At 39.9% G+C, this 127874-nt stretch overlaps 3 protein-coding genes across 3 annotated transcripts in view; all 3 read right to left on the bottom strand.

Annotated features, from left to right (window-relative positions):
• Positions 1-26481: 26481 nt before the first annotated feature.
• Positions 26482-33458, bottom strand: LOC148875286 (lysine-specific demethylase JMJ29-like). Its single transcript, XM_088964404.1, has 13 exons — positions 33215-33458; positions 31824-32323; positions 31582-31718; positions 31313-31412; positions 31083-31215; positions 30942-31005; positions 30154-30850; positions 29699-30028; positions 28801-29226; positions 28642-28714; positions 28456-28541; positions 28229-28348; positions 26482-26866 (listed from the first exon to the last, which is right to left on the bottom strand). The coding sequence occupies exons 2-13, from the start codon at positions 32259-32261 to the stop codon at positions 26792-26794; spliced, it is 2679 nt and encodes an 892-aa protein (XP_088820530.1). The 5' UTR covers positions 32262-32323; positions 33215-33458; the 3' UTR covers positions 26482-26791.
• A 4085-nt stretch (positions 33459-37543) lies between these two features.
• On the bottom strand, positions 37544-96382 carry LOC148875285 (ERD (early-responsive to dehydration stress) family protein). Its single transcript, XM_088964405.1, has 12 exons — positions 95383-96382; positions 91510-91857; positions 77665-77823; positions 74716-74851; positions 63040-63141; positions 44513-44632; positions 44328-44408; positions 42859-43199; positions 42400-42645; positions 41619-41943; positions 40625-40858; positions 37544-38119 (listed from the first exon to the last, which is right to left on the bottom strand). The coding sequence occupies exons 2-12, from the start codon at positions 91821-91823 to the stop codon at positions 37865-37867; spliced, it is 2313 nt and encodes a 770-aa protein (XP_088820531.1). The 5' UTR covers positions 91824-91857; positions 95383-96382; the 3' UTR covers positions 37544-37864.
• Positions 96383-121101: 24719 nt separating this feature from the next.
• LOC148875284 (uncharacterized) overlaps positions 121102-127874 on the bottom strand; it is a 10585-nt gene continuing 3812 nt past the window's right edge. Inside the window, exons 2-3 of the mRNA XM_088965745.1 lie at positions 122275-123576; positions 121102-121743 (exon numbers count right to left, since the gene is read on the bottom strand). Of these exons, the coding sequence (XP_088821871.1) occupies positions 121516-121743; positions 122275-123576 (1530 nt within the window). The 3' untranslated portion in view covers positions 121102-121515. The remainder of the gene's footprint in view (positions 121744-122274; positions 123577-127874) is intronic.

Below are 127874 nucleotides of genomic sequence, written 5' to 3'. Positions count from 1 at the left end.
ACGAGTAGTGGTACAAGTAGCAATTAGGTTAATATCTTTTTGGGTCAATTGTTCATGACAACATTTGACCAATGTATTGACATGTTTTAACCTAAAGGGAATCGATGAAACAAGATTCAATAATTGCACTTATCTCAATTATTGCTATTTTGGTTTAACTGTTTTCACAAAGCTTAATGCTATCATTAATTAATATAAAGCGCTATCGTACCCAGTTGATTAAAGATAAGTGTTGATCGAATGTTGGGTTTGGTCAATTAATTTAGGAAAACACAAGGTTTATTATGGCTATCCTAATAAATCTAAGGTTAAATGCTTGAATCGCAAGAATGCTGAAATTTACCTAGGATCGACGGCCATTCGATTCAACCCGAACCCTTGAACCAGAATTCGGTACGACTGATTTCCTCTTGTTTGTTTAATTGCTTTCTTATTCTTTTAATTTTTGTTATTAAAATTCCCACTCAATTATACCATCCATTCGGCTAAGAGATTATTGTTTAGCTCCTTGTGGGATTCGACCTAGTACCACTTTTAGTACAAATATTTTATTGTGGGATTAGTATTAATTTTGAGGGCTTCAATAACCCGTCAAAATTTTGGCGCCGTTGCCGGGGAGCAACTTTAATTTCTTAGCTATTACCTTCCTCTTGTTAATCCCTTCTTGTTTATGACTCGTGCTTCTCAACGAGGTGAACTTGAGTACCACCCCGAAATTGAGAGGACCACCCGTCGTTTAAGGAAGGAGGCGAAACAAAGGAAGGATCGTTCACCAGAAAGGGTAAACTCAGATTGTGAATTGACCACTTGTGATTTTGCCATCTTCGAAGAAGGAGAAAGAATGGTTGATAGAGAGAGGACATTAAGGGAGTTGGCTGCATTGATTATGAACCAACAACCCTTATGCATCACGTATCCCACTCTTGAGGTAGCCTTTGAATTGAAATATGGTTTGATACAATTATTGCCTATATTTCATGGTTTTCTAGGAGAGGACCCTCATAAGCATCTAAAGGAATTCCATGTTGTCTGTGCAAGCATGAAGCCCCAAGGTATGACCGAGGACCAGGTAAAACTCATAGTCTTTCCATTTACTTTAAGAGATAAAGCAAAGGATTGGTTATATATTATTCCTCCCGGTTCAGTACGCACATGGGATGAGATGAATAGGACATTCTTGGACAAATATTTTCCTGCATCCCGGGCTGCAAATATAAGAAAAGAAATATGTGGAGTTTGGCAATTTGGTGCTGAGACAGTATACGAATATTGGGAAAGATTTAAACAACTTGTTGCTAGTTGTCCACACTACCAAATACCCGAACAACTGTTAATCCAATACTTCTTCGAAGGGCTGCAACCTATGGATAGAAGTATGGTCGATGTAGCTAGTGGAGGAGCCTTGGTGAACAAGACACCCGAAGCGGCCAGAGAATTAATTTCCAACATGGCCGAAAATTCACAACAGTTCAGTGCAAGGACATGCGGTACCATTAGACGGGTTAATGAGGTAAGCCATGTAAATTTAGAAAATCAGATTTCTAACTTAACTGTTTTGGTAAGACAACTCGCTGCAAGACAATTACAAACTGTCAGGGTGTGTGGTATCTGTTCGATCCCTGAACATCCTATGGACATGTGTCCATCATTACAGGATGGATCAATTCAGCAAGTGAGTGTTGTAGGAGGATTCCCAAGTCAGCCCCAACGAAAGTATGATCCCTACTCCAATTACTACAATCAGGGGTGGAGAGATCATCCAAATCTAAGCTATGGGAACCCAGGAAGACAACAACAATATCAGCTCCATTTTTTCAGTCGACAGCCCCAGTATTCAGCACCCATCACAGCGCAAGGCCAACCCCCGAATTCAGGTACGTCATTAGAAGATATAGTTGAGACTCTAGCTACTAATACTCAGCAATTTCAACAGGAAACAAGAGCCAGCATTCAGAATTTGGGGAACCAAATCAGCCAACTTGCCATTGCCGTTAGCAAGTTGGAGGTGCAAAGCTCTAGGAAACTACCATCACAAACGGTAGTCAACCCCAAAGAGAATGTAAGTGCAGTGGTGCTAAGAAGAGGGAAGGAACTGCAGCTAGAACCTACCTCATCAAGGAAGGTGGATAAAGGACAGGAAAAAGAGGAGGTACAAGACTCAAGAGTTAGTGAGAATGTTTTAGCTGTGATCAAGAGGATCTTACCAGAAAAGCATGCTGATCCAGGTATGTTCGCCCTACCTTGTGTGATTGGCAATAAGCGAATTGAGCATGCCATGCTAGATTTAGGTGCATCTATCAATGTCATGCCATACTCGATTTACTATGCTTTGAGATTAGGTCCTTTAAAGGAAACTAAAGTTATTATCCAATTAGCTGATCATTCCAACGCCTACCCAAAAGGGACTGTTGAGAATGTAATGGTGCAGGTTAACGATTTAATTTTCCTAGCTGATTTTTACATTCTGAAGATGGAGAAGAACACGATCGAAGGTTCAGCCCCACTTCTCTCACCATTAGCTTCCAATTCTTTGAAATGAAACCATTCAAAGCATCATTATTAGCTTTTGTCTTTCAACTGTTAAAACCATTCAAACTGTCACCCGAAGAATAGTAAAAACCATTGAATTGGTAAAACATTGTTTAACCCAAATGGTTGGACCCATGACCCATTCGATCTAGTGACTGAGTCACAAGTTACATACTAAATGTGTATGCAAACTTCAAGAGTCCATAACTTTGCACTCCGATGTTTGATTTAATTTAAAATCCATTTAATTTCTATTTAAAAGTAATACAATTTAATAAAGAATAATTACTTTAAAATCAAATTGGAAATAATAAAAATTAGTAAAATTAATAAAAAATAATAACAAACTTGGCCACTCTCATTAAGGGTGCAACTTAGGTTGTGAACATAACTAAAAAATAGTGCTTGAGTCGAACCCAAGAACAGCCCATGAATGATGAAAGTATAAAAGTTGATAGTTATTTTTTTTGTTATAAACTTTGTGAAGAAAAGACGAAAGAGCCTAAAGGTTTCAACTAGAAAGGAAGAGAAGAAGTAGTAGAAGAGAATGAGAGGAAGCTAAAAAGAATTGGTTCTGGCTGCCCCCTTCCTTAGATTTATATACTTCATAAAAAATGTACAAATACAAGAATACCCTTAGTAGGTCGGCTACTTGTAAGTAGCTAAAAAGACAAAACTTAACTTAACATAAACTAATGTGCCTAAGGCCCAATAACTTCTTAATTAGATAAAGTAAATAAAAATGAAACAAAGCCGGGCCTAATAACTCAACATCGGCCCAATAACTCAATACTCCCCCTCAAGTTGGGAATAAATGTCACACATTCCCAACTTGCATAGATAATGCTCCAGCTTGTTTCTTGCAACACCTTTTGTAAGAACATCTACAAGCTGCAAATTAGATGCAATATATGCTAAGAAAATTTCCCCTGAAGTCACTCTTTATCTTATAAAATGTTTGTCCACTTCAATGTGCTTCATCCTATCATGCTAAATCGGATTGTGTGCAATGTTAATTGCTGCTTGATTATCATGGTATAGCATCATAGGTTCTTCTGCCTCAATCTCAATTTCTCTTAACAAGGAACGGGTCAAAAGCATTTTTGGAACTCCATGTGCCATGGCTCGGTATTCAACTTCTGCACTTGGCCTTGCTACAACTATCTGTTTCTTACTTTTCCATTAAAATAGATTACCTCCAATAAGAGTGCAAACTCTTGATGTAAATCTCCTATCATTTAGGCATCCTACTCAATCAACATCTGTGTAAGCCTCTAGCTTCAATTGTCCATGGTTAGGAAATAGTATGCGTCTACCTAGGTGTCCCTTCAGATAAGAAAGTATTCTATCAATAGCCTCTCAATGTTGAACTCGTGGGGCATGCATGTATTGACTCACTACACTCACTACATAAGAGATGTCTAGCCTTGCCATACATAAGTATAGCAACTGCCCTGCTATTCTCTGATATCTCCCAACATCCTTTATGAGCTCACCTTGTAAAGCATTTATCCAGTGATTCTGATCAATAGGTGTACTAGCTGCCTTTGTCCCAAGTTTCCCTATCTTTTGTAGAAGATCCAGAACATACTTCCTCTGTGAGATAAAGATTCCATACTTTGATCTTGCCACTTTAATGCCTAATAAATACCTCAACTCTCCAAGATCATTAATTTCAAATTCTCTATGAAGATTCTTCTTCAAGCTATCAATCCACTCAGATCATTTCTTGTAACTACAAAATCATCCACATATACTATCAGAACTGACACCGGGGACCCCCTCCGCTTCACAAACAGAATATGATATGATTAAGTTTAAGTATAGCCAAATGCAACCAAGGCTTTTCTAAACCTGTCAAACCACACTTTGGGTGATTGTTTCAAACCATATAGAGACTTCTTCAATCTGCATATCTTTCCCTTTTCTGCATCACTGTAGAAACCAACAGAAAGATCCATATATACCTCTTCTTGGAAATCACCATTGAGAAAAGCATTTTTCACATCAAGTTGGAAAAGGGGCCAATAGTATGTAGCAACAAGAGAGAGAAGGATCTGGACTGAGTTCATCTTTGCATCTGGTGCAAAAGGTCTGTAAGTAATCTATGCCATAAGTTTGAGTGTACCTTTTTGCAATCAGTTTTGCCTTATACCTTTCTATGCTTCCATCTGCCTTGTACTTCACTATATAAACCCATCTACATCCATCTCTTTGCCCTCTGGTAGGTCTGCAATCTTCTATGTCTGATTCTTAATCAAAGCTTCCATTTCTTCCCGCATAGCTGTCTTCCACTCGGGTTTGGAGAGAGCCTCACTGATACCCTTGGGTATAGACATGGAGTCGAGGGAAGAAAGGAAGGCCAGGTAAGAAAGAAAAAGTCCATTGTAGGAGAGATAGTGCGAGATACAATGAGCAGTACACTTTCTCTTCCCTTTTTTCTAAGTGCAATAGGAAGGTCAAGGTCATATGCAATGGGGTTAGTGGAATCAATAGGAACTAAAACATCAGAGGAAGCGACAAGAAGTGATTTGAGTTCTTATGCTGTGGAATCAACCTCCCTATGAAGTCATAGGTGCTGTCATCTAAAGCACTAAGAACTAGGACGCAAGAGAGGTGGTAGGGTCAGACAATGGAGTGGACAAGGGGACTAGAACTGAAAGTGGTATAGATTGTTCACTTCCTTCCTCAAAACACTCCCCTTGAGAAGAAAGGTGTGGACTCAAAAAAGGTGATATCCATAGTAATATACTAACTCCCAAATGCTAGGTCATAGCAACAATATCCCTTCTGGCTTTCTACACACCCAAGAAAGACACTTCTTTGCCTTCGGGTCAAGCTTTGAGCGGTGAGGACCGAGAACATGGACAAAGCAAATACAACAAAAAACCCTGAGAGGAATGTGGAATACCTCCTGATGGTGCGCAATCTGAGCACTCCTAGCTGGTAGAGGCTGCACTTCTAGCTGGCGCCAAACAAGATACCTGCGAGGAAGAAGGTGAAGGATTCCCGAGGAGCTCTCCTGGCGAGAATACTCCAATGCTTAAGTCAGAACTTGATGGAGAGCTGAGAAAGAGAGTTGTAGAGAAATAAGCTAAGAGTGGAGATGCGCAATTTGCAATTACCTTTGTTCATTGGGGGTCGGAGCTCTTATATAGCGGTGTCCTGTTAAATCAGGTATAACCACCTCTGATTCTCTGCCGCAGCCGTTACTTGTCAGGGATGTGCAGGTAACTGTTGCAGAGTATGGCCCTACCAAGCGGGGGACACCTCTTAGGGTTGGCAGGCACGGCGCCGCCTGGTGAGAGACGTGGGTGCAGGTCCCCAGATTTGGCAGGTACAGTTGTCAGACCGATCTTCTTGTGATACGCCAAGCTGCAGGTGCCGTATCGAGGTGCTTCTACCCGAGGTGGCCTACTTAGGTTTGAGTAGGAATAAATTTATTCTAACTTAGGAGGCTCCCGAGCTCACCCTGAAGTGCCTTGAGCTCGAGAGATTCCTGCCTTGGGAGAACCTTAACTCGGGACACTTCCTTGGAAGAATCTTAGCTCGGGGTGTTCCCTTCTTGAGGAGGAGCTCGGGGGCTCCTTTGCTTGGGAGGACTCGGGACTTCTCACCTAGAGGGACCTCGGGGTGCTCCCCCCCTTGGGAGAGAGCTCGGGGTAATCGGAGTATCATCTGTTATTGAGCTGCCACGCTGGATCTTGGCGGACTGGCCGCGTTGAGTTGTCACTTATGCAGAGTCACGCCCACGTGTCCTCTTATGATGAGGTTGGGTCAAATCAGCCTCCATCAATTGCCCCTCACTCCCCGAGCCAGGGGTTCTGACCTGGTGTGGGGAGTTTACGACGTGACGGTGGATTTGGCCCGAAGTCTAGGCTGCCTTGTTAGAGTTCGCTGGTTGGACCAGTTTGCTGCTCGGCTAAATCAAGGATAACCCAGGTCGCGTACAGTTCACGTGTGGACGTCACACGATCTATAGACTCCGCGGACATCAAAAAATGTGCTAAACTGATTTCACTTCAGGGGTCTCACAGCCGGTTTTCTTGAGAGCCATTAGATCATCTTGATCTCAATCGTTGAATCTCGGGCATACCGGCTATAAATAGGGGGGACCCCCATCATTTTCTCCGCCACAAGTTCACTAACGCTCGCCTTGAGGTCACAGCTAAGCTCTTCAGCTCGGGTTTTCCAATCCGCCATTCTTCCTAGTTCGGTCCTCTTCCCTTGGTGAGTCTCCTTAGCCTCTCCTCTTCAGTACGGTTCCAGTCTTTTCAGTTTTCTAGTTAGCTGCCCTTAGTTTATTTTTCAGTTCATAGCTATGCCAGACCATAGCTTTGACAGTCTTTTAGATGAGCCTGAGGTGGGTACCTTGGCTCAAGTAGGTGCCTCTAAGGCACATTTCACCTATGAGGTGCGAAAGACCTCGGGTAAACCGGCATCCACCTCTAATCGAGGTCGGATAATAGACAAGTTCGGTCCTTCTACCATGACGGTAAACAGGCTTAGGAGCCTGATAGCTCGGTATAACCTTCCTAGGGAGTATACCTGCCACCTCCCTGCGGGCGACTTCCCTTGGGAACATGGTCGCGACAAGATCGTGATTTTCGGGGAACAGTTCGTGGCCGGACTACGCCTTCCACTGCACCCCCTAATTGTTGAAGTGTTAAATCACTTCGATGTCACTATAGACCAGCTCCACCCGAACTCCATTTGGAACGTGGTCGGTACCATCTCCCTTTGCTTCGACTACGCCCAGCCTCTCAACCTTGAAAATTTTGCCTCCATACTTTCCATAAAGAAGAATGCTTCTAGCATTCTCCCCGAGCATAGGTAGACTTACTACCTCTCCCCTTGCCTGGGCTACAAGTTGCTACATGACCTCCCTAATGAAATCCCCGCATGGAAACGAGATTATTTTATAGTTCAGAACCCTGCGGGATGGCCCTTCCCTACTCATTGGAGGGTGGCCATTCAGGACTCCGGCATTACGCCGGATTGGGATACAAGGGAGATGCTCCAGTCATGGGCGAAGCTTGGCTTCGACTACAAGGACTTCATCGCCGAGAACAAGCTCATTGAGGCCGGTCTGAGTCTTGGTAGGTCGCCTTGTTTAGAGTTAGTATCTTTATTCGGTAGCCAGTTTCTACTTCTTGGTAGCATTTTTGACGTCGATCTCTATTGCAGGTCCTATGAAGCGACTTAGTGCTGAGAAATTCTTCAGAAAAGTGAAGGGGAGAAAGAAGCGAGCTGCAAAGAGAGCTCGCATTGAATCTCCACGGGCTCTACTCTCAAGCCCGAGCTACGTGCTGAGCAGCCTGCTGATGCTCCTCTAGTGATTAACTTGGAGGAGTCGGGGAACCCTTCACCTCGGGAGCCCAAAGCAATTGCGGAGCCCGCTCCTAAGGCTGCTGCTACTACTTCAGGAAGCGGGGAATCAGCCCAGAGTATCCTGAACCCATAGTACATCCTCCGGAAGAGAAAAAGGGGCTACGTGTGCCGAGGTGGTCTCCAGCTGAGCCGAACTTTAACCTGCTCAGCTCGGAGCTCGAGCAACTACCCACTGCATGGTGGTAAGTCTCGTTGCACTTCAACTTCAATTTCTGCAATTGTTGCTTTACCTATGCTAACTGGCATTCTCTTGGCAGGTGAACAATGCCGTGCACGCCCTGACCTACCAGTCTGAGTAGCACTTAAAGCGATCTCTGGCTGCCGAAGACTTGGTCCATGCAGCCCATTCCAATTTGAAGCTAGCTCGCAGTCAAATCCACTAGCTGGAGGGCGATGTGCTAGCTCAGAAAGAGCTAGTTACGTCGCTGATGTCAGAGAAGGAGGAGTGGCAGTGCGAGAAGGAGTTACTGCACAAGGTGAAGAACCTTGAGTCGGAAAAGGGAACTTTGGAGTGCCAGGTCAAGAACCTTGAAGCTGATGTTAAGGAGCGAACTGAGATCCTTCTTAGCGCTATGGAGGAGGCCAAGGTCAAGGCTGTCCAAGACTACGTCAAGTCGGAGGAGTTCAACAAGGTGATGGTGGATGCCTACCGCAAGGGCTTCAAGCTTAGCAGGTGGTTGATAAAGCGTGAGTTCCCACAGCTCGATATAAGCGCTATCACTACCTCGTAGATCACTGGAGAGGTAATCCGTTTAGCCACCGAGGACCCAGACTCCGAGGAAGAGGAGGAAGTCGCTGACATCGGGGAGGCTGCCGACTGAGCTGACACTCCTGTGGAGACTTCTGCCAGGAATGATGATGAGTAGTTTCAGCCCTTGTACTTTGAGCCCATGAGCTCAGTTCCTCTTTTCTTCTATTTTTGTACCGAACTCATTGTAATGAAACTCCAGTAATGAAATATCTTTTTTGCTAAGTGTTGTGCAATTAACTTTCTTGTGCAATTATCCTTTTTGATCAGAATAATGGGTGTATGGGTTTCCCCGAACTATCAAGCTACCGAGCTAGATAACAAGTGAGGGTAACCGAAGTGGATATTTTTAGGTCGTCGTCACCCCGAACTGTTAACCAGAACTTAGTTGGGGCAACTTTGCATGATGTGCGCTGATGTGAGCAACATTGTTGGGTATATACCTGACCTATCTGCACATGGGCCACTTAGATAAACGTCGGTCGTCCTTGATGGGTTCAACCTGCTGTACGCCAGGGCGGGCTATGCATCCTAGGGTTCACACCCGAGCAGCCTGCACCTTAGGCATGTAATTACCGACTAGGTCATATGTGGTGCCGAGGTCTTTTGTTATCTCGGTGCTTAGGTCCTTAGGCTAGGGGAGAGACTTATAGTCCACTCCCCTAGAGTTCGCCTGATGAGAATAAAATTCATCATATTTTTATCCCCAAATATTTAGTCTTTTATACTGAATTAGTACTTATTTGGACTCATATTTCTTGTATTTCGGTTCAGGGCATGAAAGAAGGCATCAGGAGAAAAGCAAGGCAAATCGGATGATTTTTCACAGTTTCGGCATCGTTCAGTAATCTGGCCTAACTCTCGTATCCTAGATCCGATTGGTCTGATTCAAGACTCACTGGAAAGATAAGAGAGAAAGCTATAACTTTCAAGTTTTGGGCTTTCGCATATTCAGCCTGTATCAAAGTCAAATCTGGGCCCGAAGTACAGGAAAATTTGTAAGAAGGCCCAATTCGCAGTTGAAGCCCAACTTGCAGAAAAGCCTTGCAGTAGCCCAATTCACAGAGGAAGCCTAATACGAATGCAAGAACAAGAAACTAAGAAGAGTCCTACCAGATTTAAATTTATGATGTAATCCTAGAAAGATAAAGAGATTGAGTTCACTAGATAAAGAGATAAGATTAGGATTAGACTAGGACTTTCTATTTTTGAAAGATAAACTCCAAGGAGTTGAAGACCAGCCCCTCCCCTTTAAGCTATATAAAGGGATGGGAGGCGGACTAGAGGGGTATCAAGAAGTAGAGGAGCAACCAATCTATCAAGCAAGAAGACTGCAAGAAGGAGGTGGCGGCAAGGAGAAGAAGAAATCTCAGCTCCAAGGGCAATACCATGAGTTCTTTCTTTCCTCTTGTTTGCTTTATTTCCTCTAGTATGAACTGATTTATTTGTAGCTAGGGCTGTGGAAAGCCTAATCATAACAATGAATATATGTTTATTCTAATTTTTTCCAAGATCGTGATTTTCATATAGCACTTCGATCTCCTCTTGTTTGCTTTATTTCCTCCAGCAGTTTGATCTCCTACTCTACAGAAGTAATCTCGATTTCATCTTGATAACAATCTTTTGAAAAAAAGATTGATTGGAGCTATATTCACAAGCCATCCTGTTGATTTTTGCGAAGGGTCAAGTTCTTTTGGAAGAACACTGTAGATTCTGCTCCATCTTGCACTGTGCCATCTTTAGTGGGAGTAGATTTTGGATCCTTCCTTGGGCGTGAACACTTCCATTGGGAGATATTGTTTCTTCGTATCAGGTATAATCTCTTCCTACTCCTTTTGGTTCAGATTTGGTTCAGTTTATGGTTCAAGAATGATCACTGAAAATATGATTTTCTAAATAGGGAATGTGGATTCTTGGTTTGCGTAGGGAACCTGCAAGATTTGCAATTTCTTGATTTATTTATTACATATGGTCTGTAAATAATTTTTATTTTTTATTTTTAGACTGAATGTATAGGTATTTGATCTGATGTAATTATTAATAGAAATAAGATTTCTAATTATTTTATTTTTTTGGATCGAAGATGGCAACGCATAAAGGGAGATTTCGCAGAGAAGAAGATTTCGTAGATGGGATAAATACAATCTGTGATTCACAGTTTATAAAATTGGAAGTTGTGATCTAACCTCTATTTTGCAGGATGGATTATGCGAACAACCCTATTTGACTTATTCTTGATTTTCTTTTATCAGTATTTAATTTTAGATTATTTTCTTGAATTAAAGATTTAATTAAAGATCAAACCCTAGACCCATTCGAACCAAGATTGGTTCAAACAGTTTGGACCAAATCTAGGGTTTAATCAAGGATGAAAGTCAGCCTTAATTTTCCCATTAATGGGCCTGAGGATTGATATTTAATTAAATGGTTAATTCGGTCCAACCTGTAAAGGCCCAGTTTTAAATAGTTAAAACTGCCAAAAGCCCACTTCAAAGGTTAAAGCTATATGGGCCGAACTGGGTGACCCTAATTCAGCCTATATACCTAGATAATATTAATGGTTAATATTATGAATATAAAATGGGCTTCCAATGGGCCTTACAGATGATTAATTGATTGGATCAATTTATCCCTGCATGAGAAGTATGGATGTGTGATGTGCTACGTACATGGGCCATAAGTGCTTGGCCCATGCTCAATCGATAGTGGCTCTTGCGCACACCATGGCTGAATGCACATCATTTCCATGGTGTCCCTTGTGGTAATTGGATGACCTCTCTCAATGGTGGGCCCCACACCTCATCAAGAGGTTACGTGCAGAACCCCAGCCGATTAAGGCCCACTGAAATATGACTTTATGAAAGTTAGTGGGAGCCACTTTGGTTTGACCTAAATCAAACTAGGGCGTAATAACTGTTCCCTTTAGCTAATATGAGTGCAATTGATAGGGAGATTCATACGATGAACTCTCTAAAGGCCTTCCATCATTAGCATGAAGATGGGTCCTTCAGTAATGAGGAAACGCACCAGAAAATGGGCTATCCATTTGCCGTTGGACTTGTTTGAGTGTTTCATAAGATGATAGGGGCGTCATAGACCGATGTGGGAGGGGCTTCACCAGAAAATGGGAACTCTCTCATGGTACCTTGGCGTTCACGAATATGATGGGTAAGCACTCACTGGACAGAAAGGTTTACTTGAAAATGGCTCTGAACCTTGTTTGACAAAGGCCGAAGTGAAAACTCATATGATGAGTGGATACGATCCTTCACAGAAAGGTGGTGGGGTTATGCAGCTGAAACAGTTGGTTCCATGCACCCTATGTGATTTCCCACATTTCCAGAGACAACTCGTAGTCTCCGTCACTGAGAAAGGAGGGAAATCTTAGAGATGAATAAATGGAGATGGAACGTAGATTAAAATCCATATCTATGTAATGAACATGAATCAAATTAGGTTGTGGACTAATGTTTGCTCTTTTATCAGAAAATGGTAAACAAATCTTTTGCAAAGCTTCTTGACGACAACAAGCTTAAGGACCCAAACTATGCCGATTGGTACAGGAACCTTATGCTGGTCCTAGCTTCTGAAAACCTGGACAAAGTGGCAAAAAATCCTGCCCGGGAGCATCCGGGCGACAGGGCTTCTGAGGCCCAAAGGAGAGGCTATGAGGAATGGGAGGAGAAAAACTCCCTTGCCCGGTGTTACATCATTGCCTCCTTGGACAACTCAATACAGAGGCAATTCGATCAGATCGAACTTGCCATGGACATATTGGACAGTCTCAGGACGATGTATGAAGAGCAGAATCATTCTACTCGACAAAAGATCTTGAAACAGTTCATGACCGCATAAATGACCAAGGGCCAACAAGTTCATGACCATTGTCTTCGGATGATGGGATACATCAACGAATTGGAGGCTCTTGGATCCGGGCTGGACTTTGCAACCCGGATAGAATTCTTTTCGTCCTTCCTTTAATCCCTTCATTATGAACTATAATATGAACAAACTAAATGTCTGTTTGCAAGAGCTCAGTAAAATTTTGCAAAGAGCCGAAGAACTGATTAGAAAAGATGAGCCTGTAGCTATGCTTGTTGAAGCTAGCAAGACAGGCAAGAGAAAGAGGAAGGCAAAGAAGCCTCAGAAGAAAGCCACTAAGGGTAAAAAGTAGAAGAAAGGCAAAGCATCGGATGATTGTCACTTCTGCAAGAAGACCGGCCCCTGGAAAAGGAACTGTCCTACCTACCTGGAATCCAAGAAAGGTAATTTCGAAACTTGTGTTATAGAAACCAATTTATTGGTAGCTTCTGCATCCTGGTGTATTGACTCTGGGGCTTCAACTCATGCGTGTAACTCACTGCAGGGGTTCAAGGTAAGTAGAAGGCTGAGTGAAGGAGAAGTCACACTCTACCTGGGGACTACGGCAACTGTTGCAGCCGTGGCCATAGGAACCGTGGAGTTACTTTTTAGAGAAGGAACAATTGTACTGAAAGATTTTCTTTATGTACAAAATTTAAGGAGAAATTTGATTTCTGTCTCAAAACTGTGTGCAGGATGGTTATTATGTCTTCTTTAGTAATATGATTACTATTAAAAGAGATAGCAGATTCATCGCATATGGGGAACTGGAGAACGGTCTCTATGTTCTACATCCTTCTCTAGAAACTAACAATACCAAAACTACGTTGGCTGAAATCCCCAAGAAGAGAGCCCGTGATACAGTTAATCCCACGTGTCTGTGGCATTACCGACTTGGCCATATCGGTATTAACCGAATAACAATGTTGGTAAAGAATGGCCCTTTGGATTTTCTAACTGTAGAAGATCTTCCCACTTGTGAGCCTTGCCTACAAGGCAAGATGACGAAATGGCCATTTAACAGTAAGCCTGAAAGATGTACAGGCACACTTGACCTAATACATACTGATGTATGTGGTCCCTTGAGTGTTAAGACACAAAATCAACACATGTATTTCATTACCTTCACAGATGATTTCTCACGATATGGTTACGTGTATCTAATGGAACGCAAGTCTGAATCCTTTGAAAAGTTCAAAGAATTTAGACAAGAGGTCGAAAAACAGTTAGGGAAAGAAATTAAAGCCCTTCGATCAGATCAAGGTGATGAGTATCTCTCTGATGAATTCAGGGACTACTTAAAGGACAATGGGATAGTATCACAATTAACTCCTCCTGCTACACCACAACTTAACGGTGTTTCAGAGAGGAGGAATAGGACCTTATTGGATATGGTCCGGTCACTTCTCATACACTCAGAGTTACCCACATCTTTTTGGGGTCACGCATTAGAGACTGCGATTTACGTGCTGAATCATGTTCCAACCAAATCGGTTCTGAATACTCCATATGAACTTTGGATCGGAAAGAAACCAAGTGTCAGACACTTGAAGATTTGGGGTTGTCCAACACACGTTAAAAGAACGAGTGCAGACAAGTTGGAATCCAAGACCAGTCATTGCCTATTTGTAGGCTACCCAAAAGGCTCTGTAGGCTACCTATTCTATGACCCAAGTGAGCAGAAAGTGTTCTGCAGTCGAAATACACAATTCTTGGAGACCGATTTCATCCTGGACACCCATCGTCAGGAAATTGTTCTTGATGAGGAGAGCTCAGGAGCAGTGGGAGATGTCCCACAAGTTCCAGGTAGTGACCAACCTAGAAGATCCACTCGGGTATCCATGCCACTAGTCCATTATGGTTATGACCAGGATAGTTACCTGGTGGAAACCTTGACTAGTGAGGAGGATCCCATGACTTACGCGGAAGCTATGTTGGACATAGATTCCCAGAAGTGGGTGAAGGCCATGAGAGCAGAGATGGAGTCAATGGAGACCAATGGAGTCTGGACTCTAGTAGATCCACCCTCCAGGGTAAAAGCAATCGGTTGCAAATGGATTTACAAGAGGAAGAAGGGCCCTGATGGTAGGATTGAGACCTTCAAAGCTCGTCTGGTGGTGAAAGGGTACACTCAGAAAGAGGGCATCAATTATGAGGAAACCTTTTCGCCTGTGGCCATGCTTAAATCCATTAGGATCCTGCTAGTTGTAGCAGCATACCATGATTATGAGATTTGACAGATGGATGTCAAAACTGCATTCCTGAATGGAGATCTTACTGAAGATATCTATATGTAGCAACCGTCAGGCTTCATTGCTGTAGGTCAGGAAAACATGGTATGTAAACTTAATAGATCCATTTATGGACTTAAGCAAGCTTCTAGAAGTTAGAACATCCGTTTTGACTCTACTGTCAAATCGTTTGACTTCGAGCAGAATCCGGATGAACCTTGTGTTTACAGGAAGTACAGTGGAGATAAGGTTACCTTCTTGGTTCTGTATGTAGATGACATTCTACTCATTGGGAATGATGTAGGAATGTTAATTACGGTGAAAGTATGACTTTCACAACAATTCTCCATGAAAGATCTTGGAGAAGCCTCCTATATAACAGGTATTCGACTTTATAGAGATAGATCGAAGCAGATAATATGATTATCCCAATTTGCTTACATTGACAAAATAGTCAAAAGATATAGCATGAAGAACTCCAAGAAAGGAAATGTTCCTTTCAGGCACGGAGTCCCTCTCTCCAAGATGTCTCCCAAGACTTCTGAGGAGATTGATGGCATGAAAGACGTTCCCTATGCCTCTGCCATAGGGAGCATCATGTATGCCATGATGTGCACTCATCCTGACATTGCTCAGGCAGTGAGTGTAGTAAGCAGATTTCTGGCCTACCCAGGGCAGGAGCACTGGACTGCTGTGAAAAACATACTTAAGTACATTTGAAGGACAAAAGAGTTTTGTCTAGTATTCGATGGTAGCTCACTACAGATCCAAGGGTATACAGATGCCGATTTCCAATCGGATCCAGATAATAGAAAGTCTACATCTGGATATGTTTTCACGATAGGATCATGTGTTGTTTCTGAATGTCAGTAAACAGGGGTCCTGAGTTGCAAATTAATAGTCCACAACCCATGCCGAATGCATTACCGTAAGTGAGGCTGCCTTATGAATGAAGGTGTTTATTCCTGAATTTGGAATTTAGCACATCACCCATTCCATTGTTGTATGACAACACTGGACCTACGAGAGGATGATTTTAAGAGGTAGCATCAGCGGAGAATGTGGTAGACCCATTGACTAAGCCACTGACACAGAAAGTGTTTGAGAATCACGTGGAAAGCATGGGACTCCAACTAGTACCTGATTGGACCTAAGTGCAAGTGGGAGCTGTTAGACAGTTTTGTATGCCCTTAGCTTCAATCAAGATGATGTATTTTATGAATTTATTGTAAATGAATAAAATGTTAGTACTAAGTCTAGGAACATAGAGGACAGAGGGTAGGGCAATGATATTGGTTATCTTGACAGACCCCTTCCTAGCAATGGGAACATGAGACCTCAAAAATGGTTGCAAAATAAGACCAAAGGGCAGTAGCCATTTCACTCTCTATAAAGAGATGGTGTAGGGATTATCCCCTTTTGGTCAGGTTGCCTATGCTTGGTGAGGTTGCCTTAGCTCGCTCCGTCTCAGGAGCCTTTATTGATATGATATAAAATCGCTCACCCGTTGCTTGTTGCCCTTGCTCCAGTCAATCAGTTGTGGAAAATTTATCTCTGCTAAAGCAGAGGTGGTAAGAGGAGAAAATGGTGGAAATGTTGGCCATATGCTCTGAGGCTCTAGAATCTATAATCCAAGGCTCCTTACCTATAGTAGAAACATAGTTTGTAGTGGCATGTGAACTACCTGTATGTGCAAAAGAAGTAGAATGTCCACCTCCTTATCCACTTGTACCTAGTTGTCCATCCGACAATGGGTTAGGGCTGATTGTATCTTGTTGATTAAGTAACTACCCATTCCTCTCCAGTACGGCCCTCACTACAGCTGTTATAACAGACTCCAAGAAAGCTATAGTAGGAGGTTTAGACAAGTCACCAGTTACTACCATGTTCACATGTCCCTTCTTGTTTTTAAGTCTGTTTGGCACAAGGGGAAGGTGAAGCTTCCAACAGGTTTCTCAAGTATGCTTAGGCTTCTTACAATAGTCACAGATTAGATCCTTCTTATCTTCCTTCCTGAGTTCATTTCCACCCCTCTCCCCACTCAGCTTAGGTTTCACTATGCTAACCATTGAAAATTACTCAAGACCTGGATTCCTCATCACCACATTCCTCCTACTCTCTTTTCCTAATACAAAGGCATATGCCTGAGAGAGAGTAACACTATCTCTGGAAAGTGTTAGACAATTTTGTATGCCCTTAGCTTCAATCAAGATGATGTACTTTATGAGTTTATTGTAAATGAATAAAAGTGCGTATTTGATTCATGTTCCCTTGGTATATTTCTGTGTAATACCCTTAAACTGGACACTTAATGAGACTCGTGTTAGTTTAGAATGTTCACAGCCAATGGGTCGGTTTGGGGAGACCAATCTTGATAAGACTGACACTGTGGTGCCACCAAGTCGGTTGGGGTGGCCTGTTTCAGCTACCAGGGTGAGACCCTAGGCACATACAGTGTAGGATTAATTGAATCTATGAACTAGATCAGATTTCTAGCATTGCCCTGGACCTTGGAGATTGATGGGCAAAACTGGAAAGTTACACTCGACCCCTAGACTCGATTATGATACTGCACTAGGTGTCGGATTGGGTTGTCTTTGATATACCAATCAGTGAGATCCTTAGCGGGGGTCAAAACCTGGGTATGTTGGGACAGTCTGAGAATTCATCTGAGTGGGTGATCATAATAACAGGATCAGCCCCTTTGTCGGACAAAGGTAATGATCGGGGATGCACTCTCACTGATGGAAACCAAGACTGCCGACAACCGATTTCAATCGTTGAGATTTGTTTTGCAATATATATTTTATATAAGATATGAAAGTATATATGTTATGGTTTCGAAATGATTTGCAAAAGGTTTTAATTCCCAGGATCCATATAAGTAGAGAGTGCAACACTGTTCCTTACAGCCGAGGGAGAGGTCCTCTCTTGTCGGGCAGTGTATGATCGTTATGGGCTGAGAGGTTAAGTGTAAGACCATTGAGGATAATACCTGATGGGCTAATCTTGCATCTGCCCACAGTCCCTGGGTGTTACAAGGTGGCTTGGCCTAGGGACCACTTAGGGTAAGTGTTGGGCCCATAGAGCCCATGAGATGGGTTTCAGGGGGTGCACCGTCCATAACAGTGTATTCGGCTAGGCCTTGTAACAAAGGCTAGGCTGAACCCATGTGGCTGATTTATAGATCAATGTTTGGGTCCCACGCCATACAAGGAAGCCCAACTGGGCAACAGTTTGGAAGGCTAAGTGAATACATAACCTTAAATGGGCCTTAAACCCATTTCGTACTGGGCTGATTTGATTAGTCACATAAAGGGGCGAATTCTGAGATGGATCAGCTGATAGGATTGGGCACAGACTCTATCTACTTGAAGAATCATTGATCTAAATAAGATTTAGATATGGAAGCCTCCTAATTAGATTAGGAGATGGCTGATCTGATCTGCAGATAAGATAAGGGTTATCCCTTATCACTTAAAGGGACTTCTAACCCAAATATGATTTGGATCACCAACTTTTAATGGGATTAGGAGCTAATCCCTTTAAGATTATAAAAGGAGGAGGGGGCGGCATCCTTTCGACATGCAATACACAACTCCTGTCTTCAGAGCTGAAATCACAAGAAGAGAGAATTTCTGCTCCCTGCGAATACTCTCTTGCCGCCTCCTTCCTACAGCCGCCGCCTCCAGTAGTTCGATCTCCTATTCTATAGGAGTAATCAAGATTTGATCTTGATAACAATCTTTTGGAGAAAAGATTGATTGGAGTTGTATTCACAAGCCATCCTGTTGATTCTTGTGAAGGGTCAAGTTCTTTTGGAAGAACATTACTGATTTTGCTCCATCCTATACTGCGCCATCTTCAGTGGGAGCAGATTTTGGATCATTTCTTGGGCGTGAACACCTCCATTGGAAGATACTGTTTCTCCGTATCAGGTATAATCCCTTCCTACTCCTTTTGGTTCAGATCTGGTTCAGTTTATGGTTCAAGAATGATCATTGAAAATATGATTTTCTAAATAGGGAATGCGATTCCCAGTTGAAGAGAGAGAAAAATTTTTGAAATTCTCCCCTTATTCTATAATCTTTGGGCATCCATGTGATGGATATCCTATCACTTCAGAAATAATATGCTACAGTATCATGTCATACTTGGGGTGAAGTCCAACAAGAAACTCAAAAACCTTGTTCTTCTCTAAAACTCCAAACTACAGTTTCCAAATGGTTTATCTCCTACCATAAGGTTTTAAGGGCCAAAAAATAAATAGCAATAGATTTATCTCCCTGTCTGGTAGCAATTATCTGGTTCCTCAACTAGTAGGCTCTTGCAACATTCTCATTTTGTGAATAGGTTTTTGCAACCCCATCCCAAATCTCCTTACATGTGTTAGACCATAAAAAGTTTTTACTTATATGGGGCGGCATAGAATTGCACAACCAAGTCATTACCATATAATTCTCCTATACCCCATGAGAGTAGTTAGTCTCGAGTTTCACTACCTCACCGGTGACATACCCCAACTTCCCATGAGCACTAATGGCCATCTTTGTAGATTGTGACCATTCTAAATAGTTTGTACCATTTAACTTATCCCGACCCTGAAAAGGTCTCTAGCACCTCATTCTCCTTGTCTTATCTCACTCCCTAGTTTGTTTTCAACTCTGTGGCCTTCCATTATTCCGAAAAAAGGGTTAGAAAATTATTTTGAGATGCAAAAACAGGTAATTATCTCCTTCAGGCACCACAGACACCCTTCTGGTACCCTAGAAGCTCATTCCTCCAAAGATTCCTTTTTCATAGAAGCAGGAGAAGAGAAAGAAGAAGCAACGGCTCCCTCCAGAGGCCTCCAAAAAGGTGGGACTTGAACCGCCCATTTTAAAAAACTTCAAGGAACCCTAAAAAACTAGGGTGCCACTTCCTAGGTAAAAAATGAAGAGTCCTACTAAAACACGAATCTCTCCCTTTCTCTAGTTCTTCCTGATTTTGATAAAAAACCTAGACCAGCTACAAGGAATTGCAGATCCATAAAAAAATCCAAAAAATAGGCTTACTTGAGGCCTTCGATTAGCCTCTCACCTCACCATGTAGTCGGCCGATCTAGGGTTGGATGATGGAGCAGCTCAAGTAGTCTTTGGTTTGCTCTGATACCAAGTAGAAAAGATGATAGTTGTTTTTTTTGATATAAACTTTGTGCGGAAAAGAAGAAAGAGCTTAAAGGTTTCAGCTAGAAAGGAAGAGAAGAAGAAGTAGAAGAGAATGAGAGGAAGCCAAAAAGAATTAGTTTTGGCCGCCCCTTCCTTTGATTTATATACTTCATAAAAAAGAATGTACAAATACAAGAATACCCTTAATAGGTCAGCTACTTGTAAATTGCTAAAAAGACACAACTTAACATAAACTAATGTGTCTAAGGCCCAAAAACTTCCTAACTGAATAAAGTAAATAAAAATAAAAGAAAGCTGGTCCTAATAACTCAATAATCAAGAACCCAATTCTATAGAGGTCTCCAAGTTGAAATTGTTGAAAACATGCATACTTTTATAGGAGAATGCATCGGTGGCCTGGTGGGGAGCAAGACAATTTCAGCTAGTTAAACTCTTCTATAAAAAGTACATCCGTTAGCATACCAACAGCATGATTATTATTCATTTTTTTTTAAATTTCTTATTTTCTTTTTAAAGTAGTCTAGTAGGAGTTAATCTTCCCATCCAAAGATGAAATGGTTTTATAGAACTTCAATAGATTATTTTACTTGTTTCGTGGTCAATTGGTTTCTTGAAAAATCTCTTTGATTTCCTTCTTTTTTTTATTTTTATTTTTGTGTTTCGTGCATCATTAAGTGGGTCCCTTTCTGAAGTTCTGAAGTTTCAAAAGTCTTCATCCCTGCCATCCTAATTATCCCCTTTCAAAGTTTTGGTTATCAGTTATTGCATGGGTCATTTAGTTGCACATTTTAGGTTTACCTTTTTCACTAACGTGGTCAGATTTCATCAACGTGAGGTGCATTTAATAGATGTATGTCATTAAAACTCCACACCCTAAGTAGTATTGTTCGATGGGTGTAGGCCCCAATAACTGGTCTAGCATTTCCCTGGCACACCTAAGTCATTTTCACAGCAATAAAATTTGTGTATTTACAATTTCATTGGTTTCACATTAGTCGGTCCCATGTTTTGCATAATCAAGTCGAAGAAGTTTCTCCCTTTATGTCAATGACAAGTGTCAATTAGCTTTAAAAAAATATAAAATAAAGTCTAAGACTCTCATTTACATATTTAAAAATCTACGATTCTTCGATTCCTATTTTCATGTCTAGGCGTAACTCATTTAATTCGTTAGAAATCCATGCTTCGTTTAATTTTATTAATCTTTTTATTTAGTGCTGACTTTTCCTTGTATAGTTAATTCTCTCTTATTTTATTGCTGAATTAAATATAGTTAGAATTTTAGCATTCTATTATTCTTTTGTTAATTTAGTGAATGTGTGTTAATTTCGTTAAAATAATTCAAACCCAAAATTAGTAAATTTTCTTTGGAACATTAGTGAAGTAGAGGCTAGTTTTAATTAGGCATGTCTGGGGTGCTTAACACCTTTTCACATTGTACCTTGGTCCCTGGACCCTAAGAATCTCATCTCTTTTGGGCGACGAATCACCAAGAAAAAATGTTTTTCTTACAAAATCTCAGTTTTTTCTAAATTTCCATTTCCAAAATATTTAAGTGGCAACTCTAGTCCATATTCCGTCCCCCTCCGAGATGGATAGCCACAAGCAACATTGATAAGAGTTATTTGAAATAAAAACCTATTTCATATACAAATTTATGTTCATTGTCTTGGGTCCAATAAGACCACTTCTTCCCCTAGGGGTGATACCTGGCACATAAATTTGTAGATTTGAGCTTCACTTCATCCCATACAATGAAGTACACAGTGAAAGTTCTCTGGTATAGATCATGGCATTCTTCAATAGTGACTTCCTAGGGATTACATAATCCATATAGTCTGTGTTTCGTGGGTGAAATTTGAATTTTGGTACCTCTCAACTACATAATCCATATAGTCTGTGTTTCCAAGCTCAACTTGAAAAGGAAGTGACTCCTTTGCTGCTATACAAGCAGCCAAGATAGTGGTAGCTTCAGTGGTGACGTCATTTCCAGCCATCTACAGTACGTCGAGTAAGGGAGTCAATTTCCTTGATATAGGTAGATGCTTCATTTTGTCTTTACAACCTTTCGTTAGTGGTGGCAATTGGACGGGTTGGGTTGGATTTGGTTTCGGTTGAGTTTCAACCCAACCCATCTAACCCGCCAACCGATTAATTATCCAGTTATAAAAATTAAATGGATTGGGTTCAACCCAAACCCACTTTAACCTAATTCAACTCACCCAAACCTACTTTAACCTAATTCAACTCACCCAAACCCACTAATCTTATATTTATGGACTTAAAAAAAAAAAACTAACTCTCTCTTGACAAATAAGTTGGTCATAGCTTGGTGGTAATTGTAATTATTATTTATACAAGTGGTGAAGGTTCAAGTTGCATTACATGCATTTTCTTTTTACACAAGCAATGAAGCCATTTGACTATGTTTGGATTTCGGGTTTGATCGAAACACTTAGGTTCAAGCCGGTCATACCAACTTGAACTATCTAATTGGATTATCTTCAAGCTAATCACATAAAGGGTGGTTGAACAGTTTAGATCAGGATTAGTCCGGTTGGACTGGACCAGACCGGTTCAATAAATGGTGGATTGACTTGGACCGGACCATATCAGGTTTGTGCACGGATTCGGGACTGAACTAGTTGACCCGAAGTGGGTCAACGTAAGTAAATCGGGCCAGTTCAGATTCCGGTCGAGTTGTATGGATATTGGTCGGCTAGACGGTCCAAACTGAGCAAAGCACGCTGACACCAAACCATCCTGCTTGAAATCGTTTGGGATTCGGGTTGACCCGGATCAAATTGTACCGGACCGGGTTGGGCATTGCGAATACTGGTTGGATCGAACAAATCAAGCCGGGCAGAGCAAGTAGTACCAAACCATCCCGCCCATGGTGGATTCAGGTCAACCTTGATCGGTATATGCTAGATCGGGTCAAACCACGTTGAATTGGTCCGAACTCGGGCCAAATTGATTTGGATTTATGTTGGGTGAAGTGTATTGATTCAAGACCAAACTAAATTTAGTCAATAATTAATAGAAAATGAATGCATTAATTATAAATTATTTAATTTAAATGAAGAAAATTAAAAAAAAAAGGTTAAGGAATTAATACTTATGTTTGTAATAGTTAACCCAATGGTTATCTACAACCCAACCCAACCCAAACCATTTAAATGGGCGGGTTGGGTGATGGGTTGATCACACAACCTACCAAGTAAATGGGCGGGTTGGGTGAAAAATTGCCACTCCTACCTACAGTCCATGACCATATATTGAGGTAACTAGTAGAAAGATATCTGTTCACCAAGCTATTTGAGGCCTTGGTAGAACCCAACATTATATGTAGAAGGGGCCAAGCAACTAAAAGTGTTGGTATAAGTGCAACACTTGGAAGTGATAGCTTCTGACAGGTGGCTAGCAACAAAATAGCATATATGAGCATCTGTTTGGCATCGATGTTGTTGGTCCAGAAAACAGTGCTGATGCCCACGTAAAAAAAAAATGGTGCTCCAAGAAATGCTTGTTTGTTTGGAACCATTTTTTCATAAAAAATTATGTTCTAAGCCATGCCTTGGAAATCAGGAAGGCATAATTTGGAGCAACGCTAAATTTGGCATTTCCTTGAGCTACAACTTATTGCTATCAACAAAAACATGAGGTGGCAATGACGTGACACTGAATAATGGATACCAGTACTGAAAACATTTTCTGGAAGCATTGATCCTACTTGACAGCAAAATTTTCGAACAAAAAAAAGACAACATTTTTTCGGTGCTTCCACCCACACATCAATGTTGTATCTGCAGCATCTTGGAATGCGCCTAATGAGACTATTAGGGTAACATATGTCACTTACCAATACTTTCTTTCCAAATGTGAACTCACGTGAACCTTTTTTTTCGTGGGCTTTGGTATCCCAATTTCTTATTTTGAATATAATATTTGAGGGTTGGACTACTAAACCCTGCCTTGTGATGAGAAGCATCTTCCATTAGGACTTCTTCAACCTTCTCTAGCAGTCTGTCAACATTATACCCATCCCTCTTGTATTTCTAAGAGTTGTTAGAAATCAAAGCAAGTCATAGCCGTGTTGGATCCTTGTCAAAGATACCAAAATAGGACTATAGGGTTGGAATGTTGGTAGATCTCGGCCGGGGGTATGATGTTATTTGCACTACCCTTCTGAACATCACCTGACATCGTTGAACTCAGTGCTAGGATCAAGGTCTTTCATTTCTTTTCATGAACTCCATGTTCTCCATGCCACAGCTACCTTCCTAGTGCTTTCAATCTACTTCAAACCTCCATCATCTCTCTTGAATGAGTATCAATGGATGAAGTCTGACAACCATGTTCTCTTGGAGATATAAACAACAACAACAATGTAGTCAAGCTTTCTATAATTTGTTGGTCAGTTTGGTCAGAATTCTTTTTTGGATCCTCTGGTTTTGCTCGAGATCATGGTTTTTAAAACTGACCCAGTGACTGAACCGGTCAAGGGTCTGGTTATTGGGTCGAACGGTCTGACTGTTCAAACTGAATGCTTGGCCTATTCTGACAAAAAAAAAAAAAAAGATCAAAACCATTCAAACAATTAACCACCCAATTTAGTAATTTGTTGATCAAAATCAACGGTTTTAAAGAAAAATCCAATTTTTAGGGAAAATAGAATCGATTCCCGGTTTTTCGGTCCAATTGTCCAGTCAGGTCCGGTTTTGAAAACCATGCTCGCGATTCAAGACCAGCTATTCTTACGTTATGACAATTAGCTCTAATACCATTTTGTTACTTTTCTCTTTTCGTGGCAGAGGAGAGAGGGGGGGAAATAAATTCCATGGAGCTATAATGCAGAGTATTGCTCATAAAGGTCTGAAACCTATTCATGGAAGGCTTCAGATGAGGAAGAAAAATGTAATTCTTTCCAAGAAATGTATTTCATAGATATAAGGTCATTCTTGGCTATTGTAATTGTCAAAAGCTAAACAACAGAATGGTTGGCAATGATTGCCACGTCATTCAAAAAATAAGGCTATGTTTGAGTTGAAGGAAAAAGTAGGAAAAGGTAGGAAAATTTATACAAGTTTTATAAAGGTTTTCTCCTATTTTTCCTTTGTTTTTCCTCTACATTTTACCTTCAAACCAAACACAGCTTAAGGGAATGGTGTACGTGACGGAAGAGTAGGGCTTCCTAACAAAAAACAACTAAAGCCCACTCAGCAAACTTATTTGCACCATACATAAAATTCCTTCACCCCAATCTCCACTGCTATAACCGGTGAAAGCTTTATTTTCAGAAGGCCTGTTATTCTTGTCCTCCCAAATGCACCACATAGTAGTATGAATTGCAACCTTCTAGAAAATCCTACCCCTTTCACCCAGATTCCTACATTTCCATTGCAAGATAAACTCACCAAGGAGAGACACACGAGAAGCTGCATTCATAAATCTTAAATCTAAAAGAAATTGTTGTACACTACAAGTCACCATGCAATCGATCAAGAGGTGTCCAATAGATTTCCCATTTTCAAAGCACACAATGCAAACATGAAGATAGATTCACCACCTCCCTACCCTTTTCTTTTGTAAGATATGGCAAGTATTAATCATGGCACAAGCTGCCTCGCACAAGAAAAAGGATATTTTCAAAGGGTCTGAAAAAAACCAAATCCTATTTGACGGGTAAGAGGAAGGAAGGGACCTTGAGACTAAACTAAGGAAGAAAGATTTGGTGGAGGAGCCATGCATTAGGGGTGCTAGACCAAATTAACTTATCATAGGACGAAGGGAAGAGATACGCATTAGACAACAACAAAAGATGGACAGAGAGGCGGTTGTGGTTTGGGAAAGACTCAAGTTACGACAGTGAAAGAAGGAGAGAGAGAGAGAGAGAAAGAGAGAAGGCTGTGAGGGTGTTTGGTCATCGCAATGGAGGTATCTCCTAAAAAGTGAACAAAACAAGAGAATGGAGGCCTTGTTTAAGAGGACAATTTGTATACTTGAATTGGCTCAAATGTTAACACATGTCTTGACATATGCCAATTAATTATTATTTATTTATATGTTAAAACTTAAAATTTTTATGTCTTATATAAAATAATAAATTAGTATAAAATAAAAGATACTTATATATCTTTTATATATATATATATATAAATGTGTATGTGCGCCAAGCCCAGCCTAAAATTTTTCAGGCTTGATGTGAGCCTGAACTGGGCCGGACTTGAACATAAAAACCTGGGCTTAGGCCCAGAAATTTGATTGGCCTCTTGGAAATCATGATTCACGATTGAAAGATAGTTGCATAGCTGCATTTTATGAATTTGTTTGTAACTATGGATGCCTCTACCTCATATAAAATTTGTACTTATTTGCAATGCAAATTTAGCATCCCAAACAATCAATGCAAAATTTGTGTGCCACCTTCCTCGTATATTCGTTCATCTCTATACATTTGCACCAATGGATTCAACATTTTACCCCATTAATGTGCTTAGCATCAAAATGTTTTTTGTTTTGGGTTTGGTGTGAAAAGAGAAAGAAAATCGAATAAAGTAAATACATTGGCTTTATTATGTCTGATTGGATATTGATATAAGGTTTGTTGCTAATTACAAAAATGTCAAAAATGCTCTGGTCTCATAAACAATTACAGTGCTTCCCCAGGATTAGAACTCTCAACAACCAACATTCGCAAATATAGGTAAATTAATTACTCTGAAACAAGGAAAACTGAAGATGATACATGAATCGAACTGGCAAACAAGATGTTTACGTAGGTCCTACTGCCATAGCAGTAGATATTTGGATTTTCACCTTACTCTGAGAGAACTTAGCATTTCTCATTGCTAGCTGGAGACTCACTTCTGGATGGGCATAAGGTTTTGGAAGTCTTTCACAGCTTGGTAGACAGCATGGAGAGTCATCTTCTTTATCTGTCAGAATGAGAAACAAAATAAGGATCAACAAAGTAGTCTATGCTCAAGGTGATCCTTGAGTATGAAGGTGCTACTATGCTAGCAAACTCGCTGGTAGTAGTGGTGGCAATTGGGCAGGTTGGGTTGGGTTTGGTTTCCCATTTAACCCACCAACCCGTTAGTGACCCAGTTATATAAAATTACATTAAATAGGTTGGGTTAAACCTTAACCCGCTTTAACCCAATCCAACCCGCCCAAACCCATTAATCTTATATTTATGTACTTAAAAAAATAAAAACTAACTCCTTTCTAACAAATAAGTTAGTCATTGCTTAGTGGTAATAGTAGTTGCTATTTACACAAGTGGTGAAGGTTCAAATCACATTATATGCATGTTATTTTTATACAAGCAGCAAAGCCATTTAACTATGTTCGGGTTTCGAATTTGATGAACCACATATGATCAAACCGGTCAGACCAACTTGAACTATCTAATTGGATTGTCTCGAGGTAATCACATCAAGTTCAAGAGTGGTTGAACCGTTTAGATCCAAAACAGTCTGGTCGGACCAGACCCCGACCAGACCGGATTGGTTCAACCAAATGGTGGATTGACTTGGGTTGGCTCATATCAGGCTTGTGCACGGGTTTGGGGCCGAACAGATTGGCCCAAAGCGGGTCAAAAGGAGTAAGTCGAACCGGCCCGGATTTGGGTCGGGTTGTACGGATATGAACCAAACTGGACTATCCAAACCGGGCAAACTGGGCAAAGCAAGCGGTACCGAGCCATCTCGTCCGAGGTCTATTTCGGATTTGGGTCAACTCGGATCAGTATATGTTGGATTAGGTTAAACCGGGTTGAACTGGTTTGGATTTGGGTCAAATTGATTTGGATTTATGTTGGGTGAAGTGTATTGATTTAAGACAACTAAATTTAGTTAATAATTAATAGAAAATTAATGCATTAATTTTAAATTATTTAATTTAAATGAAGAAAATAAAAAAAAAGGCTAAGGAATTAAAATACTAATGTCTGTAATGGTTAACGCAACGGTTATCCATAACCCAACCCATTTAAATGGGCGGGTTGGGTGACGGGTTTATCACACAAGCCTCCAAGTAAATGAGAGGGCTGGGCGGGTTAGATACTGGGTCAGTTGGGTGGGTTCAGCGGTTTGGGTGAAAAATTGCCACCCCTAGCTGATAGTCCGTTGCTGATTGTAGTGGAGATCTTTATCCACCTTTGTTGTGTACCCCATTTGCGGTTTGCCTAGCAAGAAAAGGTGATCTTTATCTTGAAAATCAACATGCTTGATATGATGATATATGTAGAAGTGGCCATTTTTTATTAATAAAGGCTGTTATAGTAGGAATATTACCTCTGGCTTGTCTTCTCTGGCCCTGTGATTTTTGGGAAGTTGTCGGAACTCATTTGTCAACTGAAAACATTGGTGGACATTTTCAGGTGAGACAAAGTCAAGAGCAACCTTGGTGCACGACTGTTTCAGGGTGAGAAACAAAAAGAATCAAAAGATGGCCCAATAAGCAGGGAAATAAGGTATGTCAAAATCCACATGGTTGAATATGAAAGTACTTCACTTGGTACCTTGAGATTTCTAACTTGATGTGGACATCCAGCAGGAATAAATACAGCCTCCCCAACTCTTTGCTCAAACGTCCATGGTTCAACCCCTACAAAATTTCAGGGTCCCTATAAATTGGTTAGTTCTCAAAAGGCATTATTATTAAAAATTAAAATTAACCAAACAGAAATGCAACATCACATACTAACCAAACTCTTCCTTCAACTTTTTTTTGTGCTCAAATGTCAAATAGAAAGCTTGGTCATGAATAGGATGAATGACCTGATAATCACAACTAAACATCAATTTCAAAATTGCACTCCTTTTCCATAGATAACCTTCAATATTACAAACAATCTCAATAATACCTGTTCAATTGGAGAACAATAAGTGTGCCTAAATTCCTTGTAATGCTTTCTGAGATAAGCCTGTAGTTTCCCAACATCTTCTCTCCGGAAGATGTCCCACAAAGCACCACCTGCTGCCTCACTCTGTCCTTCTGTGGGAAAGCCAGGAAAATTAGACTCTTCCTCATGATCTTCCTTTGAAACCTCGGTTGTTTCATTAGTTTCAACTGTGATACCACTGAGATCTTCAGTTGTGGAAGCAGGATGAGCAGTTTTTCTGTGAGTTTGTATTCCAAATTCATAAGACTCATCGTTAACATGATCTAGTTGAATTGTATCCAGACATTCCCTTTCATCTTGAGCTCTATGTTTCTTTTTCAACCTCTTTATAGAGGTGTGCTGTTCATCAGTCAGCACTATTTCTGCTGTGTGTGTTAAAATATTCACCTGCAGTGATTAAAGAAGTTTGTTAAAATGGAAACTATAGTATTTTTTTATGACTATCACCCAAGATTGTTGAGATATTAGGTCACTAATTTTGGATCATCAGCCACAAGCCCTCAACTGACCAATTAAATAGCACCTTCAAGCTATTTTGCTATATAAATGGCAGAATCCAGTTATTTATATATCTCTGAATGAGGAAACCAGTCTTGTGAAATTTTAATTAGATAAATTGGAAGACATTATAGTTGGGATAAGGCTTGGATAATGACGATGAAATTGGAAGACATTCCTAAGAAGATAATGGCTTGATGTTTAGTTTCCAACCAAGTCTAATAGATTAATAGCTTGAAGGTGCTATTTTTTTTTTTCATAATGAAGTTATTTTCATATGACAATTGAAAAAGAAGAAAAACAGGAAATTTTTGGTTAAACATATCAGATAGCAATGACATATGAAATCGTACAAGCATACCGCATCTGACAAGTCACAATGAAGCTTAGTAACAGAATCTCCTCTTCCAAGCTCTTCAGCAATCCCATAAGCAATATATGTCTTTGGTCCCAAGTCTGGCTTTAGGGTATCCTGTGGCAGTTTTGCAGCAAGGTTAAGTAATCCGGACTTTGGATCTGTGTATTCCTGAAGGGGCAATGCACTGATGAATTCATCAAAATGGCGTGGCAAGAGATCCTCAAATTTATCAGATGGAGGATAGTCTTTCAGCTTAAGCATCTCAGGCCAAAGATCGTCATATGTTCTGCCCTCTGTATACCCTCTGAAAAACTTACAAGTGTTAATCTCAACCTGCAAAACAAAATTAAATTTAGTGTACAGCGTGATGATTTACATGATTCATACAATCCCTATAAGATTTGCACCATGATCATCTAGACATTATTATTGGCAGAATTTGGAGAGAGAAAACAAACCTCGCAACTAGCAAGACAATCGATGGCTCTCACTTGAGACTGTTTAGATCCATTCTTTGTATCCACATTTCCACATACTGCACGCCACATAACCATTGGCTCCCAACTCAAACCAGACGTCTGTTCAAGCACATTGCGAACAATAACAGGCTCACCATTGACCCAATGCCTCTGGAAGTTTACTAGTTCATCCTGGAGAATGTCTTTTGCAGCTGGACAGTACAAGCAATTATCCTTTGAGCCTTTTCTTGAAGCCGCTTTCCTTGACATCTCTGTGCCCTTGCAACAGTTTTGCTTGGAGGGGTTTTGTTCAATTGCATATCCCCTTACTATTTCTTTTGCAGCCACTACTAAATCTGAAACCCAGTGTTTTGGAAATATTTGCTTAAGCTCCAATCTGCCACGACCACAGCCACCCAATTCCTCTGGAGGACATGGAATGCTTCTATCATTGTTGGCTTTCCATTCAGTCAACAAATCAGGATGATCTGTAGATCTATTCGCAAGAGTAGAAACTGGAAGAGGATCTCCACCTTGCATATAATCATATCCTCTGTTAGGATAAAGGATATCAACTTCCTTGGGACCTCCTAAAAGGTTTCCCTCACGAAGCTCCCAACAACAACTGAGACAAAGCTCATAACAACAATTTGGGCAACTTCTGTGAAGATCAGCAATTGAAGTGGCACAATTGTCACTGCTCCACCATCAAGAATGAATCAGTAAACACGACAACACAATAACTTAAATAAAATAAAATAAAATACACCAAGAAAAGAAGAGGCTACCAGTAGACACGCTCATCATTGTGACAATTTGCTAGTGGCAGTTCAATTTCAGATGAGGTTGACCCTGTTTAGCAAATGAAACATTAACAATTAACGAATTCTATAAGATAGAAATGAAATTCAAAGTCACAGAATTAGTACCTTGAAGTCTAGCCTCAATTTCAACCTCTTCAGATTGTTCTTCATGTATTTTTTCCAGAAAGGGAAGGAGACAGTGGATCAAATACTGAGCATATCGGGCCTTTTCTTGTTTTGTAACCTCCCGCTGAAAGGTCTACAAATTAAAAAATGAAAATTAATGGTATCAGAATACTGCTCAGAAATGTAGAAAGTTGAAGTTTTGGTTTTTGGTAGAATACAATAAAATAGACCTTGAGACTTCTACTGGTATGCAAGCATGCGTTACAGTTGCAATTCCTGCAGCAGAAAGGGCAATTTTCTGCAATTTTTTCAAGTGGAATCTGAGGATACCTGTTAAAAGGAAAATCTGAGCCATACAATTTGAAATTGCGGATAGTTCAATATATATATATATATATATATATATATATATATATATATATATATATATATAGTGAAAACAATTTGACAGATTCTTATGTGGGGGTGGGGAAGAAAACATATGGTTACAGAAGATCACCATTTTTTTATGCACTGAACACAATACATTTTCTCTTTACACTTGAAGCATGGAATGAACATTCGCCTATCTTTCCTTTTACACTGATGGCAGCACTTTGCACTCTTCTCTTTCTTTTCCTGCTTATGGAAAGAATCCTAAAGCCAGAGAGAAAAGAATATCCTTCAGTAGAAAAGAATAAAAGTGCAAGCAAGCAACTAGGAAACAAAAGAATAGTAAAAGGTTTGAGAATGCTTGTTTACCTTAGCATGCCTTGCTGTGTATCTCTGGGCATTACTCCCATCACCATTGAAAACTGTATTTGAGGAAGGAGAGGAGGATTGAGATGATAGTGAAACATGTGCATAAGAAGAGAAAATCCTGCGATCATAATCTCTCTCTTTTTCCCTTAAACTCTTGATCTTCCTCACAACATTGCAGTCTCTAGAGCCCCTACATGCTCTCTTCTTCATCAAAGTCAAATTTTCTTCATCTTCATCATAAATATCTTTTTTCCTTTTAATGACCCTCTTCCTTCTACATGCATTTTGCAAAATTTCTTCAATGTCTGAAAGCCCAATTCCTTGGGTTCTTGTCTTTCCCTTAAGTGAAGTTTTTGCCCCTGTTGGTGGCAATCTTGTATCTTCTTTTGGTTGTTGTCTTGGTGATTTAACATTCGATGCGTCTTGGATTTTCTTCATTTGACTATTTATACTGTTTTGGTACAAACATGCTTCCTTTACAGTTAAATCCACCTTTGTAACTGGAAGAAACAAAACAGATCCTTGTAAAAAAAACAACAGCATTGGAGTAAAGGACGTAGTAGATTCTTTAGACTTTGTATCCACCTAACTAATTTTAAAACCAATTCAGAATTGTATCTTTGTTAAAGAACACCGATCAAGCATTAATAGAAAACCATTACATTGTCAACTAATAAGAGTTATGGATTATGCATCACAATTGGTAACTGAAAAAAAAAAAAAAAATTAAAGACAAGAGAATGGAGAAAATTAAAAACCTGACAGGTAGGGAGGTCAACTTTAATATAATCTGTCTAATATAATAGATATCGACTCCTACCTCATTTAGGTTTTGACTTTGGATGATAAACTAACTCTAATGAAACATATTCAGTTGAAAGTTGAAACAAGTTATATTTCAACTCGGATAAGTAAAACAAATGTGTCAAATACTACATAGTAAAAGTTGACCTGAGGTCTCGATTAAAAATATTCGTGTATCCATGGATATTATCTGTACTGCATTCTCAAATTCAAAGTTGGTATCCTTGTAAGACTTTTTGTTTTATTTTCTTTTTGTTGTTTCCTTCTGGGGTTGGACTTAGACCATGTAGCTAGACAAGATGGGTACATTATCTGGGATCATGAACTGCGATGCATATACTGGTGCAGAAACTGGTATGGAGTCCAAGATTGGTTATACATGCTAATATGGATCCAACATGAGGCGTCAAACCCAGAACAATATCACCCAACCTAAAAGCTATCAATTGTCAATATCAAATCATTGATTCACTGACTATCCCTTTTTCTCTATCAATAAGAAATACCATGCATTGAAAAAAGAAATCAGGAACACTACTGTGTATGTAGAAAACTAGCAAAGCAGAGTTGAATCAAGTTAACTCAACCTGATCAACCGCTTCTAAAGACAATCTACTGAAAATCCTAGGAATTTAGACTCAGAAACTCTCATTGATCCACTCGAACTTGGGTATCTTTGAAACGGACGTTAGTTGGTTGTCGAGTTTCTAACGAGCCTCATATCCGATATCAATATTCCTCAGCTTTCTTACGTTCAAAATAGCACAAAAAAGAACAGAGGATGGAGAGAGAGAGAGAGCCAAAAAGAAAGGAAACCATTCTTAGGATTTGGGAAGAAAGAGATGGAGATCCATGACGAGCAGCTGAATCACCTGTACTTGAGCTCGAAATCGGAATTAAGAATGTCGTTGATCTCGATTTTATTTTTCCGCCTGAAAATCAGGAATGCCGTGGACGTGGAGTAGATTTATAAGTGCAACGAAGAATAAGAACAGAAAAAAAGGGACTAGGGACATTGACGAATCCAAGTAGGACTGTTAACTGTAGCCCGTAGGAGTCGGGGAGGGAAAGGAAACCGAATTGTGGAATATGGGAAATTATTGTAAACTATACATTATAGCTTTTAAAGGTAAGAAACACGTCACTTTTCCGGGTAAAGTCGTGAAGCTTTGCGAGTTGAATCTGCACCTAACAGCACGTTCCAGCCGCACATCAGTAACATCTCCAGTACTTGAATATGCTCTCAATGCACGGTTGGATGTGCTGTGAGGTAGGCTTGAGGAGCGCATCCAAATATGGACTAGTGATTTGTCAATCTCGGATTCTCCTGCTTTATTTCATTAACAGACTCCGTGATATACGCGGCAATTAATTAGCAACCGGTGCCCAACCCAAATCCACATCACAAGTCTTCAAGCAGCATTCTTGATTATCAAGAAAAAAAAGTCTTCCAAGTGTTTTAGATTATTATTTAAATGAAGAATATAATAGTTTTAATTTATTTACGGTGTAATACTGTAATCTCTTTCTATTATTTGGGGAAAAAAACTCATTTGTATTAGTACAAACGCATGAAGTGCAAATGAAAGGCAATTTTCTGAGCTGCACCATTTGCTTGCTTATGCTGCGTTTGGAAATGATACAAATAAAGTCTAAATGTAAATTTGCAGAGTGCATTTAGCTCTATGCAAATGCAAATATAAAGTAGGGTTAGTTTTGCATTGACAAATTTTATTACCAAACAATTTTTAATTTTAACAGATGCAAACACAAATTTCGATAGAATAATATACGTTTTTTCTAATAAAAGTCTATTTTGAATGCAAATTTACTTCTTTTTCTTAATATAAAATTACATTTCATTTTTTATGTAAACATACCTTGGAAATTATATTTTATATCAATGTCAATGCATAAATACATTCTTGCCGAACACTAGCAAAACTGAACCAGAGCGCATATTTTAGGGGTGTCCATGAAAAACTAAAAAACTGAACCGCAAAATGTGGTTAACCAAACCGATCGATTCGGTTTCAGTTTAGAATTTTTGAAAAATTGAAGGACCATTTTGGTTTTCGATTAACCTATAAAAAAATTGGCAATTAATCGAACCGACCAGTATATATATTTGTATTTATATTTTATATATATTTTCAATACATGTCACACATTTTTTATGCATTTTATATAAATATATATTCATTATATATAAATATATACTTATATTATATTTACAATGATCTATTTACAAATACATTATATATTTTTAAAATATTTATAATATATTATATATCATTTATTATTTATAATATAATATTATATATATTTATATAATATATATTATAAATATAAAAAACCGACAAAATGACAAACCGAACCGGTCAGAAACCGAAACCGATGGACCAATTAATCGATGGTACTGGTTCGGTTTTGGTTTGACGAAATGAAAAAACCGGTACCACCGGTTCGGTTTACAAAAAAGGTCCATGGTTCGGTTAACCGAACCATGGACACCCCTACATATTTTAATATTTATATTGAATTCGCATTTACACTATTTGCACCATTTCCAAATGCAGCCTTTAGGCTGTGTTTGTTTGCAATGCAATTTTATTTGCACTAGTACAAATATATAGAAGTGCAAATAAAAAAAATGCAAATTCTCATTTAATTTTGTTTTGGGTTTTACTTTATTCTGCTTCATATCTTAATTTACTTCATTTGTATTACAATCAAACAAGATGAGCTAAAATTTGTAACAAAAATAGGTCAAAATTTACATTCAAATCATTTGCACTTATCATAATTTTGCATCAGTGCAAATTTATATGCATTGCAACCAAACACAGCCTTAGGAACACAGTTGACTAAGCAATTCTTAGGTGAGACATTAAGAGGGTGTTGAACAACATGGTTATAGCAACAAAATTGTATTGTTTTGTGGTGGTGTGGCAGTTGGTTTTTGTTTTCAAAAACAAAACCAACCATGAGGGTTTTTGGTTCCATGGGCATTTATTGAAAAAACGCCGCTACATCAGTGTCACATAGGCTTTGGTGTTTATTGTGCATAAAACCACTGGTTTCACCATTTATCAAATAAACACTAAAAATCATAAAATGTTTAGATTTTTGTGCACTAGGCATTTGTGGAAACATCAAATTTTTGTTTCTCCCAACAGCCCAACATTTCTTGAAATGAAATGCTTATGTGACACACTATTATGGAGTTGTTAATCTGAGGTGGAAAGTAAAAAATGTTTAAAATAATGCCCAACTATGCAACAAAAATAAGAAACGTTTAAAATAAAATTGTCCAAATAAACGTTTAAAGCAATAAATGATCCATTTATAAACGCCCACAAAACCAAACACCATGTTGTCCGACACCTCATAAACTACTATGATCGACTATGATGGTATGATGGTATGTAACCTCCATTTTGGATTAGTATTTTCCACCAGAAGTTTTACAAATTATTAAGTGTCACCTTTAATAATTACATGGGTGAATTGTACATAGCTTAAGCATACTTCAACTGACATAAAGGAATTGGTTTGGCAAGAGAAAATAGAAAATTTCCCAAATCACTGACCCAACAAAAGACATTGCTTCTTCCCAAAGCCGCGTCAACATTAATTTTCACAAACCCCACCAGAGGGCAGAAGTAACTTCCATCTAATAGCTGAATCCTAACTGCAAAATATTTTGGTGGTTCAAATATTTGAGCGGCTCACCAAAAAAACGGGGTTTCAATGGTGTGGGCTGGAATGATGAAATGTCCTTATGTGGTTAAGAAAAGGTACAAAGTGCCATTATTGGTGATGGTTGGGATGTGGACCTGGTACATGACCCAAGGTATGTAAATGGGTTGTTGCTCATTACACGATGGCAATTTTGCGAGAATTTTTGGGTATCCGATCAGTCTCGATTCTAATAGGGTTTGGAGCAGGTTTGGGATTTTAGATTAAAATTCTATAGGGTTTGGGATGAGTTTGGGCTTTGACTTTAGGGTATCTGATGCCCGATATCCGGTATGCATAAATATGAATCCATTATATTATATATCATGCACAAATTTATAAATTATATTATATATCATGCACAAATCCATTATATCATCATTTGATGTAAATTTTGATTTGATAGATTGTTTATTTCATTTAGTTATAAAATGCTAATTTTAAATATTATTTGTTTTAATTTGAAGTTAGAATTATTAATCATATATATGTATTGATTCTTTTGGTGAACACAAAAGTTATAAAATGCATCCTTAATATACAGCCTACAAAGGAGAAATTGACAAAACATTATCCTTGTATAGATGATATTTGCCCGCCCCCCTGTGTTGTGACTTGTGAGGGGATGGAAATTCTCTTTCATGTTATCTTTCTGTACTCAGGCGCACATGCTGTTTGTTTCGGTTCATTCCTAAACTACTGACCAACATAGTTGTGTGGGAGATATCATTGCTCAGTGGTGGAGCTGAAGACGAGTGCCTTCTCAGAGGAAGGGTGCCCATGCGGCAGATTTGGATGGCGAGAAACTAATTAATATTTAATGGGGTTGTCTTCAACCTGGCACATATCATCATTCTAAGGAGACATGCACAAATTGAATTTATGCTCTCTAATCTACCTCTTCATGGAAATGGTGGCACTGAATTGCGGGATAAGAACTGAGAGAACCAAACTCCAGCTAAAAAAGAAAAATAGAAGGGATGCCATATTCCTATAATATGTTTCTGGAAAATTTATTATCTGTAGAAAACATCCACGGATCACCGACTTAAGAGCACAGCATTGTTCTTCCAATTTATTTTGATTACCAGAATGATCTTTTCTCAAAGGTTAACAGGGCTTGAAACTTGGAGGTTGGAACCCATCGAATCTCTTGACGCTTGGAACCCAACAAATATTTCAGAAGTGGTTGTCATAGTTGTTTCTTGCTCAAAAAAGTACAGTAAAAGAGATTCGTTTGTCAATGTAGACAATGTAAGGCTCGGAAGGTTCCTCTAAAAACAACAAACTAGCTATTTGTACACAAAATTACACACAGTTCTGTCTTTAGGCACCACCTCTGATTCACACACAAGTTAACATCTGCCACGGAATGTTTCTCCAGTTGGTTGGACTTTCATAATCAAAAGTTGTATTGCTCTCTTTTTCTCTATAGCACACTTTCTCACGTCATTTACAATGCTAATGTACAACTGAGTTGCAAGTCCGTATAATCATTAAGGCTGCTCCTGAACAACCTCATGCAAGGAAGGTGATGATGAACCACTGTATTTGCTGGGCAATGGTGTGTTCCTTCGTGACTGGCGTTTCGTGGGGACAAGCACGCTCTCCTTTTGCAACTCTTCTGTAAATGCATCGCTATCCTCATCCTCCCCTTTGAAGACTGGGTGAACATAAGCATTTTGGAGATAACCTTTCAGATTCAGATTTGGCTCCCTTGCACGCTCCAGTGTATCTTTCATCATTGCTTCCTACACCCACAAAAAAGGAATTTTTAATGCTTGTCAAGTATGTGGTTAGTTCATCAGTCATGACTGCACCCTAGTAACTCTCAAAAGAAACAATATATGATTAGCAAACAAAGTTTTTACCATATCAGTAATGTAAGCCTTTAAATTGCAAAAGAATAGATTAAGCATCTGAGAACCCTTTTTGTCCTTTTGTGAATTTACAGATATTGGACAATAACAATGTTCTTACTTTAGAACTTCAACTGATGAATCAAGGACTTCTGAGGTAGACCTCCCATTTTTCCCTCCCATTCTCTACCAGTGGCATGGATGCAAAGTCTGGGAATGAACATTCCATTGGCCCCACACAAATGACCGCATGAAACCTTTTCCCCCAACTTTTTTTTTTTTTTTATTTTGAAAAAGGGAACAAGAACAGAGAAATGTAATATCTTATGCAAAAAATCCAAAACCAATATCTACTGATGTTAAGATGTTTATCTTCCTTATTTGACAGGATGTTCATTTAATTTAATCTTCCAAAATGATGCAATAAGATTGGATGATAATATCAACGAATCAGTTCAATTTTCAACTTGGAAGCTCTATAGAACACGCATTTGATTAGATTCTAGGTCTTGATCCTCAATGTGCATACCTACAGGGCCGCTTTTTTGTTTTTCTTGCTGTCCTGGTCATAAGCATCTCCTAGTTTCTGAATTACATAGTTCTCCTGTAGAAGAATCAGAGAGCAACCCATGAACGATGCTTCTCAGCTTCAGTTCCATTACATTATGAGCCCCCAACAGTTTCAGTTTTACATCCTTCATTGTTGGATTATTTTACCATATCCAGGGTATGGAACATAATCCATGGAAATGACACTACAGTGAGGTCAAAGATTAAAATTTTGCAATCTATTGGTCCATATCGGCCAATACGTATCATATTGGCGACCCTCCGACACGCTCCCCTACAGTCACTGTCTCGGGGTTTGACTTGTTTTCAGGGAATAGACAGGCCTTGTACCAATCCCTGAACAAGTTTGAGAAAAACTAAAAACAAAAAAGTATAAGCACCTATCTATACAGACCGATACAGCGGACCAATACACCCCATTGTTAAATTATGAACATATCCATTTTCCTTCAAATGACTTCATTTTTTAACACTATCTTTCCTAGTTTTTTCACCCAACCATATTGGCATACTCAGTTACACTCATTTTTTGGACATGTTTCTTGACTACCCAAAACTTTGCTCCATACAGAATAGTTGGCCTTGCAACTGTTATATAAACTTTTCCTAGTTTTTCCACCCAACCATTGGCATACTCAGTTACACTCATTTTTTGGACATGTTTCTTGACTACCCAAAACTTTGCTCCATACAGAATGGTTGGCCTTGCAACTGTTATATAAACTTTTCCTTTTAACCTGAAAATGGTATTTTCTGGGCAATACTTTTAGATGTGAAAAGAAGCAAGAGGTGGTCAGATGCTTTCGTCCAACCATGGTAGGAGCCAAACCCATATTTGCCTATCCATTATTAAATTATGAACGCTTAAATTATTTCTTACTACTTTGATCTATGTCCTTTTTGGTCTACTCCTAGCCATTCTAGCCCCTTCAACTAGCAACAAATAACTTCTTTTTATGGGTACTGTCAATTGGTCTTCTATGCACATCTCACTGAACCATCTTGGCATTAGTTAGTTCTGCCACACTCATTTTTTGGACATGTTTCTTGACTACCCAACACCTTGCAATTGTTTTATAGAGTTTTCCTTTCAACCTAAATGGTACTCACCAATCACATACAACTCTGATGCGCCCCTCCATTTTTCCCATCATGCTCTAGTTCTATGGGCGACATCCTCAATTACTCCCTCGCTATGAATTATTGAACCAAGGTACCAGAAAAGGTCAGATTGAGTTATCTCATGGTCTCCAATCCTAAGTGTACACACCCTGATTTGCACTCCTATTATTAAATTTACATAGCGTATATTCTGTTTTAGTCATACTTATTTTAAAACCTCTTGTTTTTAAGATATTTGTCCATAATTTAATTTTGTTGGGATAATGCATGGATGATGATGATGATGTCCATAGCTTAATTTTACATTAAAATCCTTCATTGATTTTATCAAATAAAACAATGTCATCAGCAAACAACATGCACAATGGGACCTGAATATATTTAGTCAATTCATCTATAATCAGTACAAGTAAATAAGAGCTAAGTGCAGAACCTTGGTAAAGACCCATTGTAATTGTAAAATTTGATGCGTCTCCCACAACTGTTCTAACATTGGTTGTTGCACAGCATATTCATTTTCATACAGATAAGAAAGCAGATGATAATGAAGGCAATAGAAAAAGGGCATTGAGCTTCTTTAATTACATTTAACTATCTTAAATATGATATTATAATCAATAATTTAAGGGCACAAAAGCATCTTAAATGTCATATTGCAGGAATTAAATTAAAAGAGTATTGCTTAAATTTGAACTTCCAACTGACCTGTAATGGGTATCTGATAAATGCAGGTTCATAACGGCTTTTGCAAAATCTATGGAACCATATTGTTAGCACTGGAAGTGCAATGAGTAAGGGTGTTGACTGTGCAGCACATTTTGTACTTAACAATCCCATCAGAAGCAGTTGTGAAATAATCAATGCAGTTATGATACGACCATGAACATCAGGCCAGAATGCTGCTGCACTCTCATATTCTTGATTGTAAACATTTATAATCTACAACACAAGACAGGAATTTTATTAGGGAAAAAGACAATAACAACTAGTGTTATTTGTAAAGTTCTGCATATGTTACATAGAAGAAAATGTGTAGATACATATGAATATGGAGATATTATTTGCAGTGAGAATTAGAAAAATTGGTGTTGGTATAATTTCATGAGAAGAGCAAGGGAAGCATGAAAAACAACGAACAAACTCCTTTTGAAGAATTTCTTTTCTTTTGCTCCAATTGGGACTTCAGTTGCCTTAACTTGGGGCAGAATCTAGGGTTTCATTAAATAGACATTGCATTGCCTATATTTGTGCAAGTGTTTGGATGCTTTTCAGACAGTAATTTAACCCTGTTTACATATGAATTGCATGAAGGAGACAATATTCACATTGTATTAGTGCTAACATTATTTTCTTTTTGCCTACAATGAAGAATCAGATATCTATACGAGTCCATACTCATCAAAAAGGAAATTAAATGGTTGATATTCACATGAGTCAGGTGCTGACAAGTGACAACTTCCTTGTCTATAAAGCAGAGTTGGAAAGGTCCCCACACCTCCGCATCATATAACAATAAAATAGTCAAAAGACTCCGAATGTAAAAAAAAAAAAAAACAGAACAAAAGTTTTAAATGGGCACTGACAAATTTCTTGTCTAAAAAGCAGAGTCAGAATGTCAGATATAAAAGTTCCCATGAATTATTCCAATTCAAAGAAGCACAAGAAAGAATTAGTAACTTTTACAACAAAAAATATTTACCTGGTGACGGAATACAAGATATGCCAAGCCAAAGAACACTACTATAAAAGGGAGTAGAATGGGTGTGATCACAGCATAAACAAGGCCAAGTAAGAAATAAAGTTGAATTTGAGGTTCGCCTGTGTTGAAACTAAGACTTCCTGGATCCATTGCCTCTTCCCTATCCTTTTCAGTCTTCACCAAGAAGAAATTCTTCAAGTGGTAAATTATTAATGGTTTCACCCTCAAAATTTCCCCGGCAATACCCGCCCATCCATCAACCATTATATAAGTTATGAAGAAAGTTGCTTTCATAGGAATTGCTACACCAATTGTTTTTGGAACTCTGCACAGAAAAAAACTTAAGTTTGTATGTGGCCTCCCAAACTGAAATACCAGATGAAAATTTATAGCAAGATATGAAATCCCAAACTACATATAAAAAAGTTAAGAATGTTTTTTCCTGTTTTCCAGATTAGTAATAAAATGTCCATTAAGACGTTTTTTTTTTTTTTTTTGAATTGTGTGACTAGAAAGATAAATACAAGATACATTTCATGAGTGCTCACTTAACACAGTACAGTACCCCAGTTCACTCCCAATCCAAGTAGTCTGAATTTGGAACTGGCTCATGATTTATTTAGGTAACAATGACCAGTATGGTTTTCCAAAACAACCATGATTACTCTTGATGTTGACATAAATGAAAAATACAAGAAAGCACCTTCCTAAACAATAATTGGAAAATTATGTGCAAAATCAGACACCTAATACATTGACTAAATTTGGAGAGAGAACATACTCATTTGCTGACTGGTGGATAAAAGAATTTAGTTGTTCAAATGCAGTTCCAGTGATTATGCTTCCAAGAAACACATTAACGAGTTGGAACAGATAATATCTAGATGCAGATCTTCTCTCCAGAGATGACAAGGAGGTAAAGCCTTCAAATTTAGACATTATCATCAATATTGTTGGCAGAAAAATAAGGAATATCTTTAGAGCAATCCCAGGTAGAAACCCTTGGATAAATGACTTGATAAATTTCCTGCATGATGAAATGAGCTAGTATTAAGTATGTATTTGTAGTAAAATATATTGAATGCAGGACAGTAACAGCATGCAATTCCAACTCTATGTGTTAAGCATGTTCAAATTCTTATTGAAGAAAACGAGTTAAAGGAAATAAATTTTGTGAAAACATAAATACTACCGGGAGCAATGTACATAAGAAAGGAACCTGGAAGTAGAGGATACTCACACTTCAATTATGGATTTCAGGAACGGTGCAGATTTCTCAATACCTTCAATGTTTGCCAGGGACTGCACGAAGGCTATTGGAATCATAAAAAAGAAGGTAAGGAAGAAGAATGCAACAGCTACAATAAGCCTCCTAACTGTAAGTGAAACAAATGGAATTGCCAGATTTTTCCAATATACATCACGGGGCTCTGGAGCCCACTCAGTCAACCATAAAGTAGGATTTCGTGACTGCTGAGTTTGTGCACAAACAGCAGCACCCCACCGAGTTTTGAAGGAAACAAATGCTGCTGGCATGATAGATTTAGGGTTGCTTCTAACACTTTCTCGTTCTGCTTCAATCTGTACAAATGGCAAGTCCGTTCAATAGGAATTAAAGTGTGGTTTTGAGTTATTATCTGGATTAGAAAGAAAATTAAAGACAGCAGGTTCGCATATATCAAGATTACTTTGCATCATCTTTATGTATGTCTATGTATATAAAATGATGTACATACAAATAGGAGTCTACAATAAAATAAGTACAGTATTGTCTACAGAAACAGAGACAAAATATACAGAAAAACACAGCAACAATGTATAACTATCTTGTCCTGATCTTTCTTATCAATAACAATATTAGAAAGAGTTCTATTGATATAAGGATATAGTGGGACCCCCCACTTATCAATGCAATAGTAGAGGCAAAGCATTACACATCATTTTTTATTGTAATTGTAAAACCATACAACCGTGAAATAGCAAGGAACAAAAGTACATCACCAAGAATATGAGCTTGAGGATACAATGGGTGAGGAGAACAGCAAATGGGTTAGCAGATAACTCTAGCCAAGCAAAGGGTGAATAGGTCTTGTTTGTAATGTTTATACTTTCAGCCTTAATAAAATTTGAAGTCATTAATCAAAAAAGAAAAAAAAGTACAGAACCTTGGTCCTTCCTTTGAAAGTCTGAAGCGGGGGGAACAATTATTATTTCCAAAGTGAACTTCCTTGTGGATCTCATGATTTTCTAGCATGCATACTATCATAAAAGCATATCTTATAATCAGAGAAGTGAACTTTTATGATACAGGAAAGGAAAACCTTTCTAACCAAATCTTATACTTCAAATATAAAAAATATAGAATGAAAATTGGACAAATACACTGTACCTGAACCACTAATTAGAGGGCCTATAGGAAGAAAAAGATGTGCTCCTTGTGCATCTGCAAACAAAATTTGTTTGTGGCTGTACTAGAGCTAATCTCGGGGTGTGTGAATTTGGAAATTCATTTGTTAGAGCACCAGCATTAAGCTTGAGAAGTAGCAGTGTAATTCCTATTCAAACATTAAAGAATGGAAATGCCTGTGGAATACTAAGTACTTGAATGGTGAAAAAGTAAACACTTTTTCAAGGTCATACACCCAATAAAATATCCTGGCACTTCAAAGATGTAAGTATTGATCATAGTGGCCAATAAGTGGAACTTACTTCTTTTGATAGTTCATCAATCTTAGATGTGTAATAATCAATTGCATCCACCCTCTCTCCCCAAAGACCTAGAAAGCCAGTCTGTTTAATACATAAGAAACCAGAGCAGAAAATCAGGGTTCACAGCTTGACATCAGAATTATAAAAGATTAAGACAAAGAAAGCATATAATGTAGTATACTAACCTTCATTGCTGGTTTCTTTGATGGGTTTCTAGTATATTTAAGTTGATTATAGTCAAGCCAGTTCTGTAACTTTTTCTTCTCCTCAATCATTTTAGCAAGTTTGTTTGCATTGTACACAACCTGCAAATAATTCTCTCAATAATGGCTGAAAGAATAGAATTCCTAGAACCTAGACTAAATAAATGTAAACAGTGCAGACATCTATTTAGCCATAGTGCTTATAACAGATATTTATCATGATTGTGTGTGTATGTGTAATTGTTTATATATGTATATTATTTCTTTTGATCAATAACAATTTCATTAATTCACCAAAGAGGTTACATAAGGAAGACAAACACACTTATCTTCCAAGTACAATCAAGAAAACAAAAGAATAGGTAGAGACAAAAAATTACAACTTAGCCCAAAACATTGAATCCCTTTCTGCCCTTTGTTCAGCTAGAGAATTGGCTGATCTTTTGACCCCGCACATTTTAACTTCCATCTCCCACACCAGCCACTTGTAGAGGAGATGGGCCGAATGGCCCATAGACTGTCATTTCATGTTAAGTTATGTTTCCCTCTGTAATGGGCCTTATTCTGGGCCCATACTCTGTAATGTTCTATTTTTGTAATTTCTTGCCCACTCAAGGGCCTCTCTGTAATATTTCAAAGATTAACTTAATAAAATGTTTAGAGTGTTAGAGGGAGGTTTAAGTTCGAACCTCTCACTCTCTAACTCTCATTGCCGCCAGCTCTCTCTCTCTTCTTCCTCTTAATCATCTCTTGTTTGTTTATTTTCTGGTTTGCATCTAATCTCAAGCAGTTCCAAACATCAAGAGGACTGTTTTAAAACTCCACTTAAATTTCCTCATCTGATTACTGTACCTCCATAAACCATTGCTGTCTGCATTCAGCCACCCTATCACCACCTCCGAATCCCCTTCAATTAAGAGTTTTCTGATGTTCATCTCCTTGGCTTTCTGGACTCCTTCCATAACTGCAAAGATCTCAGCTCTAAGGCAAAAATGACCCCATTCTCATCCCTAAAGACACCCCCAATCCCTGATTGTCTAGGGTTCCCCCTACTACTCCCATCAAAATTTAATTTCATGAACCCCAGCTCTCTCTCACTCTCTAACTCTCATTGCCGCCAACTCTCTCTCTCTCTTCTTCCTCTTAATCATCTCTTGTTTGTTTATTTTCTGGTTTGCATCTAATCTCAAGCAGTTCCAAACATCAAGAGGACTGTTTTTCAACTCCACTTAAATTTCCTCATCTGATTACTGTACCTCCATAAACCATTGCTGTCTGCATTCAGCCACCCTATCACCACCTCCGAATCCCCTTCAATTAAGAGTTTTCTGAGGTTCATCTCCTTGGCTTTCTGGACTCCTTCCATAACTGCAAAGATCTCAGCTCTAAGGAAAAAATGACCCCATTCTCATCCCTAAAGACACCCCCAATCCCTGATTGTCTAGGGTTCCCCCTACTACTCCCATCAAAATTTAATTTCATGAACCCCAGCAAGTGGAGGTGTGTCCAAGAAACACTCATTACTGACTTGGTCTGTGTGCACTTTGCTATTTCACCCCACTTCCTCAACATGTCATCCACTATGTAACCTTGGAATAGTTCCAAAGATTCCAGCCACTGAACAGCCCTAAAATGAATGATAGCCTTTAGTTCTTCCACCCCTCTCAGCCGCTGAGAATATCTTGAAGTTTCTTTCTTCCCATATTGTCCAACATACTGAAGCCTCAAACCTCTCCACATAGTCCTTCCCCTTTTCCTACGCCACCTAAAGACAGAAGGGGAAAAAAGGCCCTGCATATCTGATGGAGGGTTCCATCTACACCCAAAGAGGGAAAAAAGCCCATTTCCAAACTGACCTCACAAAATGGCAAGACACCAGTAGGTGAAAACTAGTCTCCCCATCCGCTTTACATAAAACACACCAATGGGGTGACAAGAAAGTATTGGGTCACTTCTTTTGGAGTAGATCACCAGTGTTGAATCTTTCTAGAAGATAGGCTTCCCAACAAAAACTACCAACCCTAGGAGGGATTGCTTTGCACCAAACCTCATCAACAAGGAAACGGGGGGTTACAGGACTGGTGGACTGGCTTAGGACTTTGAAAAAGGAAGCACAAGAAAAGAAGCCAGTGAGGGTAGGGGTCCAAATTCAAGAGTCCGCCCTTGTGGGGTCTAAGACAACATTATCAAGAAGTTCAAGAAGGCTCGAAATATTAGCAAAGTCTGAATCCCTCAAGGTCCTTCTGAGACCCAAATTCCACCCAAGCCCAGAATTGGAAGAGGACGGGGTAATGAAGGATGAAACTGGCTCATTTTTAAGATCAGATAGAGCATACAAAGAAGGAAATTGATCCTTTAGAGGGGCATTCCCCACCCAAGTTTGTTCCCAGAATTTTATGGAGTTACTGGAATTCAGATCATACCTGATATTGGGGGAGAATACTGGAAGCAGATTGTGAATAGCTTTCCAAGGAGAAAAGCTTGTGGTCCTAGCTTTGATTCCAGCATCCCAACCATTGTGCTCCAGCCCATGTATACTTGCCACTATTCTAGCCCATAGCTTCTCCTTCTCCAAGGGGAACGTCCACAACCACTTCCCTAGAAGAGCCATATTCCTTCTCCTAACACTCCCGAGCCCCAAACCACCACAAATTTTACTCCTGGACACTACCTCCCAACCTATGATCCCTCTTCTCCTCTCCCGGCTCCCACAAGAAGTCTCTCATCAACTTCTCCAACCTGTTAGATACCTTCATTGGGATTTTGAACATAGACAGGAAGTAGATGGGTAAATTAGCAAGGCGTGACCTCAATTAGTGTAACTCTTCCACCAAGAGAGAGGTAATTCTTTTTCCAAGAGACCAATCTTTTTTCAAACCTTTCCACCACCGGGTTCCAAAAGCTCTCCCTCATAGGGTTGTCACCTAATGGTAACCCTAAGTAATTCAATGGCCACCCTGACACTTCACACCCCAACACTTTTGCACTCTCCCTGATCTCTCCCTCCTCCATATTCACCCCTACTACACAACTTTTCCCAAAGTTCACCTTCAAGTTAGACATTTGCTCAAACAGTTGTATCACCAACTTCAAGTTCCTGATAAAGCTCGCATTGCCACCTTCACGAAATAGAATCGTGCCATCAGCAAACTTTAAGTGAGTGAGGGGGGTTTCCGTCCTCCCGCTCTCAAACCTCTAATGAGACCCCTCAAGTCAGCTCTGTGAATCAATTTCCCCAGGAACTCCGCAATTAGTATGAACAAGAAAGGAGAGAGGGTCTCCTTGTCTTATACCCCTACTGGCTGGAAAGAACGCTACCACTGTCCCATTCACTAGCACTGAATAATGACAATTCCGGACACAGCCCATGATCCAATTGCACCATTTACCACCAAACCCAAATTTGATCAAAACTTTCCTCAAGAATTCCCAGTCCACTAAGTCATAAGCCTTTTCCAAGTCCAACTTACAGACCACTCCCTTCTTTTTAGCCTTCTTAAAGTTCTCCACACTCGTTAACAATTAAGATTTGATCAGTGATTTGTCTTCCACTCACAAAAGCTCCTTGATTTTGTGCGATGATGTTTGGCAAAACCTCCTTCAACCTCAATGAAAACACCTTAGCAATGATCTTGTACAAGCTATTAAACAAGCTAATTGGCCTAAAGTCCTTTGGGTGGGAGGCATCTTTCTTTTTTGGAATCAGAGCTATAAATGTAGAGTTCACACCCGGATTGATAATTCCTCTTTTGAAAAACTCCTCAAACACCAACAAAGGATCATGTTTCAAAATATCCCAATAGTCCTGATAAAAAGCCATTGTGAACCCATCCGGCCCTAGAGCTTTTGTTCTATCCATAGAAAACACAACCTCCTTAATCTCTTCCAAATCGAATCTTCTTTCCAACCTTCTATTCTCCACCCCTACATCTGGCCAATCCAAACCCTTCTTAGACTGAGTTTAAAGTGCTCCACACAAGCCCCGGCTATCTCCTCTTGTTGTGTTAACTCAACTCCACCTACTACCAATTTGGAGGTAAAGTTCCTCCTTCTTCCATCTGCCAAAGAGTGAAAATACCTAGTGTTTCTGTCTCCTTCCTGCAACCATTTACACCAAGATTTTTGCCTCCAGCTTATTTCCTCCTTATGCATGCAATCCTCTGTCTTCTCAAGCCTCTCCTGAGTTCCTTATCTTCCTCTCCAAATTCTCCCCTTTCTTCTTTAGAGTCAATGTTTTCAAGTTGGTCCATCAGCGCTTTCTTTCTTTCTTCTAACCTCCCAAACTCCAAAAAATTTCACTCCTTGACCTTTGCTTTCATAAATTGTAGTTTCTTATGGAATCTTATCCCCTCCCAATCCACCATTGGGTTACAGTCATACCACCACTCCCTTACTTTATTGGTAAACCCAAGGTGGAGTAATCACATGTTTTCAAATCTAAATGGGGTGGGTCCTCCACTCCTTTCCTCCTTACAAATTATGGACCAATGGTCCGAGGTCACCCTTGGGAGAGCTCTCGAAGCAAAATTTCCCCAATGTTCTTCCCAATCCAAAGAGAACAGGAATCTATCCAACTTAGAGCAGATGGGACTAGATTGGAGATTTGACCATGTGAATGTTTTGTGGGCTAAAGGAATCTCTTTAAGCTCAAAGGCATCCACAAACTTGTTTAACTTCCGCATGCTTTTTGTCACCCTTTGATTAATCTTATTGGTTTCCTCTGAGTATCTAATCACATTAAAGTCCCCACCCACACACCATGGCCCATCCCACAGTCCTTTAACATCAGCCAATTCCTCCCACAACTCCTTTCTCTCTCTGTAGTCATTTGGTCCATATACATTTGTTAGCACCCATACATAACCATCCTCTTGCTGCTTAAACTTCATGGAAACCGAATACTTCCCAATCAGCTCCTCCAGGCCTTCAACCGCATCCCTCTTCCACATTGTTACAATCCCCCCCGAAGCACCCCACGAAGGAACAACCACCTAGCTAATCCCCCTGACTTTCCATACACTCTTCGCCCAACTATTATTAAACTCCATTCTCTTGGACTCCTGTAACAAAACAATATTTGGGTCATGCCTCCTTATCACCTCTTTTATTGTTGCTCTTTTTCTTGCACTCCCTATTCCCCTCACTTTCCAACTAAGTATCTTCATTTCCACTTCTTTATTGACTCCCTCTCTACCTACCCACTACTTTCCCCCTTTTCTTCTATCTCCTGTTGCCCCAAACTTCTTATCCCCTTCTACACCTCTTTTCAGTCTCTCTACTTCACTCAACTTCCTCTTCTTTGTTTTTATCTCCTTCTTCCTCTTCTGTAGATCTTCTTTCAGCACATTCAGATCTTCCAGCCTACACCCCATCTTCCCCACAAATTCTGCTATCATGTCCTCTTTCACCGAATCCTCCACCCCTATCCTTCCTGCACTTTCCCCTCCAACTCTACCCCCCCTACCCTTCCCTCCTCGCCTCTGGTCCCACCCCTCTTCTCTCCTCTTCAACCATCCCCCCTCTCCTTTTACCTGCCTCCAGCCATGTTCTCTCCCCACATTCCTCTCCCACTCTACCCTCCTTCCTTTCCTTCCTCTCCATTGACCCCTCCCCTCTTCCTTCCTCCCCACCCCTCCTCCAAGTCAGAATTCCTTCAATTTCACTCTTTCAATGATTTCTCACACTTTTTCGTTCCTATACCTCCCTTCCTGCTCCTCCCCACAGTCCTTCACTTCCTTCTCCACTACCTCGGACAACCCACCATCTAGCTTGGCTGCATATTCATGGGCTACAGTACATGGCGCCGAGAACCAAAGACATAGGAGACATTAGTAGCACAAACCGAATTCACTTTGTTACCTGGGATTGATAGAAAGGTTGGAAAAGGACTGTTCCTGGCCTCCTTCTCTTGTTCCAGAGGTTGGTAAACGTTTATCTCCCTGAGTTGGTTGGAAGTACTTCTATCCTTTGGTCACTCCGGTGATCTCTCCTCTCTACCCCTGAATCACCCCTAGGAGGTGTGTTCCTGCTCTGCTTCAGGTTCTCCCAATTTGCCCCTTCTGTTGTACCTTGCACACTCTGGAGTCTTGGAGATGAATTAGTCTGGTTACAACCTTCACCCTGAAATAAGCTTGCAATATTCCACCCATCCATGTCACCTTTGGCATAGCCACCTTCGTCATTTACACTGCCCACGCTGGTACCATCATTTAAGCTTTCATCCAAATCTTCATCTTCCTCACTGCGCCGAGAACCAAAGACATAGGAGACACATTAGTAGCACAAACCGAATTCACTTTGTTACCTGGGATTGATAGAAAGGTTGGAAAAGGACTGTTCCTGGCCTCCTTCTCTTGTTCCAGAGGTTGGTAAACGTTTATCTCCCTGAGTTGGTTGGAAGTACTTCTATCCTTTGGTCACTCCGGTGATCTCTCCTCTCTACCCCTGAATCACCCCTAGGAGGTGTGTTCCTGCTCTGCTTCAGGTTCTCCCAATTTGCCCCTTCTGTTGTACCTTGCACACTCTGGAGTCTTGGAGATGAATTAGTCTGGTTACAACCTTCACCCTGAAATAAGCTTGCAATATTCCACCCATCCATGTCACCTTTGGCATAGCCACCTTCGTCATTTACACTGCCCACGCTGGTACCATCATTTAAGCTTTCATCCAAATCTTCATCTTCCTCACTGCGCCGAGAACCAAAGACATAGGAGACACATTAGTAGCACAAACCGAATTCACTTTGTTACCTGGGATTGATAGAAAGGTTGGAAAAGGACTGTTCCTGGCCTCCTTCTCTTGTTCCAGAGGTTGGTAAACGTTTATCTCCCTGAGTTGGTTGGAAGTACTTTTATCCTTTGGTCACTCCGGTGATCTCTCCTCTCTACCCCTGAATCACCCCTAGGAGGTGTGTTCCTGCTCTGCTTCAGGTTCTCCCAATTTGCCCCTTCTGTTGTACCTTGCACACTCTGGAGTCTTGGAGATGAATTAGTCTGGTTACAACCTTCACCCTGAAATAAGCTTGCAATATTCCACCCATCCATGTCACCTCTGGCATAGCCACCTTCGTCATTTACACTGCCCACGCTGGTACCATCATTTAAGCTTTCATCCAAATCTTCATCTTCCTCACTGCACTGCACCCAGCCTTATCCACCTCTTCCCTCTCTTCTGCTCTTTCCCTTGCATATCTTGGATTCGGCCTGTTTGAGGAGCGTCGCAAGGAGCTAACCTCCTCACAGTTCCGACGGGGAACCCACTGAAAGTTCCCCTTATCCAACTTTCGCTGCTGCGAACGTCCCCCATCCATTCTCGCCATTTGGGACGAAGATAGACCAAGTTCACTGTCTAGGAATGGTCTATGTTGTGTCTCCTTACCCCGACCCACGTGACAACTTAAGTTATCACGTGGGCCATTCGAAAAAGACGTGTTCGGTATTAGGCCCACTCGACCCGCTAGCGTGACCACTTAAGTTATCACGTGGGCCATTAAATGAGTGGCCCAGTTCACTTTCCAACCCGCCCAACCCATCCATGTGACTTTTTAAGTTGTCACGTGTCTCCTTCCAAATTTGTCCCGGTTTATTCTTTAGCCCACCCGACCCACCCCCACCTTCACCGGCTCGGACCAAGCCATTCTGCTCACAGAGGAAATCTGCTTCTTTGTTACGTCAGCATAATATGAAGAGCCCGCCCTAATTTTGTTTAATTCAAACCCATTTGAATTAATTTCCTTAAATAGGTTGCCTATTGTTTGGTTTTCCCCAGCCGACACAGTAACCCCAGATTTAACCTTCATCTGCTCCACCTTTTCACCGCCCTCCCTCTTCCCTCCACGTGTCCACCACCTTGCCATCTCATCATCTTCAACCTTAGGACCTCCTTCCCACCACGACCGTTCGACTTCTGAAGCCACCCACACCCTGTACTAGGCTTCATCCGAACAGATATCAAAGAACCTCGGCAAGTTCTCGTGTCTAACGCTAGCAACCTGCAACCACTGCACTCAGGTTATCAAATCAATGAAAAGGAACCTTTTCTATTAGGCACAATGAAAAGGTTGTACAATAAGTGAAGAAAATTACAGAAAAAGTTGTCCAGCCCAATACATCATACAATTAAGAAGAAATCTGAATTGCCCCACTTCTTGCAAAATTGGCCAAAGTATTGGCTGATAGTGTTTATCATAAAAATGAATTGGCTGATAGTAAAATTCAGCTGAAATCTAAGTAGCCAGAGATCTCAATTCCAGAACATTGATCATGCTCATGGAGAAAATTATTTGACAAGAAGATGGGAAAGTTTTGGAAAAGGATAGCTCTAATAGGCCAAAAAACTTTCGACTTGGAGCTATTCTTAGGAGAACAAGAAGACATGCTCGAGATAATGGAAAGAAACAGAGGTTGGTGGACGAGGCTGGCTCTCTCTATCAAAGAAGCAAAATGGTGGAGAGACTGCATCCAAGAGATCTTAAGAACTAGGGAAGAACTTTTGAGAAAAAAATTTAGAAATGAAAAGGGAAGACTTCTAATCCTCCAACTAAAAGAGAACAAATGGGGAAGGTTCTTTCATCTGAGTTGCTGGGAAAAACCCTCCAAATGGAAAAACATCTGCATTCCAGAAGAACATTCTAGTGAAGGGTGGAAATTTTTCGCAAACCCACTAAGTGAATTTGTTCCAACAAAAGAGAAACACAACCCTCCATTCTTAAATATTTTTCCCCAACTCAAGAAAAGTAAGGTTATAAAGGCTGGAGGTTCCTCTTTCATCTTAGTAGTTCACCATGCTAAACCCTTCAGAAAAATGGAAGTTGAACTTGGCATCTCTACAAACTTTCACACCTAAGAGATTTTAAATCTCTTCTCGTATGACTCCAATGGGGCGGTGGGTTTTGTTCCTTCAGAGGAGTTCGTTTTAAGATGAGTCAATCTAGAAAAGCTCTCATTGTATGGAAGCTCAATCTCTTTAGAACGTTGGGTTCCGATGGTAAACGTGACTCAAGATCGACAAAACTTCAAAAGCTAGCTAAAAATTCATGGGCTTCCCCTTCCATCTTTGGACAAAGTCTCCTCCCTGACCGGAAGATTGTGCAGTGGTCTAGTGGAGATAGATAGAAAAACTCAAAGCTCTCTAGGTTTGAACTCAGCTCGAATAAAGGTGAGAAGTCATAGAGTTCACTCGATCACTCAAACTATTCCTCTGCTAGATAGAAACATCTGGTTTTGCCTCTTAGTAAGACGACCAAGTCTTTTGCTACCCAAGTCGAGTCAACTCGTCAATCCCTTCCCGGGGAAGGGCCCAAAGCTCCCGTACAACTAAGACCCTCTTCAAGAAATTTCTGTGATGCTAAAGCTTGTTTTAGAACAGAAAGCAACCCTCCTGAGAAGGTAACCTCTGGTACCAAGAAAGTCCATTCTCGGTCACTTAAAAATAGGAGTCGAAAAAGCAAGGCAGGCCTTTCCACGTCCAAACATAGCTCAATTTTCAAACAGCCAGCACCTTGCGGACCCACGTATGGAAAAGGTTCAGATTAAAACTCAAAAGACTAAGGGCCCAAGCCCACTTCTCCTCCTGGGCTGCAGAAAGGAGTAAGTGCTCAAAGCCCACCTGAGACCCCAAATTTCTTTCGTAGTTAGCCCCAGAAACCCCTCCGAGTCAAGTAGACATCAGAGAGAGACATCCAGGTTTCAAGCCCTTATGTTTCAGAGGCCGAATCAAATCCAAGGGAAGCAGCTCTTTCAAGAGCTAAAAACCTGTTCGATAGCAAGGAAACGTGGGGAAGCGTAGAACTGTTCGAACAGATGCACCTGGTCAATCCAGAGTACAGGAAGGATTATGCCACAACTAGCCTTGAAGAAGCAAGAGGACGAGATCTGCTTCCTCAATCAAACCCCTTTCTTTGGATCATCCCTTTTCTTCTAGAGCCCCCTCTTCCTCCACCCCTTTGTCGTCTTCTTATTTTTTAGCTAATGTTCTAAACATTCTGTCTCACGGTACCTCTTGCTCTGCTATTTCAGGTTCGAATAAAGTGCTGCCTCAACCGTGTGCCAACCCAAATCATCAAGCAAAAGCTGAACAGTGCCTCAATTCGGTCACCTACAGAAAGGTCATCCAACCAGACAAATACTTTAAACATGACAAGAAATTTGGGGATAAGCGGAGAAAAGGAAACCTCCTTTGAGAAAGGAAAGAGAAAAGGGAAGTGATGGCAATTGGAAATCCGAAACATGGAAGAGCGAAAAAAGGAGCTCAAAAAGAGAGCTAAAGAGACTCCAATGGGGATTAACTAATAATAAAACATCAGGTCTTAGGGCAGATAAGGGAAAATCAGTGACTGGAACTTAATGAAGATATTAAGTTGGAACGTTAGGGGACTGGGAGGTCAAAATAAGAGAAGCCTAGTAAAAGATGTGTTAGGAAGAGAAAGGCCAGATATAGTCATTTTACAAGAAACCAAGAAAGAAGTGGTTGATAGGAAACTGCTAAGAGCAATTTAGGGAATCCGAGGAAAGAATTGGGCAGTTCTTCCAGCAGTAGGCACCTTAGGGGGAATTATCTTGGCTTGGAATGAAGAGGAGGTTACCGACATTGAGATAGGCAAAGGAAAGTTTTCAATCTCAGTTCTGTTCACTAACAAATATGATGGTTTCAGTTGGATTCTGACAGAAGTGTATAAACCAAACAACCCTTCAGATAGGCAAAACTTTTGGGAAGAACTAGACTCCCTACAGGAGCATGATGATATTCCTTGGGTTTTAGGGGGTGACCTCCCCATTCACAATGGCCAATTTACTTGGTCAAACATGCAAGAAAATTTGGCAAGGTGCAGAATAGACAGATTTCTGGTGTCTCCAGACTAAGCAGAGTAGTTCCCAGATCTCATCAAAGAAATTACCATTGGCCTCTAGTCCTGCGGACAAACAAGGTTCTAATAGTAAAATCCCCATCTAGGATGGAAAAAATGTGGACCTTGCACAAGGACTTTCACAAGAAGGTAAGCTCCTGGTGGGAGGAATAAAGTAGAGGGTTGGGTTGGATAAGGATTTCAACAGAAGCCGAAATACCTAAAAGGAAAGCTGAAGATCTAGGGGAAAGAAGAATTCAGATCTTTTGTAGAGAAAAAAGTACTATCCCTCTTGGAGCTCGAGAAACTAGACCAAAAGGATCAGGTAGGTACCTTGGATGGAGAAGGAAAGAGGAGAAGAGAAGCCTTGAGAAACTCCTGGGAGAATGTTGTTAGAAGGGAAGAAACCTTTTAGAGACAAAGGTCTAGGATCAAATGGTTAAAGGAAGGTGACAATAACTCGAAATTCTTCCACAATTACGCCTCAGGAAGGTGTAGGAAAAACTACATCCCAAAAATTAAAGTTGACCAAAGGGAGGTAGAAGATGCGGAGCATTTAGCAGAGACTTTTCTTAACCACTTTAAAAAGCTCTATTCCAAGGAAAGTTTCAGAAATCTGACTCTGAGAAGCTGGGATGGACTGACCCTAACAGAAGAAAAGAGGAATTGGCTTGAAAGTGAACTTCAGGAACAAGAAATAAGGGAAGCAGTTTTTGACATGGATGGAGACAGCCCCCGGGCCAGATGGTTTTCCTATCTTCTTTTTTCAGGCCTGCTGGGACATAATAAAAGAAGATCTTTTGGAGGTTTTTAAGGAGTTTCGCTCTTTGGCTGTTGTAAACAAAGGTAACAACTTAACCTTCATTTGTCTCATTCCAAGAAAAAGGAGGTGTTTTGGAAGTAATGGACTTCAGGCCCATAAGTTTAGTAGGGAGTGTATATAAAATCTTGGCAAAGGTGTTGGCAAAAAGGATTAGAGACGTACTAGGAGATTTTGTTTCTCCTAATCAGTTTTCTTTCGTGTAAGGTCGACAAATTGTGGACAGTATCCTAATAGCAAATGAAAGTGTTGAAGAGAGAAGGAAGAGTGGCAGGTCAGGTCTACTTGTCAAACTAGACCTTGAAAAGGTGTCTGACAAAGTAGATTGGGATTGCCTCTTCCAAGTCTTGAAACTGGGGTTTTGGAGTTAAATAGTTTTAGTGGATGAAAGGATGCATAAGCTCCCCCTGGTTTTCAATTCTACTGAATAGAGAGTCCATAGGTTATTCCAAGGCAAGTAGAGATCTTCGGCAGGGATGCCCCCTCTCTCTCCTTCTTTTCACTCTGGTGATGGATGTTTTCAGTCAGCTTGTAGACAAGGCAAAAAAACATTTCCCACCTCCAATTTGCAGACAATATAATTCTTTTCCTAGAAGCCGATTTGGAAAACATAACAATTGTGAAAAGGGTTCTAAACTGTTTTGAACTAGTTACTAGGCTGAGGGTTAACTTCACAAAGAGTAGCATAGTGACAATCAATTCAGTTGAAGAAGCTCTTGTGGATAAGGATATTCTGCACTGTCTAGTGGAAAACCTTCCCCTAACCAACTTAGGCTTACCTTTGGGTGGGAACCCAAAAAGCCAAAGTTTTTGGGAGCTAGTGTTGGAAAAATGCGAAAATAAGTGAAACGATGTTACCTATCAAAAGGGGGAAGGCTAACCATCATCAAGACTTCTCTTGCAAACCTGCCCACCTATTTCTTATTAGTGTACCAAATTCCTAGCAAAATCAGAACCCAGATAGAGAAACTTCAAAGAGATTTCCTATGGGATGGTGGAGGGGAGAAAAGAAGTCATCTAGTGAGCTGGGCCCAGACTTGCAAATCAAAAAAGGTGAGAGAGCTGGAAATTGGTCACCTGAAAGAGAAGAACACTTCTCTACTTGGAAAATGGCTGTAGAGATCTTCGGCAGGGATGCCCCCTCTCTCTCCTTTTCACTCTGGTGATGGATGTTTTCAGTCAGCTTGTAGACAAGGCAAAAAAACATTTCCCACCTCCAATTTGCAGACAATATAATTCTTTTCCTAGAAGCCGATTTGGAAAACATAACAATTGTGAAAAGGGTTCTAAACTGTTTTGAACTAGTTACTAGGCTGAGGGTTAACTTCACAAAGAGTAGCATAGTGACAATCAATTCAGTTGAAGAAGCTCTTGTGGATAGATCCAAGGATATTCTGCACTGTCTAGTGGAAAACCTTCCCCTAACCAACTTAGGCTTACCTTTGGGTGGGAACCCAAAAAGCCAAAGTTTTTGGGAGCTAGTGTTGGAAAAATGCGAAAATAAGTGAAACGATGTTACCTATCAAAAGGGGGAAGGCTAACAATCATCAAGACTTCTCTTGCAAACCTGCCCACCTATTTCTTATTAGTGTACCAAATTCCTAGCAAAATCAGAACCCAGATAGAGAAACTTCAAAGAGACTTCCTATGGGATGGTGGAGGGGAGAAAAGAAGTCATCTAGTGAGCTGGGCCCAGACTTGCAAATCAAAAAAGGTGAGAGAGCTGGAAATTGGTCACCTGAAAGAGAAGAACACTTCTCTACTTGGAAAATGGCTGTAGAGATCTTCGGCAGGGATGCCCCCTCTCTCTCCTTCTTTTCACTCTGGTGATGGATGTTTTCAGTCAGCTTGTAGACAAGGCAAAAAAACATTTCCCACCTCCAATTTGCAGACAATACAATTCTTTTCCTAGAAGCCGATTTGGAAAACATAACAATTGTGAAAAGGGTTCTAAACTGTTTTGAACTAGTTACTAGGCTGAGGGTTAACTTCACAAAGAGTAGCATAGTGACAATCAATTCAGTTGAAGAAGCTCTTGTGGATAGGTCCAAGGATATTCTGCACTGTCTAGTGGAAAACCTTCCCCTAACCAACTTAGGCTTACCTTTGGGTGGGAACCCAAAAAGCCAAAGTTTTTGGGAGCTAGTGTTGGAAAAATGCGAAAATAAGTGAAACGATGTTACCTATCAAAAGGGGGAAGGCTAACAATCATCAAGACTTCTCTTGCAAACCTCCCCACCTATTTCTTATTAGTGTACCAAATTCCTAGCAAAATCAGAACCCAGATAGAGAAACTTCAAAGAGACTTCCTATGGGATGGTGGAGGGGAGAAAAGAAGTCATCTAGTGAGCTGGGCCCAGACTTGCAAATCAAAAAAGGTGAGAGAGCTGGAAATTGGTCACCTGAAAGAGAAGAACACTTCTCTACTTGGAAAATGGCTGTGGAGATTTCCTAAAGAAACAAACTCCCTTTGGGAGGATGTCATCACCAGTAAGTACAGGTTGGACATCAATGGTTGGGACTGCAATCCTCATTCAAACCGTGTAACTTCATTGATCCCTTGGGAAAGGTATCATCTCAACCTCTAACAAATTCTTTCCTTTCATCAGTTTTAAAGTGGGTAATGGTACTAGAATAAAATTCTGGACTGATCTGTGGTGGGGCAATACTACTCTAGCAGTTTCCTACCCTAGACTTTTTAACCTCAACCTAAACAAAGAAACCACCATATCCCAATGCCTCCCCTCTTTACCCACTGAGAGCAACATAAACTTGAGTCTTAGAAGACCCTTAAGGGAGTCAGAGATCAATGAGCTAACTGAACTCCTGCTCTCCCTCAGAGAAGTCTACATCTCCCCTAATTACCTAGACTCCCGTGTCTGGAAACTTCACCCTATAGGCGATCTTTCTTCAAGGTCCTAGTTGCAGAGGAGCAGAATTATCTCTTCACTTTCAAGAAGGTCTAGTGCAACTACATCCCCTATAGAGTGTGTTTCTTTGTATGGGAGCCCTGTCTGCACAGGATAAACACTTTTGAGCTATTGCAGAAGAAGAATTTTGGCAGACTTTCCATCTCCCCACATGTCTGCATCCTTTGCTTGAGAGCAGGGGAATCAACTGACCATCTCCTCATTCACAGCCAGGAAACCAGGGACATCTGGAGCCATTTTCTACAGCTAGCTGGGTACAGATGGGTTGCCCCAGATCACCTCCGGGATTTGCTCCATCAATGGCAAGGTAAAGGACTGAGTAAAAGATGTAAGGTTTATTGGCAAATAATTCTGCATGCTGTACTTTGGAGAGTTTGGGAAGAAAGGAACAACCGCTTGTTTGAGAACAAGGCTAAGACGAAGAGTGATCTGATCTCTCACATTACCTTTAAATGTAATCAGTGGGCTTCCAACTCAGACAAATTTAAAGGAGTCTCTATAAACGACTTAAACAGGGATGCTGGCTTTTTCCTTTTCTCCTCCCTCCCTTCACCCCTCTTCCCCATCAAAAGGGGACCCCCTTACATATGAGGGAATGAACTTGCACCCTAATTTTTTATGGAAGTGCCTCAGGCAACCCTGGAACTGCTGGCATTGGAGGAGTTTTAAGGGATGAAAATGGGAACACTTGCTGGGTTATACAGTGGGCCGATAGGTATAGCTGACTCCACAAAGGCAGAAGTGATGGCTGCACTTATAGGAATCAGACTAATCAACAAACTAGGCATTCAGCATCTATCCATAGAGGGAGACTCAGCAAACACCATAAAGTGGTTAGGAAGACAGGAAGCTGGGCCGTGGAGACTCAGTCATTTTCTGACAGAAGCAAGGGACCTACTGGCAAATACAACGTTCATCTGTGCTGGACTCCAAGGGATTTCAATGCTCTTGCAGATGGATTAACAAAATTAGGTGCTCTTTTAGCAAAACAAGATCCCTCCTATGTAATTTTCAGGGGTCTGATCCCTGTCTGTTTGTTTTCTTTGTACACCTTCTTTGTGTACCCATCTTTTTTCTTAATGAATTCAGTTAACTTTTCTCAAAAAAATAAAAAAATAAAAAATCCAAGTAGCCAGAGATCCTCCTCAGCCTCTAGTAGAATGTGTCTCAACAACTCCTTATCCATTTCATATTTGGAAACAACGAAAATCCTACTTTGGAGTGGATTGATCCTTTAACTATAAGGCATGTCACTGCATAAGGTACTGTAGTTTCTTTAATTTCCATAAACTGAAAGGAGAATTAGTGGCTCAGCATGTAGAGTTGGACTGATGTTTGGATACATTAATATATACTACAATAAAATTTGAGGAATGCCTCATATAATTGCATGCCAGTTTTCAACATCAGCTATCAAAGCAACTAACTAAGCAAAGCAAGCAAACATCAGATATCAAGGTAAGTTTCTTCAATAAGAACTCAACAATTCATTGACATGCATCAAATTATTAATAGAAAAGAATATCTTAAGTAAAAGTGCCTTTTTTCTGAATTATCTACTCATTTTGTCCCTAATCACCATCCTAGCTTTTGTAACAGAGGCCTTAGAGAAAAAGGGAAAAGAACTTCTCTGTGATGAACGTAATGGTGAGAGGAAAGGGAAAATGTCAGCACCGGCTTGACACTCATTAGAAGGATGAACAAAGCTTTGTTGGTTTTTAGGATTGAAAAAATGCACTTTGGAGGAGTAATTGTTAGCACATATGGTGCTACAGTAAAATGTTGATATTCCTTCTCTACTTCCATTTTCTATAGTTTTGTTTGGAGAGGCATTTTGGGTTATCTAAAAGAATACAGTTGAAGAATCATTCTCCCACTTGCTACTGTTATGCCCATATTCTCATCATATGTGCTACCATTTTATCAAATTCTTTAAGAATGGGTTGTGCATCCTGACATTAAGACATCAATTCAGACTTGGCCAACCGGAGGCTTTTCTAGAAGAGGAAGAATCCTGTGGAATCTCACCCTTCTACAATTTATTTGACTAATTGGAAGGAGAGGAACCTTAGAATATTTGAGCATAAAACCAAGTCACTAAAGAGGAATATTGGGAGGATCGAGAGGCTAATTTATTTCTACTAACCGACAAGAAAGTAGAATCAAATTGAATTGTGAATTGTATCGTAAATCGTAAGATTATTTCTATTTTTTTCAAACTTGTCAAAAGATTAAATATAGATATGCTAAAAGGAAAAATATATGTAGAAAAGTAATTCTACCCTACTTCCAATCCAACTTACATAATAAATTAATTTCTAATTAGGTCTTTAAACAAGCTACCCTTGACAAAACTAAGTATAAACAAAACAAAATTACAAAATTGAAATTGATTTAAATCACAATGAATCACATGAAACGTATCAATTGTAAGATTTATAAAACAAATCGTAGGATTCAAACAAAAATTGTAAGATTTTTGTCGAAAAGGATTTAGACATAAGATTTGAATTGAAACCCTTTGGATTCATGATTAAAATTGCGAGTTGTATAGTTTTTATTTTTTATTTTTTTGAAAGGTGAAGTAAGAAGATTTATTGATGAAGGAAAATTACAGTACAACAGCAACCTGGCGAGAAAACACCAGGAAAGATACTACATTACAAGTCTCAAATAGAGTGGGAATCCAGGAACTGAAAGACATTCTGAAATTACAGATAGCCAAGAAACAAGCCTATTAACTGCCAACTTGAGCAGATCTTCAGGAATCAGGAGCTCTAGTTCTGTTGCAGAAGACACGACTGTTCCTTTCAGACCAGACTGTGACCAGGACAGCTGCAGGAATTGTTTTCCAGACCAACTTCCCTTTCTTGCTCAGATCAGGAAGCTTCCAACCACATAAGATTCTATACAATGTTGCTCAGACCAGGAAGCTTCCAACTACATAAGATTCTATACAATGTTGCTCAGACCAGGAAGCTTCCAACTACAGCCAATGTTGTATCGTGAATCATAAGATTTTGACAACATTGGAATAAAGACCATTACCCAATGTTGGTCTCAGTAATCTGGGGTCTTGGGAGGAGTGGACTGAATATGGTCATAAACTTTGGTATTTTTGGCACAAAGTGGCCACTCTTAGACTTGAACCTGTGTTCTCACACTTGACAGACCAAGATTTTACCATTACACGAATTAATGGCCCCTCATTCCAGGATACAGATATTGTATAGAATTATGGTCCGTATACATTGTTCATGAGTCATCCAGTACAGTCCATTTATACCATGAACATGGGACACCTAGTCCCCTTGAAATATAATAAAATACTCACTTTCTTACCCAAAAAAATTATGCCATTTGTCCATATCAACATATCTTTTGTTTCGCCCCCTTTGTTTATGAGTATGCATGTGGCTTTTGGTTGGGGGATGGGGGACACTGGGCATCTCTTTTGGCCTCTTCAATATCCTTGGGGGACATGTTCAGAAACAGTTTAAGATGACAAATGAAACAGGGATTCTTCACCCTGATTGTGATCAACAGTACAACTTATCTATATATGTAGCATTTGAGTTTGTGTACTTAAATCAGATGAGAATTGAATATTTAAATAAAATGTGGATGTTTAGAACTAAATTAAGTGTGTATTCATCCCTTATAATCAATGCCTAAAAATAGTGAAGAAAATATTTAATTCTACTTTTTATCGAAAAATTGTAATTGTTCTTGTCAACAGTTTTAATATGAAATGTAAATCAGACTACAACCCTCTAATGAAAAATACAGAGGTAAAAACCAAACAGATTAACAGAATATATTAAATATATACCATTAATTTTTAACCAGCATTTTTTTATCCTTGCCCAAGATTTTCAAGAAAAAAAATGGTATTGCAGGAATTTAAAGACCCAACCTGATGAGTGAGGAAGTGATCTGGGTGGTTAACCAGAAAAAAATGTTCAACAAGTTCACTAACTGATTCATCAGGATCCGGGGGCACGTTTCTTACAAGGACCTGCAATTGATCATATATTTTGTTAGTTAAAGGTGTCACCTTATTATATGGAAATGACTATTTCTATCTGTGGCTGCTCTAGAAAACATAAATTGGAATAACTGAAACTTAAACATTAATAGCTTGTTATCACACATAAACATCTCAAGCACTTACTCTAACTAAAAATAGTTCTGCATTCATGATTAAACCAAGTAACAAATTGAAGGACGCAGTAATGCTGACATCCCCCATGCTGTACAAGTGGTTTCAGGAACTGTACGAAAGCACCTCATGGGATAGCCAAAAATACAGTGTGGCTTTGTGATTGTAGTACCTTGGAAAAAGATCTGCTTGCAGAAATGGTTTGGCATCTGTTGTTAGGAATGTTATTAGAGCTGTTAATGGGTCGTTAGTGGGCCTGTTTTATGTGTTTTTTCTGTTAAGTTTTAATCAGGGATATTCTGGTAATATCCTCTCTTATTTGAACACCCTAATATATAAGTCAAGTGGGGCAGCACCCCATCACTTTTTGGCAATCCTTTCCCTTTTCTCTGCTCTCTTCTTCTCTTTTCTTCTTCTTTTCTATTCAAGAGCATCAAAATTAGAGATGATTTGAGGTTGGTGGAAATATTTTTCTGCTTCTCTTTTCCACCCAGTCTATAAGTTGTTTGTATGGAGGCTGAAACTGTTCTGCTGCTAGAATCATGTTCTGTTGACTGTACCTTGTGGCTTTGTTCCAGAAGGGAATACAGATTACAGTATGCAGTAACACATTGTGCCATGGTACAGGTTTCAGTTTCATTTGTGTGGTAAAAGGGTTCCTACCATTGGTCACTTAAAAATTTGACTATTCATTAAGTGTTGCAGATGACATTCAAAGGCCTGAATAAATTTCAGACTACAAATTAATGTGACACAGATGAATTTGGGCCTAAATGAAATAGATCCTAGGATCTGTCACCTGATGAAGGTCATCTTGTGTGTTGTCAAAGTATTATTAGACTCCATGCAGACTAATAATAGCAGTAGATGAGCTTAGTCTAATTGAGGCAGTCATGAATGAAAAGAATCACTCTTTCAATATATAATAAAACAACTATACCAGAAAGAGTGAATAAAAGACAAAATTACTTAAAACTGCCTTGTAATTTCTGATAAATACTTAAACCTTCCCTCTACTTTTTTCGGTTCAACAAAGGTCTCCCCTGTACTTTGATCTTCCACAAAAACCTCCCTTCACATTTCAAATGAATATGCAGGTGCCCCTTTCATTAATTGTCCTGATGGAAAATACTGATAAAATCCTGTTTTTTCCCATGAGAAATTTATTGGGGTGAAGATTTACTGAATTACCTCCCAACAGCTGATTCACTTTATTTAAGTGGGTTTCATTGTTCATGTTAAGATGTGCCGAATAGGGGTAGTTTAGTCTTCTTCTGTTTATTAAGTAACTTGCTTATGCAGGTGCCCCTTTCATTAATTGTCCTGATGGAAAATACTGATAAAATCCTGTTTTTTCCCATGAGAAATTTATTGGGGTGAAGATTTACTGAATTACCTCCCAACAGCTGATTCACTTTATTTAAGTGGGTTTCATTGTTCATGTTAAGATGTGCCGAATAGGGGTAGTTTAGTCTTCTTCTGTTTATTAAGTAACTTGCTTATGCGGCAGTGCTATTAGAGTTACTCTGCCCCACACTTAAGTAAGGGCATTTCTGTCTTTGTAAACATTATTAGAATCTAATATAGATTAAGGGGGTCGACTGGATGGGTAAACCATCAGATTTTCGACAGACCCTTCTTCTCTTCTTCTTCTTCTTCTTCTTCCTGTTCGGACAACTGTAGCATCAGTCGAAACATGGTATCAGAGCCATGCTCCTGACCTAAGTCAGTTGGTAAAGCACCTCAGCATTGTTCGTGACTCTTCACCTTCATTTCTGGTCAGTCGATGGAGAGAACTGGTTCGCCCTAGGTCAGAAACATTACAGCTTGTCTCTCTGCTGCGCATAACCTTCTTCAACAAGGAAAGTGACTTCAGCAGTGAATGGTTGATTGATATTCTCAAAGGAAGGTTGGTTTTCTCTTCTTCTAGTGTTACTTATATTTCTAGGTAGAAACCCTACAAGAAACTGTTAGTACTGAGTAGAACCTAGAGAACTAGGTTCATTGTTGCCCTAGGAAGGGCTGTGTGTGCAGTAGCCGAATGGTGTTAGGGCTGCTGTAAGTGGCCGAGTGGTGTAAGGTAGAATGCAGTGACCTTGCCGAACTCCTTGTGGTTGTGTAATGCCCTCTTAAGTGTGTTAAACAAGTCTGAACTGGGTGCAGCAGATTTGGCTGTGTTGTGGTGCTTGAGTGGTTGTAAGAGGGCCTCTACTTGTGATTAGTGAATGGTAAACTGATGCTTATGTGGGACTTAAGTGTGTGAAGTCAGCAGTAGTGTGAATAAGAACAAGTGTGTGAAGTCAGCAGTGATGTTTAGAGGCTGCAATAGGTGCTGAAATATCAAACTGTGAACAACATCAATCAGCTTGTAGCTGAGAAGTAAAGTTAGAGACAACTGTGAAAGAGTACAATGGCAACAATAGGAGATGACTACAATGATCAGAAACCTAGTGTAGTAATTTCCTCCGACCACCTAGGGGTACAAATGACCTCAATTAAGCTAAATGGGGAGAACTATGTTCCATGGGCTAAATCAGTGGAAGTTTTTCTCAAGGCAAAGAAGAAAGTAAAGCATGTAAGAGATGAGAAGCCACCGGTTGACTCTCTAGGGTTTGATGATTGGGAACAAGAAGATGCAAAAAATCATGACTTGGCTGTGGAATGGTATGGAACCCAAAATCAGTGCCAACTTCATGTTCCTTGATACGGCTAAGGATATATGGGAGCATGCTAAGAAGCTATATTCTGGACAAGATAACACAACAAGAGTATATCAGTTGTATCAGGAGTACTTTGATTTACAACAAGGAACCAAAATACTAGAAGAATACTATGCCTGCATGAAGAATATAAGGAATGAACTCAATGTCTATCATCCCCTTACTCCAGATATTCAAGTTCAACAACAACAAAGGGAGCAGCTAGATGTTACAAGATTTTTAGTGGGGCTGAAGTCGGAATATGAACCAGTTAGAGCTCAAATACTGGGGGGCTCCACTCTTCCTACACATGAGGAAGTATTCTCAAGACTTCGTAGAATTTCTTTGGGCCAGACAGAGAACCCCACACAGTATGATAGATCAGCACTTGTGACAGCTAGAGGTGGTGGATATAGTACAAGAGGGGGAGGTCATTCCAGAGGGGGCCGTGGAAATTCCATGATTGGTCGGGGTGGCCGTGACTCAGGGGGAGGCCGTGGCAAAGGAAAAAATAACTCTACAAGGAAGTGTACTCATTGTGGTAGGGATGGACACACAGTGAATTTCTGTTATGACCTACATGGCCCTCCCTCTAAATGGGCTAATCATGCTGTAGCAGGCGAGGTTGCTATTAGTGACAATAAACTGGCAGACCTAACACCTCCCACATCTACATCTACTTCTGGGAGGGAGATGGTGAGTGTTCCGCGTGATGTGTATGAACGGTTCCTTCAAACTACTTCACAGCATACCACTGTCACATATGCCCAATCAGGTATCGCTTGCATGTCATCTAAAACTCCTTCCTGGATTATTGACTCTGGAGCCTCAGATCATATGACCGGGACTCCAGGTGTGTTCTCTTCTCTTTCTGAAACCTCCACATCACAAACTGTTACACTTGCCAATGGGTCCTCATCTCCCATCTGTGGTATTGGTAATGTTGACTTGGCTTCTGTCCCCTTATCATTTGTTTTATATGTACCTAAGTTTCCATTCAATCTTATGTCTATTAGTAAAATAACCAAAGCTCTTAACTATTATGTTACCTTCTTCCCTTCCACTTGTGTTTTTCAGGATCTCAAGACGGGGAAGAAGATTGGTGGGGGGCATGAAGCTGGTGGATTGTATTACCTTGACGGCAGTGGATCTTCAATTGCACTTCAGACTTCCCTTACTCCTCTACAATGGCATTGTCGACTGGGACATCCATCTCTCAAGGTTCTCAAGATGTTGGTTCCATCATTGAGTCAGTTGTCAGTTTTACAATGTGAGTCATGTCAGTTTAGTAAACACCGTCGTGTGTCCTTCAGTCCAAGAGTTGAGAGTTGTATGTTGAGTCCTTTTTCTTCGGTTCATTCAAATGTTTGGGGTCCAATCAAAATAGAGTCTTATAATGGGTACAAGTATTTTGTCTCCTTTATTGATGATTGTTCAAGAATGACATGGATTTACTTAATGAAAGAAAGAAGTGAATTATTTTCCATTTTTCAAAAATTCCATGCTGAAATACGCACAATTTGGTGTTCCAATCAAAGTTCTCCGTTCAGATAATGGTCGTGAATACTTTCTTACTGCATTTCAACAGTATTTAGAACAGCATGGCATTCTTCATCAGACCTCGTGTCCCCTCAACAAAATGCGGTGGCTGAAGGGAAGAATCGTCATCTTCTTGAAATTGCTCGGTCTATGCTTCACCACATGCATGTTCCCCAACGGTTTTGGAGTGATGCTATACTCACTGCATGTTTTCTCATTAATCGGATGCCCTCTTTTATTCTTCATGGTCGGTCCCCCTTCTCCATCTTGTTTCCCACTTTATCTCCGTTTCCATTAACTCCTCGTGCCTTTGGTTGTGTGTGCTTTTTTCATAATTTGAGTCCTGGAATAGACAAGCTAGATGCACGCTCAATTAAATGTGTCTTCCTTGGCTACTCTTGGACTCAAAAAGGGTACAAGTGTTATAATTCCATTGCCCGAAAGTGCTATGTCTGCCCTGATGTCACCTTTTTTGAGTCTGTCCCCTTCTTCTCCAGTCATGAAGCACCCTTATCCTCACCCTTACCTCCTCTTCCTCTTCCTGTCAATGATGATTCAGTTCTAGAGGTTGTTGTTGGAGTAGACTCATCTCCTCATCCAGTGCAGGTCACCACTAAACGACCACCAATCCGACAAGTGTATACACGTCGAACGACACCGGCCCCTCCTCCTGCTTCTACCTCATTTGCGGATCCTCTCATGGCTCCTATTGCTAAACCTTCAGATCTTGACCTACCCATTGCCTTACGGATAGTTCTACACTCCATCCCATTTCCAATTTTGTTTCATTATCTTGTCTTTCTGCCTCACATCACCAGTTTGTTTCACTTTTGTCTTCTATATCCATACCTAACAATGTTCAAGAAGCTCTTAGTTCACCTGGATGGCGGCGGGCAATGGAGGAGGCACTTTCTGCTCTTTAACATACTCAAACGTGGGAACTTACTACTCTCCCACCTGAGAAGCATGTTGTGGGCTGTAAATGGGTGTATACTGTGAAATACTTGCCAGATGGTAGTGTGGAGCGTCTGAAGGCCAGACTTGTTGCTAAAGGTTACTCACAGTTGTATGGTGTGGACTACATGGAGACATTCTCTCCGGTGGCTAAAATTGGTTCCGTTCGTGTTCTAATTTCCTTGGCAGTTATGTATGATTGGCCTCTCCTTCAACTTGACATAAAGAATGCCTTCCTCCATGGTGATCTAGTGGAGGAGGTATATATGGAGCAACCACCTGGGTTTGTTGCTCAGGGGGAGGGTGGTAAGGTGTGCAAGCTGGAGAAAGCAATTTATGGGTTGAAGCAATCTCCACGTGCTTGGTTTGGGAAGTTCAGTGAAGTGGTGAAGAGTTTTGGAATGAAACAATGCCAGGTTGATCACTCAGTGTTCAGCTATGACTCAAAAGCTGGGAAGATTTTATTAGTGGTCTATGTGGATGATATTGTCATCACTGGTAGTGATAAATTGGGGATTGGCAAACTAAAGGTATTTCTGCAAAATCATTTTCAAACAAAAGACCTTGGAACATTAAAGTATTTCTTGGGAATAGAGGTTGCCAGGTCAAAACAATGTGTGAATCTGTGCCAAAGAAATATATCCTTGATCTATTGGAAGAAACAGGACTGTTAGGTGCAAAACCGGCTGAGACCCCTATGGAACCAAATGTTAAGTTGAGCAATGATACAGGAGAAGTATTTGAAGATCCTGGAAGGTATAGACGACTAGTGGGAAAGCTGAACTATCTGACTATCACGAGACCCGACATCTCCTTTGTAGTCATTGTGGTGAGCCAATTCATGCAGAACCCTCGTATACCTCACTGGGATGCAGTCCTTAGAATTGTGAGGTATCTGAAAGGAGCACCAGGCCGTGGCCTATTGTATAAACCAGGAGGAAAACTTGAAGTAGTTGAGTATACAGATGCAGACTGGGCAGGCTTAGTGAGTGACAGAAGATCTACTACAGGCTATTGCACATTTCTAGGAGGAAATCTTGTGACATGGAAGAGTAAAAAGCAGACGGTTGTAACCAAAAGCAGTGCTGAAGCCGAATATAGAGCCATGGCTCACACTACCTGTGAATTAGTGTGGCTGAGGAATCTCCTACAAGAAATTGGGTTTCACATGGATAAACCTATGAAATTGTACTGACAACCAAGCTGCACTACATATCTCATCCAATCCTATCTTTCATGAGAGAACAAAGCATATAGAGGTTGATTGCCACTTTGTGAGAGAGAAGGTTCTTGCCAGAGAGATAAATACAAAACATGTGGGCTCCAATGACCAGTGGGCACTCATCCAATCCTATCTTTCATGAGAGAACAAAGCACATAGAGGTTAATTGCCACTTTGTGAGAGAGAAGGTTCTTGCCAGAGAGATAAATACAGAACATGTGGGCTCCAATGACCAGTGGGCAGATTTGTTTACAAAAGCTCTAAGCTTAGGGAAAGTGAACTATCTACGTAACAAGCTGGGATTATATGACATATATTCTCCAGCTTGAGGGGAAGTGTTAAGATGTGCCGAATAGGGGTAGTTTAGTCTTCTTCTGTTTATTAAGTAACTTGCTTATGTGGCAGTGTTATTAGAGTTACTCTGCCCACACTTAAGTAAGGGCATTTCTGTCTTTGTAAACGTTATTAGAATCTAATATAGATTAAGGGGGTCGACTGGATGGGTAAACCATCAGATTTTCGACAGACCCTTCTTCTTCTTCTTCTTCTTCTTCTTCTTCTTCTTCCTGTTCGGACTACTATAGCAGCAGTCGAAACAGTTCACTTCATCAAGTGAACAGAAAATGATTAGTTGGGCTAAATTTAAACCTCCCTCATTAGTCAGAATTTCAACATCTCCATTTGAAGATACTTCATAGAAGGGGAGCAGGGGTTAAAGTTTTTATTAGAAATTAGAAAACAAGGGAAGCTTAAGTAATTTTCCTATGAATAAAATACATGAAGTTACAGGAGAGGAATCCCTCTCAAGAGAACTGAAGAATATACAACAAAGAATTCCACTCAAAAGGAGGCTATAATAGAATGGCTCATTGGAATTATTGTCCATCCTCAACTCTTTCTCCATGGATGACGTAGTGGGGGGGATGGCTATGTGTATCAAATTTCACCTTAGCAAGGACTGTAACACCTTATTCTTGAAAGCTTCCCAACATGCATCAAATTAAACTACGATGGGAGTAGTGCAAGGAACCAAGGAAGGTCTGACATTGGTGAGATGTTCAGAGATTGGAATGGAGTGATTTTGGCTTTATATTCAGATCAAGGACACTCATTAAGGGTTGGATTGTTTGTGTTACACCAAGGTTAAAGCTTGAAAAGTAACGAGATATTCTGGTGGAAGGTGATTCTTGTATTACTGTGGGATGCTTGTTAAATAACAGCCTAGGTCCATAGCAGTACAGACATACTTTGACAGAAGTTAGGAAACTATAACACGAATTGAAGACTTATTTTCAATGGACATCAAGAGAGGCAAACAGTAAGGTAGATGCCTAAGCCAAACAAAGGGTGAACAGGAATCAAATGTATTATGGGGATGACTAGATCTGATCTCTAGTTATTCTGTAAATACAATTATACAAATGGATGTAGATGGGAATGGTAGCTGAGGCTACCTAGGGACAGTGGGATTCATGGAACATGATCATTGGATATATCACATTTTTTATCATAAGTGGATGGTTACCGATAGGAAAGAAGTTACATGAAGAGGAAGAAGAAAATTAGAGCCATTCAAAAGGCCTTGTATCTTTATCCACTCCTTACAGGACTTGGAAAGGTTATCCTAGACCTGGGGTTTGAACATGGGCAAGATGTTATGGTCCTGAGGATTAAACAGCTTGGCTTAACGTGTTCCAACAGTCTTAAGGCTTTTGGCATATTGGTCAAGTACATAGCAACTGGTATAAGAGCCTACCACCACATCTCAAGAGCTGTCACAGAAAGGACTACCTGGAGCAGAGTGAAAAGTGCTAGAGGGAAAGGGCTACCTGCTGGCAAAGTGAGAGCCATCATGGAGAGGACTACGTGCCGCTAGAGTGAAAGCAGCCCAAAGTGAAACCGCCAGGAGATCAGCTGCGGAAGTGTGATGGTATGTTGCAGTCCTAAAGGTTATGGCTTGGCTAGACGCATTCCAACAGTCTTTAAGGTTGTTGCCATATTGGTCAAGTACGTAACACAAGGTTTGGGCCAGGCCATGATAAGCTTGACCAATTAAATAAATAGACCGAAAAGTTAAGCCCATCTCTGTCCTATATGCAGGTCTACCTCAAGACTTGGAAGTTTACCTTTAAGCCTGGGGTTTGAAGATGTGATCAGTTTGGGCCAGGTCATGTTAAGACTAACTCTCAGCTCTACGTTATGAACTGGATATAGCCTGTTTAAGGCTATAGACAATACATTATGTTTAATATAAACTATGTTCTTCTATAAATGTATCTATACCACTAATAAAAAAGCGAATAGCCCCATTTTCTCCTACACTAAAACCTTCCAAAAAGCCCCCATTTACTGCCTTCCAAGTTAATTTCTCTAAAACTTCCATCACACATAGAAATAGCAAAGGAGATAAGGGGTCTCCCTGCCTTAAACCCCTTCAGCTCCTAAGGTGACCACATGCCCTCCCATTAACCAAGACAGAAAAGGAAGGGGTAGTAGTGATGCATACTTTCATCCAATTCCTCCATTTGGAGCTGAAGTTCATTTTTAATGTGTACTGCTTTATTTAAGTCCTTTTGTAAGGCCATATTTACCTGATTTATTGCTCTTGCTTAGTTATAATTCCGGTTTACTTAAGTCCTTTTATATAAGGCCATAATTCTTAGATGATCTGGTTTAATAGGGATAGGAGACAAAATTTTATTTGATTTGTTATTAAAGGGCATGAGATGGCTTTCTAATTTAAATTGGGAAGCAACACGAATTTAGAACTAGAGTAAGACCTAGGACACTCTACATGCACTTTTATTTTGAATTAAAATTCATTTAACCTCTTTTTTCCTGAGTGGGCTCTCAAATTTAAGCCTTTTATACAAGTGTTCTCACACTTGTTAGTCCAAGTGCCATTAAACCATTACCAAAGTACTAGGTTAATAATACCAATATTACAACTCTTCTTTTAGTCTAACCAAATAGAAATTTTTTTATCTCATCTAACTGCTTCCCTATTTATTAGTTTCTGCAGATTGACATGAACCGACTTGTGAATTGATTCACATTGAACAGGCTCACAAGTCAAAAGCATTAGCTATGACTTGGGTAACTATGTGAACAGTAGAATACAAACCAAAATTAAGGAAAATGCCCTCATGGGATCATGATTAGTATGTAATGCAGATCAGTCTGCTCATTGTTTGCTAGATCTCCAGCTATTGAATCAATACAGAACATGGTAGAATACAAATCAAAATTAAGGTTATGTCCTCTTGGAGTCATGATTAGTAAGTAATGCAGGTCAAATCAGTCTTACTCATTGCTTGCTAGACTTCCAGCTATTGAATTAATACAGAACATAGTTAAAAGCAGAGGGTCTTTTAGCATCATTCAACAAATGGCTTGTTGGAGGATTCCTTTATATATTTTTTTTCTTTTTGTGTGTGTGTTGGGGGGGGGAGCTGGTTTTAGGAATCCAGAAAGATTTTTTTTTGTAAGCCTTAGGAATCCAGAATGATCCCTAAGAATGTAGAGGAGAATCAACTCACCATAGGGAATTTTTAGTAAAATTTCAATCTGTTAGGCTGGGGGCGTGGGGATCAGGCCATTTAAACAGGTCAACACTTCTCTTCTTGCCAAATGGTTTTGGAGGTTTGCCAAATGATATGAAGAAACTTAATCAAATCTTATATGGGGAGATTGGCTTTGGCTGGGAATCAGGGTTCTTCCACTGGAATTTATGGAACAAGCCTGTGGAAGGAGCTGTTGAGAAGCAGGGTCACTTTCTTTAATTTTGTTTCCTCCAAGCCTGGTTCAGGTGACAGAATCTTGTTCTGGAAGGATGGATGGTGTGGTGATAGATCACTCTGTGTGGCTTTTCCTGCAATTTTTGTTTTGGCTCAAGATACGAAGGCTCACGTTTCTGATTGCTGAGTTGGTCAATGAACAATGGATTCCCTGCCTCAGAAGGAATGCTAATGATTGCAACCTTGGTGAGTTGGCTTCTCCCCTACAATCCTTGGAACAAGTTAAACCTCATCCTTCTAGAAGTGATGCTATGTGCTGGGTTGAGAGAAGTCTGGAAAGTTCACAGTCAAATACTGAAGCTTCTTTCGGTTGTGGAGGGTCAACCTCCTCCTTTGGGCTGGATTTGGAAGCTAAAGAGACCACCAAAAGTGGTATTTTTTTGTTTGGGTTGCAATTAAAGGGAGGATCCCCACCATTGATGTGCTAAGAAGAGAAGGGATGATCATTGTATATCACTGTTACTTATGTGGGAAAGCCAAGAAGAACATTCAGCACAACCTAATCCATTGTGATTTTTCAGCAGATTTGTGGGCTCATGCTCTAAAGTTGTTTGGTATGAACTGGGTAACCCCTCTGGATATCATTTCTTTGTTCTACTCTTGTCATTCAGAGGCTCTTAGTAAGTTGCTGTGGAAGACCTTGCTTTACCTGCTGAAAATTTGTGTGCAAGATCCGAAAGAACTTTGTTCAGGCTTCTGTTTGTAATCTCTTTTAGGTTATGCATTCTGGGCATTTCATTGATCAATGGGAGAGCATTCAGTGGGTCAATGATATTCAAATTAATATTTTCCTTTAAGCTTTTAATGAAATCTTCACCACTTTTCAAAAAAAAAAAAGAAAAAGAAAATTGCTTGGGAAGGATTTCTTAGGGATTGATGAATGGAAAAAGGCAATTGCTGGATCAAGATTTATTCAGAACAAAGTGGTCTCCTGTAAGGGTGTTAGAGATGGCAAACTGCAGTGTCAATTGTCAAATGTCAAAGTTGGTGTCAGAGGGGTGGAGTTGTCTTGATTCTTAATTCTTCTGTATGTCACTTTTAATTATCGCTTTTCATCTTTAATGAATTTCCTTTACCAATCATCAACTTGCTCCTATTATAAATTACACCATGAAAAATTTGTGAATCCAATAAGAAAACTAAACTAAGACTATTAAGAAACACAAAATCTCTCTTCAAATAATATTAATTTGATTAGGAAAACATAGGGTTCATCTACCGTAAACTGATCTGGGCGGCGGTTTTCTGAAGCAAGAAAATGCAACCTCATTGATGCAACTATCTCATACTCTTTTAGTAACATGTAGCATGTCCAGAAGGTGAAGGCATATGCCATTACCAAATGAGTCCAAAACCTGAATTGGAAAAGAAACAGAAGTTTATTGCACTTAACTGGTTAATCAGAACAAGTATGTGACCATCCTAATTACAATATTAGAGTAAGGAAGTTTTGATATGTATATAAATTGACTGCTTTTATTTTTATGGGATCAATAAGCTTGTACAATGGTGCAACTGGGTGCCACTGCACCAGTAAATTATTAAATAACAACTCCACTGTCATTGTTCCCGAAATTCTGTGGTTTTATAAGAGAATTGTTCAAAGATGGCTTTCAAGGGAGTTGTTTGAGAAGAAGAAAATATGTGCAAGTCTTTTGCAAGGAGCTCAATTAACCTTACAACTCACAAGTACACATGCCTCTAATTCAGACAGCCACCTGGATAAGTCTATAGATCCAATAAATTGGACCTACATGATATAAACACTTCAAAAATGGACATTATACCCGTGACAGACAAGTATGGACACATTATATAGACACATGAGATTCCTTGTTTGTTGAGTCTGTCATATGTGCTTAAAGAAGCTCAAACTCCTAGGATGAATTTGAAATATGCATTTGCAGCATTCTAATGGTAGCCTCAGGTTGAGATTTGCTATTTCAACTAGAATTAAATGTTAGAGAGATATGAATTATCTCAGCAGGGTATTTTTGGTCATAGTCAAGTCATGTATAGGTTGTTTTTTTTTTTTGATAATTAAGTTTGTTATGGTACTGCTTATATTAAAACTGGGTCTAGTAATTCCCTAATAATTTTTTTTGATAATTTCAATTCTCTAATCATTTAATGTAGTAGTGTAAAGTGATGAGGTTTATAATCAACGAGAAAATGTCTACAATCCCTATTGGTATCTCTCACCTATTGCGTCTTTTTGTGTAGATCAAATGGTGAAAATGCTTTCCATCCACTGGGCTGCATTCTAATTGTTTCAAGTTTTTGAGAATTGCAATATCTTATAAAGGGGAGGTCGCACCTCACACCTCTATTTGGGTTGCTTGTAACAATTTTAATCCTTTTCTAATGAAATTTTATTCATTTATCAAAAAAAAATTGAAAATGTTTTCCATCCATTAATCTCTTGCCTATCTGTATCCTGTACTTGATAGTTGTAATCAACCTTAATTTGATCACATGAACCAGAAAACAGAGAAATGAGCAAAAGAGAAGAAAATAGAAAGAGAGAGGAGAAGAAAAGGTAGGGTTCTGCACAAGAGAGAGTTCTCATAACTGACTTCTTTCAACTGCCACCCTCTTATTTTATTTATATAATGAGTGAGAATTACAAAATTACTCTTAAATAACTAAAATACTTCTAAAAGTAGTATTTCTTCTCTTTATTTGGATGCAGATAGCCCTGAGAGATTTGGCTAATCTTTTCAGCAATTTGTTTTTCTCATAATCAACGAAAAGATAATGTGGAGACATACGAGGACTGCAATTTAATGGTTCATTTGGGAGGAGAGGAACACTAGAATTTTCAATGGAGATAACACAGTAGAGATCAAGGTGGCACATTGGATTAAAATGATGGATGTTCATACCATGTTGTCTTCACCAAATCTGGTAAAAATGAATTTTGATGGATGCAGCATGGGAAATCCAGGTTCCTTCAGAGATAAGAGTTTGTAGAAAATTGTTAAGGGAAGCTCTTTACTTGGGGCCAGATGGATATGGTGATTGGACAAGAGCAGAAATTTTGGCTGCTGTAAAAGGTCAAAGGATGGCTAAAATCACTGAACTTGATAGGTGATTGGACAAGAGCAGAATAATTTTGGCTGCTGTAAAAGGTCTAAGGATGGCTAAATCACTGAAATTGATAGGTATTTTATAGCTGAAGACTCATGTAAGTGTGAGGTGGATAAGAAGGAATTATGCAGGTTAGTGGAAATATAGATACGCTCCAATGGAAATCAAAATGCTTGATGGTCTTGAAAAACAAGGGATAAACAGAAATCTAATTAATGGGGTTCGGTTCCTCAAGGCTATCTACTATGATACAAATTTCTGTATAATATCTTATTCAACAAAATTTCTATTATTGATAAAAAAAAGAAAATACTATATAATTTTATTATTTTGTTAGAGATGAACAAGATGCATTCAAGTTCTTCCATTTAGTTACTTCTTCACACCAGAGTGGTATATATCTCTCACCTCTACTTTGTTCATATAATTTAGTTCCCCCATTTTTATCTTCCTACTCTTCTTGTTGCTTAAATCCTAATTCACATAATCAATATACAGTGTAGGCTCTCTCTTTTCTGCATTAGTGTTGAAACAGTCTCCTCAACCCCTATCACTAGGAATGAGAAAGGTTCCTCACATGTCTTCTGTCACTGTGTCAGATTCCAAAGACTACTTGGTTCAACACCATCAAACCCCTCTCATTATTTAAGTTAATAAAGATAATACAGGTGGCACCATCATTTAAGAGTGTGTGGGTCAAGGTGCATATTACCATCGTCAAAACTTCTTACCAAAAATGACAAAGGTAAGAAATAAGGAAGCTTGCCATAAATAGAACAACATTCATAAACTAAGAGGCTAAAGCTAAACATTTCTCTTTCTCAGTTGACAAACATCACAATTTCAATATTAGGTTTCTTGTGTTAAAATAAAATAAAATAACTTGGGAAATTGAACTTCACAAGAAAAAAGGACTATATATTTACATGTTTATTATAGTGGTTTTTTAATGTAATTACCTTACTTTTTCCAAAATTAAAAAAAGGAAAAGCAGAAGTCAGGATGTGTCTTGGGAAAGTGTGCTGTGAACAATAAAGAGATACAAAATGAAGTAGCTACAGAAAGTATAACTACAGACCTTTCTGATCCTTCAGGGATATTTGAAATAGAAAGCTTATCTATGTCACTGAAAGTTACATTTGATTTTGATAGCTCTAGCTCCAGGGTTCTGTTGGTCCAATTAACCGGAACCAAAATTGTAAAAGCAAGGAATGTGATGGGAACGAAGATCTTGAGTCTGCAGAAGAAAAGGGCAAAAATGAAGATCAAGGCATAAACAACCCAACTAATATAGAGAAACATTTAGTTCAAATATTCTCTGCTGAAATGGATAGTGAAAGAGTCATACTAAAGAAAAGAAGATACTAAAAAAGGAAAAAGAAAGGAAAAATCATAATAGAAAGATCCCCTACAAAAATAGCTAAACTCTTTATTCAAATTCACTTCCAAATTGTCCCATTAGAATTGGCCTTTCTGCAGAATGAATAGACACAAAAATCTCATCTCACAAACAAGAGAACAAAAATCTCTCTCCATGTAGACACAAAAGTGGATCCAATGTAAGACAAGACCTACCTACTGATAAAAAACTGTACAAGACCTTACTTTAATCACAAGATACTGAAATTTGATTGGCCATCAATAATCCTTCAAACTGGGAGATATATTAGATTTCTCCCAATTCTCAAGGAGACTTTCCAAGACTCATGGAAAAGCAGTCACAATTGAGTGGAGAGGGCTCCAGCCACTAAAATTCTCCCCTGGGGACCATGCATTTTAGTTCTCTTCCTTTCTTTGAACGTCAGAGTTTAAACTGGACATATTTTTGCATCCAATCAAGTTGGTAATGCAGGCATTAGATGGACAAACCAGTAATGCGAGGTCACGGGAGGGAAACATGTATGCAGCCTTACCCCTGCATATACACAGAGAGGCTGTTTCCAAGATTTCAACCCTTGTCACCCAGGTTGCAATGGAACAACCCAACCATTGTGCCAAGGCCCACCCTCTAATGCAGGCATTATATATTAATTACATTATTTTCATATTGTGCTCTTCATTGTGTTTGAGCTTTCAAACAATGAATTCCAGTAAAGTACCTGAATGACTTTTCCTAAACCATAATGTGCATAACTATCTTCTGCAAACTGTTACTAAGGCACAAAGCACCCAAACCATACATGGATTTTGGAAAAATCTTTGACCATATAGGATTTCCAGAATACTGGAACACTGAGAAGAAGAAGAATTACTTGGATCGCTAACCAAGTTATCTATGCGACTTCATAAAAACATATGCTGACACAAAGTTTTCTAAGTTTCAAGTCATTTCATAGGCCTTCACCTTCTTCCCCTTTGATTGAAATGACTTTTTTCTCTTCCCTCTCCCAATAAAGCCCATACCTAGTCTATTCTAGTTGCACCATAGTTTTCAAGGCACCAAGGAGGAGGCTGGGCGTCAGGGGGGCGCCTTGTCACCTAGTCGCCTAGGTGGGCACCTCAGCACCGCTTAGGCGATGGATTTTTTTATATAGAAAACATAGATCCTAGGAAAGTTCCCTAGGTACCATAGTCATATTTCCTTAATAATTATTCATAAATTTCATAAGAAAAGTATAGAGTTCATGTTACAGTATTAATCAACATACCATGAGAAGGAAAAAAAAAAGAAGGAAAAGAAAATTCAAAAAGTATAGGGGCTGAATTTTAAGTTCTTCCTTACTTAATGGTTCAGGTTTTAAAGTCTTTGAGGGTTCAATACAGCATTTAGCAATGTTTGTGTTGATTAAATCATAACAAATAATAAAATAATAAAAACCAATTAGTATATGTTAACAGGTGTAATATATGTACTGTTCACAGACTTAATACACGCAGGGGTATTTTTGTAATTCTGTAGATATATTGTTATGTACAGCCAGAATAGTATAAACGCAAAGCTTCACTCAACTGAAGCTAAGTTTTGTTGTGGCCTTAACTTAGTTGCCTCTTATTCTTCTTCCTCTTCTTCCTTCTTCTTTTCTCCTTCTTTTCTTCTTCTTCTTGGCCTCCTACTCAACATGGTATCAGAGCAGGTTCGTCCAGGCCTAGAAAACAACTAACTGAGGTCTCTCTCCTCTGCTGCGAAGGAGCTATAGTACTGATGCTCGAAGACAAGGAGGAGGAAGCTTTTCTAGTGCTGCGGTTAGTCTTCACTGCCGAGTAGGGCTCTGCTACAAGTATGGTGACTGTTCAACTTCCTAGCACAGGAAAAGGGTTCGGCTACATGTTTTTTGCTGGTAATTGGGTTGCTTCGGCTAAGAGGACTGTAGAAATCCATCTTAGATGTTCGAAGGAAGGCTCTGACCTGAAGGGGAGTTCGAGTACATGACTGAAATGCCTATTGCAATCTGACCTGAAGGGAAGTTCGAGTTCATGACTGATGACTGTGTTGCCTATTGCTGGTACTGAGATTTTTTTTCTCTCTTCCTGTTTATGGCTTCTTGCACGACTGTTGATGTTCCAGAATCTGAGTAGGGACTGTTCCCCTTCCTCCAATTATATGTTGCCCTAGTCTGCACTCTAAGGGGCTGTTGATGAACCCTAGAACTTGAGTGACTGTTCAACTGCCCTAGAAAGTGGATATCAGCCGATTAGGTGTGGTGAATCACCACTCGTATTGCTGCTCCTACTGTGCCTTTTTTGGGCTGAGAAGTTGTGAAGTGTAGGTCTTTCAGACCTGGTTACGCAGTTCGTATATTGTTTTTGTGAACTCCTACACAATGTAGGTGATAACCCCTAATACAGCAGTTGCAGTGTTTGTGTTTGGTTCTCTGTGAAACTGAAAATCAGCAAGTGCCTAGCTGTGGACTATAACAGCTCTGTAAGGCAGTGTACCTGTGTTTTTTGAGTACTTCTAAACCAAGAATCATGAATAAGGAAAGATTGTGGTGCACGAATTGTCAGAGGCCCCGATACACCAAAAATACTTGTTGGGGTCTCCATGGGAAACCAAAGTGGGTTCAGGATTTACCTAAGAAGCAAGACTCAGATGTAATTAAAAGACCCGGGCAACAAGGTACCGAGAAACACCACATGGCAAATATGGTTTCTCGAAAGAATCAGCCCTCCACTTCTACTGTGCCTCAAACACCACATAGCCAACACAGCTATTCTGAATCAGACCCAAGGGAGGATATTGTAAACTCCACCACCTCTTTTGCATCCATATCAGGTAATTCTGCCACTGCTTTCCATGCTGCCTCACACAACCTTGACTCTCCATGGATCATCGATTCTAGAGCGTCAAAACACATGACTGGTATGTCCTCTTACTTTCAAACTTATCACCCTCTTTCTGGAAGAGATAAAGTGAGACTAGTTGATGGATCATACACTTCCATAGTTGGTCAAGGAACTCTCTCTCTTCCCCTCGGCCTTACTCTTTCTAATGTTCTTCATGTTCCAAAATTCCCTATGAATTTGTTCTCAGTCAGTAGTATTACAAATTCCTTGAACTATTCTGTGACTTTTTTCCCTACCTATTGTGTCATTCAGGATCTAACCTCGGGGAGGACGATTGGTAGGGGTCGTATGGTTGATGGACTCTACATGCTGGAGAATACGACTGGCCTTCATGTTACAGAGTTTGAGTCAGTTTAAAAAGAGTAAAATGTATTTGTGGCATTTTCGTCTGGGTCATTTGTCTTTTGAAACCTTGAAATTGGTTTTCCCAGAACTGTGTAAGTCAATGTCTATTTCTAATTTTTCCTGTCAAACGTGTCAGTTAAGCAAGCATTGTAGAACTCAATTCCCTCAAAGAAATAGTAAATCTGAGTTTCCTTTTCACATTGTGCATTCTGATGTGTGGGGCCCTGTTACTTTACCTTCTGAGAGTGGCTACAAGTACTTCATTACCTTCATTGACGATTATTCCAGATACACTTGGGTATATCCAATGTGAACCCGTGAGGAAGTACCAAAAATTATCCAAGATTTTCAGCGGATGGTCTTCACCCAATTTCAGACCAAGATTCAAATATTCCAGTCAGACAATGCAAAAGAGTTTTTTCATAGTGACCACACGGAGTTCTTTGCTTCACATGGCTCTCTTCATCGGAGCTCTTGTGCCCGTACACCACAACAAAAAGGTGTGGCAGAACGGAAGAACCGACACCTCCTTGAAGAGGCACGGGGTTTACTACTCCACATGAATGTTCCCAAACGATTTTGGCTTGAGGCTGTCCTTTGTTCTACATACCTCATTAACCGAATGCCCTCTCATTGGTTAGAGTACAAAGCCCCACATCAGCTTCTCTTTCCTAAGGCCCCTCTTCTTTCTATCCCTCCTCATGTTTTTGATTGTCGGTGCTTTGTCCAAAACCTATCTCCCACCCGGGAGAAATTGGACTCTCGTGCTATCCCATGTATATTTCTTGGCTACTCATTCTCTCAGAAAGGGTATCGTTGCTTTGATCCTGTTTCTCAAAGATTCTATGTCTCCATGGATGTTACCTTCTTTGAAGATGAGCCTTTCTTTCTGGTTTCCCCTCAGGGGGAGTGTAGGCATGAGGAGAAACTGGTTCAGCTTCCTCCTCTTCCTAATCCTTATCCTCCCCCTTCTCTTCCTGATCCTCCACCTTTCCGTGTTTTTTCTCGTCGCGTAAAGGCCAACCAAGTTCAAGAGTTGTGGAGAATCCAGAAGTTGTACCTCAAGTGCCATCAAACTCCTCGGGGGAAGATCATACCCTCTCAGGTAACTTGACTCCCAATGATAGTCCTGACCTCCCTGTTGCTAATGATCTTGACCTTCCTATTGCTCACAGAAAAGGTGTTAGGTTGTGCACCACAAAACACCCCATTTCCAACTTTGTCTCCTATGAGAACATCTCACCTTCATTTCGTGCCTTCTTTACCTCCATTGACAATATCCCTATTCCCAAGAATGTGGCGGAAGCTCTCTCAGTACCAGAATGGACAACGCCATGAAGGAAGAAATTGATGCTATTCATAAGAATGGCACGTGGGAACTTGTTGATCTCCCTAAGGGTAAGGTTCCAGTTGGATGTAAATGGGTGTTCACTGTTAAGCATGGGACTGATGGAACTGTGCAGAGGTATAAAGCTCATTTAATGGCAAAGGGTTTTACTCAAGTATATGAAGTTGATTATGCAGAAACCTTTGCCCCTGTTGCCAAAATGAACTCTATTAGAGTACTTTTCTCTCTTGTTGCCAATCTAAATTGGGATCTACATCAGCTCGATATCAAGAATGCCTTCTTGAATGGTGACCTTGAAGAGGAAGTTTATATGGCTCAACCCCCCGGTTTTTTGGCTCAAGGAAGTGAACAGAAAGCGTACAAGTTAAAGAAGTTTTTATAATGGGCTGAAGCAATCACCAAGAGCTTGGTTTAGCAGATTTCATACAGCAGTTCAGCAGAGGGGATACAAGCAATGTCAGTCAGATCACACACTGTTTGTAAAAAGGGTAGAAGTTAAAATGGCTGCCCTAATAGTATATGTGGATGACATAATTGTTACTGGTGACTAGGAGGATGAAATTCAAAGTTTGAAGGGCTTCCTTGCCACTCAGTTCGAAGTGAAAGATCTAGGACCTGCCAAATACTTCCTTGGAATTGAGGTTGCCCGATCAAAAAAGGGTTATCTTCATCTCCCAAAAGAAATATGTCCTAGACTTGCTTAAGGACACTGGAAAGATTGAGGTTAAACCCACTGACTCTCCCATTGACCCAAACCATAAGTTAAGTGACAGCCAAGGTGAACCTATTAAGGATGTGAAGTAATTTCAGAGGCTTGTAGGAAGATTGTTGTACCTCTTATGACTCGTCTAAACATAGCATATGTTGTTGGTGTCCTCAGCCAGTTCATGCATGCACCTAGGTCCACTCATCTTGAAGCAATAGAGAGAGTACTCCGGTATCTTAAGAAGTTCCCGGGTGCTGGTTTATTATTCCAAAAACATGGACATTTGAGGGTTGAAATTTACACAGATGCGGATTGGGCTGGATCCCAAAGTGACAGAAGGTCTACTAGTGGTTACTACACCTTTGTAGGAGGGAACCTTGTTACTTGGAGGAGTAAGAAACATGGACATTTGAGGGTTGAAATTTACACAGATGCGGATTGGGTTGGATCCCAAACCGTGGTAGCTAGATCCAATGCTGAAGCTGAGTACCGTGCAATGGCACACGGAGTATCCGAAGGTATGTGGATAAAGAATCTATTGGGAGAGTTGGGTTTTCCAGTTGACTCTACTCTGTGACAACAAGGCAGCTATCAGTATCGCTGCCAACCCAGTACTACATGATAGAACAAAGCACATTGAAGTTGACAAGCATTTTATCAGAGAGAGAACCATCACAGGCGAAGTGTGCACTCCATACATCAGCTCTGAAGACCAACTAGCAGACTTATTTACAAAAGGGCTAAACCATTCCAGACATCAAGGTCTCAGTGACAAGTTGGGCATGGTTGATATCTATGCCCCAACTTGAGGGGGAGTGTTAACAAGTGTAATATATGTATTGTTCACAGACTTAATACCCGCAAGGGTATTTTTGTAATCCTGTAGACATATTGTTATGTACGGCCAGAATAGTATAAATGCAAAGCTTCACTCGACTGAAGCTAAGTTTTGTTGAGGCCTTAACTCAGTTGCCTCTTATTCTTCTTCCTCTTCTCCTTCTTCCTTCTTCTTTTCTCCTTCTTCTTTTCTTCTTCTTCTTGGCCTTCAATAGTATATAAACACACAAAATGAATATTTTAGTTTAATAGTGCCTATTTTATAATTATAATGTCAAAGAACAAAGAATAAAAAAATATTTTACAATACGCAAGTACAAAACTACTTGGCGAATAGGCAAGACGAGCCTCAAAGGGCACCTTATCGCCTAGGCGTCGCCTTGAGAACTATGAGATGCATATGTTTATTCAAAATATGAAACTCATTTCTAAAATCAGGACCTTACAAAAGGTCCCTAATTCAACTTCTCAACACTTGAATTTCATAGCCACAAGTCAGGTTGTCCAACTGCCTTCTTACTTCATCTTTTAGAAAAAGAAAAAAAAAATACCCATTTCTTTCTCTCCATTACTGGCTTTATTCTTGTATCTTTGTAGCATGAAATACACAAGGGAAAATTACCCAATGATGGTCCTGAGTATTTGGGGTCTTGGGAGTGATAGACTGGATACAAACCTAACCCATGCCATTCTTTTGTTCCTTTATTCTGTCTACCATTAAATATGTAAAGGGCCAATCACCCAAAGATGGTCCGGGCTGTCCAGAGTCTTGGGAGGGATAGACTGGGTACAGACAAACCTAACACCTGGCATTTTTCTGCACAGTAGCACCCTTAGGCTTAAACCCATGAATAATTATCATCCAAAGATTTGTTCCTTTATTTCCTAATTGTTGTATATTTTAATATTTTCTATATTTTTAACAATTTGTGCATCATGCCCTCATGCTTTGAAACTTAAAATTCTATTTCTATGCCCTCATGCTTTACATTTAAGGGCCAATGTTGAGCAAGAGAAAGAAGAGGAAGAGAAGAAGGAAGAAGAGAGAAGAGGCTGGCAGACTTAATGCCTCAAAAGAACTTGCTTCAAGCGAGTGAAGCATTTGTATTTATACTATACTGGTTGTACAACACAAGTGGTATAGAAATTACAAAAATACCCCTACGTGCACTAAATCTGTGTACAGAGTAGTACATACAATAACATCTGTCAACACTCCCCCTCAAGTTGGAGCATAGATATCAATCATGCCCAACTTGTCATAGAGATCTTGATGTCTAGAATGGTTTAGCCCTTTTGTAAGATGTCTACTAGTTGGTTTTCAGAGCTGATATATGGAGTGCATACTTCGCCTATATTGACTTTCTCTCTAATAAAGTGCTTGTCAAATTCAATGTGCTTTGTTCTATCATGTAGTATCGGGTTAGCAGCAGCCATGGGTTTGTCCACTGGAAAACCCAACTCACCCAACAGATTCTTTATCCACATATCTTCGGCTACTCCGTGTACCATTGCACAGTACTCAGCTTCAGCACTGGATATAGCCACCACCGTTTGCTTCTTACTCCTCCAAGTAACAAGGTTCCCTCCTACAAAGGTGCAATAACCACTAGTAGACCTTCTGTCACTTTGAGATCCAGCCCAATCCGCATATGTATAAATTTCAACTCTCAAATGTCCATGCTTCAGGAATAATAAGCCAGCACTAGGGAATTTCTTAAGATACCGCAGTATCCTCTATGCTGCTTCAAGATGAGTGGTCTTAGGTGCATGCATGAACTGGCTGAGGACACCAACAGCATATGCTATCTTTGGACGGGTCATAGAGAGGTACAACAATCTCCCTACAAGCCTCTGAAATTGCTTTACATCTTTAAGAGGTTCACCTTGGCTGTCACTTAACTTATGGTTGGGGCCAATGGGAGAGTCAGCTGGCTTAACCCCAATCTTTCCAGTGTCCTTAAGCAAGTCTAGGACATATTTCCTTTGGGAGACAAAGATACCCTTTCTTGATCGGGCGACCTCAATTCTAAGGAAGTATTTGGCAGGTCCTAGATCTTTCACTTCAAACTGAGTGGCAAGGAAACCCTTCAAACTTTGAATTTCATCCTTCCAGTCACCAATAACAATTATGTCATCCACATATACTATTAAGGCAGCCATTTTACCTTCTCCCCTTTTCACAAACAGTGTGTGATCTGACTGACATTGCTTGTATCCCCTCTGCTGAACTGCAATATGAAATCTGCTAAACCGCAGTATCCTCTCTATTGCTTCAAGATGAGTGGTCCTAGGTGCATGCATGAACTAGCTGAGGATACCAACAACATATGCTATCTTTGGACGGGTCATAGAGAGGTACAACAATCTCCCTACAAGCCTCCGAAATTGCTTCACATCTTTAAGAGGTTCACCTTGGTAACTTATGGTTGGGGTCAATGGGAGAGTCAGCTGGCTTAACCCCAATCTTTCCAGTATCCTTAAGCAAGTCTAGGACATATTTCCTTTGGGAGATAAAGATACCCTTTCTTGATCGGGCAACCTCAATTCCAATGAAGTATTTGGCAGGTCCTAGATCTTTCACTTCAAACTGAGTGGCAAGGAAACCCTTCAAAGTTTGAATTTCATCCTTCTAGTCACCAGTAACAATTATGTCATCCACATATACTATTAGAGCAGCCATTTTACTCCTTCTCCCCTTTTCACAAATAGTGTGTGATCTGACTGACATTGCTTGTATCCCCTCTGTTGAACTGCAATATGAAATCTGCTAAACCAAGCTCTTGGTGATTGCTTTAGCCCATATAAAGACTTCTTTAACTTGCACACTTTATGTTCATTTCCTTGAGCCAAAAAACCGGGGGGTTGAACCATATAAACTTCCTCTTCAAAGTCACCATTCAAGAAGGCATTCTTGATGTCAAGCTGATGTAGATCCCAATTCAGATTAGCAGCAAGAGGGAAAAATACTCTAATAGAGTTCATTTTGGCAACAGGGGCAAAGGTTTCTGCATATCAACTCCATATACTTGAGTAAACCCTTTGCCACTAAACGAGCTTTATACCTCTCCACGGTTCCATCAGCCCCATGCTTAATAGTGAACACCCATTTACATCCAGCTGGATCCTTTCTCTTAGAGAGATCAACAAGTTCCCACATGCCATTCTTATGAAGAGCATCAAAATCTTCCTTCATGGCATTTGTCCATTCAGGTACTGAGAGAGCTTCTGCCACATTCTTAGGAATAGGGATACTGTTAATGGAGGTAAGGAAGGCACGAAATGAAGGTGAGAGTTCCCATAGGAAACAAAGTTGGAAATTGGATGTTTAGTGGTGCACAACCTAACACCTTTCCTGTGGGCAATAGGAAGGTCAAGATCATTAGCAACAGGTTGGTCAGAACCATCATTGGGAGTCAAGTTACCTGAGTGAGTATGATCTTCTCCCGAGGAGTTTGATGGCATTTGAGGTACAGCTTCTGGATTCTCCATAGCTCTTCAACTTGGTTGGCCTTTACGACGACGAAAAAAAAAACGGAAAGGTAGAGAGGATCAAGAAGAGAGGGGGGAGAAGGAGAAGTATTAGGAAGAGGAGGTTGAACCAATTTCTCCTCTTGCCACCCCCTAAGGAGAAACAGGAAAGCATGGCTCATCTTCAAAGAAGGTAACATCCATGGAGACATAGAATCTCCGAGAAATAGGATCAAAGCAACGATACCCTTTCTGGGAGAATGAGTAACCAAGAAATATGCACGGGATAGCACGAGAGTCCAATTTCCCCCGGGTGGGAGATAGGTTTTGGACAAAGCACCGACAACCAAAAACACGGAGGGATAGAAAAAAGATGGGCCTTAGGGAAGAGAAACTGATGTGGGACTTTGTACTCTAACCAACGAGAGGGCATTCGGTTAATGAGGTATGTAGAACAAAGAACAGCCTCAAGCCAAAATCGTTTGGGAACATTCATATGAAGTAGTAAACCCCATGCCACTTCAAGAAAGTGTCGGTTCTTCCATTTAGCCACACCATTTTGTTGTGGCGTGCGGGCACAAGAGCTCCGATGAAGAGAGCCATGTGAAGCAAAAAACTCCGTGAGGTCACTATGAAAAAACTCTTTTGCATTGTCTAACTGAAGTATGTGTATCTCGGCCTGAAATTGGGTGAAGATCATCCGCTGAAAATCTTGGATAATTTTTGGTACTTCCTCACGGGTTCACATTGGGTATACCCAAGTGTATCTGGAATAATCGTCAATGAAAGTAATGAAATACTTGTAGCCACTCTCAGAAGGTAAAGTAACATGGCCCCACACATCAGAATGCACAATGTGAAAAGGAAACTCAAATTTACTATTTTTTTGAAGAAAACGAGTTCTACAATGCTTGCTTAACTAACACGTTTGACAAGAGAAATCAGAAACAGACACTGACTTACACAGTTATGGAAAAACAACTTTCAAAGACTCAAAAGACAAATGACCCAGGAGACAATGCCACAAATACATTTTATACTTTCTGAACAAAAGATTCTATAACATGAAGGCCAGCCATATTCTCCAACATATAGAGTCCATCAACCATACGTCCCCTATCAATTGTCCTCCCCGACGCCAGATCCTGAATCACACAATAGGAAGGGAAAAATGTCACAAAACAGTTTAAGGAATTTGTAACACTACTAACTGAGAACAAATTCATAGGAAATTTTGGAACATGAACATCAGAAAGTGTAAGGCCGAGAGGAAGAGAGAGAGTTCCCTGACCAACTATGGAAGTGTATGATCCATCAGCTAGTCTCACTTTATCTCTTCCAAAAAGAGGGTGATAAGTTTGAAAGTAAGAGGACATACCAGTCATGTGTTTTGACGCTCTAGAATCAATGATCCATGGAGAGTCAAGGTTGTGAGAAGCAACATGGAAAGCTGTGGCAGGATTACCTGATGTTGATGCAAATGAGGCTGTGGGAGGAGCATCCATATGGCGAACTGTTCTACCCATAAAGCTCTAAATGGTCACGGAAGGAGTTTAAGATATCTTCCCTTGGGTCAGATCCAGAGTAGTTATGTTGGCCATGTGGTGTTTGAGTCATAGTAGAAGTGGAGGGCTGATTCTCCCGAGTAACCATGTTGGCCATGTGATGTTTCTTGGTACCTTGTTGCCTGGGCCTTTTAATTACATCTGAGTCTTGCTTCTTAGGCAGATCTTGAGCCCATTTTGGTTTCCCATGAAGATCCCAACAAGTATCTTTAGTGTGTCGGGGCTTCTGACAGTTAGTGCACCACAATTTCTCCTTATCTTCTGTTTTCTTCTAGAGATCCCCTCTCCTAGAAGAAGATCCACTACTAGTAGAGGCATCCCCTTTTGCCGCCGACAGAATTGCATCCCCTCCGGTGTTGTTCATCAAGTTTCTCCTGCTTTCTTCAGACTGGACGAGCATAGACCTCCTGAATTGATGGAAGATCCTTAGAACTGACAATTTGTACTCTGATAGATTCATAGATTGGATTGAGACCATGCAAAAAGGCAAACACTCTTTGCTGTGAGACGAGTTTCTTATACAATTTGGCATCTTCATCACACTTCCAATCAATATTCTGTTAATGGTCCAACTCCTTCCAAACAGAGGTCAAGTTAGAATAATAAACTGATAAACTTCTCTCCCCCTGTTGACAAGTAGATGATGCTGCTTGCAGTTGATAGATCTTGGCATAGTGTCGTAGTTCAGAATATGTGGATTTTGCCTGTTCCCATATCTCATTTGCAATTTCAGCCCACATGAAGTTCTTCCTGAATTGTGGTTGCATGGAGATCAAGAGACACGACATAACCATACTATTCTCCTGATCCCATCTATTATGTTCAGCATTTCTAGAAGGTGGTTCTTTGATTCTTCCATTTATATAGCCTATTTTTCCCCTTGCAGTTATGTATAACTTGATCCCTCTTGACCACTCTAGGTAATTTAACCCATCAAGAGAAACAACAGCCATAGGGAATGATAGGTCACTGCCCCTACTCATTCCATTCAGCATTGTGGAGATTCCGGATGTGGCTGAATCTTCACTATTCATGATTCCAGGTTTAGGAGTACACAAAAACCAAGGCACACTGCCTTATAGAGCTGATACAGTCCACAACTAGGCACTTGCTAATTTTCGATTTCACAGAGAACCAAGCACAAACACTACAGCTGCAATACTAGTTTGTATGACCTACAGTTTGTAGGAGTCCATAGAACGAACAACATACGAACACTACACTTGCAGTGTAACCAAGTCTGAATGACCTACAGTTTTACAACTTTCATGCAACTTCTCTGTAGGAACAGAAATACAAAGTGGTAGTTCACCACACACCTAATCGGCTGATACCAATTTCAGGGCAGCCAAACAGTCACCGAGTGTTTAGGGCATCAACAGTTACTTAGAGTAGCTGAATAGCGGTAACACACAAGAGAAGAGAAAAAAAAATGTAGCCGAACAGTCACCTTACTCAGATTTTAGGGCATTAACAGTCCATTGAAGAGAGCAAGAAGAGAACAATAAAAAAAACTTCAATTGAGTACCAGGTCACCCGAACAGTGGATAGGCAGTACACTCTTGGACACCATCTTCTCTGCAAGCCAAAACCCTTCTTCGTACATCAGGTGATAGTTTTCTACAGTCTTCTCAGCCGAGCAACTACAGATACCAACACCTGGGCTGGAGGATGAAAAAAAACTTCGTAGCAGAACCCTTTTCTACGCTAGGAAGTTGAACAGTCAAGCTGATTCTACTCAACATTGGAGACTAACCGCAGCACTGGAGAATGATTTCTCTTCCTTGCCTTCGAACATCAGGAATATAGTGACCTCAGCTGGTTGTTTTCCAGGCCTGGACGGTTCCGCTCTGATACCATGTTGAGCAAGAGAAAGAAGAGGAAGAGAAGAAGGAAGAAGAAGAAGGAAGAAAAGAGAAGAGGCTGGCGAACTTAATGGTATTGAAATTACAAAAATACCCCTACGGGCACTAAATCTGTGTACAGTACATACAATAACATCTGTCAACAGCCAAAAAGTTGGATATTCTCTTTGATTCACCTAATGATATATAAAGTATATACATATGCATCATGTACTTCTGATAGCTAAAATAGAAGCGATAATATAGGGCAGCCACAAATACTGGCATATATAATAGCTAGAATAACTTGGCTAGTGACTTAGCCTCCACAAATATTCACCCATAGTAATTTTTTATTTGATCATCTCTAACAAATCACCACAATTTTCTCTAGCATTTCATCTTTACACTGCCAATCACTTAAAAAAGCATAGGTGAAATTTGTATGTTATACCATTAACACAAGACAAGCTATAAAAAAGAGGAGAACAGAAGAAAAAATTAAATACGAGGTAAGACATACCCAATCAAGTAAATTCGCAAGTAAACAGCAGAATCAAGTCCTGCATGATCAATAAGCTCAGGTTCTGGCATTTGCAATGCAGCTGGCATCCAATTCAAAAACCTCAAATATGATCTAAAGTCCAAATTGACAAATTTGTGTACAAATGCACCAACATGTGACGGACTACTTCTCAAACCCTTGAGATACCATTTGGGAAAATACACCCTATCATTGAATGGTTGCAGTCGTAGTATGGCAAATGCCAGTAAAAATGCAACTGCACTGAGAATATTGATGGCTGCTGCAAGTCCTATGTCCCCAAGTGTAGCCATTTGTGATTTTTAGATATAAAAGATATGTAACTGCCTGTAAATGAGTAAGATTTGCCGACTAGTAAGCAAGCAGAGAAAAGATAACCAGTTTGGGTAGAATGAACAAAATATTAGGCTAACAACTCAAGCAAAGAAAATTTATAATGCTACATCAAGAATGAATCATAAACATTTTACCAAGCTCTAGTAGTCAGATGAAGGCAAATGGTCAGTCCAAATAATGCAAACAAAGTCAAGCTAAGTGTACTATGCAGATAGGAAAACCAATTTAAAAGAGGCTAAAGTGATCTAATTATGAAGTTCCATAATTTCAGTAACTTAGGAAGCTTCCCATAGAATAGCAATAACTACTGAGAGGAGACTATCCACTATCAAGCATGAAATTCCCACCCCATTACCAACTAATGGCATTCGTGATATGATTGAGATTTGAGCTGGATCTTAATTAGTCCACTAACATTTTATTAGACCAAAAGATGGGAAAAAAAAAGAAAAGACTTGACAAATTCAAGTAGGAAAAAGAAGAGATCCATTAGTCCTGGAAATCCCATAAACAAATGTGAGGCATAATTTTGAATCCAGTGAATTTGAATGTCATGAAATTTAATATTTGGAACCATGTAAACCCCAAAAATTTCCTAATGCTCAAATTGGGGAATCTCAAAATTCATCAATCAATTAGCATATAGTTAGAATTTGGTAAAAATAATTCAATGCTTGACTTATGACCAAAAACTCCAAAAAGCTTGTAGAGTATATGGGTCAATCTTTGATCTGAACAAAGCAATGTACTACATTGCATACTAAATTGGTCATTCTTAGATGTTTTGTTTCTGAATAATGTCTCAACTTTATATGGGGCCTATAAGAGGACCTAAAGATTAGTTTTAAATGTTCTTGTCAATCTTTAGTAGTGCAGGAGTTCAGCAGTAGCTATGGTAAGAGTTATTCTATGAAGGATTTTAAAGTGAAGAAGAAACATCCCTTGTACCTAGAACTAGAAGAGTGGTGGTTTTGGTCCTACAGTCAAAGCAAAGCATGCAAGTGAGTTTGGGAATACATACAAGTATGAACTTACTAACAAGTGGTGCAGTCAATCAAAGCAGAAATTCACAGAGGGAAGAAAACATGCACCAGTGGGGCCCACCGTGACTGACACCCCCTAGAGAAGTCTCGAGCTGGGGAATTTTAGCTGGGACCAAATTTTAAAGGAGAAAGTTGGAACTGTCAGAAGTTCTCTAGATGCAACTATTTCCAGCAAAACTACGGAGACCATGGGCACTGATCATCACACCTTACTTTCTTAAAAGATGCCACACCCTATTTAAATTTAAGCCTTCATTTTCAAGTCAAGCTTTTTATAAGTACGTCTGTCATGAGATTCATTAGCGTACTAAGGTAGTTTATTTGCTCTTATTGGATCTTGATCTGAGTACATTTCTTCACTAGTTCTCTTTTATTATTTATATTCTGCTTTATACCCTCTAATTGTTTGAGCTTGCAGCAACATCACTTTGGCCATTACCCAATGTTGGTCCCATCTATTTGGGGTCTTGGGAGGGTGCACTGGATACAGTCCTAACCTTTGGCATTTTTTTCACATAAAGTAGTCACTCCCAGACTTGAACCCACATTCTCATGCTTGACATCCCGAGATTTTACCATTACACCCAAGTAATGGCCTTTCACTGCTATTCTACATCATCATTCTTCTTCATTGGTGTTTTAATTGTTAGTTATGGTACAGCTTTCTTATTTTCAATTTTGAACTGAAAAAAAATGCCCCTAGGTACCTTATACCCCCACATTTTACAATCTACAGAATTAATCCCCATCCATATTCCCAACTATAGCTTTTGATCCTTACCAGGAATCTCCCCAATATCATATAGACATACCTTAGCTTTATCACCAACCTATTGCCATGATTATATTGAACAAAAGAGTTTTAGGGGAATAGAGTGCATCATCTGTTGTTAAAGAAGAAAATTTATTGGTTGGAAAATTTTCCTTGTAGAAGGCACAACGTTAAAGAGATAATCCCATTTCTTGTTGCCATAATGGGGCATGTAGTTAATAGAGTCATCCTAAAAGCAGCAGTAATCTGTTTGAGGTGATCAAGGTGGGGTGAAGTCAGGAAAAGATCTCAGAATTTTTTATTTATTTTTTTTTTGAAGTAGGTAAGGTATAATTTATTAGAAACAAAGAACAGTATACAAGAAGTATACAAAAGACGAGAAGCCAGATTCGAAACTGGCCTAACAAACAAAACGGGAAAACCCACAAAAACACCCAAACCTAAAAAGACCAAAAAACCAAACCAGTGGAACCAGACCACAAGGCAAACTACTAGAAGACAACAAAGACACCTCACCCGAGCTAAAAAGAAAAACCACCTCGATACTTAACCTCTTCCTCTCCCTCCTCTTCTGCCTCTTCCACAAGTGCTGTGTGACCCCCTAATAGAGGGTTTGACCACTACATCACCATAGAGATCCACAATTGCCTTAGACCTTCTGTTACCAGTAAGACAACCCAGACTGTCAATGGAGCTGTTAGGGAAATCACTATCAGTCTCTACCTCACTCCCTGAGTTAAGGCCCAAAGAAGATGCCTGGGTTTTAAATACTGAGGTCTCCTTAGAACTCATCCACTCACGTACTTGGGATTCTTGACCTTCAACAAAAGACACACCAAGAAAACTTCCAATGCATTCAAGGGAAAGATCTCAGAATCACACTTCCGTTTGCCAATAAAGTTGTTTTCTATTGAGTAAACAATCACAAGTTGGCTTGCTTGATAGGAGCCATCAATTTCCTACTTTCAGATGACTTTACAACACCATTTACTCATTCAAGCCCCCGAAAACATTGAGAACGGAACTAGGACATTGAAACGGCTCACTTGCACAGCAGTTTTACAGCTAGACAGGAGTTGTATAGAAGAAAAACGTGCTTTTAAGCACTTTACACAAAGGTGCCACAACCACAAGGCGTCCAAAACCTTTGAACAAGCCCATTGTTCAATTCCACGTTTTTCTTTGGATCATTAACAACGACCAAAGAGACTTTATTGGTAATGAAAGAACCACCTCCCCATTCAGAAGAGATCTATATGCTGCAGAATTTGGAAAAACCACTTTGTCTACAAAGATTCAGCGCCACTGAAAACCAACTTTACTCCACCTGAATCACATCATAGAGTTGAACCAAGCACCACCGACGTACACAAGAGAATACCGTGAAAAGAATGGCCCCCTAAGCCTTTCAACTTGACAAGTGCCATGCAATCATGCAGATACAAAGTTGAATCAAAAGCTAAGAGAATTAAGAAGCAGAGTACAATTCGGAGATTCTGCAAATAAGAACCAGACAGGTACTAACAACTAAACCGCGCCCCAGAAAAGTTATCATTTTTCTTGTCTAGGACGGGTAAATAGAAACAAACCATAACAATTAGAAGCAGAAACATGTTAACTGAGAAATAAGAAACAAAAAATTAAAAAAAAAAAAATCGAGAGATACAAGAATTCATTGAAGAGAAGTTGAAAGGATCATACTCTTTAGTTAACGCTCCAGGCTCCAATGAAGAAAGATAACCAACACCCGAGTTTAATTAGAACTGGTAAATAACCTCAGAGAGAAGCCATGCAGCAGATCTGAAGATGAGCAGGAGAGAGATACTAAGTTTCCGTTTGCTTCAAGTTCAATCAAAGAAAGAAGATACCAGAATGCCCGTTCTAGGCAAATTGAACAGTGAGATTCTCACTGAAAATACACCCTTTACAGAAGATAACACAAAGGAAAGGGATCTCCTTTCGCAGGGGAATTCGCAATAGAGTGGTGGTTGGGATGAGATGAGACGGGTCCCTCCCTCTCTCTCTCTCTCTCTCTCTCTCTCTTAAAGGGATTTCGGATGATGAAGTAAAGAGGAACTGTAGATGTTACGATTTGGCGTTTAGTATAAAAAAACCGTAAATAATTCTCCGCACAGATGGGCGTACTCATCTAAGAACGAATTTCGAAACGTGGGATTGGAATCATATGATTTAAGCAAATAGAGACGTTTTGAGAAGAGACATATTGAATTCAAGGCAACAGTTGAAGGCTCGCGCTTTTGAAAGCACGATCGTTTGGAATTATTTTATTTGCCTTGAAATGATGTTTTCTTAGTGAGGCTGGTGAACTCCCGTGTCGGCAAATTAGGAACGTGGTCTCTAACGGCTACTCTTATTGAGGATGGAGGTGGACATGTGGAACGTGGAGACATGCTGTTTGGTGTGGAACTGTGGATATTGATTAATTCAATCGTTCAAACTTGAAACTGGAAATGCGGTTTGGTGACTGAAGACCTAAAGGCTAAACTACCTTCAGTCTTAATACATTAGGTCCGATTTGGTTTCTGGGCTAAGCTTGTAACAACCGACAGAGGAGAAACGAGTCCCGACCGTGGAGGCTGCGTATTGCGGACGGACCGTGAAGTCGGCACAGCACAGGCTGTGCCACACGCCCTTTCCAAGACTGGGGAGCACTCCTCAGACTCAGTGACGGAGTCCTCTCACAAGTCAGAAGTTGAGATATGATTAATTGATTATGTAAAAGGGTATAATGGTCTTTGGGAAATTATCTAAAACTCACAGTGAGTTTTCAATATTTTTCTTAAAACTCAACTTTTCAAACTGTCTAAAACTCACATGTAAGAAAATTTTTATTTTTTAAAACTCACATTCCCATTAGTACACCATTAATGCTTCTTAACAGAGGTGTCCATGTCGGCATAAATAATAATTTTTATGACCAAATTACCCTTGAATGGTGAATTGGAGGAAAAATGGTCTTTTTCTTCTTTTTTTTTTTGCACTTTTAGTGTTTTGTTATAATTTCCAATGTTTTTATAGTTTTCATTTTTTAACATTTTTCTATTTTCTACAATCTATAAATTTTCTTGTATTTTTTTTATTTGCAATTTCTGTGTTTTTCTATAATTTTTTGTCTTTTCTACAATTTTTATTTTCTGATTTTGTTTTTCAATTTCTATAGTTTCTATAATTTGAAAATCATTTTTTATATTTTTTGTAATTTCTATGTTTTTATGTATTTTATATTTGAAAATATTTTTTTGAAAATTTTCCTTTTTCACGTTTAAATATTAAAATGGTAATATATTAACACCCGTTAATTTATTTTGTATATATTTTATATTTTTTATGAAGGTTAAAATGATAATATATTAACACTCATTAATCTGTCTAACGTTAAGTTAGTGACATGGTGAGCTTTAGACAATTTGAAAAATTGTGGTGAATTTAAGAGAAATGCTAAAAACTCATGGTGAATTTTAGACAATTTCCCATATTTTATTTTTTTCTATATCCCCATTATTTGAAAGACATGATGCATTTAGACCACCAGGCTCCAGTCAATAATACATCCACTTCATGTGGATGGATTGAAACCACAAGGTTCGCCCCACCCCCTACAACTGTCAATGAGTTGGGTCTGGTTTGAGATAGGGCTGTACCAGTTTGTACCAGTTTTGAACTGATTATTACTCGGCTCCAACTTAGAACTGTTTCATTTATGAATCGGGACAATTGTGTTTGACTCAACTATACTTTAGATCTATAAAAATGATTTGTTGGTAAAATAAGTGTTTTTAACCAAAATTATTTTATATAATTTATAAAAATTATCCTTTTGGATGTGAAATATAACAGAAAAATTAAGAGGATTTTATATTTATTAACAATGTAATCTATTCGGGTCTGAATCAGTTCAGAGTAGAAAGAACCAGTCATGATCCAATTATTAATTGAGACCAGAATTAGCATGACCAGTTCAGTTCTATCAGGTAGACTCAACCCATTGATAGCCCTACCCACCACCACTTGAAATTGTATGGTGCAATGAAAGTTTAATATGGCACCTCATTGATTCTATGAGAGGGGGCACCTTTGGATTGTATTTGGTTTGAAAGAAAAAAGACAGGGAAACATGTAACCAAACACAGCCTTATTGTATCATGAATCCTGCAAAATGATCAAAACATTTGATGGTTAGAGTTAGAAATTATGGATGGTACCAAGGAAACCCTACTTTAAAAAATATCTGTAATAGATCCAAACTTTCCAATCCTATTTTTCTTGAAACCCTACTTCTTCTACTCCCTATTTCATTTTCTAGTTTAACTTAGCCTCTCCAAAAGAAAATCCCTAACTCCACCGCTGGATGCAAGTCAGATTGGGTTAGGTGAGTTTAAAGGTCAACCAGGATTGGGTTGGCCTCAGTTTGGGCTTGATCCAACCTTTCTCCCTCTCAAGATCTCGTAGAATCTTCAAATTTTCTTAGTGTTTGCTTCAAGGGCAAAACCTATGGAGCATTGGATGGAAATTTGGAAATTGTTGCAATATAACTCAAACCTAAATAGTCTATGTGAACCAGTGATAAAGTGTCATATCATAATGACATCTTTAATGTTGTTAAAAGTTATTATTTGTAGCTTTGTACAATACTACCTTGTATAATGTGAAGTCACATCTGCCCCTTCATGTACAAAATGTGCCCCAAAAACGTACCACAGCATATCCCAACCGTTTTTTGGGAACATCTCTCAATGACAAGCATGGAAGATGTTCTCAATGCATTTTGAGATGTGCATGTAAGGCATTTTTGGGGCACATTCTGTCGGGGGCAGATGTGAACTAGTATAATGTGAATCAATAAAAAGTAAATAGTCCATGTGACATTTTTAGCCTAATTGGTTGATATTTTAATTTAATATGTAGCAAATATTTGAAAATGCATCATAGTTGGATTCTTAATTAAAAGACAATTCAATTTTTATAATCATATTTTTATTGGTAATTGCCTATTGGATGTTTTTATTGTTTTTTTTTTTCTTTTTTGAAAAGTTAATGTAAAATTGTATTATCATGATCAGAAGGAAAATACAGTATTTTAATTCACTTTACAAAAGTGAAGTAACATTCTATATACTTTCTTATTTGGAGAAGGTGATGTTTTTATTGGTTCTTGTTGCTACAAAAGTGAAAAGGGAATGTTTCAAAATTATTAAAGCCTATTATGAATTATGATAGGTCTTCATTTTATTTGAAAAAAATGATCATTTACAAGTTAAAGGATCGATCTAGAACAAAACCAAAACGGATGTGAGTGGAAGTAATAAAAAGTAATTTATGTTTCCATTATTTAATGATGGACATGGCACTAAATAAAATGAAATGGAAAAATAGGATTCATGTAGCTAAATCAAAACATTATGTCAAATGCGCAAAAATCCACTTTTTTCTAGTATTTTTTAATCATTAATACTCTTTTTTATCTTTCACTTTAATAATTCAAGCATGGGTTCAACTATGATATTGGGACACACACACATATATACCCTAAAAACATATGTATTGTATGGTACATTATCAATACTTTTAACCTTGATGTAGCTGGTCACATATGGTACAAGAATTAGATGATGATGATGATGGTGGTGATGGATCTCTCCTATTGAAATTCTAACATAATCTACTTGTGTTAGAATTGGCTTCATCTTCTAAGGGTGCAAATTGGGTTGGGGTTAACCTAAATCACACCCAAAAAAGTCAGATGATCAGGTTGAGATTGTATTAGGGTCAGTTGAAAAAAATATGAACCTAACTTGGTTTACGGTTCAGGGCGAATCTGAATCACATGTCAACAATATCTCATGGTAAGAGATACAATGTTAGATCATGTTAGAAGAGTGTTGGAATATGTTTTGTTGGTAAAAAATCCCAAATTCGTTGAAGTCTTGAGCAATCAGACCCTACCCATATCTAACATGTCTTCATTTTTAACATAGGTAATGCGTCCATTCATATATACATGTATTAATGAATGTATATGTACATAATAAATATGACACTTAAAGCACAATGACTTTGTTGGTACATGATCAAACCTAAACCGGCTAAATCCTAAGTTGTAACATCTTTTTAGCAAAATGAAATAAAAAATGGACCAGCCCAAACCCAACCCAAAGTTGGGTTCGGGGTTGGGAGTTGGCCGCTAGAGTATAGGTTAGGAACTTAGGATTAGCGTTGGGGTTCAACGGGTTGGATGACGGTTAACCTCAACCTGTTCTAAACCGCTCCCACCTGTGCCCTTATGTCATTTATTATTATTATTATTATTTTTTTTTTGAAAAAGCCCGAAGGCTTTATGTCATTTAATTAGATGTTGAATTTTTCGTCTTATGTATATCTAATTTGACTTATTCAATAATTAAATTATGAAAGTGATGTAATGCAAAGTCATTGTTACGGTTAGATATATTTATTGAAAAACATTATCTGAGACCAGTTACAAATAATTCGGCGCAGATGTGAACTCAATTCAGCCATCCCAGTGACATTTGAAATAAAAATAAATAAAAAAATCAACTGATGTGATATATTGAATTAGTTGCAGACATTTTATTACTATGGGGTCCATATCAAGTCTGCTTTGGCTCATAAAAGCTGATATGGACACATATGAGTAGGTTATATGTTCCAATCAATGCCAAGTGTTATTAGGCATTAAAATCAATATTATTCATATAACTGATTAAAGAGATGAGAGATCTATTGTATGAATGGTCAAATCATAAGGGTAGTTGGGTAAAATTTTAAAAATTTCTTTTTTCCATTTAGGAATCTTATTTCCTAATTTAGAAATATTGTATTTTTTAAAATTCGTTATTGAAACAAAGCAGACCAAATCTAAAACCAAAAGGAAGCAAGTAGGGATGTACCTAATATGGAAAAATAGTAACTCCCAACTTAGGTGTTTCAAAGAGGCGACCAAAACCCATCTCCACTGAAGATGACACAACTTATGGTGAGGCAAGATTAACAATGTGGTTCTTCAGCAAGAATCACGCAAGGGGTTGGTGTGCACGGCTTTAGATTGTTTCTTCTAACAAGAAACAATATCAAGAACTATTCTTGATCATATCCAATGGTGAAAATCGAATTGGGTAGGGGCAACAAGGACTGGAGGAGAATTCTGCAGATTGTTGAGTACATAAATTGGTGAATTCGCCCCCTATTTATAGCATTCTTTGGATCATCTTCCTAATGCAATTAGGAAAGAGTTTCTTAATCCAAATCTGATATTTGGATCTGAACTCTTAAATGGACAAGACTTATCTTATCCTTTAGCTAATCCTAATCAGATTATAAATCAGAATTCGCCCCCCCCCCTTAATTAACTCACTTAAGCCCGATTTGAGATGGGCTTTAGGCCCATTTAGTCACATATCTCACTTTCCCTTTAAATACTAGCTAGCTTGGCTTTCTTTGTATGGTGTGGGATTCTAGCATTGATCTACACATCAGCCATGTGGGTTCAGCCCAGCCTCTGTTATAAGAGCTAGCCGAATTCACTACAGAATACAGTAAACCCCTAAATCCATCGATATAGCTCTTAATGGACCCAACATTTACATTAAATGGTCCTTGGGTCTAGCCACTTTATGAAGGTTCAAGGATTGTGGGTAGATGTAAAATTACCCCATCAGGTATTATTCTCAATGGTCTTACACTTAACCTCTCAACCTATAATGATCAAACATTACCCGATAAGAGAGGACATTTCCCTTGGTTGCAAGGTAAAGTGTTGCACTCTCTACTCACATGGATCCTAAGAATTAAAACCTTTTGCAAACATTTTGTGAAACCATAATATATAAGTATATCTCTATATAAATATATTTTGCAAAACAAATTTCAACAAGTTTGAAATCAATTGCTGACAATTTAGGTTTCCATCAGAAAGAGTGCATTCCCCGATCATTCACTTTGTCCGAATAAGGGGCCTATCCTGTCACTATGATCACCCACTCATGTGAATTCTCATACTATCCCAACATACCTCGGTTTTGACCCCCTCTAAGGATCTCACTGATTAGCATATCAAAGATAGCTCAACCCGACACCTAGTATAGTACCACAATCGAGTATAGGGGTCAGGTGTAACATTCTAGTTTTGTCCATCTATGTCCAAGGTATAAGGCAATATTAGAATTTGGTCTGATTCAGGGTTTCAAGAAAACCCATTGCATGTACCTTAGGTTTCATTCTAGTAGTTGAGACAAGCCACCCCAACCAATTTGACAGCACATCGGTGTTAGCCTTGACAGAACAAATCTCCTTAGATCTATCCAACGGTTGTGGAGATTCTGAACTAACACGAGTCTCATAAGTGTTCAGTTTAAGGGTATTACACAGAAATACATCAATATAAGATGAATCAAATATGTACTTTATTCATTTACAATAAATGTCATAATGTACATCAAGCTGATTGGAACTAATGACATACACTGACCCCATATAAAATGGTAAAAAATGGAGCCATTTTGACCATCAATTTTTGGCTCAACTATTTAACTATTCGGTCTGATCAGATGATCAGTTGTAATTTTAAAAAATTAAAATATAATTAAAATAAATTGGTAAAAAATTATTATTTGTCAATTGAATCAACGGTTCAATTACCTAATGACACATGCTATGATGATAATGACACTTATGGTAGGAAAAAAACAGAAAGAAAGAAAGAATACCACCATCCAATTAATAACCCGTTAGAACGAACAAAATCCTTTTGACTGTGAGAAGATGTATCAAGACAACACTTTTGGAAGTTTTATTGCTACAACTCATATAAAGCCAAACTAGTGGTTTGAAATACTGATAAAAAGAAACATTCAGTAATCAGTACAATATGGAGAGATCCGAGTGTCGTTTGAAGTTTGGAGGCTTACTCTGAACAAACCGAAAAATTGAAAGGTTCCCAAATGAGGAGCTGAGGTTGATGTTAATAACTTTATATATATATATATATATATATACTATGTAGTGAAAGAGATGTATGACAGTACAGGAGGGAAGACAAAAATACCCAACAGTCCCACAGTCCACGCCTCCATGGTACAAAAAACTGTTCATCTGGATTGATCTTTCATCTTTGCTTTTTGTTGGTTGTCTGTGTAGTGTTTCTTACTTTCTACCACTGCTCGAATCCTGGTCTGTCCCCAACCCGAATGCGCTTCCATTAGGTCAAATATGGATTTCAAAAGCGGTTTAACTCCTTTTACTGGTCCGATCAAACTCCATAAATGTGAGTGAACTAGCTACGTTCAAATCTGAATACAATTTGGAAAAAAGGTTAGGCTAATGATCGGATCTTGATCAACGGACGCGGTTCATGACCCAAACCATGAATGCTGCAAATAAATGGTTTTTTTATTATTTTTTTTCAGCCGTTGGGCGAACTGCATTTTGGAAGGTGGACCCAAATCTAACTTTTAATAGATTTGCCCAAGCTTCATCTTCATGAACCAAAGGGGTTTGGAAGGGTTTCTTCATTGATTTAGCTGCATTGAACTGTTGACTGAACTACTTCACAGAAGCTATTTGAGATATATAAGTTTGATACAGGGGTGGAGCAATTATATTGGTGGAGTGGTGGGGTCTTCGATCCTTCTTACAAACTTTTTGTTAGAACCATTATTTGTAATAAACCCACACCTTTTCAGACCATTGGTTCATAGGAACATCGATTTTATAATTCATGTAAGTTTTTAATTTTTTTTTCTATGATACATCTTCGCCGTGTCTTAAAAAAATCTTCCGATAATATATAAAAAATAATGATATCATCATTGGGAGCCCTCCCAAACGGGCACCTAATCCGCAGCTGGACGGGTTATCATGAAATTGGCAATGGCAGGCAGACTGTATGATACTTGCTGTCATGGGCCCAAAGAATAATTAGAAGCTCGGCCAACTACTAAACGACGTTTACGGTTTGGCCTTTGGAAAAGTAATGTCTGCTCAAATTCGTAGCGGTTGCAAATTTGTTAATAATTTCGTCCATCTTTACAGCTAATGCAACGCAGATCGCATTTGCAAAATACTCAAGTATAACGTTATTTGAGAACGTAGCTCTCTCACAGTCACAGAAGTTTTGGAAATATTTTTCTTGCTAACGATTCGTCCGGAAATCACGGACTGCATTAGAAGCTAATTGGTGATGTTTTTGGTAGTATGGGCGTTTATTGAAAAAACGTTATCACATCTGTACCAGCTAAGCGTAGGCGTTTATTGAGCATGGAAATTCACTCGTTTATTGAAAAAACACAAAATAAAACGAAAATGCTTGGATTTCTGTGCCCAAAGTTGTTGAGAGAAGTGAAGTGACGAATTTACGTTTCCTCTAACGGGCTGGCGTTTCATGAAACGTGTCCGACGTGGCATCGATGTGGATGTCGATAGATCAGCCCACGGTATTCGATCTGGTGCTTCGTGGAGCAGTAAACCCTTAATGAATTGTATGCCTTTTTACCCTAATGTGCATGATGAGAACTGGGCGCCATCTGGTATGAGGAAAACTACTCTCGTCTGGTCTGAAGAGAATTACCCTTTGATGCCGGTAAGACCACTGTCGGTCGGCCAATAACCTCTACCATTTCCCTATTTTTCTTTTTTGGTATTGGCATTTTTTAATTTTTTCACTAATCCATTGCCTACTTCCCACAAGTCTCCCTTGTTCGAAACCATCTACAGAAATTTCTTCTCGCCGTCGTCGTCGTCGACATACTTGTTCTCTGTTACGACACATTGACATGCAGAGGCTAACGTGGCCTTTTGCTCTAGGACAGCTGGTGCAGGGTAGTAGAATTGTAGAGTTTGTTACAGCACAAATATTCCTTACGGATTATTAGCAATCATTAGCCCTTTTATTTTGTCTTTTCCATTTCGGTTGTAACAACCATCAAGCCTAAGCTCTGTATATGTATCCAACCACAACCCAATGGGCATGAGAGATTTACCTTCCAACAAAACTATCTTTGTTTATTTTCCTTTTGAGAGTTGTGCCTAGCACTATAGCTTGAGGGAAGAAGCCAACATTGTCCCGACAATGGGAGGAGATCGATATCAGTCTGATATCAGAGTCAAACATCCTATCGGGAGAGGAGATGTCGAATCTTGAAGAAATGTTGAACTTCCTGGAGAGAAACCAGGAGGGAGTCATGGCCAAGTTGGCAGAGCCTCTGGAACGTCTGGGTCCTCCACCTTCGGTAGGAGGGAATCCAGAGTTGAACACCAATTGATCTGTCTCAGAAGGTGCGGGTGACAAAGGCAAAGAAACAGAAGCTTCTAACAGGACAGGGGGTCGATCGACACAGGAACATGGAGACCAAAGTTGGAACTCCCCAAGTTCAACAGGAAAAATCTTGATGGTTGGTTGGTGCTGTTGCAACAATAATTTTCTCTACAAGGCATCACCGAAGACCAATGGATTCAGATCGCTAGCTTGGGCTTTGAAGGAAGAGTAGTGGAGTGGTATTGCTGGTTCATTGAACACTATCCACAACCCTCTTGGGACCAAATTATGGATGCACTAGATCATCGATACAACGACGTGTAGGGGACTAATATAGCAGGGAGACTCTCCAAATTAGCTCAGACCACCTCAGTACAGGAGTATATGGATAAGTTCCAACTCATATCTAGTCGAGTTAAAGGACTAAACGAAGAATACCTTATGGGCTACTTCATTTCTAGCCTAAAACCTGAAGTCCAAGCTGGAGTGGAGGAGTTCGAACCCACCTCTCTCACCTGAGCATTTCACTTAGCCTTGCTAGAGGAAGAAGAGTGGACAATCAAGCGCTAACAAGTACATGGTGAACCACTGAAAACAAAACCTCTAATAATAAATTCCTCTACTACCACTAAACCAATTCCAGAAATCAAAAGGCCGACTCCGACATAAGCACGAGATAGGAAGGAATGTGGCCTTTGTTACCACTGTGATGAAAAATATGTCCCTGGCCACCGTTGCAACTCGATGGCTGTATTGGGTCATGAAACTGATGGAGGGAGAAGACCCAAGTGATGAAGTTGAGGAAGACCCAAATGAAGGGGAGGTGTCAGTTCCAAAAATATCCCTCCATGCAATCTCAAGGTCCAGTTCTCCAAAAACCATGCGACTCCAAGGACTGATAAACTAGCAACCAGTAACAATGTTGGTCGATACGAGATCCACCCACAATTTATTGGATCCAAGGATAGTGAAGAAGGCAGGAGTGATTCCAGTGACACAAACATAGTTTGAAGTGTTGGTCGCCAATGGAGAAAAGATACAAGGGGCCAGGAAATGCCCACAGGTACTGATCAAAACTCAAGGAACCACCATAATAGTTGACTTCTATCTATTCTCCCTACTGGCTACAATGCAGTATTGGAGGCCCGATGGCTAGAGACACCGGGACCATTTATATGGAATTTCTCCTCTTTGTCCCTACAATTTGAAGACAGCCAAGGCCACCACACCTTGAAGGGATTATAGACACAACCCCCTCGCATGATTGAGGCCAACAAGGCTGCTAAGGATGCTGAGAAGGGAGCCCTTCTGTTCTTGATTCAGTTGAAAGGAGGAGAGGAACAGCAGATGAACCCGGAACCTCAGATTCAAAAGCTATTGGAAGAATATTAGGATGTGTTTGCTGAACCCATGGGACTTCTCCCTCCACGTCATTGTGATCATGCCATTCCATTGAAAGATAACAACCCCATTAGCGTTAGACCTTATAGATACCCCTATTACCAAAAAAATGGGATTGAGCAGATTGTAAAGGAATTGCTGAAGGAAGGGGTGATACGGTCAAGTACTAGTCCTTTTTCATCCCTTGTTCTTTTGGTCAGGAAGAATGACAGTGGGTGGAGAATGTGTGTAGATTATAGAGCCCTGAACCAAGTGACCATGAAGGACAAATTCCCAATGCCTGTAGTAGACGAACTCCTGGATGAACTACATGGAGCTATAATTTTTTCAAAGATGGACCTGAGGTCGGGTTATCATCAAATCAGAGTCAAAACCGAGGATGTTCCAAAGACAGCCTTCCGCACACACGAAGGCCATTACAATAAATCCCAAGAGGACCATGTTGAACACTTGAAGAAGGTATTGGAAATTCTCAAACAACACCAACTACATGCAAGAAGAAGCAAATGTCAGTTCGGGGTTGAAAGGATCAAGTATCTAGGCCACATAATATCACCATTGGGGGCAGAAGTAGACCTAGCTAAGATTGAAGATGTTCTTCACTGGCCCACACCCAAGGGAGTTAAAGGCCTTAGAGGTTTCCTGGGTCTCACTAGTTACTACAAAATATTTATCCAGAATTATGGCATCCTAACCAAACCACTAACACAATTGTTTAAAAATGGAGGATGCAGATGGAGTGACGAAGCCAAGAAAGCTTTCAGGATACTCAAGAGAATCATGACCACGACCCCGATACTAGCTCTCCCCAACTATCAAAAACCATTTATAGTGGAGATTGATGCTAGTGAAATTGGAATAGGAGTTGTTCTCTCTCAACAAGGGTGTCCAATAGCCTTCTTCAGCAAGACACTACAAGGAAAGTACTAGTCCTTGTCAACATATGATCAAGAATCGCTAGCATTAGTGACAGTAGTGCAGAAGTGGAGGTCCTATCTCCTGGGTCAATGGTTTAAAATTGTGATAGACCACGGGAGTTTAAAGCATATGTTAGAGCAGAAGATTACAACTCCAAACCAGCAAAGACTTATTAGCAAACTACCATTTGGGTAGTTGTGGACCAATTAACTAAGTTTGCACACTTCATTGCCTTAACCCACCCTTTCTCTACTTCTGACCTGGCCAAGGTATTCATCCAAGAAATTTTCAGATTGCATGGAATGCCCAAGACAATTGTAAGTGATCAAGACCCTCTATTCACCAGCAACATTTGGAGAGAAATTTTCAAACTTCAGGGAACACAGCTACATATGAGCTCTTCATACCACCCTTAGACAGATGGGCAGACAGAGGTCCTTTATAGGACTTTGGAAACCTACCTTAGATGCTACACTAATGAGCAACCACAGAATTGGAATAGATGGTTGCCTTTAGCAGAATGGTGGTATAACACCACTTTCCACCAAACTTGATCTCCTACATCCCACGAACAACTCAAGCACCAGCAGTGGAGGCTGAATTACAGGAAAGGGAAAGGGCTCTACAAAAACTTAAACAGAATTTACTCTTTGCCCAAGACAAAATGAAGAAAACGGCAGATAGAAAGAGAACATAAAGGAATTTTAACATCGGATATTGGGTATACTTGAAGCTGCAACCTTATCGGTAGAACACAGTGGTAGTTCGTAAGTCTTAGAAGCTAGCAGCTTGTTTTTACGGACCATTCAAAATAACAGAGAAAATTGGTCTAGTTGCATATTGCCTGGCGTTACCAGAAGGCTGTCGTTTACATACTGTTTTCCATGTGTCTTGGTTAAAGGCCAAGGTTGGAGACAACTCTCATGCCCAAGCCACTCTTCCACCACTAACGGCTGACGGCACACTCCAACCCCAGCCAGCTGCAATTATTGACAGAAGATTGAAACAACAAGGCAACGGGGCAGTAATAGAGGTACTGGTTCAATGGCAAGGAATCCCGACAACAAATTCGACTTGGGAAATACTCATGGAACTGCAACAGAAATTTCCTCAGTCTAGCCTTGAGGACAAGGTTGTTATCGAAGGGGGAGGGAGTGTTATGACACATTGACATGCAGAGGCTAACGTGGTCTTTTGCTCTAGGACAGCTGGTGGAGAGTAGCAGAATTGCAGAGTTTGTTACAACATAAATATTCCATGCGCATCATTAGCCCTTTTATTTTGTCTTTTCCATTTCGGTTGTAACAGCCATCAAACCTGATCTCTATATATGTATCCAAACACAATCGAATGGGTATGAGAGATTTACCTTTCAACAAAACTATCTTTGTTTATTTTCGTTCTGAGAGCCATGCCTAGCACTATAGCTCGAGAGAAGAAGCCGATCTCGTCCCGGCGATGGGAGGAGATTGATATCATTCTCCCATTCGTTGATGCCACCATCTGCTATTCTTTTCATTTTATTCCTGATGAGGGCAGATTTGGACCTCCAATGATATTGTGACACATGGCACCTTAGAACAACTAGGTGACACCTGGAACCACTTTGGCAACAACTTGCCTTAGCGAAGTTGATGGTGTCCCACCTAGAGGCCTGGCATAGGCACGACCTAGTGGCCTGGCCCTAGCGTGAGCTGGCAGCCAGGCACAGGCATGAGTTGGTAGCCTGGCACTGGCGCAACCTGGCCCTGGTGCAATCTAGCAGCCTGGCGCAGGCACGAGCTGGTGGCCTGACCCATGCGCGACCTGGCGTCCTGGCTCTAGCGCGACCTAGTGGCCTGGCCCAGGCATGACCTGGCGGCTTGGCACAGGTGCACGTGCTCACCAACAAATTTGGCATGCATATCCTAACACTCCCACGATCCTTGGAAGTTGTTCCACGTGCCGAACGATCCGGAGGGTGGTCAACGTGCATGGTGGTTACCTCCAGGAATCTCGAACCACTTAGACGACCTCACAGAAATCTCGGATATGATGCGTGAAGCCCATGCCAAACAATCCCTATATAAAGGCACCAACCCCAATAGCAAGTGAGCAAGTAAGCAAGTAAGCAAATTCCAGCTCTCATACTTTGTGATTTTTAGCTCGCAATCTACTATGAAAGTACTGACTTAAGCACCAGAGCGACCTCGCCGGGTTAGCCACCCTGGGTCCTCTGACATTTGGTTCCTTGCAGGTCCCTAAAGAGAAATGAAGCTCATCAATCCAGCTCGTCTCCAAGCTGCTCAACACCTGGTCAGCCCGGCACCTCATAGGCAGCTCGCCACCTGGTCAGCTTGACACCTCACAGGTAGCTCGGCACCTCATAGGTAGCTCGACACCTCACAGGTAGCTCGGCACCTCACAGGCAGCTCGACACCTGGTTAGCCCGGCACCTCACAAGCAACTCGACACCTCATAGGTAGCTCGACACTATAGTTAGCTCGCCACCTAGCCTGCCCAGCTCAACTCAGCTCGGCAGCCAAAGTTCTCCACTTCGGCATGAGTCATCGGCCACTTGGAAGCAGACCAAATGACGAGATACTTAGCACAAAATATTGGTCATCACCAAAAATCGATCCATCAATTGGTGCCGTTTGTGGGAAACGCTACAAAAAGCTAAGTTCTCATCCTCTAAAAGGCTAAGTCCTCTTCTTCCAGAAAGCTAAGTCTTCACTTTTTAGAAACCGAATCTCTCGCTTTATAGTTTCCATTTTTTATGAACTCAAAGACTATGCAGGAAGTTGATAGCTAATAGACTAAGCAGCTCTACCAACTTTATTTCAACTCAGATAAAGCCTCATCAGTCCTCTTCATGAGGTACCCTCTACAAAAATGAGCTCTTCGTGGCTTCCACAGGAGTAGGCGACCAATAGACTGCGTGGATGCCCCTACCGGTCGAGCCTTCCAAGGCTCCTGTGCAAGCTGGTAACCTAAAGTTAGAAGTGCTGCCCCCATAAGTCGAGCTCCTAGTAGCTTCTTGTAGGAGTGGGTAACCAACGTCACTAACGAGGCTGATGTAGCGCAGTCGTAGCTCTAAGGTGCTGACCTGGTGGCCCAGACGCGGCCTGACAGCCTGGCACATGCGCCGACCTGGCGGCCTTGCCCAGGTGCGACTTGGCGGTCTTGCCCAGGCGCGACCTAGCGGCCTGGCACAGGCTAGACTTGGTGGCCTGGCACAGGCGTTGACCTAGCGGCCGGGCCGAGGCGTGAACTGGCGAACTGATAAAAGACTTCGGCACCACATAAGACCTAGTCGACTCTTCGACATGGGCAAAATCAAAGATCAAGGAGAGTAGACTATGAGTCGCTCCTAGAGCCTAAGGGCTAAAATACCACATAAGACCCAGTCACCTCCTCGGCATAGGCAAAATCAAAGATCAAGAAGAGTGGACTACGAGTCGCTCCTAGAGCCTAAGGGCTAAAATACCACATAAGACCCAGTCGCCTCTTTGACATGGGAAAAATCAAGGAGCGGATTACGAGTCACTCCCAGAGCCTAAATGCCAAAATACTGAACTAGTGAAGACCACCTCACCATATAAGACCCAATCGCCTCTTTGGCATGGGCAAAATCAAGGAGCAGATTGCAAGTCACTCCTAGAGCCTAAGGAATTGAATCGACGCTTACGAGCTCATCGAATTATTCATTCCAGGCCAAAAGGAGAAATCTATTCCCTTCGCCGAGTTACTTTTAGCTCGAGAGTGGGGGGGGGGGGGAAATGATGAGGGCAGATTTGGCCCTCCAATGATATTGTGGCACATGGCACCTTAGAACAACTAGGTGACACCCAGAACCACTTTGGCAACAACTTGCCTTAGCGCGGCCTGGCATAGGCGCGACCTGACACAGGCGTGGCCTGGCACAGGCACGACTCGGCGACCTTGCCCTGGCACGACCTGGCATAGGCGCGACCTGGCGTGACCTGGCGGCCTAGCCCTGGCGCGACCTGGTAGCCTGGCACAGGCACAAGCTGGCAGCCTGGCACTATCGCGACCTGGCGGCTTGGCCCTGGCTGGCCCTAGCGCGAGTTGGCAGCCTGGCACAGGCACGAGCTAGTAGCCTGGCCCACGCGCGACTTGGCAGCCTGGCCTAGGCACGACCTGGCGGCCTGGCCCATGTGCGACTTGGCGGCCTGGCCCAGGCGCGACCTTGCAGCCTAGCCCAAGCGCGACCTGGCGTCCTGGCCCAGGCACCGACCTGGCGACCTACGAGACGTGCTCACCAAAAAATTCGGCATGCAAATCCTAACACTCCCACGATCCTTGGAAGTTGGCCCATGTGCTGAACGATCCGGAGGATGGTCAACGTGAATGGCAGTTACCTCCAGGAATCTCGAACCACTTAGACGACCTCGCGGAAATCTTGGATATGGTGTGTGAAGCCCACACCAAACAATGCCTATATAAAGGCACCAACCCCAATAGCAAGTGAGCAAGTAAGCAAGTAAGCAAATTCTAGCTCTCATACTTCGTGATTTTTAACTCTCAGTCTACTATGAGAGTACTGACTTAAGCATCGGAGCGACCTCGCCGGGTTATCCATCCCGGGTCCTCTGACATTTGGTTCCTTGTAGGTCCCTAAAGAGCAATGAAGCTCATCAATCCAGCTCATCGCCAGGCTGCTCGACACCTGGTCAACTTGGCACCTCACAGGCAGCTCGGCACCTGGTCAACTCGGCACCTCACAGGCAACTCGGCACCTGGTCAGCCCGGCACCTCACAAGCAGCATGCCACCTGGTCAGCCCGGCACCTCACAAGCAGCACGCCACCTGGTCAGCCCGACACCTCACAGGCAACTCGACACATCATAGGCAGCTCGGCACTATAGTCAGCTCGCCACCTAGCCTGCCCAAATCGACCCAGCTCGACAGTCAAAATTCTCCACTTCGACCTGAATCATCAGCCACTTAGAAGCAGATCAAATGATGAGATACTTAACACAAAAAATTGGCCATCACCAAAAATCGATCCATCAATTCCTATAAGGTATTTCGCATTAACCTTTCGTTGTTTGTTTTTTTTTTTCTTTGCAGATCTAATCCTTCCCTTGGAATTAAATCTGCTATTTTTTTTCTTTGAAGATCTAAGGGAAGGATTGATTCTGCTATTCTTTCCGTTTTTATTTTAATTTTTTTTCTTTGCTATTCTTTCCGTATTTCATATTAACCTTTTCTCCCACATTCCTTAGACTACCGGATGCTTCTACAGCATTATATAAATCATTTTGACCGTTGGATGTGATTTGCATCCAAAATCAGCCGTTGAATCATAAACTATGCAAGCAGGGGTAATTTGGACCATTGGATAAACTCAATTACACCCAAATATCAAGAAAAGTCGCTACACCAAATCATCCATACGGCCATTTCTTGAAACACCCTTCCAAACAGCAAAATATGGAAAAATGTTTTTCTTTGCTGACATGGAAAATAGCTTTGCTGTTTCTTGAAATGCCCACAAAAGCCCAACCAAAAAACAAAGCAAAAAAACGTTTAAAGTGGCGTTCATCTGATAAACGCCCACACTACAAAACATATACAATATGGATGGCCCATGGTACATTATGAAGGATCTAATAACTATAAATCCACTGAAAGTAAAATAGGTGGGAGGGAATCCAAACTTATGTGCCATTTCAAACCTCTAATGCTTGAAAATGTTGCTTTTCAGACACCACCTATGTTTGGGTTGAGTATGAAAAAAAGATCTGAAATGCATTTTCAGATCTGAATTTGTAAGAGGCAGGCCAGTGACTTAATGCACTCAGACGTTTTTCATACTACGTTAAAAGACAAAAATGCCTATTCTTATTATGCCCCTCTTTCTCTCTTCTTCAATCTCCACCACAAGCTTCTCCCTCTACCCTTCTCTCTCTCCCCCTCTCTCTTCTTCTCCTCCATTGACAGTGAACCAGTAGTGTTCAATATTCCTCTCACTCTCCCTCTCCCTCTTTCTCTCTCCCCTGTCTTCCCCTACCGCCGTTGCAACTCTCAGCAACGGCGTTCGATTTCCATCACTCTCTCCCCTATCTTCCATCCACTGTCGATGCAACTCTCAGCAACAACATTTAATTACCCTCTCCCTCTCTCTCTCTCCCCCGTCTTCCCACCACCACCATTGCAACTCTCAGCATCGACATTCGATTACCCTCTCCCCCCCCCCCTCTCTCTCCCATGTCTTCCCACCACCGCCGTTGCAACTCTCAACAACAATGTTCGTATAATTTATTACTATTTTAATTCCTAATAATTTATTTTAAATTTATAAATTTATATGTATTTCCAATTTTATTCTTGTTTTAAAATTTATTTTTTATTTTCTATAATTTTTATTTGTATTAATTATTAATTATTAATTATTTTTCACTTTTTCATGGATATTACTATTTTCATTGTTATTTTAAATTTTAATAATTTATTTCTAATTTAAAAATTTATATGTAGTTTCAATTTTATTCTTATTTTAAATTTTTTTTATAATTTATCATAATTTATTCATATTTTTCAATATTATTTTGAATTTAATAAATTACATTTTATGAAATAATACAAATTGAACTCAAAATTACCAAATAGTCTGTTCTAGGGATAAAATAGTAAAATTAAGGAATTTCAGATGCTGAAGGTTTGATCCAACAAAAACAACCTTCTCTATTTAGAGCCTCTAAAAATTCGAAAAGCATTTATGTTTCATTTTAAATTTCAAACACTTTTAATATCCTTTTAACTTTAAAGATTTCATAATTTAAATTTATCAAATGCCACCTTAGCCAAATCTGAATTTTTAATGAGTTTATTAATGACTCTAATAGGATGAAGATGGTGATGAATCGATTTTTGTTGATGTATCGATTTTTTGGCTAAGTACCTCATCATTTGGTATGCTTCCAAGTGGCCGATGACTCAGGCCGAAGTAAACTTTGGCTGTCGAGCTGAGTCGAGCTAGGCAGGCTAGGTGGCGAGCTGCCTATGAGGTGTCGAGTTTCCTGTGAGGTGTCGGGATGACCAGGTGGCGAATTGCCTGTGAGGTCCCGAGCTGCCTGTGAGGTGCCGGGCTAACCAGGTGCCGAGCTGCCTGTGAGGTGTCGGGCTGACCAGGCGTCGAGCTGCCTATGAGGTGTCGGGCTGAATTGATGAGCTTCGTTGCTCTTTAGGGACTTGCAATGAACCAAATGTCAAAGGACCCGGGGTGGCTAACCCGGCGAGGTCACTCCGATGCTTAAGTCAGTACTCTCATAGTAGACTTCGAGCTAAAAATCACACAGTATGAGAGCTAGAATTTGCTTACTTGCTTACTTTTTTTTTTACTCGTCTGTCATTGGGGTTGGTGCCTTTATATAGGCCTTGCTCATGTACCACCCCCAAGATCTCTGGGAGGTCGTGTCTAACTAGTCTGAGATCCTCGGAGGTAACCAGAATGCACGTTGACCACCCTCTGGATCACTCGGCACGTGGGCCAACTTCTAAGGATCATGGGAGTGTTTGGATATGCATGCCAAATTCGTTGACGAGCACGTCTTGCAAGTCGCCAGGTCGGCACATGTGCCAGGTCGGCGCCTGGGCTAGGCCGCCAGGTTGAACACCATCAACTTGGCAAGTTGTTACCTGAGTGGTTCCGGGTGTCACCTAGTTGTTCCGAGGTGCCATGAGTCACAATATCTTTGGATTGCCAAATCCACCCTCATCATTTGCCCCCCCATTCCCGAGTCGAAAGTAACTCGGCGAAAGGAGTAGATTTCTCCTTTTGGCCCGGAATGAATAATTTGATGAGCTCGTAAGCGTCATTTCAATTCCTTAGGCTCTAGGAGCGACTCGCAGTCCGCTCCTTGATTTTGCCCATGCCAAAGAGGCTACTGGGTCTTATAGGGTGAGGGGGTCTTCGCTAGTTCGGTATCTTGGCCCTTAGGCTCTGGGAGCGACTCGTACTCCACTCTCCTTGATCTTGCCCATGCCGAAGAGGCGACTAGGTCTTATGTGGTATTTTATCCCTTAGGATGTGGGAGCAACTCGTAGTCCACTCTCCTTGATCTTTGATTTTGCCCATGCCGAAGAGGCGACTGGGACTTGTATGCCCATGCTGAGGAGGAGACTGAGAATTATTGTAGTGTCGAGGACTTTTATCAGTTCGCCAGTTCGCGCCTGGGCCAAGCCGCAAGGTCGCGCCTGGGCCAGGCTAGCATGTCGGCTCCTTAGAGCTACGGCTGTGATGCATTAGCCTCGTGACGCCGGTCACCCCTCGTGACGCCGGTCACCCACTCCTACAAGAAGCTACTAGGAGCTCGACCTACGGGGGCAACACTACTGACTCTAGGTTGCCAGCTCACACGGGAGCCTTGGAAGGCTCGAGCAGCAAGGGCGTCCATGTAGTCTGTTGGCCGCCAACTCCCGCGGAAGCCACAAATAGCTCATCTTTGTAGAGGGGACCTCACGAAGAGGACTGATGAGGCCTTATTCGAGCTGAAATAAAGTTGGTAGAGCTGCTTAGTTTGTTAGCTATCAAATTCCTGCATAGTCTTTGAGTTCATAAAAAATGGAAACTATAAAGCGAGAGCTTTAGTTTCTAAAAAGTGAGGACTTAGCTTTCTGGAAGAAGAGGACTTAGCCTTTTAGAGGATGAAAAAACTTTTTGTAGCGTTCCCATAGACGGCGCCAATTGATGAATCAATTTTTATTGATGTGTCGATATTTTAGCTAAGTACCTCGTCATTTGGTATGCTTCCAAGTGGACTCAAGCCGAAGTGAACTTTGGCTGCCGAGCTGAGTCGAACTGGGTAGGCTAGGTGGCGAGCTGTCTATGAGGTGTCGAGCTACCTGTGAGGTGTCGGGTTGACCAAGTGGCGAACTGCCTGTGAGGTGTCGAGCTGCCTGTGAGGTGTCGGGTTGCCTGTGAGGTATCGGGTTGAATTGATGAGCTTCGTTGCTCTTTAGGGACCTGCAAGGAACCAAATGTTAGAGGACCCGAGGTGGCTAACCCGGCGAGGTTGCTCCAATGCTTAAGACAGTACTCTCATAGTAGACTTCGAGCTAAAAATCACATAATATGAGAGTTAGAATTTGCTTACTTGCTTATTTGCTTACTTTTTTTTTACTCACCTGTCATTGGGGTTGGTGCCTTTATATAGGCCTTGCTCATGTACCGCCCCCGAGATCTCCGGGAGGTCGTGTCTAATTGGTCTGAGATCCTCGGAGGTAACCGCAATGCATGTTGACCACCCTCCGGATCGTTCAACTTGACAAGTTATTACCTGAGTGGTTCCAGGTGTCACCTAGTTGTTCTGAGGTGCCATGTGTCACAATATCATTGGAGGGTCAAATCCGCCCTCATCATATGGAAATGAAAGGCAATCGATTTTCATGAAGAAATGAAAGGATTATGGAAAGAATAGATTGGGTCTTTACCAATGATGTTTGGAGCAATCCAATTCATTAGAAAGAGAAATAATCTCGTGAAAAAAATAAAAAAATGGAATAGGGTTTATTATGGAGACATCTTCAAGAGAGAGAGAGAATTATTAACAAGAATAGAACATGTTCAGGAAAAATATCTTTTTCAGCCTTTAAATGATACGATCATAAATCTTGAGTGTGCCCTATAGGAACAACTTCATAAAATTTTGGAGAGGGAAGAGACTTATTGGGCACAGAGATCAATGATAAAATGGATTAAAGCTGGAGACAGAAATAACAGGTTCTTTCACGAACCTGTATCACGAATGCTCCTTCTGAAATTGAGTAGAATGCTGAATTAACTAACAAGACTCTAGAAACCATTAAGGACCTTAAAGCGTCAGGTCCAGATGGGCTGAATGCTTCATTTTTTAAAAAATTCTGGCGTATCGTTGGAGATTCGGTTTGCAATGTGGTAAAATCCTTCTTCCATAATGGTAAAATGTGTAATACTTTAAATCAAACTTTTATTACACTATACCAAAAAAGAAGAATCCATAAACAATAAATGATTTTCCACCAATAAGTCTTATGTAATGTGATCTATAAAATTATATTCAAAATCCTATTCAATAGTATTAAATATATTCTAGATAATATCATTTCTTATTATCAAAGTGCTTTTTTTTTTATTCCCAATAGGTAAATCATGATAATATCCTTATTGCTCATGAAATGTTACATGCCATGAAAAAATATGGGATCATCTGGTAATGGCATGTAAAATTGACATGGAGCTTATGACAAACTTGAATGGGTATTCATAGAAAAGGTGTTAAGAAGATTTGGCTCTTATGAGAAGTGGATATAGCACGGGTGATGGAATGTATCAAATCACTTTCCTACAGAGTTTTAATTAATGGGAGTTCAACTGATGAGTTCAAGCCTGAGAGAGGCATAAGACAAAGTGACCCCCTCTCCCCTTATATTTTTAACTTTGTGTTGAAGTTTTGTCTAGGAAATTAGAAATGGATGCATTACAAATGACTTTAGTGCTTCTAGGGGGACCCAAAATCCCCACCCTGCAATTTGCAGATGACGACATGATTTTTGCAAAAACCACATTCCTAACCTATGCAAAAATCAAAGGAATCCTAAATGATTCTCTAATGCCTCTGGCCTTCACCCAAATTTTAAGAAGCCCTCTGTGTTGTTCTCTAAGGTGTTGTTCTTTAAGGCCTTGTTCACTTTTCAATAAGTTATTTATCCAGGTAAGTGCATTTATCCATGTTCTTTATTTCTTAGGTAAATAAGGTAATGACCATTTTAATCATAAAAATCCATTATTAGAAGGGGCATTTGTATCTCATTCAAGTATTAGCAACTTTTCACTTAGGTGGAAAGTTTTTTACCCACCTAGGAGATGGGTATCACTTTCTTAGGTAAAATAAACTTTCCCTGGTCCCCCACATTTAGGAATGGCAATGGGGCGGGGAAGGAACGGGGAGCCTCTCCCCATCCCCGTTCCCATCCCCGCTAATGGGGACCCTCCGTATTTTTTTATAATGTTAATAATTTTGTTTTTGTTTTTTTGTTTTATTTAAAAAATAAAAATAAAATAATTAAAATTTTCAATCTATTAAAAAAGATTCAAACATATTTTTAAAACATTATTATATAAACGTATGTGTACATATATAACATATACATATATATTAGTGGGAAATCCACGGGCGGAGATCGGGGTCCTTGCGGGGCGGGGAGTGCTCTCCCCGTCCCCACTAACGGGGATGAAAATTTCCCCATCCCTTTCCCCATGGGAGGGAAATCATCCCCATCCCCGCCCCATTCGGGGCAGGTCCCCACAGGGATCTGGGAAATGGGGAAAATTGCCATCCCTACCCACATTAATTTGAAAAATGAACATGGGATTCTTGATCAATGGAAACCAAAATCTCATTGATCAACTTTCCTCCCTCTCAAAATCTAAAAAAAGAATGCCCTCTAAGAATATCTAGGGTAGATTACAAAAAATAATGGCTAAAGTTCTCAAAATCCCGGTGGATGCTAGCCCAAAAAATTACCTTGGTGCCCCCATAATCACTAAAAGAGTAAAAGGGTCAATAAGGATGCATTTTCAAGTGTAAAAGATAGAATGATACAAAAATTGGCAAACTACAAAAAGAACTCTACAAATATGATGCCCCAATTCTTCATGAGCTCCTTCAGAATTCCAGGCTCTATCATTGATAAAATAGACAAATTCAAAGATAAAGTCCCTCCCCCCAGGTTAGATTGGTGGAAGATAAGTATACCTAAATAGAGATAATTTTTGAACTGCAAATTCCAAAAAAGATGTGTCACGGACATGGAGGGGAATGCTCCATGCAAGGGATCTTATTTTCAAAGCAGCCGAATGGTAAGTGGGTAATTGTAAGTCCATAAAGTTCTTGCATGATATTTGGGTGGGGAAAACCCACTAGCTGAAATTTTAAATGGAAATAATCATGATAACGATAGTAGCCTTGTCTCGGATATGATAGACCATGAAAGAGAGTGTTGGAATGAATAGAAAATAAATGTCTTGGTTCCAAACAGAATTTGACAGAAAATCAAACCAATGTTCATATCGAGTTAAGAGGATAAGTTAATTTGGGGTTACAATCCAAATTGAGATGCTCCTTGATAAATAGAAGAGAAGACTCCACAATCTGGCTCTCAAGCATTTGGAATATTAAATTAAAAACCTTTTTATATCTTCTCCTAAATAATAGACTTAGACTTCCTACTAGAAGTCTGTAATATAGATGGATCCTGCGATTTTTGTGGGGAAGAGGATTTAGAACGTATATTAAAAAAGTGTGCATTCACAAAAAAAATTTTGCAAGTATTAAACCCTTCTATTTAGGATCCTAACGAAAGCGACCTTTCATTGATGGATTGGTGGATGAGATTAAACAAGGATACAGTAGGAAAAAAGTTCACAAGAAAAGGAAAAATTGCTTGTATACTGTGGGAAATATAGAAAAATAGAAATAAAAAAGTTTTCAATAAAGCAAATATCCCATCCCAATTTGTAATTGACAAAGCTCTCAATTTATTTAGGGATTATAATGAAAGCCTATTAGAAAACAATAATGACAAATCAACTATATTATTTGGAAACCTCCAAACATTCGTCACATAAAAGTCAACCTTGATGCATCTCGTAGTAGTGAAGGATTTTGTACAGTGGTAATATGGGAAAGGTTTTAGACATCAAAGCCTATAAGTTGGGTCTTGTCCCTATAAACGTTGCTGAAATATAGGCTGCTTGGAACCTTAAATATTAAGAAATACCATCAATCCAAGGTGACTCCAACCTTGCCATTTCCTGTCTAAAGAAAAAAGACTGATCCACCTTGAAAGATGAAGCATATCATCACAACCTGCATCCAGTTGAAGGACGAGTTCTAGTTTGGCATCACGTACCGGCACGTGTTTTGAGAGGCTAATTAGGCAGTAGATGGACTGGTGCATGAAACTCTTGTTTCTTCAACTGACCTTCTAAACTTCTTTCTATTTGTATGGCAGATCATGATTTTCAAAATCCGACTGGACCGGAAAAAATGGAAATTTGCCCAATACTATAACTGTTTGAACGGTTTTGACCGTTTTTTGTTTTTTTTTATCAGAAACGACTGACCATTCCGGTCAAACAGTTGGACCATTCGACCCAATAACCGGACCCCTGACCGGTTCAGTCTCCGGGTCATTTTTAAAAAACATGTGGCAGATTGTTGGGGACGTGCTACCCCCGTTTTGTGTAACCCCTACGGGCATTATTAAAAATAAAAATACTTTTCGACAGGAAAAAGAGCCCTTGAGATGAGATCAACATCTTAAATTGGTGTGGACCATCCCCAAACCAATTATTTTAACGGTTCTATAAAAGACTCAACCAAACAATTATTGGTTTCAAAAACAAATTAAAACCATCCGGTTTGAAAACAGATACAAAAACACAAAAAACATGTCGTACGTTGTGTGCCTTTTGTTTTCGAAATAAAAAAAAATATGTTTTTAAATCTAACTTTAAAAACATGTTTTCGACTAATTATTTAATAACATATTCATAAATCATATCATTTTTATATTAGAAAATTTGTTTTTGTTTTAAAAACCATTATTTTGTTGGTTTATTGTTTATTGTTTATTGTTTTTTGTTTTTTTTGCTGATAAGGCGATTCCAGAAACAAATGAAAACAAAAACATTAGTTGTTGAATATTCCCATCTATTAAAAGAATAACCAAGCTGTATTAGCAGTTCTTGCATCAAATACTCTTCAGAACCTGAGAACTTACAGAAGAAAGCAAAAGAGTGGTAACAGAGAACAAATCAGTGATGATTAAAATAAAAGCTAAAATTTCCAAAGCAGATGAATTCCAAACAAACAAAATAGAAAATATCAAACGAAGAACTAAGTTTGGTCAATCACAAACCAAACCTTTAAGAGAAACTAAAAACAGCCCGATTATAAGGGTATCCATTCAATAACATTCTTCTCTGTGACACGACTAGCTGATGAAGTGGGAAAAGCTGGCACTCAAAATGTCAAGCATCTTCTTTATCACCTTTCAAATACAATAGTTACAAGCTCACATAATTATTGGAACTGAAACACAGTTGAATAAATTTCACTTAGCAATAAACATATGGATTGTATTGTTCGTCTAGTGCACCGGAATGAACACCTCAAAAGTCTCCCTGCCCTTGGCAACTTTCACCATGTCAAAATAAACCTAAGATTTCACCTTCAATTCTTTTGATGCACAGCTATTCTATGGATGTCCATCTCCTTTAACATGACAGAACGCCCGCACGAGTCGCATGGAGCTGTTCTAGACCCACAGACACTTTCGTGCTCAGAAAGTCCTCTCAATCGATCTCGAGCATCTGTTGCACAGGTCCCAGCTTGAACCATGTCCCCACAGAACCGGCATGTAATTAAGCGCAGGGGGCAAACAGTGGACTGGTGTTGAACCTGTACAACATGAAGATTAAGACGAATTAAAATACATGTTCATACCCATTAAGTGGTCATATCCAGTTTTTGAGACAAAACCTATTAGGTTTTTAGTAAATAGGCATAAAAAAAATATATGCATTCTGAGTAATTGGCCTTCATGCTCTTCCAAAAATATGGAACTGTATTTGATGCATTTAAGCATTACCACTTATTTCATGGAGGTTTTGATGTTTCCCTCAAACCAGCACTATATTTAATCAATCTAAATCTTGCAACTGATGGAGGACTACCCCCCCCCCTCCGGGGAAAAAAAAAACAAAAAAACAAAAACAAAAACAAAACATTTCTTGACCTAGGCCAAAAGAGTGGTGATTTCTCATCATGTGTAACAGTGAGAACCCAAGCAATCCAAGGGATAGACTGTCAATTGTAATTCATAGATTGATAACTGATGGATATAAGGTATAGAAAGCCTGGAATTTTCAAAGGGAAACTAATTAGGATTATATATATATATAGAAGAAGTTTGATCATTCTATTGCTTACCATCTCTTCCTTCTCATAGACTGCTCCACAATGGCAGTGAAGTGGCTGATGGAACACTTTCATGTGCTTCTCCATCTCTGCCTTCTGGAAGGCTCGTCTGCATCTCTCACAATGCACGTGGTTTGCAGTCTCCTCCTTTCTGAGAACAACCCCACATCCAGAATGCTGACAGACAACATTGTGCCTACTACAAAAAGCTTCATGCAGTGCAATACTCCTACTAGGTATATAGTGCTTACAGTTCCAACATGCTACAGAGTCCAAATCCAGTGTTGATGAGGAAGAAATGGCTCGTTCACCTACCCTATAATTATTATTATTATCTTTAACTCCAACAGTAATTTGATATTTTGTTGTTCCCTTGAAGCCATAGACACCAATGCTATAGATACTGCCCAGGCTATCGTCATTAGAATTAAGAATCAAAACCTTTGAACCCACATCATGGGACGACCATTGGTGCTGATGCTGATTTGGGAATAAGACAGGATATCTGGATACATAGAGATCAGTATCCCCACCATTTGTATCTGCTTCTATCTTAACCTCAATACTGGAAAAGCCAGAGATTACTTTGCGACTAATTTCAGTATCTATTGTGAACTTGTAATAGTTGTATTTACCTTCCTCAACAATTCCAGATTCAGCCTTTCCTAGTGTGAGAGGGATTAAGATATAACCATCTGTCCTCTCTGAAGCCGAATCTGGCCCTACTATATCAACCTCAATATCTGTTTCCAGTACAGATACACTAGAAGATGGCTTTAGCTCTAGAACCCGCAATTTGTAGCTTAGTTCTCCATGGTTGACCATGATTACATCACCTTGAGAGAGAGTAGCATGCTGCCGGAGGCTTGTTTCAAGAATTGCCTTGTGATTTGGTATGTCCAGGAAGCCCCTCCCATCTGGTTGTAATTTGGCATAAGTTCCTTTTTGTAGCCTAACATAGCGAACCTCAATCAAGGGAACCTTTGGAGGGTCGGTAGGGAATAAATTACTCCATACATAGGGAGGAAGCTCAACATATCCTTCAGTTGCAGTGAACTCCAGAACACCAGAGTGGGTAATACCTTGGCTTTGCTGTTCAGTGGCTTCTGTGATTGGAGAACCCTCTTTTTGAGCCTTTGAAAGTTGAAAGTACATAGGCCCTTTATCAAGAGCGCCTTGATCAGACAATTCAGTGAAGCAAGAAGGTGGCAACTTGATCTTATCTCCATAGCCCTGGTAAGGCACAGCTTCTAAAATACGAAAAAATATGACACCATTCCCAGCTAGCAAACTTTCTTCCATTTGCTGATTAGCCTGTGTTAGAAATAAAAGGCTTTTTGTGATTAATTAATTTACTTGTATTCATGAAATTAGCCGTGAAAGTGCTAAATATTGAAGGGAAAATATGAACAAGAGAAAACAGATATTCTTGCATAAATTGTGTTACACATCCCTACCAATCTTCCGAGCATTATAAATGCATAAACTGATATCATATTTATTGAGTATCCAGAATCATGTTTTTTGTTGTGGGTGCCTGTGTTTCTATCCTTTCATTTCCTTTCCCCCTTTTTGATTGGGGGAAGGAAGGTATTTTGGGTGGGAGTGATGGAAGGACTCAAAATCACCATGTATCAGATATGCTAGGCAGCCAATCAGCAATTGTTGGTGATAAATCAGCTTAAAACGTTGTTGAACATGTGTGCAATCTAATGACCATGATCTATAGGCTTTTTTGGGAATGAAGACATTTTTTTAATTCTTGGCATATTACATCATGGTTCAATTAAGGAGGACATCTCCCATAGAATTAGAGTTTGATGGGTGAAATGGAGGGATGCATCCGGTCCTATGCAATAGGAGAATACCACTTAGGCTAAAAAAAATTATAAAACAGTTATATGACTAGTGATGTTACATGGAGCAGAGTATTGGAAAGCCAAGAAACAATATACTAGAAAAGGAGTGTAACAGAAATGCAAATATTGAGATGGATGAGTAAGATGTCTGAAAAGGACAAGATCAGAAATGAACATTTTTTAGGAACTTAGGAGTAGCCACAATAGGAGATAAAATGAGGGAAATATACTAAGATGATTTGGTCACATGCAAAGAAGATCATCAAAATTCAACACCAAGAGAAGAAGTGACTTGTGGCAAGTTAAGGGTTTGGAAGAGATAGGGGCAGGCCAAAAAGGACATGGGTTGAAGTAGTGAAAATGATTTGAGGGCCCATAATTTAACACTGGATATGGCACTGAACAGAACAGAACGGTAGAACAGACTTCATGTAGCTGATCACATATAGTTGGGGCAAGGCTTGATTGAGTTGAATTGAGTGTAATTTAGTATAGGCGATTGTTCAAAGGTTTAAGTGTGGTTCAATCTTCTACAGTCACAAACACACCTTCCAGATATAATAGGTGATTGTTCAAGGCTCGAGTACGACTCAATCCTGAACAATCAAAAAATGCCCCACTCCATCCCTTCCCCTTACATAGATGAACAAAAAGATCCCAAAATAATCACCAAAGCATATAAAATGCACTTAGAATTTGTTCCAGTATAGACTATAGACATTCAATGTCTAAGTAATCTTGATCAAAATTGTCTCCATTCAATTGAAATTATCATCCTCTATAACAACCTGGAAAATGATAGAGATGATCAATCAAATCCATACATCTTTGTTCTGTTTTAGACAGATTCTTTTCTAGATTATCTTGAAATTTTAGATGTGCATGCTCCATTATCTTCTTCCTTTCTTAGTGTAGATTATAATGTTTCAGTTGTAAAGATGTACTGTTAGGAAGTTGTTGTTCTATCTGATTGATCTTTCTTCTATGTGCTATGAGAAGGCTAAATTTGGGCCCATAACTGAGAAATAGATATAGTGGTGTACAGTATCACTATTCAATCTTTAATCTTCCATGACCAGTAGAATTCCTTCAGCCAATGCAAACCTAAGGGAAATCCTCACTCTTCTTTGTAGCTGAGGATTTCCATAAATAATCTTAATAAGCTATGAAGTTTGTCCGGCAATATGGCACTGAAGCATGTTATAGTTGCCCTTCAAATAGATGGTACAATACTTTACAGGGACTTGATTTTAAGGAAAATCAGCTTTTAACTCATCATAAAGAAAACTATATGGACATAACCCTGGAGGGAAGTAGGGAACTTCCCTACATGACCTGCCACATTTCAACCACATGGAGGGATGATCTAGACAAACTGAGCTAACCACGAGACAAGGGCTTTGACGCTTAAATTTGCAATATCTTTCTTTTTTTTCTTTTGATAAATGATATAAGGTTTATTAGAACATAGTTAAGTATCACAAGATTACAGAGTACAACCAGCAGAGGTGTGAGATGCAGCCCCAGCCATATAACCAAATTACAACTGAGCCCAGAATAATTCAGACTTATGCACCACCTGTTTCGCAAAGAAATCAGCCATCCTGTTAGCCAACTTCCTTTCCCATTGGACTGAAATTGTCATATCTCTTACCAGCCACTTAAATCTTTTCATGTATTCTTTGTATTTCCAAATTATAGTTTCAGTTTCCTTCAACCACCCTTACCAGTTTAAAGTCACCTTGAATTAACAATTTATCATAATTTAAATCTCTAGCAAGCTTTACTCCTTGCAGGACAGCTTGGAACTCTGCAAAAACCGAGTCCCCTACTCCAACTGGACCTGAGAACACAGCAATAACATGACCTTCATAGTTTCTAAAAGGAGAAATTTATCCACATATCATCAAAGGAGAAATCAGAAAATAACTTTAGAGACTTGGCCCACATTAAAGCTCTATATAAGATGCAGTCCAGAACTGCTTCCTTTTTTCTTTCTTTATCATTGAACACTCTGCCATTCCTTTCTTCCCATACCGTCCAAATCAATGCAGCCCTGATACATCTCCACAGAATTTTACCCCTTTTCCCAGAGACTATCAACAAAAGGGCAGGATATCAGAAGATGGTAATAGTTTTCTCCACTTACTTCACACAAGGTACACCAGTTAGGGGGCAGGCACATAAAGGGTCTTCTTTTTTGCAAAACGTCCAGAGTGTTTATTTTCCCATGGAAAACTTCCCAGCACAAAGCCCCAATCTTAGGAGGAATAGGTTTAGACCAGATTTCATCAGTAGGGCAAAGAAGAGAATTTGGGTCTGAACACAAGAAAGAGAAAAAGGAGGCACAAGAAAAACGACCTTTAGGGTGTGAGAGACAGCAAGGTTGCCCTTTTTGATTCAAGGTCCCTTAAATTTCTTCTCAACCCTAAGTTCCAGCTTAACCCAGTCAACTCAGAAAGGGAAACAAAGTGAGAGACAGGTTCTTTTTTAAACAAAGAAAAGAGAAAACAAAGAGGGGAACAGATCTTTAAGGGTTGAATTACCAATCCAAAGGTCCTTCCAAAAAAGAATCTTATCTCCAGAGCAAACATCATACCTGATTTGGCTTAGGAAGTGAGGAAGCACTCCACAAATAGATTTGCAAGGAGAAGCCAAAGTAACCCTCGACGATACCCCAGCATCCCAACCATTGCCTGCAGAACCATGGAAAATACCAATTACTTCCTGCCACAATCTTCCCCTCTCCTAAGTCCACCTCCAAAGCCGTTTACCTAGTAGAGAGGAGTTTTTCTTGTTTAGGTTTCCTATGCCTAGACCCCCTTGATCTTTACTTTTACACGCTATATCCCATTTGATTAAATGATCCTTTCTACCTTCCCCTAGCTCAAACAAAAAATCTCTCATCAACTTTTCTAGCTTCATCACTTCCCTCCGTGGCATTCTAAACACCGATAAATAATAGATTGGCAAATTTGCTAATGTGGATTTTATCAATGTAATTCTACCTCCCATCAAAATATAATTTCTCTTCCAGATAACCAATCTCTTGGAACACCTTTCCACAACTGGGTTCCAAAACCTACTTTCTTTCGGATTGTCTCCTAGTGGCATCCCAAGGTATTTCAATGGCCAAACAGTTATCAGGCATCCTAAAAACTCTGCTACTTTTAGCTCCTCCTACTCCAAATTCATTCCTGCCACACAACTCTTCTCGAAATTTATTTTCAACTTAAACATATGATCAAATAACTTGATCACCTCCTTCAACTGCCTTGCCTTTAAAGGATCCCCACCCTCACAGAAAATAATTGTATCGTCTGCAAACTGTAAATGTGTCACCACTGTATTAAGCTTGCCTGCTATCCAACCTTTAAAGAGGTCCATCAAATCTGCTCTTGGGAAGAGTCTGCTAAACACATCCGTTATTAGGGTAAAAAGGAGGGGGAAAGGGGATCCCCTTGTCCTACTAGCCAGGAAGAAATCCGTCACCACTCCATTTACTAGTACCGAGTAATGACAGGTTTTCAAACAACCTTCAATCCATCCACACCATCTCTCCCCAAAACCATAGCATTTCAATACTTCCAATAGGAAAACCCAGTCCACCATGTCATTGGCCTTCTCCAAGTCTATTTTTTTATTTTTTTATAGATAAAAATTCAATTGATTTCATTAGAAGCAAATGATAAATAGTCTATTACGAGCATCCCAATATGAGGCGTGAGGTGCAGCCTCACTCATTAATACAGA

This window comes from Nelumbo lutea, chromosome 1 (assembly GCF_056320005.1).
Source record: "Nelumbo lutea isolate HS-2025 chromosome 1, American lotus-T2T, whole genome shotgun sequence".
NCBI classification, from domain to species: Eukaryota; Viridiplantae; Streptophyta; class Magnoliopsida; order Proteales; family Nelumbonaceae; genus Nelumbo; species Nelumbo lutea.
The sequence above is the reverse complement of the archived record's forward strand: the minus strand, read 5'-3'. Positions and strand labels throughout refer to the sequence as shown.

What these genes read in the sequence shown, in the direction of transcription:
- LOC148875286 (XM_088964404.1), bottom strand. Translation starts at nt 32,261, where the DNA reads ATGAAGAAAATCCAAGACGCATCGAATGTTAAATCACCAAGACAACAA. An exon ending in AATTGAGGCTAGACTTCAAG is followed by an intron (nt 31,006 to 31,082) that starts GTACTAATTCTG and finishes TTTGCTAAACAG; the next exon opens with GGTCAACCTCATCTGAAATT. An exon ending in AATGATGAGCGTGTCTACTG is followed by an intron (nt 30,851 to 30,941) that starts GTAGCCTCTTCT and finishes ATGGTGGAGCAG; the next exon opens with TGACAATTGTGCCACTTCAA.
- LOC148875285 (XM_088964405.1), bottom strand. Translation starts at nt 91,823, where the DNA reads ATGGCTACACTTGGGGACATAGGACTTGCAGCAGCCATCAATATTCTC. An exon ending in TTGCGAATTTACTTGATTGG is followed by an intron (nt 77,824 to 91,509) that starts GTATGTCTTACC and finishes TTTCTTCTGCAG; the next exon opens with ACTCAAGATCTTCGTTCCCA. An exon ending in ATCACTTCCTCACTCATCAG is followed by an intron (nt 44,633 to 63,039) that starts GTTGGGTCTTTA and finishes AATTATTTGCAG; the next exon opens with GTTGTGTACAATGCAAACAA.